At 42.6% G+C, this 128753-nt stretch overlaps 1 protein-coding gene across 5 annotated transcripts; it reads right to left on the bottom strand.

Moving 5' to 3' along the window:
• Window positions 1-7101: 7101 nt before the first annotated feature.
• usp7 (ubiquitin specific peptidase 7 (herpes virus-associated)) lies at window positions 7102-112295 on the bottom strand. 5 transcript variants are annotated; one of them, XM_070901045.1, is made up of 32 exons: window positions 111689-112295; window positions 70920-71024; window positions 63625-63823; window positions 59411-59549; window positions 57429-57517; window positions 56967-57075; window positions 51818-51948; window positions 51413-51467; window positions 49686-49766; window positions 49510-49600; window positions 49344-49426; window positions 48519-48628; window positions 44476-44632; window positions 41465-41609; window positions 40343-40473; window positions 38849-38983; window positions 36027-36128; window positions 30441-30546; window positions 30143-30235; window positions 29995-30062; window positions 28010-28110; window positions 24411-24564; window positions 16720-16787; window positions 15494-15602; window positions 14347-14424; window positions 13259-13359; window positions 12481-12580; window positions 12254-12373; window positions 11991-12062; window positions 11664-11754; window positions 11425-11460; window positions 7102-8579 (listed from the first exon to the last, which is right to left on the bottom strand). In XM_070901045.1, exons 1-32 carry the CDS (start codon window positions 111756-111758, stop codon window positions 8473-8475), a joined length of 3336 nt encoding a protein of 1111 aa, XP_070757146.1. In that variant the 5' UTR covers window positions 111759-112295; the 3' UTR covers window positions 7102-8472. The 5 variants fall into 5 exon arrangements, with proteins under 5 accessions (XP_070757146.1, XP_070757147.1, XP_070757150.1 ...); XM_070901046.1 differs by having other exon boundaries at window positions 15494-15596; XM_070901049.1 differs by lacking the exon at window positions 111689-112295 and adding an exon at window positions 64481-64690 and having other exon boundaries at window positions 70920-70980.
• Between the last annotated feature and the right edge of the window lie 16458 nt (window positions 112296-128753).

Genomic DNA, 128753 nt, shown 5'->3' with positions numbered 1-128753 from the left:
AGAGAGAGGGGAGGGGAGGGGGGAGAGAGAGGGGAGGGTGAGAGAGAGAGGGGGTGAGAGAGAGAGAGAGAGAGAGAGAGAGAGAGAGAAAGAGAGAGAGAGAGAGGGGGGGGGGTTTGAGAGAGAGAGGGGGAGAGAGAGAGAGAGAGAGAGAGAGAGAGAGACAGGGGGGGGTGAGAGAGAGAGGGGGGTGAGAGAGAGAGAGAGAGAGGGGGGGGGGTGAGAGAGAGAGAGAGAGGGGGGGGTGAGAGAGAGAGGGGGGGTGAGAGAGAGAGGGGGGTGAGAGAGAGAGGAGGGGTGAGAGAGAGAGGGGGGGTGAGAGAGAGGGGGGGGGTGAGAGAGAGGGGGGGTGAGAGAGAGAGGGGGGGTGAGAGAGAGAGAGAGAGAGAGAGAGGGGGGGTGAGAGAGAGAGAGAGGGGGGAGAGGGAGAAAGAATGGGAAGGAAGAGGGAGCAAGAGAGTGGGGGGGGGGAAAAGAGGATGGGCGGGGGAAGAGAGTGGCAGAGAGAGACCGAGAGGAGGCAGAAAGAGAGAGAGAGAGGGGGGATGGGGAGAGAGAAGGAACTCAGGAAGAGGAGGGCAGTAACTCGGTGGGGGGATGGGTAAAGAGCACGGGGAGAACAGTGGGGATGGGGGAAGAACGTGGTAGAAACATAGAAAATAGGTGCAGTAGTAGGCCATTTGGCCCTTCGAGCCTGCACCACCATTCAATAAGATCATGGCTGATCATTCACCTCAGTACCCCTTTCCTGCTTTCTCTCCATACCTCTTGATCCCTTTAGCTGTAAGGGCCACATCTAACTCCCTCTTGAATATATCCAATGAACTGGCATCAACGACTCTCTGCGGCAGGGAATTCCACAGGTTAACAACTCTCTGAGCGAAGAAGTTTCTCCTGATACAGGTCTAAAGGGGGGAGGGTTGGGAGCGAGAATGTGATCCAGGTGTTCCTACAACCCCACCCCCTTTACACCCGCACCATGTTATCCCTCTCCTCCCCCTACACCTGGTTGATTTCTCGAAAAGCTCGGTGCGTATGGCAAGTGACATCATTGGAGTGGGAGAAATCTGGAAGTCACAACACTATTACTGTTAGTGTCAGTCCCAATAAACCTGTTAACAATCCGTGGCCCACACACAATGCTCCATCTATGGCGCGAGAGTCGGGGGGGTGGGGGAAATGTCAGAAACTTTGGGGGGGGGGGGGAGAATGTCAGAAACTTTGGGGAGGGGAGGGGTCAAAAACTCAGGCTGGGGGTGGGGGGTAAGATCAGGGGCTTGGGCAGGGGGAGAATGTCAGAAACTTGAGGTCAGAAACAGGCTGGTGGGGGAGGGGGAGGGGGAGGTCAGGCACTTGGGTGGGGGGAGAATATCAAAAACTTGGGCTGGGGGTGGCGGGGGAAAGTCAGGCATGTGAGGTGTGGGGGCAGGAACTTGTTTGGGGGGGGGGCGGGGTGGGAGAAGGTCTTAACTCGTGGGAGTGAGCCCTGTCTGTTCCAAGTGCGCTCTGTTGTCTGGAGTCGGTAGTCAGAATGGCGAAGTCACGGATTATGTAGGTAGGGCGATTGTAATTACACATTCGAGAGAAACTGCTGGGTGTGTCTTATCCTCCAAGGGGGCCAATCAGCAATCAGGTCATGTGATCCAGGGGACCCAATTGGAGCTTTAGGTGTTACAAATAAACATGTCCTTATCCTGACACCTTTGGTGTCTTGTTTTCCCAAGCACCTTGGCCTCTACCATCTTACAATTAAAATGCTTATTGCATACTGTCCTCTGAAGCCCCATGCTGATTTCCTTTGCCTTTACACAACTTCGATGACTCCAACCTATATTTAAACTTCTCTGTCTTTCTATTTTCAATCACATCCTCCACATTAACTCTCCTCGGCAACACCCCAACCCTTTCATCTCGATCACTGACAGGGCCACTTCTTCATCTCCCTTTCCACCCACAACCCCATCTTTCATGATTCACACCAGGCATAAAAAATCTCTGCCAGCTCCCTTACCTCTAGCTGTCCACTTACCACAACACCTCTGCGACCATGTACCTGCTAAATTACTCTGCTGGCTCTCTCATTGATGCCCTCATTCCCAGCAAATCAGCTACCATCTCCCAGCACTGCAATTTCAAGTCGCCATCTTTGTGCCCTCCTTTTCAAAAGGTTAGCAATAGCCACACATCGTGGGCAACAAATGGTCCTCGCACTAGATTTGGCTTGACCATGTCAAGCCTCTTTTCTACCTCCCCCCCCCCCCTACATCTCTTCTGCATCTACATGCTACTACCCAGTGACATCATCTGAAGGCATGGGTTCAGCCACCATAAGGATTTTTACAAGACCCAACTTTTACCATTCCAGTACCTTCCTTGGCTATTGTTATTCTGCATGTTTGACATCACGATAGCTGTGCCGCAACTTCCAACTGAATATTGCGAAGACCAAAGGCATGATTTTTGGCCATCATACACATTGCTTCTGTCCCACCGACACCATCCCCCTATCCCATCCACACACTCTGATTGAACTCCGAGGATACAAAACCTGTTCGACCCAGAGACGGGTTTTAAACCCTAATTTTATCCTTACAATCTATATTAATGATCTAGATGAAGGGACCGCATGTAATGTATCCAAATTTGCTGATACAAAGTTAGGTGGGACAGTATGCTGTGAGAACACAAAGAGTCTGCAAAGAGCTATAGACAGACTAAGTGAGTGGGCAGTAAGGTAGTAGATGGAGTATAAAGTTGGGAAATGTGAGGTTATTCACTTTGGTAGGAAGATTAGAAAATCAGAATATTTTTAAAATGCTGAGAAATTTTTAAATGTTGGTGTTCAGAGAGATTTGGGTGTCCTCATGCAAGAAACACAGAAAGCTAACATGCAGATACATCAAGCAATAATGAAAGCAAATGGCATGTTGGCCTTTATTGCAAGGGGGTTGGAGTATAAGAGTAAGGAAGTCTTGTTGCAATTGGAAAGGGCCTTGGAGAGACCACATCTGGAGTACTGTGCAGTTTTGGTCCCCTTATTTAAGGAAGGATATACTTGCCTTGGAGGCAGTGCAACGAAGGTTCACTAGACTGATTCCTGGGATGACAGGGTTGTCCTATGATGAGATTGCATAGAATGGGCCTATACTCGCTGGAGTTTAGAAGAATGAGAGGTGATCTCATTGAAACACAGGATTTTGAAGGGGATTGACAGGGTAGATACTGAGGGATTGTGTCCCCTGGCTGGAGTGTCTATAACATGGGGGTATAGTCTCAGGATAAGGGGTAGGACATTTAAGACCGTGATGAGGAGTTTCTTCACTCAGAGGGTTGTGAATCTTTGGAATTCTCTGCCTCAGAGGGCTGTGAATGCTGAGTATTTATTCAAAGCTGAGATAGATAGATTTTTGAACTCTAGGGGAATCAAGGGATATGGGGATCAGCTGGGAAAGTGTTAAGAACGATGATCAGCCATGATTGTATTAACTGCCGGAGCAGGCGCGAGGAGCCGTATGACCTACTCCTGCTCCCAATTCTTATATTCTTTACCAATAACAATTATTTTCACCTCCACCCTGGAACCCCAAGTCTGAAGGTAACAAAAAGTAGACGTTTAAGCTTGCCTATCCTCAAACTCCAGCTTGTCCAAAAATGTGCTGGCTGTATCCTGGCCCACACCCAATTATGCCCATATTTGTGAATTGGTTCACTATCACCCAACAATTTGAATTTTAAATCCTCACCCTAAAATCCTTCGATGGCCTTGCCCCACTATTCCTGCAACATTCTCTAGCCTTGTATTGTCTCCACACTAAATTTCTGACTGATCGTGTGTGTATCTACCCCTTATTGGTGGCAGAGCCTTTTAAGTCCTGCACTTTAGAACTTGATTAGACCTGTTTTTCTCCACTTTTTAAACCTATTTATAAACCATCTTCATGTTTTCAATGACTCTTCTGACTTTCCTCATTCATTGCCCATTGCTCTCTCTATTTCTACTGGGAAACATTTTGGGACTTAAGTTAAAGGTGCTACATAAATTCAAGTTGTCACTGCTGTGTTGGCCAGTAGGTTAGAGCTCCTAAGTCCCAGAAGTCTCCCTTCACATTCTCTAGTGCAACATTTTTTTTTAAGTGCCCAAAATTGCTCTCAGTTTTCAAACAGATCAGCTACCCATTATCCTTCCCCAATGGCCTCTATTCTGGACAGACATCATTATGGTCAAAATTTCAGTCCCCAGCTATTAGACCTAATGAGTTTCAGGAAAAAAAATTAAACACTTGTTCCAATGTGAACTGATGCAATTTTTATTTAAAAAAAAATGTTTCTGGGACATGGGCGTCGCTGGCAATGCCAGCATTTATTGTCCATCTCTAATTTCCCTTGAGAAGATGGTAGTGAGCTGCTTACTTGAACTGTTGCTGTCCATGTGATGAAGGTTCTCCCACAGTGCTGTTAGGGAGAGTTTTGCAGGATTTTGAACCAGTGATGAAGGAGCAGCGATATACTTGAAGTCAGGATGGTGTGTAACTTGGAGGGGAAGTGGTGTTGCCATGTGCCTGCTGCCCTTATCCTTCTAGATGGTAACGGTCACGGATTTGGGAGTTGCTGCAGTACATTTTGTAGATGGTATGCCGGTGGTGGAGTGAGTATTGAAGGTGGTCGATAGGGTGCCAATCAATTTGTCCTGAATGGTGTTGAGCTTCTTGAGTGTTGTTGGAACTGCACTCATCCAGGCAAGTGGTGAGTATTCCATCACACTCCTGATTCATGCTTTGTAGATGAAAAGGTTGGAGAGTCGGGAAGTGAGACACACGTCGCACAATATCCAGCCTGACCTGCTCTTGTTGCCACAGTATTTATATGGCTGGTCCAGCTAAGTTTCTGGTTAATAGTGACCCCAAGATGTTGATGGTGGGGGATTTGGCAATTGAAATGCCATTAAATGTCAAGGGGTGATTAGATTCTCTCTTGTTGGAGATAGACATTGCCTGGCACTTAAGTGGCAAGTAACATTCGTGCCCCACATCAGCCCAAGCCTGAATGCAGTCCACATCTTGCTGTATGTCTGCACTGACTCTTCCATTATCAGAGTTTGTAAATAGCATGGAACACTGTGAACATCCCCACTTCTGACATGTTGGAGGGATGGTCATTTATGAAGCAGCTGAAGATGGTTGGGTCTATGACACTGCCAAGGAACTCATGCAGCAATGTCCTACTGCTGTGATGATTGACCTCTAACCACCAGAGCTAGTGGAAAGGTTCTCCCCTGAACTCATTGACTTCAATTTTACTAGGGCTCTTTGATGCCGCAATCAGTCCAATACTGCCTTTATGTCAAGGGCAATCACACTCACCTCAGGAACTCATGGTCCTTTGTCCATGTTTGAGCCAAGACGAACGAGGTCTTGAGCAGAGTAGTCCTGGCAGAACCCAAACTGGGCTTGATGAGGTTATTTGTAAGGGCCGCTTCATAACAGTGCCAACAACACCTTCCACCACTTTGCTGATTGAGACACCCCTTCCGTAAACCCCAACATTGGAAAGCGGCTGCCACGCTGCGGAGTGCAATGGCTGCCAGTATCAAAATTCCGCTTGTTATCCTGGTGGTGACCCGCTATCTTTCCCCACCACAAGCTAATCCGTGCTAAGTGCGACATGGCAGCACGCACCGCTGATCTAGCAGTCCCGTTCCCCCCGCCACGGGCGAACAGCAAAATTCCACTGCGAAAACCTTCAGGCTGCCTGGCCGTACCAAAACGAGCCTTTGCGGGGCCGTCCAGTGAGGCGGAGGCCTTCAGTCATGGTAGTGCAGCTCCTCTTAAAGGGGGCCACTGCCAATTTTTTTTGTTGGCCCAACAATATGCCCCCAGGTTTGACCGGGCTGGCAATAGGCAACATGGCACTCCCTCTTGCAATATTTAATTCCCCAGCTGCCATGGTGAGATTTGCACTCATGTCTCTGGGTTACTAGTCCAGTACCATTACCACTATACTACTGTTCCCAATATTTGCCATCTCCCACATTAAAAACATATTTTGGTAAAATGTCTTTAGTTGATCATGAATTGCATATGCAAGGCAAACAACTGCTTAATGGAAGTTGCCTGCTGAGTTCCAAAGCCAATGGCCCAGTTACACTCAAGTGGTAGTTACTTTCCTACAAAGGCTACCACTATGCAAAAACATTTAAATACCACAAATTAAACAGCCCAAAATATCTCTGTCAGTGTTGATATATTGCCTTCTTTGATCCTGGCATTTAAATATGTCGGCTTCAAGTGACCATTTAATGTATGGTCTTTATTGCAAAGGGGATGGAGTATAAAAGCTACAGCTATATAAGGTATTGGTGAGGCCATACCTGGAATATGGTTTCCATATTTACAAAAGGATATACTTGCTTTGAAGGCAGTTCAGAGAAGGTTCACTAGGTTGATTCTGGGGGATGATTTATGAGGAAAGGTTGAGTAGGTTGGGCCTCTACTCATTGGAATTCAGAAGAATGAGAGGTGATCTTATAGAAATGTGTAAGATTATGAGGGGACTTGACAAGGTGGATGCAGAGAGGATGTTTCCACTGATGGGGGAAGACTAGAACTAGAGGGCACGATCTTAGAATAAGGGGCCACCCATTTAAAAGAGGAGGGGAAATTTCCTCTGAGGGTTGTAAATTGTGGAATTTGCTGCCTCAGAGAGCTGTGGAAGCTGGGACATTGAATAAATTTAAGACAGAAATAGACAGTTCCTTCAGCAATAAGGGGATAAAGGGGTTATGGGGAGTAGTCAGTAACTAGAAGTACCACAAATTCTGAGTTTGGCAAGAAATCACAGCACGTAGTTAAACAAAGGTAGAAAAACAGTTAAGCATTGATAAATATTACTTAATATATGACACTATGTCATTATCAAAAAAATTTAAGAAATAAAATGCTGCTCGAGTCCATGTTTTGGTCTAAATCTACTTTATAATATTCAGCATTACAAAAAAATCTGCAAACCTATCAGAACATGTTTTTGCAGGTTGAAATGCTTAACCAAAACAAAACGCTGAACAAAATAATCTTACTTTGTTGGTGCACAAAACAAATAACACAATTTTTATAGAAAATTTTATTCAACATACAACAGTTTCCAGCAAAAAGGCAATATACAGGAAAAGATTTCATACGCTGCTACGTGAATTAAAAAGATAAGAGGAAGAGAAATTAAGGTTGTGAATTGCAGATTCTATTTTACTGCACTCAACTAGACACGCTGCTGCAATTAGCTTAAAAAAACCCAGTCTGAAATAAAACTACACGCAATGAATATCAACATCAGTGACTTTACCTGCAGACTCCTCCATGGGAATTTTATCCTTCGAGTGTTAAATTGTACATGTTCATCATTAAATATACAATTTTTTTTGTATTTTTAAAAATTTTTACAAAGTCAACAGCTTACTACTTACGTTATTGAGCATGCCCTCTGTGCTAAAGGCTGTGTTTGTCATGTTATAATTTTTCACATCTCACCATGACAAAATAGAACACATTCAGATTTCAACTTTGCCCTTTCCAGCCACCATTGTGTTTTAAAATGGTTTCCCATAGGCAGCACAGTAAACCCCACCTACTCCAGCCAGTTACCATTAGGAAGTACTAATGGCCATAGCATCAAAATAAAACAAGCATAGCCAGATCTACAAACTCGCACCAGGCAGGATACAATGAGTACTGATTTATTATTATTGCCAAGGTGTTCGACAAAGAGTATGGGATGAACAAAAACCAAAATCATGTTTAAAAACAAATCAAAGACCACATTCAGCTGGGAGAAAAAAAATGCATCTCCTTAATATTAAGTGCCAACAACGTGCACGATGTAGTACAGACACCATTTATTAATGCTGTGAAAGTTGGTGGTGTTTACAAATTCACAAAAATTCTGAATTCATCCAAACTACCTAAATAAAGAAAAACTATCCAAATGACTGCAAACATGAACATGCTGACTGCTTCAAGTGATTGTGAAGTTTCACAACACCTATAATTAGCAGCCAGCCAGAGATGTGAATCCTATGCCATCTGCTGTGGGTTATTCTAAAGGCATGGAACCATTTAGCAAATGACTAGCTGTTTCCTTACTACTCAGCTCCTTCGCTATGCTGCCACATTCCTGCCACAACATCATTTCATCTTTAAAACAAGCAAGAATTCACATCCAACTGCATTGCTCTTTGAAAAGGGTAAAACCATTTCCTCTTTCCATCTGGAAAATAAGCAGTCAATAGATACAGAGAAGCCAAACTGAACAGCCTCAACAAAATAAAATTAGCATCAGCATCAAATCCTGTTGCTGAAGACTTTTGACAAGTGCACGTGTACCAAAGTTCATTTTTACCGTTGTTGAATAGGTGCACACATTGCCTTGTTATTTTTTTAAATTGTTTAAGACACACAATTCTGACTAGGTCAGGTATTGGTGTCAGTTGTGAATCTTGATCGCCTTTTCCAGGTATGCATAGCGACTTCTCTTTGGAGCTTTATTGAAGTGATCAAGCCCCAACCATGGCCTTGGCTGGGACATATTACCTGGGAACAAAAACAGAAACAGTTATAGATATCCCTTCACTAATACTGAAACAGACAGTAGCTCTTTAAATTAAAGTTAATTTTAAGTTAAGTTCAGTTATACTTCAAAGGTGAAATGCAGCTTAAGCAACAATATTCACAACATTTGTAGTCTCCAGTAAATGCATCACTGACTGTAAAAAAACCTTTTAAATTACTACAACCGTTAGTGTAAAGCCCCATGCAAATAAATAAGATTCCTGGAGAGCTTCACACATTTATCAAAGTACTAAATAAGAGGATGCCATGGCATCTTCTCAATTTGAAGAGTTCCAGCTTCGAGTATTTGAACATTTGCAAAACCGGTCATGATGCAGATTCCAGTTATGGAAAAAAGCATGCATTTCTTATGAAACACGCAACTGCTCCGTTTCAATACACCGAATTCTCAAGAACTCATTCGTTTATTTTTCTTCCAGATTCCAGCCGTTGAAGTTAGACACGGAACAATGGACGACAAAAATGTTTTTCCAAAATCAAGCAAAGCTGCCAACCATACATATGACAGTATGCCTACAGTTCCTGGGACATCAGACATAAATCCATTTATTTTAATGGAGCATTTGCAGAACAAAGCACACAACTATCTGTTAAGTGCTTCTGGTGATTTCAAACCAAGTAGCTGTGCAATTAATTAACATTAAAAAACAATTGGTCTCATCCAAGCCAGCAATTTGAAGCTCCCAGATTGTTAACTAGATTAAGCAAACCTGGTTTTAATCCCGAAGGTGCTGCAGTGAAAAGACAGAATACCAATACAATATGGACAAAATGACATTGTCACATGATGGAGTACTGACAGCTACATTTTTTTTTAAAAAAAGTTTTAATTTTACATTGGTATAACTTATGGTGCAAATCAGAAATGCCATTTTTGCAGCTTTGTTACTATGAATGGTTGGTGATATTCTTCCCACTCTGCAAGCCAGTGCTCTAACTGGTAGGTAGTTAAAACTCCAGCAATACCCCTGTGCACACCTGTAGTTCCCCAAACCATGGCTCTGTCAACCTGCATCTAAACTGTCTGGACTCAGCAAAGTGAGCTTTTCTTGTATGGGGAGGGCGTGCAGTGTGTCTGACACAAACAAAAATAGTCTCATATTCATGGTCCCCTCTTGGTCACCTTTCAAGGTTGAATAAAGTCATTTTTCCAACATTTCCTCATAACCTTTTGATAGTAAGGATCAGTCTCATGGCTCTTCTCTAATGCCTCCAGAGCTTGAATTCTCCGTTGTTCCGTTCTGGTCACCAAGATACAATAACCAAGTTGTGATTTGATCAGAGCACTTTACAATTGAAGCGCGGCCTCCTTGTTTTGGGCATATAGTTCAACATTGTTTTGTTCATTAGTTATCCAGTCACATGGCACTGACTGGACATGTTAAACATTTTATATATTAATGCCCATAGATCTTGAATCTTCAGTATTCATTCAGGAGTACACAAGCTGCCCATTTTGCTTTATTTGCAGCACTTCACATCTTACTTCGAACATACACTTGCCAGCATTTTTGATTATAAATTCCTATTTCCAGATTTATAATGGAAACTGCCAGTGTAAACCTGTCCTGCTATAATTATACTATCCTACCAAGATGGTGCTGTAGCACCTTAATTTTGCATCTCAGCCAGTACTGCAGAAGAACTCCTATACTGCTTCCAACAATACTTGTCAAATTGGCAAGTTTTTCTATTTAAAACATCATTAAGGGCTTCTCAGGAGTGTTATCAGACAAAATTTGACAGACACGAGAAATATTAAGACAGATGACTAAAGGCTCAGTCAAACAGGTAGGCTTAAAAAAAGCAACTTAAATGGAGAGGTAGAGGCGCTTAGGGAGGGAATTCAAGAGCAGCCACCCTGAACTTGAATCACTAACTACTTTTACACTGACATCAGTGCAGGAAAGGTAATACAGGATACATAGCAATTATGTTCAGTGTAAATAGGGTTGCCCAATGACTCATTAGGTAAGCACATCACAGTTACCACTTAGCCCGCAGATCTGATCCATGGCCCATCGTTAGTTTACCAGTTTCAGCATTGGCTAGCCAAGCTTCCTACTCATTGGTATACGGTGACCCTTCCTGGAAAGTGTACATCTGTACTGTACATCTGTGACCCCCTCAACAATTCAAAAACCTATTACCTTGGCTCACATGTCTGCCTGCTCAGGAAAGGCGGCAGCCAAACTGTACCCAAGCTCAAGTTTCAGGAAAGAAAGGGAGAAAAAGACAAGCTTTTTGATCTGAGCTTTTACATCTTGTATATATTTTTATGCCTTGTAAATAGCTGTATACCATTACCCAGATTCCACCCTTCCCTACCCCCTCTTAGTTTCTTTAAAAAAAAAATGGACAGATGCACTTCCTAGACTGAACAGGTCTACACGGTTTGCACAGTAAACGGGTAATTTATAATCGCCAAGATCAATTTAGAGTGAACATCAGAAAAGAAAACTTTCTTTAGTGAAAAATTCTAATGCTCTGGCACATTTGATGTTGATGCCATGTGTGAAATTGTGAAACTGATTTTGTAATTGGATTTGTCAAAGTTTTAATCATGAGTTTCTCCAAAATAACTTGCAATTTACTATGTCATGAAAATAACCCTCAAATAAAATCGCTGTATTGTTAAAACCCTGACATCACCTGCATAATTATACACCTTGGCTTGGGATTACTTGTCAAGGCCAGAAGTGCACTATATGATGATTTTCTGTTAATTTAAATACAGATTCTCATGCAAACACTCAGGTCACATGTACAGATGCAATTTTATCTATCTTCAGTCTCAAGAGCTTACCCGTTAACTGTAGAGAATCTGGAACTGGCCAGTCTTCTGCAAAAAAAGTCACGTATATAAAACTCCCACAAAAGGTAACCCTCACTGCTGTCTAGAATTTTTTTTATATAAAGCAATTATATCCCCATGTTATTTTCATAAAAATACAGGAATCTATTTACTAGCACTTAAGACATTCAAACCAACTCCTTCCAACTCAGTGGTGAGAAAACAAATTTGCAAATTCTTTTGCTACTTACTGGGCTGTGGCTCAAAATCCTTCAGGTTGATTTCATATTCATCCTCATTTATGTACTGGTGCCGACCCATCATCACAATTGCAAACTTGAACTTGAAAAAAGAATAAAGTTTTAGTACTAAACGATTCCAAACAAGGAGTGAACACTATAATCGAATGACTGCAGGAACCAGCTCTTGCTCAACATTCATTTTCTTGATCTTCAACACAGATTACAAGCCACCAACAGCAATGTTTTTTTTTTATTGCTTTCTCAGCTTGTTTAAAATAGTCTGCTACAAGCAAAATACTCTTTAAAAAGATGGCCAAGATGATTAGCTGTTTTTACCTTTTCAAATTCCTTCTCCTGAACTTCCAGCATGGCCTGAATTCGCTTCATAATCTCCCTGAAGGGTTCGCCCTAAAATTTGCAAAACATTACGTGTGACCTATTAACCTTAAACCAGCAACATTTTTGAACAAAATTAAAACTCTCAAACTTATGTGCAATATTTCTTCACTCCAAAGCTTTACAAATAGGAGACACCCGAGAAAAACAATTACTTACCGATCAGATACTCTGCAAAGCCAATAGAATTAAAGATGCCTCACCTGGCATATCCGCAACAAGAATGGAATTCCAAAAGTGCCAAAAACTTCTTTGTGAAAATGTGCCACTGGGATCAGTAGTTCATTCTCTTTGTCCAGATCAACCTGATCAAATGGGACCTCCTGAAAAATGTTCAAACAAATGCATGTACCAATTGGAAACTACTGTTTATTTAAAAAAACATTTACAGATGGCCACAGAATGGTTTGATATCAAATATATGGTGTACCTCTATCCTGAATGTGCGGCTTGTTGCTGGAGATAAACATTCTAACAGCTCATCTTCTTGATGAACTCCAATTATTTTGTAGCTTACAATTTCCAGTAGTCTAAAGTAAAAACACATTGCGTAAAAAGATTAGTCAAGATGTTTATATTTAATCCAGACCGTCTCAGGACTCAAATGATTGTTCAAAGATCCATGAACCCAAAATGATTTTCCCTCTAATTGGACTGAACTGGATTGCCAGATTCCTCATCTCTCATTTTAAGGCACTCTTTTCAGAGACCGTGCCAGCAATGTCATGCCGTAACATTATTGCCACTCATGGAATCAGCGATGACTGGACAGCAATTTAAAGCACATTAAAAATAGACAAATTTGTAATGAAAATACTTTGTTTTCAAATCTTTTAGGAAACACTTAATTATTAATTAGTATCAACAAATCATATCCTTCAGGTAAATATCTAGCCATCACCCAACTTGTACCTAATTTGCCTAAACAGGATAAGAAATTGAAAAAATAATTACATTGACACTACTAAAAACTGGTTTATGTTAATTGTTAGATCAAAATAACTATTTTTGGTGGATATTGACAAACACTGTGGGTTTGTTGATATCGACTGCATCAAAGTGGGACGCCCAAAGGCAGGACAGTTCAATTTGGATACCTTCCAAGACTGTGTTTCACAACAATGTAGTACATTATACAACTGATCTGCACTGCCTCTAACAGTGGAATTATCACCACGCAGCACTCCACTTGCTACACACATTCTTACCTTAGTTTACTGGATCCTTTTTCTGACATTTCAACAGCTTTTTTACATTCCTCCAGTAAGTCACGTACACAGCCATGCTTATCTGGATATAGTGTTATCTCCTGTAATAAAATAATATTTATTCAATCGATATTGGGCTGAATGCTCTTGCAATCAAGTAGTACCTTGCAACAAAATGACACTACTGACAAGAGGACGATGGTTTGAGCTAGTTTCTTAGAACAATATCGGCAGATGTTCATCACTTAATTACAAGAGTGAAAGTTAATCAGTTGACTGGTACCCTTATTTTGGAGCTATACTTTGACAGTAACTAAAGAATTCCTGTGTTTTAAATATTGGAATGCTATAATAAACATATATATTTATATGCCCAAATTTCTAGATATGACCCCCCTTCCCCCTGAATTTTCTTCTCTTCTCCCCACTTTGTGCTGGTGCCAAATTCTCCAGTATCTTATCAAGAGGTCAACCCCAATGTCAACATGCCATTTGACAATGGGAGACAAGAGAAAAAGATCATAATTAGTCTTCCTCTCTTCCCATCTGACATCCATGCATGCGTACTTCCATGCAAGGGTCACTAAACAAGATCCCGCGATGATTCTTCCCCTCGTCAGCATTGGAACCCTGGTAACTATACTACATTAACAAAAAAAAAGGCAATGCAGCCAAGATCGAATTCAATATACTGCACAGATTTGGCCCAGTGTACTTGGCAACAGGTCAATTGCAGGTGTGTGTTCTCGCAAATATATTTACTTACTAGTAGTCAACTGTTTTGATTCCCTGTCCAGGGATGTAGTTATGCAGTGGAAGAGGCAAAGGGCACTTGGGTCTCCAAAACAGGGAGCTTACAAAAGTATTACCAAGCGAGTTCTCCCTCTCTAGTCAATGACTGCCTACCTTTATATGCACGTGCTGGCAAATGTGTGAAGGCAAACAATGGTTCTTATGCTCAGATACACAAGATTTATTTATTCAGAATGTTTTCCCACAATCAAACCTGTTTAAATGGCACACTCATTTCTATAACGTGGTGAAATATCTGTGTTAAATCTTAATGCAGCATAAAAATTGATACTCACCTCTTCCCTATAACTGCTGTTGAGCCATATACACTTGAAACTTCGCCTGTTTTCAAAGTCTGTGATCTTCATTTTCAGCTATATAAAAAAAAGTTTAATGGTAAACAGGATTTTATTATTGTCTTTGCAGTGTAAAATGTGCAGCAAATTGATTAAATATTAAAACATTAAATGTGGCTGAATTAAACAACACAGTCCATGAGGACAAGCCCTTTTAAGTTTCTGATACTGGTAAATAAAAGCCAGTCACTCGCATTGCATTTATCTTCCACAATAAATAATGCATGAGAGTAGGCTGCTGAACTTTACTTTATTTTACATTTTCCAGCTATTCAGATCCCCAAATTAAAAATATTGCATGAAACTAACCATCTTTAAAACCACCTCTGCAGGTTTTAATCCCTTTTCCCATCCTTTCCAAAAAACAAGACAAACCCCAATATATCTGTTGAGGTATTTACACTGTTTAAAATCACAGCATGCTAACTCCACATTTTTTGGGGGCGGTGTGGGGGTAATTTCAAAAGAGGCAGCAATCTCAGATTCTTATAAATCTCCTTGCTTACATTTCTCAGGCTAACTGGAGATGTGCCTACAACAAGCATGCACGATTAAGTTTCAAACATTTAAATTGCAATGTAGTAATTTTTCTAGACTGACGAGCCCAGGAAATGAAGCTGATTTCTTCTTTTTTTGTTTTAATAAATGCTCCAGTGTGTTTGAGTGTCAGTCCCATGAAATAAAATTTTCAATCAGCCTAAATATAAAACTGCCTATTTTGAACATGCTGTTGTCCATCACACCTGCAAACAAACCACAAGCTTTAAAAGCTTTTGCCAATTCCTGATATCCATGTCCGAAGTCAAAAGCAACTCCACACAACAGAAGGTAAAATGGCCATAAATGACATGAACGTGAAGATTAAATTGTTCCAAAAGTTGACTATTCAGTAAAAACAAAATTAGAAGTAACGCACAAGGCTATCAAAAGGTTTGGCAAAATTAGAACAGAACATTAACACAGGTTACTTCCAGGATAGATGTGAGAAAATATATTTGTATTTGAAAATTATAAGCCTGTGTTTAACACTAGTTTACCTCAAGCCTTTTCCACATGTAGTACAGAGGTGGAGCACAAACACACTTACCTGCTGATAATAAAGTTTCTTTGGTTGCCTTGGCTTGAAGAACTGCAGCAGATCTCTAAGTGTGCCTTCATAATTATGCCGAAGAGGATTACCAGGCCCATCCCTGTAACTTTAACAATAAACTTCTTTAATTTCTGGCAATCTTTTTAAGCAAGAGCACAACATTATCAATGAATGATTTAAAAGAAAATATAGGTCACAGAATAAAAGAACAAAAAATGACTTAAAGTTATCAAATGCATGGACACAGGTGGAGGTGGTAAATGATCTTCGTTACTTTTGTTTTGCACACAATTTACAACTCTAATCCCTTCCTCTCACCAATCTCCCCCACCAAAAAAATCACTGGTCTTCATCAGCAAAGAATTATTTTCCATCACAAATTCCCATATAAAATGAAAGTTTAATAAATTTCACTTCAGCACCTTACGTTCACATCGGTACTCCAGATTAAATACAGTGAGACTACATTCAGAGTACAGCTCCCTCTATACTCTGTACACTTGTTCCAAAAATGTGCTTTGACCCCACCTTTGGAATTCCTCGCCCATGCAGTGTAATCTCCTCTCCCCCACCACCATTTCATGCATTATCATCTTGATTAAGCTAGAAACTTAAATGTCAATTTGTGCCGAATTTGTCAATTCTATATTATGGATTGGTATGCAGTAAGAAGAACAAGAACAAGATCAAGATCAAGATCAAAATTGACCAAATTTATTTTACACATGAAGGACCTTTATAGATCAACAGAAAGACAAATCTGATCCCAACAGTACAGGCCACATCCATCTTAGACTGAATATCAGTTTATTACAAATATGTTTATGCACTAGATGGTCTTATACAGAAAGCATGAATCATGAGCATACTGGTGACACTGCCGAGACCAAAAGGCTTCAGTAGATTCAGTAATCATTTCCACTGCACTGCTTTTCAATTTGTTAATTTTGTAGCAGGTTTTTACTCAGTTCATCATTTGAAGCACCAATAGACTGATGACACAAGACCCACATTTGGCATGTCAGAACCAGATTGCTTACCAGAAAACGGTAGATTTCAAACAAAGGATTTTTCATTCCACTACTTTACTAGCTATTATTGCTAACAATGCAAAAATAACAAATTACTCAAAAGATTTACTGCCGTGTATGAAAGTCAGGAAAACAAATATCCACTAATACAAGTCTTTAAGAAATGTAAACTATGAGGTTACGTAGTCTTACCCTTGAGACTTGAAGAACTGAAGCAACATTGGGTCAGTGTTTAGTCGCTGTGCAACTGTCTTGGCAACCTACATCAATACACAAATAAATCACATCAGAACATTTCAAACTGCCCGTTATAAGTGGGGATTCATTAAAAATGGACAGTGCAAAGCAGTCACTACTGTAATTGGGACATTTTCAAAATGGAATACGAAACAGCAGAAATGTCCATTTTATTTTGAACCCTTTTGTAATCAAACTACATTTTTTAATGTACCATTCAACATTTAAGGATTTTAAATGCTTGTTACACCATCCCTATTATGAATTGTTAAAATAGATAAAAAGAGCAAGTAAATCTAATCAATTCTCTGTGCTAAATGTTTCCCTGCTGTTATTTAAGGTTTCAAAATAAAATTACATGATAGTTAGACAAACCTAAAGAATAATCAGCTGCACAAAAAGTCGACAAGTCTTGATAAGAGTATTTTTTGTGCAAAGCCTTTGATCAGTTTACTTTCACCTGACTGGGCTATATGGATATGTACATTCAAAGTTATTAGGCTCATTGCTGGTCACAGGAATGTGGGAAGGGAGGACCTTGAGACAATCACCATCACTAGGGGGGTAGAGCTGGACAGGCTAATGGGACTCAAGGTAGACAAGTCCCCTGGTCCTGATGAAATGCATCCCAGAGTATTAAAAGAGATGGCAGAAGTTATAGCAGATGCATTCGTTATAATCTACCAAATTCTCTGGGCTCTGGGGAGGTACCAGCGGATTGGAAAGCAACTAATGTAACGCCTCTGTTTAAAAAAGGGGGCAGACAAAAGGCAGGTAACTATAGGCCGGTTAGTTTAACATCTGTAGTGGGGAAAATGCTTGAAACTATCATTAAGAAATAGCGGGACCTCTAGATAGGAATAGTGCAATCAAGCAGATCGAGAGCCAGCGGCAGTTGGTGAGAGGGGAGCGACCTATCAAAAGCCCAGCGGGAGATCGAGAGCCAGCAGCAGTTGGTGAGAGGGGAGCGGCCTATAAAAGGCGTACCGGTGCAGCTACAGCGGGAGAGAAAGCAAAATAGAAGTAGAAAGGAATCAAAAAGTGACATCACAGCCAATGGGGTAAGTGATTGGCTGGTGATTGGTGAGCAGCTTTTCTTTTTCTTTTTTATATCAGTAAGTGAACTTTAGCATTGTTACTACCAATTTAAGTGTATCTAAGGGTTAAGACATGGCAGGAGAGCTCGGTCACGTGATATGCTCCTCCTGTACCATGTGGGAACTCGGGGACACTTCCGGTGTCCTTGGGCGCCACGTGTGCGGGAAGTGTATCCGCCTCGAGCTCTTGATGGTCCGCGTTGCGGAATTGAAGCTGAGGGTGGATTCACTCTGGAGCATCCACGATGCTGAGAATGACGTGAGTATCACGTGTAGTGAGTTGGTCTTACCGCAGGAGAAGGGTCCACAGCCAGATAGGGAATGGAAGACCAGCAGGAAGAGCAGTGCAAGAAAGATAGTGCAGGGGTCCCCTGTGGTCATCCCCCTGCAAAACAGATACACTGCTTTGAGTACTGTTGGGGGAGATGACTCATCAGGGGAGGGCAGCAGCAGCCAAGTTCATGGCACTGTGGCTGGCTCTGCTGCACAGAAGGGCAGGAAAAAGATTGGGAGCGCGATAGTGATAGGGGATTCGATGGTGAGGGGAATAGATAGGCGTTTCTGCGGCCGCAACCGAGACTCCAGGATGGTATGTTGCCTCCCTGGTGCAAGGGTCAAGGATGTCTCGGAGCGGGTGCAGCACATTCTGAAATAGGAGGGTGAACAGCCAGTTGTCGTGGTGCACATTGGTACCAACGACATAGGTTAAAAAAGGGATGAGGTCCTACGAAAAGAATTTAAGGAGCTAGGAGCTAAATTAAAAAGTAGGACCTCAAAAGTAGTAATCTCGGGATTGCTACCAGTGCCACGTGCTAGTCAGAGTAGGAATCGCAGGATAGCGCAGATGAATATGTGGCTTGAGCAGTGGTGCAGCATGGAGGGATTCAAATTCCTGGGGCATTGGAACCGGTTCTGGGGGAGGTGGGACCAGTACAAACCGGACGGTCTGCACCTGGGCAGGACCGGAACCAATGTCCTAGGGGGAGTGTTTGCTAGTGCTGTTGGGGAGGAGTTAAACTAATATTGCAGGGGGATGGGAACCTATGCAGGGAGACAGAGGGAGACAAAAATAAGGCAAAAGCAAAAGACAGAAAGGAGATGAGGAAAAGTGGAGGGCAGAGAAACCCAAGGCAAAGAACAAAAAGGGCCACTGTACAGCAAAATTCTAAAAGGACAAAGGGTGTTAAAAAAGCAAGCCTTAAGGCTTTGTGTCTTAATGTAAGGAGTATCCGCAATAAGGTGGATGAATTAACTATGCAAATAGATGGTAACAAATATGATGTGATTGAGATTACGGAGACGTGGCTCCAGGATGATCAGGGCTGGGAACTCAACATCCAGGGGTATTCAACATTCAGAAAGGATAGAATAAAAGGAAAAGGAGGTGGGGTAGCATTGCTGGTTAAAGAGGAGATTAATGCAATAAGTTAGGAAAGACATTAGCTTGGATGATGTGGAATCTATATGGGTAGAGCTGCAGAACACTAAAGGGCAAAAAACGTTAGTGGGAGTTGTGTACAGACCTCCAAACAGTAGTCGTGATATTGGGGAGGGCATCAAACAGGAAATTAGGAGTGCATGCAATAAAGGTGCAGCAGTTATAATGGGTAACTTTAATATGCACATAGATTGGGCTAGCCAAACTGGAAGCAATACGGTGGAGGATTTCCTGGAGTGCATAAGGGATGGTTTTCTAGACCAATATGTCGAGGAACCAACTAGGGGGGAAGCCATCCTAGACTGGGTGTTGTGTAATGAGAGAGGATTAATTAACAATCTCATTGTGCGAGGCCCCTTGGGGAAGAGTGACCATAATATGGTGGAATTCTGCATTAGGATGGAGAATGAATCAGTTAATTCAGAGACCATGGTCCAGAACTTAAAGAAGGGTAACTTTGAAGGTATGAGGCGTGAATTGGCTAAGATAGATTGGCGAATGATACTTAAGGGGTTGACTGTGGATGGGCAATGGCAGACATTTAGAGACCGCATGGATGAATTACAACAATTGTACATTCCTGTCTGGCGTAAAAATAAAAAAGGGAAGGTGGCTCAACCGTGGCTATCTAGGGAAATCAGGGAGAGTATTAAAGCCAAGGAAGTGACATACAAATTGGCCAGAAATAGCAGCAAACCTGGGGACTGGGAGAAATTTAGAACTCAGCAGAGGAGGACAAAGGGTTTGATTAGGGCAGGGAAAATGGAGTACGAGAAGAAGCTTGCAGGAAACATTAAGGCGGATTGCAAAAGTTTCTATAGGTATGTAAAGAGAAAAAGGTTAGTAAAGACAAACGTAGGTCCCCTGCAGTCAGAATCAGGGGAAGTCATAACGGGGAACAAAGAAATGGCAGACCAATTGAACAAGTACTTTGGTTCAGTATTCACTAAGGAGGACACAAACAACCTTCCGGATATAAAAGGGGTCAGAGGGTCTAGTAAGGAGGAGGAACTGAGGGAAATCTTTATTAGTCGGGAAATTGTGTTGGGGAAATTGATAGGATTGAAGGCCGATAAATCCCCAGGGCCTGATGGACTGCATCCCAGAGTACTTAAGGAGGTGGCCTTGGAAATAGCGGATGCATTGACAGTCATTTTCCAACATTCCATTGACTCTGGATCAGTTCCTATGGAGTGGAGGGTAGCCAATGTAACCCCACTTTTTAAAAAAGGAGGGAGAGAGAAAGCAGGGAATTATAGACCAGTCAGCCTGACCTCAGTAGTGGGTAAAATGATGGAATCAATTATTAAGGATGTCACAGCAGCGCATTTGGAAAATGGTGACATGATAGGTCCAAGTCAGCATGGATTTGTGAAAGGGAGATCATGCTTGACAAATCTTCTGCAATTTTTTGAGGATGTTTCCAGTAAAGTGGACAAAGGAGAACCAGTTGATGTGGTATATTTGGACTTTCAGAAGGCTTTCGACAAGGTCCCACACAGGAGATTAATGTGCAAAGTTAAAGCACATGGGATTGGGGGTTGTGTGCTGACGTGGATTGAGAACTGGTTGTCAGACAGGAAGCAAAGAGTAGGAGTAAATAGGTACTTTTCAGAATGGCAGGCACTGACTAGTGGGGTACCGCAAGGTTCTGTGCTGGGACCCCAGCTGTTTACATTGTACATTAATGATTTGGACGAGGGGATTAAATGTAGTATCTCCAAATTTGCAGATAACACTAAGTTGGGTGGCAGTGTGAGCTGCGAGGAGGATGCTATGAGGCTGCAGAGTGACTTGGATAGGTTTGGTGAGTGGGCAAATGCGTGGCAGATGAAGTATAATGTGGATAAATGTGAGGTTATCCACTTTGGTGGTAAAAACAAAGAGACAGACTATTATCTGAATGGTGACAGATTAGGAAAAGGGAAGGTGCAACGAGACCTGGGTGTCATGGTACATCAGTCATTGAAGGTTGGCATGCAGGTACAGCAGGCGGTTAAGAAAGCAAATGGCATGTTGGCCTTCATAGCGAGGGGATTTGAGTACAGGGGCAGGGAGGTGTTGCTACAATTGTACAGGGCCTTGGTGAGGCCACACCTGGAGTATTGTGTACAGTTTTGGTCTCCTAACTTGAGGAAGGACGTTCTTGCTGTTGAGGGAGTGCAGCGAAGATTCACCAGACTGATTCCCGGGATGGTGGGACTGACCTATCAAGAAAGACTGGATCAACTGGGCTTGTATTCACTGGAGTTCAGGAGAGGGGACCTCATAGAAATGTTTAAAATTCTGACGGGTTTGGACAGGTTGGATGCAGGAAGAATGTTCCCAATGTTGGGGAAGTCCAGAACCAGGGGTCACAGTCTAAGGATAAGGGGTAAGCCATTTAGGACCGAGATGAGGAGAAACTTCTTCACCCAGAGAGTGGTGAACCTGTGGAATTCTCTACCACAGAAAGTAGTTGAGGCCAATTCACTAAATATATTCAAAAGGGAATTAGATGAAGTCCTTACTACTCGGGGGATCAAGGGGTATGGCGAGAAAGCAGGAAGCGGGTACTGAAGTTTCATGTTCAGCCATGAACTCATTGAATGGTGGTGCAGGCTAGAAGGGCTGAATGGCCTGCTCCTGCACCTATTTTCTATGTTTCTATGCAACATGGATTCATGAAGGGGAAATCATGTTTAACTAATTTACTGGAATTCTTTGAGGATATAACGAGCATGGTGGATAGAGGTGTACCGATGGATGTGGTGTATTTAGATTTTCAAAAGGCATTCGATAAGGTGCCACACAAAAGGTTACTGCAGAAGATAAAGGTACGGAGTCAGTGGAAATGTATTAGCATGGACAAAGAATTGGCTAGCTAACAGAAAGCAGAGATAAATGGGTCCTTTACGGGTTGGAAATCGGTGGTTAGTGGTGTGCCACAGGGATCGGTGGTGGGACCACAACTGTTTACAATATACATCGATGACCTGGAAGAGGGGACAGAGTGTAGTGTAACAAAATTTGCAGATGACACAAAGATTAGTGGGAAAGCGGGTTGTGTAGAGGACACAGAGGCTGCAAAGAGATTTAAATAGGTTAAGCAAATGGGCTAAGGTTTGGCAGATGGAATACAATGTCGGAAAGTGTGAGGTCATCCACCTTGGGGAAAAAAAAAAACAGTAAAAGGGAATATTATTTGAATGGGGAGGAATTACAACATGCTGCGGTGCAAAGGGACCTGGGGGTCCTTGTGCATGAATCCCAAAAAGTTAGTTTGCAGGTGCAGCAGGTAATCAGGAAGGCGAATGGAATGTTGGCCTTCATTGCGAGAGGGATGGAGTACAAAAGCAGGGAAGTCCTTCTGCAACTGTATAGGGTACTGGTGAGGTCGCACCTGGAGTACTGCGTGCAGTTTTGGTCACCTTACTTAAGGAAGGATATACTAGCTTTGGAGGGGGTACAGAGACGATTCACGAGGCTGATTCCGGAGATGAGGGGGTTACCTTATGATGATAGATGAGTCTTTAGTCGTTGGAGTTCAGAAGGATGAGGGGTGATCATATAGAAACATTTAAAATAATGAAAGGGATAGACAAGATTGAGGTAGAGAGGTTGTTTCCACTGGTCGGGGAGACTAGAACTAGGGGGCACAGCCTCAAAATACAGGGGAGCCAATTTAAAACAGAGTTGAGAAGGAATTTCTTCTCCCAGAGGGTTGTGAATCTGTGGAATTCTCTGCCTAAGGAAGCAGTTGAGGCTAGCTCATTGAATGTATTCAAGTCACAGATAGATAGATTTTTAACCAATAAGGGAATTAAGGGTTATGGGGAGCGGGCGGGTAAGTGGAGCTGAGTCCACGGCCAGATCAGCCATGATCTTAGTGAATGGCGGAGCAGGCTCGAGGGGCTAGATGGTCTACTCCTGTTCCTAATTCTTATGTTCTTATGCTATGTTCTATATTACACACAATACTAAATTACTAATGGAATGTCACGTTTTGAAGCTGAAGAGATACCAGTTTAGGATGGTCATCGAACTCCACTTCCTAGCTACCAATTCCACCCCTCTCTCTGGCCACCGACTTAAGCTGAATGAGACTGTTCGCAATCTTGGTGTCGCATTTGACCGAAATTAGCTTCCGACCTCACCATATCTGCTCCATCGTCAAAGACCGCCTACTTCCACCTCCTTAACATCCCCCATCGCTGTCCCTATCTCAGCTTACCTGCTGCTGAAACCCTCATCCATACCTTTGTTACCTCTAGTCATGACTATTCCAATGCCCTCCTGGCTGGCCTCCCATAAATTTGAGCACATCCAAAACTCTGCTGCCCATATTCTAAGTCCCATTCACCCATCACCCGCGCTCTGCAATCTACAATGGCTCCCAGCAGCACAGATAACATTCTCATCCCCATTATCAAATCCCTCAAAGGCTTCGCCCTTCCCCATCTCCAACCTCCTCCAGCCCGACAAACCTCAGATCTGTCCACTCTTAACTCTGGCCAATTTTAATTGCTCCACCATTGGTAGACGTTTATTCAGCTGTTAGTTCCCAAGCTCTGGAATTCCCCCCTTGAACCTCCTCCCCCCCCAGCCCTCCTTTTTAAGATCTTTAAACCTACCAATTTGACCAAGCTTTTGGTCACCTGTCCTAATATCTCATGTTGCTGGGTGTCCCATTTTGTTTGATAACGCTCCTGTGAAGTGCCTTAGGATGTATAAACTACATTAAAGGTGCTATAAAAATTCAAATTGTAGTCATTAATGTAAATGTTTCATATTTAAAATGAACTGAATTTGAATCATTTAACAGAACCATTAAGGTCTCTAACCAGCTTTTCTTTGAAGCAGCTGCACAATGGCTGAAGCAATATACTTTCATTATTTGCAAAGAGTGTACCTACCAAACCCAAAACAGTAAGTGATTTAGAAAATCTACAACCTGCATCATATACAAACCATATACAGTATGGGCATCACAATTAAAAAAAGCAATTGCTTATCTCTAGATTAAAATGAATTTTTAACTAAATGGACATCACTTCAACTTTTCCGTTCTGGTTCAAATTGGTCAATGAGGTCACTTGAACATGAGTGAATAAATGTCAAAACTCTCTTACCTGAAAGTAGTTCATTCTATTAGACAGAGTGACCACAAAGCCTGGATCATTAGGAATAGTCTTATCGCAGAATATGACATCAACCCGATGGTAGAGATCTCTGAAATAATCTTTTGCTGTTGGTAACTCACTGGAGTCATTTTCTGGGTCATCCCTGAAAATCAGTTAGAAAGGATTAGTGACTTTAGATGTCCAGTGTTCTCACAAATGTATCCTACCCATTTCAAATCTAAGCTTGGGCATCTGCACCATGCAGTCACAAAAATTTACACTATTTGTAAAATCACAGGTCGAAATGTAAATGGTCATTGGCCAAAGGTATCCCATTCACTTTAAATGGGTTGCTTTAACATGAAGGGTGGAAAATCAAGGCCGTGTTCAGATATTGCTGAAGCGCATGCAATGTGAAGCAACAGAACTATTTGACATGTTATTTGGAATTTCCAATCCCTGTTCAGTCCTACCCAGCCAGGTGAAATAGATAAGCGCTATTTCTGCACAAGTCTTCCATAGAGATCTCGGAGTATCAATACTAAAAACCACGTAACTGAATACTTATCACCGGATAACTTCTTAGTAGTGGTTCAACCATTTTTATCCAGTAAGTTAGAAACAAATTGAGTTATAATGCTGATTATTGATAAATTTCCTCTTCCCCATCTGTGCTGGTTGCAGAAATTAATGTTTCTAATTCTGCACGTTGAAAAAGAACAGAAATGCGTACAATTCTGCATGAAAACTGGAGTTAACAATCTGGTTGCAAATGAGAGAAAGATGTATAAGTCATCACCAACTAATCAATTCTGCATACACAATCTCTTCCTCTTAATATAAATTTCACAAGGGGAAGAGAAACAGACAGAAAGACCAGGGGGAGACATAGAAGAAAAAGAGAGAACTCCATAATTTAAAAGCAAAACAATACAGGTACAACGTCCCGAATCTGGCAGTCCAAAAACCGGACATTTTTGAGGTAGCCAAGATGGCGACATTGGGCGGCGAGGGACGAGGAAACAGAAAAAACGCCAGGGGGGCAAGGAGCAGAGAGAATCGGTGGGCGGCGAAGAGCGTCAACCGCGAGGTCCGAAGTCGGGCAAAATCCAAAAACTGGCATGGCCTCAGTCCTGTAGTTGCTGTATTTCAGACGTTGTACCTGTAACCATTCAAGAAATCTGAAAATGATAGCACATAAGCAATGCTCCCCACTAAGGTGCGCAGGCGCGTTGCCACGCATCCATTGGGAGGTACCGCAGAGGCCACTCACCAGCTCTTGCCGCAAATTTAAACGGATCACGCATGAAATTTTTTTTTTTTTTTTTTTTTTAGAGGGAACATTTCATATAAAGGATCTACCCCACTGACGGTGGTGGGGAAACAAAGCAGATTCTGATTACTACAACAGTCCTCAGAGCTTTTGTTGTGCGGCAGGGTTGGAAGTTGTTTAGTGACTGGCCGATCCTGACCACTCTTATATTGATACCCACTCGGAAATGCTGGGAGATCATGCAGGTCATGATCATTCAACTGTGATGGCCCCCACCCCCCCTCCCATGCAGTGAAGGTTGAAGAAGAGTATATCCGATATTATGAGATTAACAGGACCACAGGTGCATTAGTTGTGTATTAATTGCACAGTTTTAAGGAGGGAGATAATCTCTTGCACAATTTTAAGATATCTGGAACAATTAGTTCACACCCAAACTCTATGTAGTGTTCTCCGGCATACCAGCCATGTATCCAGACCATTAAAGGTTATCGGCAGATATCAGACAAGCATGCACAAATTTAATAGGAGGACCCAACATTACAATTTTCTGTATGTTAGCCAAATTTCTATACAAAACAATGATGAGTAATGCACTGAAAGTTCCTGATATAGTTAGGTTTAAGGAAGGTAAGCAGTAATGGATAATAGGCGACATCCTAGTGTACATCGAAGAACACAATACTGTAGCTCAACTCGCTAGCTATAATTTTCTGGTCTCCATTTCTCCCTCCAGCATTGAATAGTACCTCTTGCCAATCATAAGGAGAAACATGCAAAGGCTAGGCAATTTAATTACCCAATGTGGAAGCAAGCTGTGGTCTGAAGCATGTCACAAATGAGCAGTAACTCACACTGGTGTTTTGTGCGTCTGCAGGACAGATTACATTTTGAGCTGGGGTAGCAAATTTTGATACCTGCAAAATACTAAAAAAATAAGGTGGAATATGCTTTCAGCCACCAGATTGGAAAGAAATCAAATGGTTACAAGCATACAGTGGCACTGTTTACAGCTGAGTTTTCATTTTCTTGAAAAATGCTCACTGAAGAGAAAACCAAACTATAGGTAGCACCGCTGCAGACTTTAATGAGAACATTAAGTTTTTGTTGAAATCTAGCACTCATTGCAGATCTCTGGAGATGCTTCCCCCAGCTCAAACCAATTATATAGACTGCTGATCCCAACACAACAGGCTAAATGAACAAATGCAGGCTAAAATAAAATCCATGGGCAATTTTAACATTTTGAGGCAACACCTTCGCATCACCATTAATACTTCACTTTAGAAATCAGGCACAAAGCTCCCTTGATGACTTAATGAGTAAAGGAGTTAATGACAGTAGCAAGTTAAAAAGATTAGCCGGTCTCGGGTTGAATTCCTGGTCCATATCCTAGTCAGCTGATTACAATGGGCCACTACAATTAAGCTCAGAAACCTTGGGTTAGGGAGGGAGAGAATCAGCCAGGATTCTCACACTAAACTATCCAGTCACCTTTGCTGGAAAGCGCACCTATGTGGACTTTGACAGAGGACAACACCTGGCTTAGGTGGGATGCTTTCCACTGTTCAATAACTTGCCCAAATAAAAGGGCTATTTGGGTAATATACTGTTGTGCTAATACTGTTGGCACCTGTAATATCTTACTTCACTAACTGAATGTCTTCATGGAAGAAAAGAAAACTGGCACTAAAAAGGACACGATTAACTTTTTACAATAAAAAATTGTCTGAGTTGCTGTCCAACACTAAATAGGTGGAATATCATGCATTGACATGAACACATGTTTTGTATTGAAGGGAACAATATCTGTTGCGTAGAAATTCTTGTACATATTCTTCAAAGTAAAAACTAGTGACAAAGGTCATTACTTTTTATGAATGTTTAATGGCTGGTCTATTATAGGTCATCTAGATCATTGAAGGATTTCAGCTCCTATCAAGATGATAAACATGACAGGATTGGAGAAGTTCTACCATATTACCAGCTTTACAAGGATATGACCCAATTAAAAACAGTTTATCCTCATGGAATGTTTGTTCCAGTCTTTTTCATTGCAGACTTGGCTTTCTTATTCTGGAATAAAATTCCTCCTGATGAACTTCTGCTGTATCTTGGATGAGTTAGAATGGGTTTCATATAGTTGTTACTTTGGCCATACATTTGTAAAAATTCATTTGCCCCCAACTTAAATAATGCTACAGAAGCACTTTACATTTTCTGGAATTTTACAATCATGTTTTCACAACACAAACCAAAAGGTTGCATATCAGGGTATAAAAAAGATACACTGACAAGCTAAGAACCATTAATTTTCTGCTAAAACATTACTTACTTCTGAAATACGATAATATCACCATCCATGAGCTCGTCAAGTGCTTTATCAAGAGACACTTCATAATCCTGAATTCTCTCAGTTAAATTGGGTTTTACTTCCTAAAGTAAAGAGTTTTATAATCAGCTAATGTAGAGTTTTACAAATTAACATAAGCAATCACAATTTATAATGAAAATCACATTTGTTGCAATGACTAGAAAAGCAAAATAATTGCCAGCTAACCAAATGACTAGACTGCGGTTAGATTACAAACGTAACTGATGGTCTCAAATATTTGTACTTTTTAAATTACTTTCATAGATCTGAGCAACACTCTAAAGCCCCACTGTCATTCTTCCTGCATTTACCAAAACAAAATTTGTCCAACTTTTTCTTCTTGACCTCCTTCCCCACCCCGAGCACACATTGGGAGGAATATTGCAGTCGGAGGCTTCCTTCGGACGAACGTCTCGGATCAGAATTAATTATTTTTTTTTTTTATAAACGAAAATACCTGGTGATCCCAGAGGAACGTAGGATTGCGGTTGGAGGCCTAGTTTCGCAGTCCATCGTATAGGAACATGATTTTCAGGTACATATTCATATCCTGAGATCACATAGGCCTGGACCACCAATGAACACCTAGCATTCTCATTGATAATGCGAACTCTGTTTGTACGAGCTCCCATTACTATCAATGAGAATAACCCCCAAAAACAACAATAAAAACTCACATTTAAAATTAATTGAAATTGAATGTTTTAGAAAAAATGTGAATTTAAAAAATAAAGTTTTAATAGGGTTAAAAGTAAACTTACCTTAATGGACAGGGTTTTTAATATAACAATTCCTGATTACATTTAATTTTTCTATGTTTTAAAACTTGCACTGGTAAAAGTCGGCTATACGCCTGCTTTTACTAGGCACAAGAGTTTGAAGGACATTCGCTGGGCAAATAGCCCAATCTCTGCCCCACGGATAACCTTTTCCCGGGGATGCGTGTGCTGAAAACAGTCTTTTGCGAGGCCACTTCGGATGCGTGCGCACATCATACACACCCGGCGAGGCCGCAAGTTTCAGCCCAGTGTCCAAGAGGGTAGGGCAAATGGTGGAGGGGCACAGTAACGCTTGCTATACAAAAGAATCCCTGATCACCTGTGCAGGCTTCATCCATAAATTATTCCATTGTCCTGCCTGTAACATTGCAATCAGCTCTCCCTATTACATCATGAATGAGAAGACTGCATAAGTGATCCCGAATCCTCCATGTGACATTCTCACCCTCCCTATACAAGATATCTGACATGCTGGCTCAGTGTTGGAAATGGCTATTTAATGCCTCCTGAATGAACATGACTTTGAATTACAGCATAGTTCAAGCAACGATAATTTCAATTTTCTTAAATTTATATGGTCCCAAGGAAATTATTTTGATGTAGGGGGGCGACAGCAGTGAAGAGGATGACTGGATTGGATGTCATCAAGGTCCAGGTCAATGATTAGAGCGTGGGCAGCTACAGCAGCAGTGGCAAAGTTGGGGTGCAGGAGCGGCGAGCGATAGTGCAGCGACGCGATCGGTGGTTTGGGGTCAGAAGAGGGGGGCCCAGGGGCAGCACGGGCCAGCCCACACTGACAGGCTTAGTGTGTGTGCGCACTAAGCCTGTGCAGCAGAGCTGGTCTCCAGTCATCTTGGTTAATCCTTGCCACCAATCCTTGCACCAAGACCTAGCTCTGTCAAGCCTGTGTGGTGGCTGGTGTGCAACAGCCACCACGTGTTTAAATAAAATCCATGCACAGGCATCTTCCACCCTTCAGGATGTAGTTCTGGATCTGGAATATTAGGTCCTTCATTGAAACACCTGTGAACTCATCCCTTTTTGACGTGGAAGCAAGTCATCCTCGATATGAGGGACCGCCTAGGATGATGATTTGAAGTCAGATTTTTAATCCAATTATTAAAAAAAAAAACAATATTACATTGATGTTTTACATGTTTTCCATACCTCATAGAGGATAAGGCTAGTACCTTGCGGAAACCCTGCTCTCTCACACATGATTGGCAGTAAGTCACCTGCACAAAATAAGTGTGTGTTAATCATTCGGAATGCTTGTACAAATTCGTATCTGCATTAACTCAACTTCCCAACTTACGTATTTTACACGATATAGGGGTGTAGATATGTCCACAGTAATTCAAGCTCCGAGTTTTGGGATCATACATCTTCAAAAACAACATTACATCATCTGAAGAAAAACACAACATTACTGCATTGTACATTTGCAATCTATTTCTTAATTATTGACATGCTATTAGAGCATTTTGTCCTAATCCTTAAAAGGCTTGACTCCATCAAACAGGTATAAAAGCAATTCAGAACCAAAATGCAACTGCTGCACAAATATTACAATCACTAATTGACGTAACAGCACATTGTTAATATGGACTTACGATCTTTATCAAATTTGGGCAATGTTGCTCCACTGGCAGCTAATTCTGGGTCTACGGTCTCTAGAAATATTGTCCATGGGTTGTCATTATCACTCAATTCAATCATCTAGGAGGGGAAACAAAGTTTGGGGTGTTAGAGCACATTGATCTCAAATGTTTAATTCCCTTCTTAGACACCATATACTTCAATGCATCTGCACTAACAGATGGTTTTAGAGCCACAGATTGCATAGGCTCAGAGTGCACTATATAGTACTGCAGGCATTAATATAGCTAAATGTAAAAATATTACTGATCTTCCAGCATGTTGTTTCCGATAAATCAGGAGACAAGCTGTTTATAACAGGAGTGCTTCCAAATAGGTGTTAAGGTGTTGCATCGAGGAACAATTGCCTACTTGGCCTGTCCCTTTAAAGATACAAAGTCTAACTAAAGCAGATCAGAAATTTAATCTACAACTCCTACCTAGTTAAGGAGAGAAGTCCTATAAACAGATACATTGAGTTCAGAATAAATTGCTACTGCTCAGAGAAATAGTTAAAAAAAAGCTATTTAAGAAGCTACTTGTTCAGTTGCAATACCATGTTTTATGATTATATTTGAGTCAATCAGGTGCAAGTAGGACACATTGTCTGTACAACACTTCAACTCTGTTGAGCATTACAGACAAGCAAACGAGCCAAAGGTGGGCAGAGGAAACATTACAAGGACACTCTCAAAGCCTTCCTGATAAAGTGCAACATCTGACATCAGGGAGTCCTTGGCCAAAGACCGCCCTAAGTGGAGGAAGTGCATCTGGGAGGACGCTGAGCAGAGTCGCATCACCGAGAGCATGTAGAAGTCAAGCGCAGGCAGCGGAAAGAGCGTGCGGCAAATCTGTCCCACCCTCCCTTACCCTTAATAACTATCTGTTCCACCTGTGACAGGGACTATGGCTCTCATATTGGACTGTTCAGCCACCTAAGGACTCATTTTAAGTAGAAGTAAGTCTTCCTCGATTCCAAGGGATTGCCTATGATGGGAGTTTTAATAATTTGCTCTCCTTGCTAGCATAGGACAGAGACTCACTACCAACTATTTTTCGTAATTAAAAACTAGCAGAAATGCAGTGCAATGGTTGATTCTCAAGTGATGCAGCATGGGTTTGAGCACAACTTCACATGGTGCTTTTCTAACTGCAGCAGTACCTTCAGGCATCGTGTTTTTTCTGCAAGTTGTACAATACTGTTACAGAACATTCCACTTGCTACTGAATGGCAAAGTGTTGAAACAGACAAAGCATGATCTGCACTGCTTACAACAGCTTAGCATTCTAGTGCTGAGTTGTTGTAAGCAGTGCAGATCATGCTTGGGTACTTTTTCAAAATGGCAGGTGGTGACTAGTGGGGTACCGCAAGATTCTGTGCTGGGGCCCCAGCTGTTTACACTGTACATTAATGATTTAGACGAGGGGATTAAATGTAGTATCTCCAAATTTGCGGATGACACTCAGTTGGGTGGCAGTGCGAGCTGCGAGGAGGATGCTATGAGGCTGCAGAACGACTTGGATAGGTTAGGTGAGTGGGCAAATGCATGGCAGATGAAGTATAATGTGGATAAATGTGAGGTTATCCACTTTGGTGGTAAAAACAGAGAGACAGACTATTATCTGAATGGTGACAGATTAGGAAACGGGGAGGTGCAACGAGACCTGGGTGTCATGGTACATCAGTCATTGAAGGTTGGCATGCAGGTACAGCAGGCGGTTAAGAAAGCAAATGGCATGTTGGCCTTCATAGCGAGGGGATTTGAGTACAGGGGCAGGGAGGTGTTGCTACAGTTGTACAGGGCCTTGGTGAGGCCACACCTGGAGTATTGTGTACAGTTTTGGTCTCCTAACCTGAGGAAGGACATTCTTGCTATTGAGGGAGTGCAGCGAAGGTTCACCAGACTGATTCCCGGGATGGCGGGACTGACCTATCAAGAAAGACTGGATCAACTGGGCTTGTATTCACTGGAGTTCAGATGAATGAGAGGGGACCTCATAGAAACGTTTAAAATTCTGATGGGTTTAGACAGGTTAGATGCAGGAAAAATGTTCCCAATGTTGGGGAAGTCCAGAACCAGGGGTCACAGTCTAAGGATAAGGGGTAAGCTATTTAGGACCGAGATGAGGAGAAACTTTTTCACCCAGAGAGTGGTGAACCTGTGGAATTCTCTACCACAGAAAGTTGTTGAGGCCAATTCACTAAATATATTCAAAAAGGAGTTAGATGTAGTCCTTACTATTAGGGGGATCAAGGGGTATGGCGAGAAAGCAGGAATGGGGTACTGAAGTTGCATGTTCAGCCATGAACTCATTGAATGGCGGTGCAGGCTAGAAGGGCCGAATGGCCTACTCCTGCACCCATTTTCTATGTTTCTAGTGGGGAGAAACTGCCACAACACGTCTGGCTATTAAAAAGTCTCGAATCACACTAAATGCCTTTTAATTGGGGAGGGGGTGGGCAGGGAAGACGGGGGGATTAATAAGGTCTATTAACATAAAATGGCTAGCATTGTATTTGTCTCATTATTAGATTGCAATTTAAAATTATATAGAACAGTGGATCATAGTGCCTTAAACACTTGCTTCTACCTCCAGGCTTGGGTACAAATCCAGATCCGACTAATATTAAGACGGATAGTGTCCTTTATCTAGTGACAGTGAGCATCATATGTGATACGAGCTTGCATGGTCTCAATACACTTCCTAGCAGATATAGGCTGATAAAATGTCTTAATTCATAACTATTTGCAACCTCAGTCAGAGGCCAAGTATGGCTGGTGTGGAAAAATGAAAAAATGCCAGCAGGTGCTCTTCCAAGGTTAGGATTGAGCTCTGCAGCTAACTATGAAATACCTAACCTGGGAGAGTTTGGTGTTGACACTATGTCTGAATTGGAAAAAAGTGTTTCAGTCCCCATCAACACCCCTCATTTCTCGGAGCACAAAACTCATCATAGACAGTCCCTCGGGATCGAGGAAGACTTGCTTCCACTCTTAGCATGAGTTCTTAGGTAGCTGTACAGTTCAATACGAGAACCACAGTTTGTCACAGGTGGAACAGATAGTCGTTGAGGGAAAGGGTGGACAGGGAGCCTGGTTTGCCGCACGCTCCTTCCGCTGCCTGCGCTTGATTTCTGCATGCGCTTGGTGACTATACTCGAGGAGCTCAGCGCCCTTCCTCCACTTTGGGCGGTCCATGGCTAAGGACTCCCAGGTGTCAGTGGGGATGTCGCACTTTATCAGGGAGGCTTGGAGAGTGTCCTTGTAATGTTTCCTCTGTCCGCCTTTGGATCGTTTGCCGTGGATGAGTTCCGAGTAGAGCGCTTGCTTTGGGAGTCTCGTGTCTGGCATGCGACTGCGGCAACTACAGAGGAATCTCCCTATCAACCACTGCTGGAGTCCTCCTCAATCGTCTTCTCCCTGTGGCCCAGGAGCTCCTGTGAGTTGCAGTGCGGATTTCGTCCCCTCCGGGGCACAACCGACATGATTTTTGCACAACAGCTGCAGGAAAAATGCAGGGAACAGCACCAGCCCTTATACATGGCCTTCTTCAACGTTACAAAGGCCTTTATCACTGTCAACCGCGAGGGTCTATGGAGCGTCCTCCTCCGTTTCGGATGCCCCCAAAAGTACATCACCATACTCCACTACGACATGCAAGCCGTGATCCTTACCAACGGATCCATCATAGACCCAATTCATATCCGGACCAGGGTCAAGCAGGGCTGCGTCATCGCCCCAACCCTCTTCTCAATCTTCCTCGCTGCCATGCTCCACCTCACAGCTGATAAGCTCCCCACTGGAGTGGAGCAAAACTACAGAACCAGTGGGAAGCTGTTCAACCGTTGCCGTCTCCAGGCCAGGTCCAAGACCACTCCAACCTCTGTCGTCGAGCTACAGTATGCAGACGATGCCTGCATCTGTGCACACAGAGGCTGAACTCCAGGACCTACCGAGGCGTATGAAAGCATGGGCCTTACGTAAACATTAGTAAGACAAAGGTCCTCCACCAGCCTGTCCTCGCCGCATAGCACTGCCCCCTAAACATCAAGATCCACGGCGTGGCCCTGGACAACGTGGACCACTTCCCCTATCTTGGGAGCCTCCTATCAACAGGAGCAGGCATTGATGAGCACAAAACAATTTATTAGCTGGCTTCAGCTAGGAAAGCAACAGGGGCCTGGGGACATGGGGAACAAAAATCAAGGGTTCCTGTTCTAGACTGCTGTACAATGGCCTGCAACAGAAAGTAAATAAACAGATAGCAGTTGAGCACAGGATCAGGTTTTGCTGTGTAGTTTTTGACCACTTCCCTCCCCCCAAAATTAATTACTCCAGCAATAATCAGCATTCACATCAGACAAAGAGAATGGCTATTTTGAGGTACAAACAACTACATTACTGAACAAGGCCCAAAGAATACATTATTTCTTCAAAAAGGTATAATATAAGCTGTTGGTGGTAGTGAATTGCTCAGCTTGCTGGAGAGACATGATGTTCCATTTTGGACAAATCAGGAAACAGTGACCAGACTGAAATTATCAACTTTGTTAGAGACAGCATTAAGTTTAAACAGAAGAATTTGGGCTGCAAGTAGCATCACAGCCGAGTCCAAATCCAGTCCTCACCAGATATATACACACTTTTCATTGGGTGTCTGGTTATGAACTAGGAGTGGGAACCCAGGCTGATTAATTGACGCAAGATGCAATTATAGTGCCCTATCTATACTCTGAGTTCAACTGATTAGCACATGGGGATTGAATTTGGATTCTTCCTAGTCTGCATGGCTTAGTTCCATATGGATAGTGCACTCACCAACTGCGTAATCTGGAAAGCTCAACCCAAGGTGACATTTTCTTAGCTTTTATTCATCTAGTTATACAAGTACAGTACTGTGACTACATGCCTCAGGTAATGCAATGATCTTTGTTCCTGTTGGATATTACCAATGTAATCCCCAACTCTCCAGTTAAGTGCCCCTGCCACCGCCTCCTATTTATTACTCAAATAAAACTGATGGCAGAGCTTTAAATAGGAATGGGAAATTTAAAATAAGCTATTCTTACTTTATCATGGCAACCCATATTATCCAAATAACCAGCATGATCTGACAGTAACTTTCATAATGATTAAAGATATTACTTCACAAGATAGAAGTTCCCTTATTTGAAATCAATTCTTATTTGATCTGAGGTTAACACTGATACAAAAAAGGTACAGCAACTACTTTTTCAAATTTAGCAGAAAACATTCAAATTCCAATTCAAATGTATCAACATCGGTGCAAGCAACAGAAACATACTCCAACAAGTTCACTCCCATTTCAATTTTTTAGTTAATTGAGTTTGCAGTTTTGCTTTTCTTTTTAAAATACTGTTTGTGAGTGGGCTAAGTTTTTTGTTTTGTGAAGACTGCATGCACTCTGATGCATACAGCAGTTCTACATCTAGCATTATTGCAATACCCAACAAAATCTTGTCATTGGTTACTCCAGGAAAAGCCACAATGCTACTTCAAAATATACATACGAGAATTTATCCTGAAAAATATACTTACAGTTTTATTGCTGTCTGCTTCATAGTCCAACATTGCTGGCCTCTTAGTCCCATTACTCCGAGCCTGCATTGGCCACAATCTTATCTGTTCCTGTGGATATCCCTAGATTAAAGCAAGTACCAGATATTGGATCAAAATGCAGGCAAAATCAATTACACCCAAAGTATTATTGAGTGTTGCATTCCAAATTAGTACACTGCATCAAGCAATAGATGACATTGTCACAGTACTCAATCCTTAGTAGAGAATTCACAGATATGAACACAAAACATTCCATTTCTATGTGGAAAAGAGCCTAAATCTCAGAACCCAAGAAGCAGGTTTTCCCAATGGCCTAGAGAATAAAGGCCATGCCTGGTGCATCACTAAACCATATACACCAGAGTCTCCCATCTATGCCGATAGTGATCTCAACCAGGGTATCATTTAGGGTGTTACAAGTGGCCTGTGTCCTTAGGTTGGGGGAGTGAGAAGCAGGAGGAATTGGTCACGGTTCCCACTCCTGATCTCTATTTGGTGAGGCCCACTGGAAAGTGTGCACGAGTGGGTGGTGGCTGAGAACAGGATCAGGTTTGGCTGTGATTCTTTCCAGTTGAACAGCCTGCCAAAACTTAGGTTCACATGAAAAATAGGTCACAGGCAGGGTAAATAAAACAATGTTGCATATGTACTTGTTAACTTAATTGCTTTCCTCACCTACACAAAATGGAAAATCTAAATACAATTTAAGATGCTTACAGAGGACTAATCTGTACTGAAATTTTCCTGCTTTATAGAAACATAGAAAATAGGTGCAGGAGCAGGCCATTCAGCCCTTCTAGCCTGCACCGCCATTCAATGAGTTCATGGCTGAACATGAAACTTCAGTACCCACTTCCTGCTTTCTCACCATACCCCTTGATCCCCCGAGTAGTAAGGACTTCATCTAACTCCCTTTTGAATATATTTAGTGAATTGGCCCCAACTACTTTCTGTGGCAGAGAATTCCACAGGTTCACCACTCTCTGGGTGAAGTAGTTTCTCCTCATCTCGGTCCTAAATGGCTTACCCCTTATCCTTAGACTGTGACCCCTGGTTCTGGACTTCCCCAACATTGGGAACATTCTTCCTGCATCTAACCTGTCTAAACCAGTCAGAATTTTAAACGTTTGAGGTCCCCTCTCATTCTTCTGGACTCCAGTGAATACAAGCCCAGTTGATCCAGTCTTTCTTGATAGGTCAGTCCCACCATCCCAGGAATCAGTCTGGTGAATCTTCGCTGCACTCCCTCAATAGCAAGAACGTCCTTCCTCAAGTTAGGAGACCAAAACTGTACACAATACTCCAGGTGTGGCCTCACCAAGGCCCTGTACAACTGTAGCAACATCTCCCTGCCCCTGTACTCAAATCCCCTCGCTATGAAGGCCAACATGCCATTTGCTTTCTTAACCGCCTGCTGTACCTGCATGCCAACCTTCAATGACTGATGTACCATGACACCCTGATTATCTGATAATTTGGCTGGTATATGGATTTGGGTCACAGATCAGCCATGATATTGAATGGCAGAACAGGCTCGAGGAGGTAAATGGCATACTCCTGTCCCTATAATTAAAGTTAGGCCATCTATGTTGGATTAAAACAAAAAAATTGTATTAATGCCTATGCTCAGTTCCACATGAACTGGTGGAGGATTAATCTTCAGGTGGCAGGATAGAAGCCTCTCAAAAGTCAAGCTTTGTAAAATGGAGATCATGAATGCTGACATCCCCACATCATGATTTATGGCTCCATTATAGCAAGCAAGCCAAAAATGTATTCTTAATCACTCAATTCTCGTTATTTTCCTTCTCCAAACCCCAGGCTATCTGTAGTTCTTGTGAAAGCTAGGCTCTACATAATGTTTGATGCTAATTTTAAAAAACTCATTTGGGAGACACAAAAAATTTGGAGAGACAGTTACCCAGAATCATTGATAATCCTGATGTTTAGTTTGTCCTGTTTGCCCAACCATCTGGAGAAACCACACTCACTATAAATACAATGCATCAGATATTTTGCGTTGCTTCTTCACACATTAAAAACCATCTCCCATCAAGGCAAGGAAGCAACCGCATCAAACAATGCAGGTCAAGTAAAGCTACCGTGAATTGCAAACGTTAGAGAATCAAAAAAGAAGCTAGATCTTCATGACCTCGGTGTCCCAAAGCACTCCACAGCCAATTAAGTATTTTTGAAGTGCAGCGAAAAGGGGCAAACATTTTCTGCACAGCAAAAACAGAAATGAGTCCCAACAGCCAGATAGATAATCTGTTTCTTGGTGATGTTGATTGAGGGATAAATGCTGGCCAGGACATCGGGAGAACTCTCTGCTCTTCTAAACTTCCATGGGATCTTTTACATCCACTTGGAGGACAGGCAGGATTTTGATTTAATGCCTCATCCACATTGCAGTGCAGTGAAAAGTCAATCTACATTATGTACTCAAATCTCTGATGTGGGGCATAACTCTCAACCTTTTAAGAGTGCTACCACCGACCAAAGTCTGACACCTCAAGTGAAGTAGGTTTACTTTCCACTATCATCGAATCTCTTGATCTGTGCAATATTGCCGTTGGGATAATGTTGTACAGCTATTTTGCTCTAAGTTATGCCACAATACCTTGTACCTTTTGCTGCGGACCTACAACAGTGATCCAGAATGGATTCAAAAGCACATTTTAATTTTTCATAGCAATTTCAATTATTTGATTGCAATAAGGTGTTTGACAAAAAAACGATTTCTTATGCAGTAGTATCTTTCGAGTTTGATAGTATCAAACATTTCTTATTGAAATGCTCACCATTGTTTGTGACAGATTCTGAACAAACTCTGCAAGCGTGGAGTTTTTCAGGACTTTGAACACTGTATATTTCACTTTTTCTTCATCATACATGTCATTACCCTGATGTCCACAGAACTGATCTTCTGTTACTATCTAAAGTAAACAAGATGCAGAAGTTTTAATTCAGAATAAAAATTGACAATATTGCAATAGAACAAAAGTGGTTCGCATTTTCTTCATCTCAGCCACTTAGCTAAAATTATATTAAGCAATTTAATTCATCTAAAAACTATGGGGTGAAATTGGAGTTGATGGAAAAACAGTTGGGCAGGATGCCAAAACAAGCCGCCAATTTTCTCTGTCGACCTTTTTAAGCTATATCCCCCTCCCACCTCTTATTTTTCCTCGATCAACTACTTAGAATTTTTTCACCAACACTTTATTTATAGTGCTTATTTTGAAGGACGTATTAAAACTCTCCCTAAACATGGTCAATCACCCAACAAAAATGCAAATTATCTACCATTTACGATATTCATTCTTTAAATGACATGCATCCTTCACACATCACAATGTTAGAGCTTGGGCACAGCCCAGTTTTCCAATGTTTGAGAAAACCATGTAATAATACACAAAGGTATCAATGTTACATACAAACTGCAAATTAAAAACCATGCTCAGGACCTGCGCTAGTGTTGACCAAGCTAAACTGAGATTAACAAGCCAGTGCAATCCCCAAGCAGCTCTTCCTCACCAGAACTCTAACTGCAGGGGAGAGCAAGGTGTGTGAGAGAAAGAGACGGACGGTGAGAGAAAGTAGGAGTTTAATAGGGATAGAGGAGGAAGAGACAGTTTTGTACAGGGATTGTCCTGCTCAGAATGTTCGCTTGATTTTTGTTGTGCACTGTCAATTTCCTAGGCTCCCTGGATACCTGAAAAAAGTAAAAAATATAGCTGGACTGGGGGTCGGTTTAGAATACAGATGGGTTTAGTATACATCTGTTCTATTGTTGAAAAGCTGAAGCTTCTGTCCTAACCTTTGACCATGAGAAGACGGACACGGGGAATATAGAACCTCGAGTTGGAAAACACTTGCATCAAGTCTGGAGCTTAAATATGATGTGTGAGTAGGGGGACAATGTGTAGTACCACATATCTGCAATATTATGGAAGATTTTCACGTGATCAAGACATGGCTGCCCCGAACTAGTCAAGGTGAAGCTGCCTGCATTCTTGCAGCGCCTGGGGGGGGCGGATGTTGAATGAAGAATAATTAACTTTTTAAATAAAAACAAATGCTGTTTAACTGAATAATAGATCCAAATACAGGGTGAAGTAATTTTTCAAAGCAAAAAAAAAAACATGACCTAGTTGGGATTTATTGCACATTTGCAGACACTCAAGTTTTCAGGTGTACTGGTTAGTTCCTAAACCCACAAAGAGGGATAACATTTCATACACCAAAAGCAAAGAATCTAGTGTCCGTGACAAGCAAGTGCAGCTCTGTCGTACCTGCACTTGCATGTAGAGATGTGCTTCTTGTCTTTCCTTTCTTTTCTGAGCCTCCACCCTCTTCTCTTCTTGCAGGCGCTCCACCAGTTGTTGTGGAATGTTGAGATCTGTGACAGCTTGTAAAACCTCACCTTTAAACAGATTGTTTTAACACATTTGTTGTCACATAAATTGCCTCACACACACAAGCATAAAATGGGGCAAATATTTAAAGCAAAACTAGTAGTCACTTCAACCAAAATGCCCTTCACATCTTGGGATGATCCAAAGTGCTTCACAGTCAATAAATTAGTGCACTCGTCGTTTTGCAGGCAAATGCATGAGCCAATTTGCAAACAAGATTTTACAATCAACTGAGGCGTTAATTAGTTTTGTCGATGTTTGTTCAAGAAGGAATATTGGCCGAGATTCCTGAATTACACTCTACTCTTCAAAAAAAATGTGCCACGTGATCTTTTTGCATCCACCTGATCAAGCAGATGGGGCCTCAGCTTAACAAGTCAACAACACTCCACAAAAGCAATGTACGGGTCAACATTGGAAGCAATTTGCTTTTGATGCTGGAAAGTGCGGCATTTAGGTGCATTTATTAAATTTGTAACAAAGTACGTCGCTGGATAAACTTAGAACAAGGATGTTTGCCACATTGGTTGATCAGGAATGTGCTCTATTTAATATACAGATCTATAATGTACAGGATAGCATCTACAGAACATAAATGTAATGGTGGCCTGTCCATTAATATATCAAAATCCTACCAATGTACCCACAAGATTGATTGATTGCAGAAACTGTTACCCACAAAAAGCCATCACTACAATGCCACTGCATATACTTGAAAGGAAGTTTGTGACTGGTCTGAGAAGAAATGGCTCATTAAGTCCTGTGACAAATATGAGCCCCTTTATTAATGACCAACCACCTTTTAGATTGTGTACAAAAAAAAAGTTGAGTTAATATTTTTGCATTCTAAATTGGTTGCAGTTGTAAAGTGATAACTACCACACTAAACTAATTGGGCACCTGATTTATTCAGATTTAATTGGATAGGTACACTGAAACATCAGAAAAACATTTTCAGAGGGCAGACAGTTCACTATCCTGCATCCAAAACATGCTTACTTAGTTTTGATTCTCTGATGTACACCAGCATGTACGCATTGGTGCAGTGTCGCACAGATAAATCATCATCATGACCTCCATAGTTGTGTTCAATTGCTTCTTCTTTTGTGCACCTTGATACAACGTCATCATCAAATTTACACCACTAAGAAAAAAATAAACTGAAATAAATACTTCATTCCATCCCAAATTATTTTATAGCTTTAAAAAAGGAAGCAAATAAAACATGGTTGCAGGCAAATATGGTTTCATTATTTCTTTAAACTGAAATGCTCTAAAAGGGGTCACTAGTTTTAAGACTGTCCATTAATATTCAAATGCAAAATATATGTTTCAAAGCAAAATATATGTTTCAATGCAAAATAAGTTTCAATGAGTGGTGGCAATGGGCCAACTGCACATGATGCCCCAACATAGGCTATTATAGTGTTGCCATTATAGTGTATAATCACACCGTCAAAAGTTAACTTACTAACTTGAGCACCTTCTTGATGCTGCATGCTGTTGGGACCAAATGTTAAAGAACCTTTCTTTAAAAAGAAACTGCTAACGTTATAAAATACAACTAGTTCAGGGAAATAAGCCAAAAAACACTGCCCCTCTAATTACAAAAAGGGAAGGCGTCCACAATACCCCCAATCAATTCCGAAAATCACAAGCCAACAACTCTTAATACAAGTACACTGCTCTCGGGATAAAAGCAATGATCAAAAGTTGCATCAATGGGTGCTTCTGGACTAAAGACTAAAATGATACAAGAACGGGCAGACAATTAAGCCAGGTGGTGGGATTAGAGAAGATGCAGAAAACTCATCATCCAATAAATTGTGCTACTCTTTCATTGTCATAAAATATCCAAATCTTTAGTACTACTTAAAATAAAATACATAAGGCAAACAAATATTTTATACCAATGTATGATAATTGTGTAAAGCAATTAGTGAAGCTAAGAGTCTCAACATCAAAATACCCATTACAAAAAAGTCAAAAATCAGGCCATTGAATTTGGATGATTCTCTCGCCTCCCTCGAGTTCCATGCTCTCCTTAGGTAGCGACTCATTTGCATAGGGTTCAATAGTTGTAGTCAGTCTTCTATTACTCTCCCTAGATGACCATTCTTCATGTGAGATCTACTCTAACAAAGGAAGGGAGGGGAGCATAGACGAGGAACAGAACCTAGGATGCTTCTGGTCTGGATACTTCAGTACCATACCACATTTCTCCAGAGCCATTGGACCTTTTTATTTTTAAGGCAGTAATGCTAATGACAGCACGGGACAGCCCAATTGTAAAGAAAAAAAAATAATTGAAACGCTCTGGACTATTACTTGCATGAATTGATGTCGGTGCCAAGTCAGCATCTTTACTCCCATCGGTAAATCCTCTAAACTAGCACCTTACTGAAGTAAGCAGAATTCTTTGCACAGCTGTTTTTAAAAAAAAAAAATGGTACAGAAAGCAACTTGCCTAAAATTCTCATGCCAGTTCAAAAATACGTCTCCTTATACGTTATCAGTTTATCACCAATTCCTGTATAATTTTTGGGGGTTATTTTCAAAATAATGTTACAATTTGCATGTCGAAAGTTTCAAATATAATACAGCTGAATGATGCGTGTAATGCAGTACACTGGTCAGACCAAAACAGCATTTAAACCTAGGCAGTAAAGTTTCCAATGTCACACACCTTCCCGAAGGTTTGCTGGCCATAAAAAAATGAACTGGTTTTAAAAAATCAGTGCAAGAGATAAAGCATTATTTTCCCATTGCAGGCTGTTCATAACTAAGCACCCAGCTGAGAAAGCGAGCATGATCAGAGCTGTGTAACTTGTGCTTAACTGCAACTGTGATCAGCCACCAGAAAAGCCAGTTTAAAGACAAGATTTTCCTGCAAGTGATGTTTGTCATTTCTACATAGCAGCCTAAAACTGAATTAAAAAATGGTGGCCCATCAAACTGATCAGGAACTAAGCTCTGTTAGACCAATTACAAAATTGTAATCAATTACCTTAAATGGGTTATAAACATTTTTCTTCAAATTTCTACACAAACTCAACTGCTGATCAACAGAAGCAGTTTGAATCACAAACCACTCTTGGACTCCAACTTCTGTTAAAGACGTATATAGTATGCAGGTGCATCAGTCACCATTATTTTTACAACATCAGAGTTTTAAAAATTACAAGAAACTAGAAATGCAAATTGATCTTTGAACAGAAAAATAAAGTCTGAAACAGTAAAGATTTATTTCATTTTTTTGTATTTGAAAGAGGAATGATTAAAAGTAACTTCTTTCCCTAAAAATATTCAGAGAAACAAAAATGTAAATACTAACATTCCCATATTAACATTTACTACTTGAATAATTTGTTAAAAGCAGCCTCCTTCAATTTGCAGCAAAGTTGTATGCAAGATCAAATTTGCAACCTTTAAAAAGAAAAACAATTTCCCAGCTAAACAGCTTGAAGCCCCTGATCACAGGTGTATTTAACATCACATTTCACTATAATCTTGTTCTCAACAGCTATCATTGGATGACTGCAATGTGGAAAAAATTTAATGTTTGCATAGAATAAATTAAGTTTTAAAATAACCTGTGCACTGAAACTTTGTTCCTGCAAGTTTGTAGCTAACTGATGTATAAAAATAAATTGGTCTTCTCTGAACAAAAATGCAATAGCTATTTCTAGTTTTTAAAAATCAATCCACAATGATCCAGAAACTTAAAATTTTAACTGCCCTAGGGGACAGTTTTAAATGTGATATATCCAAGGTTGATCCTTCTACTCACAGCACAAAAAAATGATGGCCCTAGTAAACTGATCAGGAGCTAAACTCTGTTAGGCCAATTACAAAATTGTAATCAATTACCTTAAATGGGTTATATTAAAAATGTTCAAATTTCCACACAAATTCAACATTTTATGCAACACCCGAACAGTTACTTGGGCTTGCTCATCAATAACACGCCCATCAAGTGTAACTACTTCATCAGTGGTTTATATACTCACTTTACCATCACCCTTAGGGTTTAGGTAGACTACGTAATGTCCACCATGGTTATCTCCACTGTGCACCAACACTGCATGTAGTATGTAATTAGCAGAATCCTTGGGATCGGGTTTCTGCAGAAACTCGTCTAGGGGCAAATACTCAGGAAATTCAAACCTTAAAAAATAAAATTAAATTGCCCTTAGAAAAATATAATACTGAGAGGAGAAAACTGCACATTTTATATTTCAGCAAGTATGTAAAGTGTCCAAAACTAGTTGGGATAATTTGGGTTCAGTACTAACAACCTATTTCTAGGACTGCAGTTTTACTATATGTACAATACCAACAGAAAACAGACTCAAAATACAGTGAACAAACAATTCTGGTAGAGCACAAACCATGCAAAGCCCCACCCAAGAGATCATTTGCATTCATTCTTTGAAACTATGGTGATAATACAAGACAGTGATTACACAATACAAGAGGTCATTATAATAAAATGCTAGTTCAACTTGACTATAATTTGTATAACCGTTTTGATCAGCAGCAGTGACTGCCATTATACCTGAACTCTTGTGTACCTAAAAATTTTGAAAATTAAATGTTCAAAATGTTTTGTACCACCATATCATGACTTTCCCCAAGAAACTGATAACAGACAATAGGGAAGAATTCTGCTGCACAAGTAGATGGAGACACGATCAGGTTGGCTGATGGTATGCTGCATTCCAAAAGATTCAGAATTTCTGAAAGCTATTTCAAAAACAAAAGCACCTGAAAAGGTTGATGAATTATACTTTATTTTTTTTAGTGCATCTGCAAGATGCAAACTAAAAAAATAAATGAATCGTGATTTGGTACCGAGTCACAAGAACAATTTACAGGTTCAGTCAGAGGGGAGACAAAGTTGGCTACAGATATGGTACAGGAAGGAACTGATTATGTGCCTGCAGAGATAGTGGATGCATTGGTTGTGATCTTCTAAAATTCCCAAGATTCTAGAACGGTCCCAGCAGATTGGAATGTAGCAAATGGAAAGGAGAGAAAATGGGGAACTAACTGCAGGCCAATTAGCCTGACATCAGTCGTTGGGAAAGTGCTGGAATCCATCAAGGAAGTGGTAACAGGGCACTTATAGTCATATGATTAGGCAGAGTCAACGTGGTTTTATGAAAAGTAAATCGTGTTTAACAAATTTATTAAGAGTTTTTGGAGGATGTAACTAGCAGGATAGATAAAGTTGAACCAGTGGATGTGGTATGCTTGGATTTTCAAAAGGAATTTGATAAGGTGCCACATAAAAAGTGCGCCACGAGAGAAGGGCTCATGGGGTTGGGGGTAATATATTAGCATGGATAGAGGATTGGTTAATGGACATAAAATAGAGTAGGGATAAATGCATCATTTTCCAGTTCGCAGGCTATAACTAGTGGGCTGCCACAAGGATCAGTGCTTGGGCCTCAGCTATTTACAATTTATATTAAGATATGATTGAAAGGACTGAGTGCAATGTATCCAGATTTGCTGACAATACAAAGCTAGATGGGAAAAGTAAGCTGTGAGGAAGCCACAAAAGAGCCTGCAAAGGGATATAGACAGGTTAAGTGAGTGAATTATTCACTTTGGTAGGAAGCATTAGAAAAAGAGGTTCATGTTTAAATGGTGAGAAACTATTAAATGTTGGTGTTCAGATTTAGGTGCCCTCGTACAGGAAACAAAGTTAACATGCAGGTACAGCAAGCAATTAGGAAGGCAAATGGCATGTTGGTCTTTATTGCAAGTGGGTTGGAGTACAAGAGTAAGGAAGACTTACTATAATTTTACAGGGTTTTGGTTGAGACCACATCTCAAGTACTGTGCAGTTTTGAGGAACAATACACTTGCCTTCGAGGCAGTAGAATGAAGTTTCACTCGATTGATTCCTGGGATCAGAGGGTTTTTCTATGAGAGATTGAGTAGATTGGACCTATACTCTGGAGTTTAGAAAAATGAGAGATGATCTCATTGAAATACAAGATACTGAGGGGGGGTTGACAGGGTAGATGCCGAGAGGTAGTTTCCCCTGGCTGGAATGTCTAGAACTAGGGGGCATAGTGTCAGGATAAGGGTAGGCCATTTAAGACAGATGAGGAGGAATTTCTTCACTCAGAGGGTTGTGAATCTTTGGAATTCTCTATCTCAGTGCTGTGGATGCAGAGTTGTTGAGTATATTCAAGGCAGAGATAGAATGTTTTTTTGAATCAAGGGATTATAGGGACCAGCCAGGAAAGGAGTTGAAGCTAAAGATCAGCCATGATCTTACTGAATATGGAGCAGACCCGATGGCCTACTCCCAAGTTCATTTGTTCTTGATTAATGCAATGTATTACAGGAACTATTTCCTATTTCTACATTGAGATGATTGCAGAGAGGATAAAACAGACTCAATTTCCACATTGTATAAAATCTAGAACACTGATTGAAGTCCACTTTATTCATGCTTAAAATCTTTGAAAATCCTACTGCTAGTGACATTGAGGCAATTTATTCCCACAACTGTATTGGGAATGCAGTTTTACAAAGTGTATGCAGTGAAATTTCCAGCATGCTGATTGATCAGTTTAAATCATACGAGATTTTTTTTTAATCTTCAATTAAGCAGAGATAGTCTATCAATGTCTATAAATGTATTGACCATACAATGGGGAATAATCTGAACAAAAGGTGGCACAAATATGAATTAAAAGGGATCCTAAGCTTCTAAATGACACAAACAAGTTGAAAATTAGTTACGCAGTGCATGTATATGCTACATCTTGCTTGAACAATGGCTTTTGCTCAAAACAAAATGAGCTTTCTCCAAATCATATTCTGCTCATGTATTTGCTCCTTTTAAAATCAGAGTACAAAGCCAGCTGATTAAAGTTGAACTGTAAAGAAACCACTTCTATCATGTTCTTTGCACTTAGCTTTCTCACAATTAGTACCTGCAAATAAGCATTGCATTTTCACAGACCATTAAATGTAAAAGGTATTCATTCAGAGATAATAATAATTTGATTAATCACAACACATTTTTGAAACAAACATGCAATAGTAAACAAGCTACTCTTCAAATAGGTTTGTCAGTAGTATTTAGTGCATTAAATAAATGCATCAACTGTTTCTCATTTATACCAGATAGTCGGTTCATTTTCCCCCTTGGGAGTACTCAACTCTCCGATATAAGTTACTCTTTCAGTTGTTCTTCTCCTTACCAGATTCTCTTTCTTCACTATCAGCTCCTTTCTTCAATATAGATTTCCAATGTAAACCTTAGGACCCATAAATACACACCAACCGCCCAAAAAACAAAACTTGTAACAGATGCATCAAAGATCTAATTGCAGAGCAGCTCAATGGACTGTCGATCCAATGTGCAGTGACAAAGTGGCAAACACAATTTCCGGTCACATTCCTCAGTGGTCTCAATCTCACTATGCCCAGCCTTTCTCAAAGAAACTGACAAACAATAGAGGGGTAAATTACCCTAGGTCATTCACATACCACTTAGTGGTCAGTGATGATGCAGGAATGATGGAGCCCAGATACCAGGTCATCCCATCTTCATGGCTGTAATTACTAAGGGGAAACTAAGGGGCATTAAGTAAACAAAAATGATGCACCAACTGTTTTGTCACACCTTACAACAGAGGACCATAAGAAAGTTGCATCAAAAATAACCTTTTGAAAACTAGAGACAACAGAATGCATGTGTAATTTAATAAACAATTGTAACAAGGCAGTTTACATCAATTACATCTGTGCTGACTCAAAATTCACTGGTGCTATATGTATCTTTCACCTTATACAACATAAGACAGCCACAGCTGTAACAAAACCACCACGCTGATTCGACCAATTATAAACTACTTTTAATCTTGTTGCCAAGATGTATAGATGTCAATTAGAAATTAGGATGCATCATCAAATTTCAGGTTTGGGTCTTCTTTGGAACGAGGGGGGTTGTGGCTGTTTAATGCACAAAACAATAACCTAGTACAAAGACAGTCAATGTGGACAAAAATACAAGTCTGCTTACCTGTCGTTTATCTTGATATTCTGATCAGTTTGTGGGTCATACATGAAACGCATAAGCTGAAGATGCAACACTGGTGGAAAGGTAAGAAACTTGACACCCTTTTCTGCATCCTGTACACAGAATATATAAATATAAGCTCATACATGACCCCCAAAATCATGAGCTTAACACCGTATTTGATGCAGACGAGACTAAATTTCCCCTAGTGAGAGAACAGAGTAATACATCAAGTCTGCGGTATCTATCCAATGCTTGGAGACCTACACGCAGTGCCAAAATTGGAAGCAGACTAGCAAGTGATGAGCCTTATATCAGAAGCAGTTGTGAATTCTTTTTAATGACTACAAATCTGAGGTGCTCGGTCAGTGCTATAACCCATTGAAATACAGCCTTGTACTGAGTTTTTAGAATGATGGAAGTCAACCAATACAGGTGCTGTACGAGTTAAATTACTGGATCAGATGCATAATACTGGTTAGATTTCAAAAGCAGGAGTTATTGGCAACTAGGACCAAATTGGTCCAGGTAGTCCTCAGTGAGCCTAGAGTAAAACATGATCAAACTCACAAAAAGGGCAGCAGATAACAAAACAGCTGTAATAGAATTACACCTTTGTAATGATTTTATTTACAATGAAATGCAGAAATTTCAATTGACCCACACACGATATAAAGCTCATCAAAATTATTGAAATAACAGCCATTTGGAAATCCAGATTGAAACTCGTGTTTTCAATAAAATAAATTTTATTTAAATAATTCAGAAATTAAGTACATTCATTTGAATCCACTTTAAATTGTTAATCAAGGTCAGAAACAAATATACCTGTAAACCATGTTCGCCAGCATCATACTTGTTGTCTCCATCCAGCTGTTCCACTGCTACATAATCTTTGAAAGACTCAAATACTGCAGAACAAAAAAAGTCAGCTGTTAATTTGCTGCAATTCTAAATTTATGAATGAAATATGTGATAGAATACTTATACTCACTGTTTTTCTTTCCCTTTATACCAAGTTGAATATCATAATAATCTTCTATTCTCTCAGATCGATACTCCACATGTTTGCATTGAATATATGACTAAAAAAAAAGGAAAATGTTAACTAATGTCAAAAGCAACAAAATTTATCCAAATTTCATGACTGAGTAATTAACCATAAATTACCACCATCTTTCCTCTGAACAATTTTGGAATTGTGCCCTCGACACAGGTCCCTTTCATTTTATTCTCAACATTGTCAAGTAGCTAGAAAAAAAAAAGTCGTGAGTTCAATAATTCTATTGTCAGATCAATTAACGCTTGCTGCAAAACTTTCTAGATTAAAGCTCCTCAACAATGCAGATTAAAGAAAAATCTAAAATGCTATTACTGGAACTTGGGCTAGTTTTACAAATCTATGGTGTCAGCAGTAAATCCTGCCACAAACAGTGCACATCAAATTTGGTCATGTGCTCGTGATTTTCCAACCATAACAAGAATTCATGGCTACGGTGTGCTCAAATATTTGCTACCGGCAGTTGAAGTTTTCCATAAGCAGTGCTGACTCGTAAAATTACCATTTACACAAGTGATTGTTTGCACTGGCAATGGAATAGTTTAGTTCGGAAAATAATGAACACTTAACAGACATACAAGAACCTCGCTGCCAACTTAGTGTCAAAATCTTCAGGCTTTAAGGAACCATACAATTAGTACAATAATGTTGCAGTACCTAACTTTTGCCACCTACAGTCCTCAGTAAGCAACAAATAGAGCTAGCTGATAACAGAAAACGGGCACACACAATTTCAATTTACTTCATGGTTCAATCATTTCCACTATTTGCTGAGAGTCCTGCTGCCGCCAAGTGGAATACTCCATACCCATTTTTACCCATCAGCTCCAATACCTTCATACCCAGTTTTGATAGTTCTAAAAATATCAACACTAAACCATCCTTGTGGCTATTAAGGTTCCTGCTCAGAGCTCAGTGTCAGCTGTAGCTCAGTGGTTAACACACTCACCTCTGAATCAGAAGGTTGTGGGTTCAAGCCCCACTCCAGGGACTTGAGCACAAAAAAAACTAGGTAGTCCAGTGCAGTACTGAGGGAGTGCTGCATTGTCGGAAGTGCCGTCTTTCGGATGAGACCTTGAGAAGGCAGTCGGGGCCTCGGTTTAAGTGGCACTATTTCAAAGAGGAGCAGGGGGGTTATCCCTGGTGTCCTGGCCTATATATATATATATCCCTCAATCAACATAAAAACAATTATCTGGTCATTCTCACATTGCTGTTTGAGAGAGTTTGCTTGTGTGCAAATTGGCTGCCTACATTACAACAGTGCCAACACTCCAAAAATACTTAATTGGCTGTAAAGTGCTTTGAGACATCTGGTGGTTGTGAAAGGCGCTATATAAATCCAAGTCTTTCCTTTTTTCTCTGAATTTTAATGTACATTATTTGAACAAAATTCCACAACGTCTAACAGATTGACTACTACACAGGAATCCAGCAGCCCAGCCCTACAGAACCACATCTCCTGACAAAACAACAGCAATGGAAAATTTTCTACCCCACCACCTCACATTCTGACAAGTGAAGAACATGGAAACAAGTAGGATAGTGACTGAGATGAGATGGCAGGTATTTTAACAAGACAGCTAGCAGCGGAATCCAAATCATTCACAATAATTTAAGTTTGTTCAACTCCAAAGCTATAAATGAGGCACCTCAGGTACTGAGAAGAACAGGCTCTGCACAAATACTTAAGACTTGATACTCAGGATACAGTAGTAATTACTGCCACATCAAAAATTTAGCTTGGAGATCCCAAATGTTAAGCTTGGTTAAATCTTAAACGATATACATTTTCTATACAGTTTCCAAACGTACCAACTAAAATTAATCTACTTACCACCCTGCACAGCTCCTGGACATCATGCTGCATAAAACTGTCTAGTGTTTCCCAGCTATGAGGAAATATTAATACAGCATTTATTGTTAGGATAACACTGACCAATTCTAATAAATTGTAATAGTCTAATGTTTCGCAAGTTAATAGGTTTTGCAAGTTACACTGCAACTTTAACCAGATACACACATGGTACAAATTCTGCATACATTTATGCTAATTATGAACAGTCAGTAATCACAAAGCGCAGTGATTAAAGTGCTATCACACACCATACAAATGCTAGTATCCTATTTGCGTGTGTAGACTGGTGAGTGACCGATTATTGAAACTTGGTTGAAATGAAAAATGACAATGCCGAGTAAGTAGTCCAAAACTTTTTCCATAGAGGTAACTATTCCTACTTACCCAAAAGACTTTGTCAGTTTCTTGGTTCCAACTGGTTTGTCACTGTGCTGCAATTCATAGAACACCCTTTGCAATGCTAAAGGTACACTTTTTGATGAATCATCCCCTTCTGTTGGCATCATGTAGACAGCCTAAGTAAAACAAAGAAAATCAATCAGTATAATTGGAGTTATGAAAAGTATGACAAAACAAAAGTGAATAAAAACTCAGCCCTGGCAAGTACAGTATCAGTTTTGCTGGAGGAAGCATTTCCAAGCTCAGTATATTTTAATTAATATACAAAGCATCTCCTATATTTGCACTGACATCAGTCGCAGGCTCCTTTGGGTTTATTCAGTCTGCTTTTCAGGCCAATGGCAAGCCTTCCCCCCACCCTAACCCAATTTTGTTCCTGTTCTGAATGTGATTGATGTCTTACGCTGTGTATAATTCCAAAGGGCCCCACCAACAGTCCTGCAGCACTTCACACATCCACAAATCTGATGCTATCTAAACCTGTATATCACAAAAACAAAACACTGCAGATGCTGACAATCTAAAATAAAACAGAAAATGCTGGAAATACTCAGGTCAGACAGCATTGGTGGAGAGAGAAACAGCTAATGGACTCAATCTTCCCCAGTGATTTGCGCTTTTTTTTTGGCTTAAGTTTAAAAGTTAGTTACGTTTTTTTAGGTTCGTTTTTTTGGACCTCCAAGGGGTAAAATCTGCCACCTGCACCAATTCTGGCCAGCTCAGAGTTACTCCAGTTCTTAACCAGCATATGTGGCCTCTGCATTAAAAACCTTCTGGTGAGTTAAAGAAATCGGCACAGGTAAGTAAATCAGCACAGAGATGCCCAGACAGCAGCAGGAGGTGTAAGAGTGGGAGAGCGCGAGGTTGGGGGGGGGGGGGGGGGGGGGGGGGGAGGGACATCGACCACGAGGGAGGAGGCCATTTGGCCTGGGATAGGCACAGGGACCAGGAGGGGAGAGGCCAGCCAGGGATAGGCGCGGGGACTGGGACCGGGAGGCCATTCAGCCAGGGATAGGAGTGCGGGGATCGGGAATCTCTTCGGCCTGGGATAGGAGCGGGGTCCGGCACTGGCCAGGCGGTGGGGGGGGGGGAAAGAGAGCCACGGGGCACTTTAATAACTTAATGGAGGTAAGTTGCTGCAATATATTTTAATGTGCTTGTGCAGGTTTGCGAGCTGTTTTTGTTTCACTTTCCAGCCTCAGCCCCGTGGCAACCAGATCTTTTTAGTGCAGATCAAGGCTCCACCCCCAAAACTAAACGACAGGCTAGGCAGCGCCAAAAAAACTCAAGTATGCCAAGAAACAGCTTTGGGGAAAATTGAGCCCAAATGTTTCTGACAAAAGATAATCGCTCTGAAATGTTAACTCTGTATCCCGTTCCACAGATGCTGCCTGACCTGAGTATTTCCACCATCTGCACTATTTTGATTTTGTATTAGTCTTTAACTCACTGCCACTTCTCTTCCAGGAATGCCCACCTTAAAGGAGTTTTGCTCTTCCTGACAGGATTTCCATTTGTCTCTTTTACCTTGTTTATCTTCATTGCTTTTTGTTTCTCTTCTCATGTTTGATCAGGTATCTACCAAAAATCACTGACAGCCACATTTCTTCCCTCAGCAACTGTCTTCAGCACAGGCTTATTCCATGTGGATTCCAACTAAAATTTTACCCTTCATGTTCTGGATCCACCCATGAATACAGATATGGCGAAGATATTCAACGTTCCTCAAACCATTGATCTTGCTGCATCCAGAGATCCACGCTCAACACTATGTGTTGCCGCATGCACACAAACTCTTTAGCAGCACCAACTTACTATCTCAAAGCTGTCCTGGTCCATATTTTGGTAGGAACTAAGTGAAGCAATATAAACTGTAAGGTACAATTCTGAAGGGAGTGCTTGAACAGAGACCTTGGAGTATATGTGCACAAATCATTGAAGATGGCAGGGCAGGTTGAGAAAGCAATTAAAGTATACAGGATCCTGGGCTTCATATATAGAGGCATAATGTACAAAAGCAAGGATGTTGTGATGAACCTGTATAAAACATTGTTTCGAACCTCAACTTTTTATCTAATTCTGGGCACTGCTCTTTCGGAAGGATGTGAAGGCCTCAGAGGGTGCAGAGAAGATTTACAAGAATCTTACAAGGTGGTTCCAGGGATGAGAAACTTCAGTTATGTGGATAAACTGAAGCTGGGGTTGTTCTCCTTAGAGCAAAGAAGGTTGAGAGAAGATTTGATAGAGCTGTTCAAAATCATGGTATCTAGATAGAGAGAGAGAGAAAATGTTCCCATTGGCAGAGAGGGTTAAAAACCAGAGGACACAGATTTAATGTGATTGGCGGGAGAACCAAAGGCGACATGAGGAAAAACTTCTTTACGCGGCGACTGGTTAGGATCTGGAATTCACTGCCTGAACAGGGTGGCGAGGCAGATTCAATTGTGGCCTTTCAAAAGGGAATGAGCTAAGTACCTGAAGGAAAAAAAATTGCAGGGCGACGGGGAAAGGGCAAGGGAATGGGACAAGCTGAAGTGCTCTTGCAGACAGCACTTCAGGCTTGACAGTTCGAATGGCCTCCTTCTGTGCTGTAACCATTCTATGATTATAAATCAAAAGCATATATATGCCCACCTGATTATGTTAAAGCATAAGCTACTTTTCTATTACCCCCAGGCCACAACGGAATATGGCTTCAACCCAGCTCAGTTCTCAATACTGAAATGGTATTCAACCTTAAAGGAGCACTTCAAAAATCCTCGTCACAAGAAAGCACTCATGGCAATAGTGGCCATTCAGCCCATGGCACCATAGCAGGAGTGCCAAATAGAATTGTTCCGTAACATCTTGCATACCACTTCGAATAAACCAAGGACAATTATAATATAGTATATATAGCTAAGATATGTCAAGTTTGCACTAAAAAGATGCTCCAGAAAAATGGGCTAAAGGACTGAAGAGCGAGGGGGAAAAGAAACACCAAGCCGTAGTTTCCTACTGTCTCAAAGGCATTGATTTGTGGTGGGGCAGATACAGCACCAAAAAGGTGCCCATAGCACCATGGAATCTCATTGATGCCTCCATGAATAACCTCCCGAAAATACTAGGGGATCGAGGGTCTAGCGAGGAAGAGGAACTGAGGGAATTCCTAGTCAGGAAATGGTGTTAGGGAAATTGATGGGATTGAAGGCCGATAAATCCCCAGGGCCTGATAGTCTGCATCCCAGAGTACTTAAGGAAGTGGGCCAAGAAAAAGTAGATACATTGGTGGTCATTTTCCAACATTCCATGAACTCTCCGTTCTTATGGATTGCAGGGTAGCTAATGTAACCCCACTTTTTAAAAAAGGAGGGAGAGAAAACAGGGAATTATAGACCAGTTAGCCTGACATCAGTAGTGGGGAAAATGCTGGAATCAATTATTAAAGATGTAATAGTGCATTTGGAAAGCAGAGACAAGATCGGTCCAAGTCAGCATGGATTTATGAAAGGGAAATCATGCTTGACAAATCTAAAAAATTGAGGATTTAACTAGTAGAGTTGACAAGGGAGAACCAGTGCATGTGGTGTATTTGGACTTTCAAAAGGCTTTTGACAAGGTCCCACACAAGAGATTAGTGTGCAAAATTAAGGCACATGGGGGTAATGTATTGACACAGATAGAGAACTGGTTGGCAGACAGGAAGCAGAGAGTCGGGATAAACGCGTCCTTTTCAGAATGGCAGGCAGTGAGTAGTGGGGTACCACAAGGTTCAGTGCTGGGATCCCAGCTATTTACAATATATATTAATGATTTAGACGAAGGAACTGAATGTAGTATCTCCAAGTTTGCAGATGACACTAAGCTGGGTGGCAGTGTGAGCTGTGAGGAGGATGCTAAGAGGCTGCAGGGTGACTTGGACAGGTTAGGTGGAGTGGGCAAATGCATCGCAGATGCAGTATAATGTGGATAAATGTGAGGTTATCCACTTTGGTGGCAAAAACAGGAAGGCAGATCATCTGAATGATGACAGATTAGTAAAAGGGGAGGTGCAACGAGACCTGGGTGTCATGGTACATCAGTCATTGAAAGTAGGCATGCAGGTACAGCAGGCAGTAAAGAAAGCAAATGGCATGTTGGCCTTCATAGCGAGAGGATTTGATTATAGCAGCAGAGAGGTCTTGCTACAGTTGTACAGGGCCTTGGTGAGACCATACCTTGCAGAGTGTGCAGTTTTGGTCTCCTAATCGGAGAAAGGATATTCTTGCTATTGAGGGAGTGCAGCGAAGATTCACCAGACTGATTCCTGGGATGGCAGGACTAACATATGAAGAAAGACTGGATGGACTAGACTTATATTCACTGGAATTTAGATGAATGAATGAGGGAGGATCTCAGAAGTATATAAAATTCTGACAGGATTGGACAGGTTCGATGCAGGAAGCATGTTGCCGATGTTGGGGAAGTCCAGAACCAGGGGTCACAGTCTAAGGATAAGGAGTAAGCCATCTAGGACCGAGATGGAGAAACTTTTTCACCCAGAGAATTGTGAACCTATGGAATTCTCTACCACAGAAAGTTGAGTCCAGTTCGTTGGATATATTCCAAAGGGAGTTCGATGTGGCCCTTATGGCTAAAGGGATCAGGGGGTATGGAGGGAAGGCAGGAGTGGGGTACTGAAGTTGCATGATCAGCAATGATCATATTGAATGGTGGTGCAGGCTCAAATAGCCTGTTCCTGCACCTATGTTTCTATCTTCTTGCGAGAATAGGCTATTCAACCATGGGCAGCATAGATAGCAATCAGAAGATTTGGTCAATTTTATTTTCCCTGGCCCAGGAGCACAGAAGCCCATCATAGCACCCCTGCTGCCACCATCTGAAATATAACTGACTGGAGCTCTAATACTTACTTGCAAGTATAGTTTAATTTCAAGTTTAAAACAAACCTGATGCAAGAATACTAATTATTTGAATTTCATAACATTAAAGAATGTGTTTACACTGCTAGCTCTCAGAAGCATCTGTGTAGCCCCATTATGCCATGTATTTCTTTTGCACACAACAAAATTAGAAGTGCAGCATGTAACGATTTCTTTTCTTCCTTGCAACCATTTATCTTCAGGATTGAGCATAGTGATAATGTCCACACTACCTTTCGCAGCTGATTTGTGAAGAACAATGTCTGCAATAAGCTGTTCATGTAACAGGTTGCTCCCTGGTTCTTCAATCCTACATAGCCTGTGTGCTTTTTAGAATCCCACCTAGAATTAAATTTTCAAAAATAGTACATTTAACACGCAGCTTTCCAATATATGGCTTCCCTTGAGAGACTTGAAAACAAATACATATATAGAGTACAGAAATTCAGCAGTGCCCAATTTTCTCCCATACCTCATGCATCCAGAGAGGCTGAAAAAGATTGGCAAGCACGTTTCCAACTCTCCTTCCCCCCCTTCACACCAAAATCCATTACACAGTGAGAAATCACAAAGCCATGGTATAATATTGTTGTCTGCACAATTTATTTAATTACAAATTATTCATGTAAAATGTATCTCAATCTAGTCAACTTACAAAATTCCCAAGATTTTATAATTCTAATTACAATACTCACGCCACCCCATGTGGTGCATCAGCCTGAACAAAGACTTCAAATGTAACTTTGTCATCTTCTATGAATCCTTTTTCAGCATCAGTTGCTTCCTGAACAGATTGTAAACAGGTTTTAAATAAGTATTCAATTAACGTAGTTCACTCCATAGCTACCTGAAATTACTTTGTATAATTGTTATAACTCATCATTGGCCTTACAATTTTAATGACATCTAAATTCAAAAACAAAGATTTGGTAAATTCTATGCAATGTAGCAACAACTTAATGTTTCATGCATACAGGACTGAACTGCCTGCTTTTTCTTTCCCATAAGACTTAATTTTAAAATCAAAGGATACCTTTAGTAATAAATCAAAGGATGCCTTTAGTGAAATTACATAGATATATTCTTTGAAATTACATAATTCACAGCCCACCTAAACTGTGCCTTATGGAGCCACATTGATTTCAGTAAAATGATCTAAAATCTCAACTATGTAAGTATTATTATAGCAACACTACTCCCTGTGCAAGGATAGAAATAACCAGAAGGAAATGATGACAGGGATTGCTCCCCACAAAAGATAGAAGAAAATTTAATAGGCACAGGTACCCATTTATCCAGGGCAGATATAAGTGACAAAGATAGGGTGCAAGTTTTGTGTATTCAAGATCACTTGTAATTTGTAAGTTATACTTCAGGAAAAAGCAAAACAAAAACTTGAACTAAAAAAATGAACAAATGAAACAGCTCAACACCAGGGCAGATATTTGTTGGAACTTTATACACGAGTTAAGGATTATGTGCAGACTACAATGAATAAATAATAGAGCACTAACCCCAGCCTAATTTCAGCTGCAAACGAGCGTGACAACAGAAACTTAAGTGGCAAATTCGGTGCAGTGTTATGGACTCCAGGAGGGAGAACTTGCATCTGGATCTTCCAACAGGGATAGCGATAGTGGAACGTCTCAAGGAGTTAGCATGTTATGAGAAGATAATCTGACAAATCAGCACCAGTGATCCCAGGGTACAAACTAACATTTAAATGGGGTATATGGCTGAGAATTAGCTCAATTTAGAAAGTGTAAAACTTTGGGAGGAAAAAGATAGCTGTCAAGTATATACAAGAAAAATAATCTAAGCAATCACCAAATTATCTATGGGACAAGTACAGAAAATAGTAAAATAGACATTTGATGCGCAAAAAAGGGCACTGGAGGTGAACAAAAAAGGTTAAGCACAATAATACGTGCATCATTACAATACGCGTTCTTAAGAAGCAAATTAGAACTTAAGGATAAAAGTTGTGTAATTGGGATGGAGAAAACATAATTACTCAATTAAAAAATAAGTACTCTGGGAAAATAGAAACTTGCTATACAATTCCTGTAGCATAGCAAATATCCTTGAGGGCTTTGAAATTAACGAGGAGGCATTGAATGAGATCAGACACTGAAAATTAATCAAAGAAAAATGGCATCTTTGCAAGAGTCTAGAGGACTGACAAATTGAATTTTATCAATGTTGCGACCACTTGAGTCACCGCCTGCACCAAATGCAACGATGTAATGCTCTTCACAAGTCCTTTTCTAGCTGCTTGGTAAAACACACTGGCAGGAAAGGAATCAGATTCCAAATGGCTCAGGTGGAACGGATCAATGCCGACAGTCCAAGACCAAGGCAGGTACCTGGGAATATGGACAACCCTGGACTACACAGGAAGCTTGCCAAATGAGTTATGGATCTCTTGACAATATTCAAGAAAGGATAATTCAATGTGTGTTGGAAGCATGTCCTTTGGGGACTGTAGCATTTTTGTACTAGACCAAGTTTCTAAAAGTTTAGTCAGTCCCCTGCATTCTCCCCTATGCTAGTCCCACTTTCTTGTAGATTTGAAATAATACAGGAAAGGAGACTAGCACAGTTCAAATTTGCAGATTGACTTGGATTACAATGCAACAAGTTTGGTTGTAGAACAAAGTAAATCTTCAGCACTTACACTCCAAGTCATAAAATTAGAAAACCCCCAGTCATTCTCCTTGTGAAAGAAAAGATGACTAATCCTTCTACTGAATGACTTTTCTTCATCTTTGTAGTTGATTATCTTCAATACAGCTTGGGCATGACAGGACCATGACCTATAAAAAGAAACACGAGGATTTTTTGTAACTAGATAATTTATATTCTTTATTTCATTTAAAGGGTAAATTCACGTGAGCACACAAAAATCATACAATTCATGGATAAACTACAAATAAACCGAAGAAATAGGAGCAGGGGTAGGCCATACGGCCTCTCGAGCCTGCTCAGCCATTTAATATCATGGCTGATCTGATCATGAACTCAAATCTACTTCCCTGCCCGCTCCCCATAACCCCACATTCCCTTATCGGTTAAGAAACTGTCTATTTCTGTCTTAAATTTATTCAATGTCCCAATTTCCACAGCTCTGTGGCAGCAAATTCCACAGATTTGCAACCCTCTAAGAAATTTCTCATCAGTTTTAAATGGGCGGCCCCTTATTCTAAGATTATGCCCTCTAGTTCTAGTCTCCATCAGTGGAAACATCCTCTCTGCATCCACCTCATCAAGCCTCCTCAATCTTACACGTTTCGATAAGATCACCTCTCATTCTTCTGAATTCCAATGAGTAGAGGCCCAACCTACTCAACCTTTCCTCATAAGTCAACCCCCTCATCTCCAGAATCAACCTAGTAAACCTTCTCTGAACTGCCTCCAAAGCAAGTATATCCTTTCGTAAATATGGAAACCAAAACTGCACGCAGTATTCCAGGTGTGGCCTCACCAAAACCCTGTATAACATATCAAGACTTGCCTGCTTTTTTACTCCATCCCCTTGGCAATAAAGGCCAAGATTCCATTGGCCTTCCTGATTACTTGCTGTACCTCATACTATCCTTTTGTGCGTCATGCACAAGTACACCAGATCCCGCTGCACTGCAGCGCTTTACAATCTTTCTCCATTTAAATAACTTGCTCTGATTTTTTCTGCCAAAGTGCATGACCTCATACTTTCCAACATTATACTCCATCTGCCAAATGTTTGCCCACTCATTTAGCTTGTCTATGTCCTTTTGCAGATTTTGTGTGTCCTCACACATTAATTTTCCTCCCATTTTTGTATCGTCAGCAAACTTGGTTAGGTTACACTCAGTCCCTTCCTCCAAGTCGTTATTATAGATTGTAAATAGTTGGGGTCCCAGCATTGATCCCTGCAGCATCCCACTAGTTACTGATTGCCAACCCGAGAATGAACCATTTATCCCGACTGTTTTCTGTTAGTTGGCCAATCTTCTATCCATGCTAATATATTACCCCCAACACCGTGAACTTTTACCTTGTGCAGTAACCTTTTGTGGCACCTTGTCAAATACCTTCTGGAAATCCAAATACACCACATCCACTGGCTCCCCTTTATCCACCCTGTTCGTTACATCCTCAAAGAATTCCAGCAAATTTGTCAAACATGACTTCCTCTTCATAAATCCATGCTGACTCTGCCTGACCAAATTTTGCTTTTCCAAATGTCCTGCTACTGCTTCTTTAATAATGGACTCCAACATTTTCCCAATCACAGATGCTAGGCTAACTGGTCTATAGTTTCCTGCTTTTTGTCTGCCTCCTTTTTTAAATAGGGGCATTACATTTGCAGTTTTCCAATCTACTGGGACCACCCCAGAATCCAGGGAATTTTGGTAAATTACAACCAATGCATCCACAATCCCTGATGCTACTTCTCTTGGGACCCTAGAATGCAAGCCATCAGGTCCAGAGGATTTATCTGCCTTTAGTCCCATTATCTTACTGAGTACTATCTCCTTAGTGACTGTGTTAAATTCCTCGCCCCCTATATATAGCCCCTTGATTATCCATTGTTGGGATATTGTTAGTGTCCTCTACCGTAAAGATTGATACAAAATATTTGTTCAGAGTTTCTGCCATCTCCATGTTCCCCATTACTAATTCCCCGGTCTCATCCAAATGCAGATGTTACACCATTATCTAGTAGAATAGCAAAAGGCGAATCAAGATTTTGCACTCCAGGTGTGGCAATGTATTAGCTATGGTACAGGACCAGCAGCCCAGAGGTTGAGTGTTCAAATCACACCAAGTTCTGAAATTAAACTGGTAATTTGTGGCTAGCGCTGGAAAAAAATTACCATAAGACACAAATTTCATCAAAACATTAATGTCTTTCAGATAAAAGGAACCTGCCACCCCAGAGCTACTCGAGGCCTGTCCTACACTACATGGCTGACTCAATGTTCTCTGCTGTGGCTGAGCAAGCCACCCAGTTTAAAAAGTAGCGACATATGATTGACAACCGTGTAGTTTTGGTCTCCTTATTTAAGGAGGGATATGCTTGCATTGGAGGCAGTTCAGAGAAGGTTCACGAGGTTGATTCCTGAGATGAAGGGGTTGTCTTATGATGAAAGGTTGAGTCTATACTCATTGAAGTTTAGAAGAATGCAGGGGATCTTATTGAAACATACAAGATTCTGAAGGGGCTTGACAGGGTAGATGCAGAGAAGTTGTTTCTCTTCATGGGGAATCTAGAACTAGGGGCATCATTTCAGAATAAGGGATCGCCCATTTAAAACGGAAACAAGAAGGAATTCTGAGGGTCGTGAATCTTTGGAATTCTCTTCGACAGAGAGCTGTGGAGGCTGGGTCATTGAATATATTTAAGGTAGAGATACAGATTTTTGAATGAGAAGGGGCGTCAAGGGTTATGGGAAGCAGACAGGGAAGTGGAGTTGAGGCCAAAATCATCATCCTGGCTTGAGGGGCCAAATGGCCCCATTTTGCAGATGACACTAAACTTGGTGGCGGTGTGATCTGTGAGGAGGACACTAAGAGGCTGCAGGGTGACTTGGACAGGTTAGGCGAGTGGGCAAATACATGGCAGATGCAGTATAATATGGATAAATGTGAGGTTATCCACTTTGGGGGCAAAAACACGAAGGCAGATCATCTGAATGGCAGAAGATTAGGAAAAGGGGAGGTGCAGCAAGACCTGGGTGTCATGGTTCATCAGTCATTGAAAGCTGGTATGCAGGTACAGCAGGCGGTGAAGAAGGCAAATGGTATGTTGGCCTTCATAGCAAGGGGATTAGAGTATAGGAGCAGGGAAGTCTTGCTGCAGTTGTACAGGGCCTTGGTGAGGCCCCATCTGGAATATGGTGTTCAGTTTTGGTCTCCGAATCTGAGGAAGGACGTTCTGGCTGTTGAGGGAGTGCTGCGAAGGTTCACCAGACTGATTCCAGGGATGACTGGGCTGTCATATGAGGAGAGACTGGATCAAGTGGGCCTTTATTCACTGGAGTTTAGAAGGATGAGAGGGGATCTCATAGAAACATATAAGATTCTGACTGGACTAGACAGGCTAGATGCGGGAAGAATGTTCCCGATGTTGGGGAAGTCCAGAACCAGGGGACATAGTCTTAGGATAAGGGGTAGGCCATTTAGGACTGAGATGAGGAGAAACTTCTTCACTCAGAGTTGTTAACCTGTGGAATTCCCTGCCGCAGAGAGTTGTTGATGCCAGTTCATTGGATATATTCAAGAGGAAGTTAGATATGGCCCTTACAGTTAAGGGGATCAAGGGGTCTGGAGAGAAAGCAGCAAAGGGGTACTGAAGGAACGATCAGCCATGATTTTATTGAATGGCGGTGCTGGCTCGAAGGGTCCAATGGCCTACTCGTGCACCTATTTTCTATGTTTCAATTTCTTGTGTTCTTCAGGACTGGTCAATAACTGTGGCCTTTCCAGCATCATCGCAACACAAGATACAGAATCTTCAGGTTGAATGTTTTAAACCTAATTTTAGCACTTTCCATCTATATACTAGAATGCTCTAACTGCAGATGTTCATTGACGTATGGAAAGAACCAAGTAGCAGTTGTGGGTCTTTGACACTCACTAACACTCGCATTCAGCAGAGCAAAATGCCAATTTCATTTAAATCACTTGACTCGAGACAGTTTTGCTATCTGTCGTTTACACATTAAAATCATTAATTTGCTGAAACAAAGCTCGCACACAGACTTCAGTGATCATAAGACCTTAATAGTTGATAAATTCAGTTGACCTTTTTCTCGTCAAACTGTACAAGGTAAAGTGGGCTGGTTCTTCATCAGGTGCTCACGCGTGAATGTTTCCATCTTTAAAACAATGTGAACTTTTACTTACGTGGAATCAGATTCAGCATTGCATTGTAGGAAAAATCCAACGCTCTTTTGATGAGGTCGATCAGGATGGAAGCGAGGCATTACCATAATTTTCCATGGTAAGTTCCGCACAAAACAAGGAGTGCTCAGTACAGACTCGCTGAGCCTACTAAAACGTTCCACAGTGAAGCGAAATGTGGACTCTGACCGCCAGCTGGTGTCTGTCAAAACCAAAAAGAACTTTAATGTTTAAAATAAAACTAAAACCAATTTTAAAGTTAACAGTTTGTCTTGTTGAAAGGCACCTATATCTGATCTTTGGTTTCCAAAGCGTTAGCAGAAATCAAAGTTAATACATCCAATATATTAAGCAAATAGATCATTTTTGTCAATTCCACAGTAACCATCTGACTGACAAAATATCATCCTGATAGTGTAAAAATATTTACCAGCAAGAAATAATAATTCTTACAGGTCTTCAAAGCATATTTCTCAGCATTAAACTTTTCAGTTACAATTGGACATTGCAATGTCTACACATATGCCCAAAAAGTAGATTGATTTCAGCTTTTCTTACAAGCCACTGTATACCTACACTGTTTCTGTTCTTTGGGAAGCAAGGTAAGGTGGCTTCTTTAGAGTAGTTTCTATTGAGAGCTTTGGGGTGCAAGCTGAGCTCAACTGATGAGAAGGGTCAAATTTGCATAAAATATATCAGTTCACAAAAAGCCCCAATGGGTCGGCAGTGTACAGCAACAGTGATCACTTCCATCCAATTTTTTCCACTACCACCCTGAAAGAAAATACCATCCAAGAGCTTCCTTGAACCAAATGGTGGGTGCATAGTAGTGGCATTATTTGCCCTCCACGTTACTTACCATAAGTATGGCCTTCCTCGTTCTTTGAAAGAAGTTCAGATTCCTCGTACAAATAGAAGTTGGGGGTGAGGAAAATGGAACAATTGGGATAATGCTCCTCTTAAAAACATTTCACCCCAAGCTGTTAAGTGATCTTTCCCCACTCTGCTGCATACAAGGCTTTGTTCTTTGCCTGCAGGCGGCTGCACTAAGATGCCAACAGCAAGAGCACTGAAATGTAACCGCAAAACAGTAAGATCAGAAGTATGGATTAGGCCTCGAGGGAGCTCTGTATGCAGAGGTTGAACTTGCAAAAAAATTAAGACCATACCTACTGTAGATAATTAATATTTTCCTCATATGTTCAACCTCCACATACAAATAGCAGTAAAGCAAAGCAGTACAAAAATTTGGCAGTGAAATTCTGAAGTAGTGCACTGTTTCGTCTGTAGTAGAGTGAGAGATTAATATCCTCACTCCAACAGGACCGTGACTGGTATCTGGACAAATGGACATCCTTGCAATACAATTCAAGATAATACTTAGTTAAAGCATGAACATTGATGGTTGATTGATGACTTGCATATCTATCACAACAGGGGAGGGAGCTAGCATAGTGCAGGACAAGCCTTGCAAACAGCAGATAGGGAAGGGGAAAAAGAAAGCCACACATATGGGTGCAATTTTCTTAAAAAGACAACATTCCAGATGTATTTTTCTCCATGATGGCCATATTTTGTGAAAGTTATAGAAATGAGGTATCAGTTCAGGGGGAAAACTTATGAAAGTTCTTCAGACACAGATACAGTATGCTAGTTTGTCTTGTTATTGGGAAACATAATAAAGGCCCTAGACGGATTGTGCAGGAGAGCAAGGTTGAAGAAATGAAAGACAAAATAAATCAAACCGTAGTGGTTAGGGGATGTGAAGCTTAGGTTTGAGAAGCCTGCATATTGTAGGAGTAAGGGAAGACTAAATGAGATAAGGAATTTCGGTTTGAGATCCGACAAAAGAATAACTTGAGTAGTAGATAGTGCGATGGAGTTTGTGTCTCAGCACAGTAAAGATGCAATCCAAACAAGGAATTAAGAATGTAGAAAGCCTATTTAAAGCTGAAGTGAAACTAGAGGATCAGGCTCAGAAAAATCAGGAAAAGTTAAGATTGAAAGATGAAGGTGAAAGATACTGCTCAGCAAACAAGCCTTTTCTTGTGCCCCATCCAGGAGTGAAAGGGGTGCTTTAAAGGCTCACGTGAGAGACAGCATTCAAGTTTGAAAGTTTAAAATAGTTAATTGAGGATAATCATGGGTAATTGAACCCCATCAGTTCAAGGTCATAGATGTTACTTGCCTTTGTTTTCCCCATAAGCTTTCCCCCCAGGTTTTGACATCAAACATAGCAGCTACATAACATTGCTCTCCCATATTTACATTGTGTGCTGTTCCCCTGCTGATTTATTAAAAGGAGGCCAAATCAGTCGAGACACCCAAGCTGCTTTTACATTGCAGTCCAGATCTTCCAGTGTGTATCTGGATTTTAAACCAGCTCAAGTAGTTTCCAACATGCAAGGCATGGGTAGACTGGCTGTATAAGTTCAGCCATTTCACATGCACAAATTTACTAGAATTCTTTGATATAACGAGCATGGTGGACAAAGGTGTACCGATGGATGTGGTGTATTTAGATTTCCAAAAGGCATTCAATAAGGTGCCACACAAAAGGTTACTGCAGAAGATAGAGGTACGCGGAGTCAGAGGAAATGTATTAGCATGGATAGAGAATTGGCTGGCGAACAGAAAGCAGAGAGTCGGGATAAATGGGTCCTTTTCGGGTTGGAAATCGGTGGTTAGTAGTGTGCCACAGGGATCGGTGCTGGGACCACAACTGTTTATAATATACATAGATGACCTGGAAGAGGGGACAGAGTGTAGTGTAACAAAATTTGCAGATGACACGAAGATTAGTGGGAAAGCAGGTTGTGTAGAGGACACAGAGAGGCTGCAAAGAGATTTGGATAGGTTAAGCGAATGGGCGAAGGTTTGGCAGATGGAATACAATGTCGGAAAGTGTGAGGTCATCCACCTTGGGGAAAAAACAGTACAAGGGAATATTATTTGAATGGGGAGAAATTACAACATGCTGAGATGCAGAGGGACCTGGGGTCCTTGTGCATGAATGCATGAATCCCAAAAAGTTAGTTTGCAGGTGCAGCAGGTAATCAGGAAGGCGAATGGAATGTTGGCCTTCATTGCGAGAGGGATGGAGTACAAAAGCAGGGAGGTCCTGCTGCAACTGTATAGGGTATTGGTGAGGCCGCACCTGGAGTACTGCGTGCTGTTTTGGTCACCTTACTTAAGGATATACTGGCTTTGGAGGGGGTACAGAGACGATTCACTAGGCTGATTCCGGAGATGAGGGGGTTACCTTATGATGATAGATTGAGTAGACTGGGTCTTTACTCGTTGGGAGTTCAGAAGGATGAGGGGTGATCTTATAGAAACATTTAAAATCATGAAAGGGATAGACAAGATAGAGGCAGAGAGGTTGTTTCCACTGGTCGGGGAGACTAGAATTAGGGGGCACAGCCTCAAAATATGGGGGAGCCAATTTAAAACCGAGTTGAGAAGGAATTTCTTCTCCCAGAGGGTTGTGAATCTGTGGAATTCTCTGCCCAAGGAAGCAGTTGAGGCTAGCTCAATGAATGTATTCAAGTCACAGATCGATAGATTTTTAACCAATAAGGGAATTAAGGGTTACGGGGAGAGGGCGTGTAAGTGGAGCTGAGTCCACGGCCAGATCAGCCATGATCTTATTGAATGGCGGAGCAGGCTCGAGGGGCTAGATGGCCTATTCCTGTTCCTAATTCTTATTATAAGTGTTGCGTCTGCAACAAGTGACATCATGAAATCCATTGGGGTGAGGGACAAGATAAAAAAGGATGATGGGAAAATGGGAATTGTAGGCTAGTTTCGTCCCTCCTTCCCGGTAATGTATTTATTAAGTTTATAAATTTAGTTGCTGATGGCGTCAGGGCGATCCAAGAGAAATGAGTAATGCAAGACAGAACTATCTGGACAAAGAGCATACTACTCCCCTTCTATTCATCCACAATTTCATCTGGTAAGAGGGCACATTCCTTCTGTAACCAAGCACAAAACATACCATCTTCAGTTGTGTCAATCAGCACCACCAGCAATACTGAAGTGCCACTAGCTTTTAAAAGGAGCTGGTAGTGGTGAATCAACCAATTGTTGTAAAAAAAATTCTCTTAAGGCAGGAAACAACTTGTATTTATATAGCGCCTTTAACGTAATAAAACATTCCAAGGCATTAAAAGATCACAAGAAGTCTTACATTTTCAGAGAGGGTTCCTTGGCCCAACAATTTGCTTTTACATTTGAGCAATGATTGCTGGTGGAAGCTTTACCCTAATCTGCTCGTCCTGCTGTAAGGTAATAATGAAGCAGTCCATGGCCCAAATGCAGCAAGACTTGGACACATCCAGGCTGAGGATGATAAGTGGCAAGTAATATTTACACCTACAAGTGGCAGATAATCTAACAAGAGTGTCTAATCACCTTCCCATGACATTCAAATGTATTACAATTGCCAAATCCCCCATCAATACCCTGGGGGTCGCCATTGACCAGAGACTGAACTGAACCAGCCAGATAAATGCCGTGGCTACAAAGGCAGGTCAGAGCTGGGTATTCTGTGGCGAGTCACTCATCTCCCGGCTCCCCAACCTACAAGGCACAAATCCAATGGAATACTGTTTAGTTTCCTGGATGGGTGCAGCTGCACAAAACACTAGAAACTAGACACCATCCAGGACAAAGCAATCTGCCTACCATCTTAAACATCAACTCACGCCACTGAATTGTGTAGTCTACAGGATGCATTGCAGCAACTTGCCAAGGCTTCTTCATAGCGCCTCCCAATCCCTCGACCTATATAGCCCCTGGTAGGACAAGGCCAGCAGGTGCATGAACATCACATCCAAGTTCCCCCATCTCTCACAGCCATTCCTTCATTGTTGATGGGTTAAAATTCTGGAATTCCCTATATAACAGCACTGCAGAAGCATCTTCACCACAGACGAGTGGTTCAGAAGAGCAGCTCACCACCACCTTCTCAATGGCAACTAGGGATGGGTAATAAATGCTGGCCGTGCTAGCAACACCTATATCCGAATGATAACCTCAGGTATGGTACCAAAGCTACCTTTATTGGGCTGTGTTGATGAACACCAAAGACAAGGGCACTGACTTCAATGGTGTAATCATTTGACAGGAACCATCAGACAGCAATTACCTGGCTGCCAAAACCAGAAATTACAGATTTGTGACTAGTTCTAAAGGAGATTACATGTCTAAAAGGGCCTCAGCATTTTCTCCTTGATTGTTAGCACAGAGCACAGTATGGTCAATGCATCTCCACTAACACACTCCCTGTTTCAACTCAATTCCTTGTCTGACCTGGATTTGCACTTAGCAAAATTGGAACTCTAGGTTTCCCTGGCCAAATCTAGCTTTGAAATATAGCAAACGATGCATTTATTGAACACTTTGCAGATTTGGCACAAGCTTCAGACTTCTGAAACTTGCTCAATGTTAAAGACAGGCTAAAGATAAGTCATGAGTTTAGAGAAGGATTCACTGTGTTCCACAAATTTTAAATTGAGCACTGGAACCAAACCCACCAAGGTAGCCCTTCAGGGCTGATATTGAAAAGCATCAGCTGAGGCAAACTTTTTAAAAAAAAATGAAACTTCCAAAACCACTTTTGCAGGCTACAATTATCCACAATAAATAAAATCTGTACATGACTAGGAAAAAAAAACAACAGACGATAAAAACTAAAAAATGTGAAGTGCACAAAAGTCATAACCAGTGAAGGGAAGATCTCCTGACCCAAATGATAGCATAATGGTGAATTTCTTAAAAGGGGTCATTCCTCTTCCCTCACAGTTAATAACAAATTCCTAGTTATATGCAGAAGTTGAATGAATGAGGAAGAATTGAGGAATCTCTCATAACATGCTCCAAGTAGGAAAAAAAATTCCTTGTGACCAGGATTTTTAAAAATCAGAGAGCACCCACCCCACGGGGAGGCACCTTGCTAGAACTGTGTGCAATTCTCAATCTTCCGTTTAGCTGCGCAGGCATTTATAACCCATACGTGTTCATTTGTAGAATATCTGATCTGGAGGAGAATATGTGCAATAAATCTGGTCCTTAAGATTTAGCAAAATATAAACCATCATTGTCTTTAGTCCCATGATCAAAACTGTACTTTAATCTTAAAAGTTTCACAATAGGATATCCCAGCATTTAAAGTCATTTGTTGTAAATCATTACTGCTACTCATCCAGAGTTAAGCAAGCAATACCTTCATTGCCAGAAACAAACTTTGAAGTCATATTACTATCTTAGTTCAAAATATTTTTTGGTTGGCTTTTGCCAATGTATAAAATATTCCTACATCAAAAATCTATCCGTTTTGCAATCCTTTAATACAAACCCCTAATGGAAGTAACCTTTTAATACATAAAAGGAGTAACTTCAACTGTTCCCACATCATCTTGTCTCCAGATCTTTTTTTAATACTGTAGCTCCTGGAAACAAATTGAAACTACTTTTACAGTATCTGAAATGTCTTCAGTTATTCCATCTTTATTACACATTAGTCAGTTACATAATATAATTTAGAAGATATCAAACCACCACCAATTGCAGAGTCTTGGGCTACACACCCCAGCACACCGTTGTACATAATCTCCAATACCTAGCATAGAAGGTTTTTTTTAATAAATCACTGAAAGATCCCAGGTCACAATGCAGTATTACGGATCACAAATTTAGTGAAACTCATTGATTTTTCCCTTTCTCTTGCTGGGGGGGGGGGGGTGTGGCACGGGGATGTGTGGAAGAAGAGGAGCAGAAAATGTAAAGGAGGAACGATGAAGACAATTAGACAGAACATAGTCTTTTAACACCAGGTAGTCAGTACAGTCCAATCAAATCAAATGACTAAGTCCACACCAAGCTGTCAATATTCAGCACCAATGTGTGGAGTGGTCACAGTGATGGCTGTAGTACAAGGCACTCTATTGAGTGGGTTTGAGGAGGGAGCCCAAACATCCTTAACCAGATTAGCATGGTCATCGCTATTTTGATGAGCAACAAATTTCACCCAATACAAATTCAAGCCAAGAATGCAACAAGCCACTTTATAGATTTAAAGTCTTACATCAAAACCATGTTTATCTAATGTCAGAATAAATGTCTGCAAATATATTGTTCAAACAACGGCTGTATGTCAGAGGAGATTTCAGTCAAAATAGTGGAATATTCAAGAGTCGTCATATTTCAAGTGGCTATTAGTCCAGTTCAAGACTACAAATTCCCCAACTATAAAAAAGATTTTTTCCATACTAAACAGATTGACAAAACATTACCATCGTCCATATCTTCCTCTGTATTGTTGTGCCCATCTGCCATTGCTACGTTACCATTGATGACTGGGTTAGGGGTGATTCGTGGTGGATCGTCTGCATCCCCAGCTGAAAGAAAAATAAATGCATCATTGCTAAAGACTCTAAACTCCTTGTTTCCTCTGCAGAATTTTGAAGATTCTCTTATGTATTACATGTTGTTAGACCCATATAATTAAAGCACTATGCATCAGTTCTTCCCCACAAATCTGTAGATAGTAGCTGCACTGTTCATTTCCGACAGCCCCTATAAATAAGCACTGTTGAATGTAAAAAAAGACTTGCATTTATATGGCAACTTGTACAACCACCAGATGTCCAAGTGCTTTACAGCCAATGAAGTGCCTTTAAAAAAAAAATTAAAGTATAGTCACTGTTGTAATGTAGGAAACACAGCAGCCAATTTGCACACAGCAAATTCTCACAAACAGCAGTGTGATAGTGCTCAGATAATCTGTTTATGTTATTGATTGAGGGATAAATATTGCCCAGGACACCAGGGATAACCCTGCTGTTCTTCAAAATATTGCCATGGGATCTTTAACATCCACCTGAGAGTGTAGATGGGGCCTCGGTTTAACATCTCATCCGAAGGACAGCACCCCCTCAGTACTGCACTGCTGAGTGGGACTTGAACCCACAACCTTCTGACTCAGCGGCAAGGGTGCTACCTACCAACTGAGCCACTGGCTACCACTAAATACTTTTAAGTCCTAATTTATTTATATATAAAAAAAAAACAGGAAAATGACCACCACAGCCAAGTAAGGGATAAATCAGAAAGCATCTGAAGGTAGCAGGCCAGGTAGATAAGGTGGTTAAGAAGGCATACGGAATACTTACCTTTATTAGCCGAGGCATAGAGTACAAGAGCGGGGGCGGGGGTTATGCTTCAACTGTATAAAATACTGGTTAGGCCACAGCTAGAGTATTGCATGCAGGTCTGGTCACCACATTACAAGAAGGACGTGATTGCACTGGAGAGGGTACAGAGGAGATTTACGAGGATGTTGCCAGGAGTGGAGAATTTTAGCTGCGAGGACAGATTGGATAGACTGCGTTTGTTTTCTTTGGAACAGAAGAGGCTGAGGGGAGACCTCATTGAGGTGTATAAAATTGAGGGGCCGAGATATAGTGGATAAAAAGGACCTATTTCCCTGAGCAGAGAGGTCAACAACCAGGGGGCATAAACTTAAAGTAATTGGTACAAGGTTGATAGAAGTAATAGGGGAGACTAGAACTAGAGGGTATAATCTTAGAATAAGGGGCCGCCCATTAAAAACTAAGATGAGGAGAAATTTCCTCTGAAGATTGTGGATCTGTGGAATTCACTGCCTCAGAGAGCTGTGGAAGCTGGGACACTGAATACATTTGAGAGAGAAAGAGACAGTTTCTTGAACGATAAGGGAATAAGGGGTTATGGAGAGCGGGCAGAGAAGTGGACCTGAGTCCATGATCAGATCAGCCATGATCGTATTAAGTGGCGGAGCAGGCTCGAGGGGCTATATGGCTGCCTTCTGCTCCTATTTCTTATGTTCTTATGTTGAGATGGGATTTGAGGGGAAATTTCTTCACGCAGCGGGTTATGGGGGTCTGGAACTCTCTGCCTGAAAGGGTGGTAGAGGCAGAAACCCTCACCACATTTAAAAGTACTTGGATGTGCACCTGAAGTGCCGTAACCTGCAGGGTTACGGACCTCAAGCTGGAAAGTGGGATTAAACTGGATAGCCTCTTGTTGGCCGACCCGGACATGGGCCAAAATGGCCTCCTTCCATGATGTAAACTTCTATGATTCTATGATCTGCAGCTGTTTCAAGTTCTTGTTTCTTTTTTTAGCAAACTTTTTTTTTTATAATAAAAGAGCATGATCATGTTTAAACCAGTAATAAAACAAGGTAACCAATATGCAGAGCACCACAGTCTGGATTTCCTTGTGGATTGATTTTTTTTTTCTTCATTAAAGGTCATTTCTGAACGACTATTTGGTAGAATGCTGGCAAGTGTTAGGAGTGTAGGATAGCAGCAACTTCCGACAGCAATACGGAGACAACAGCATGGGAACAGCATTACCTCCTCCTGCCCGACACCCAATGAACCCCTAATGTCATTGGCAGTAACACAAGCAGAGGAAATGCTCTCAAGTTAACATCTAGAAGATGGAGATGGCAGACCTGTAATGCGCAGTGAATCAATTTTATAATCTGTCCACTTCGTTTTAGGGTGTGGGGTGGTCCAATATAGAGAGAGGGAGCAACTATCAAGACTGGCACTTTATGGACATTACTATCTCTGACAATGAAGCTTGCCAGCCAACTCGAGATAGAATCGCAAGTGAGTTACAAATAAGTCGCATGGAATTAGAATTGCATGGTTGACTGTGATTCTAGTTATATATATTTTTTTAAGTGGGAATACAGACAAAAAATGGGAAAACAGGGCATCACGATACTGGATTATGTACTGTGCTTGCAGTAGTCCAACTGCAGAAGGCCTCTGGATATTTTGCTTGCAGACACATGAAAGTCTGAAAACTTGAAGCTCGTGTGTAACCCAGAAACTTGTTCCAATTTCAGATAGATGGTGGCGACTTCTAGGTTCCAACTGCACTATATTTTACCGCAAAACTAAATCTCACAGGTTTGCTAGCAAAGTAGTTCTTTCAAACTTTTGGAATTCACATTTATCCTTCTGTAAGCACCATTTATTGCAGCCTCGCACTAAGCACTGAAGAAAGAGAGCCTGCATTTAGACAGTGCCTTAACACATCCTTATGAATGACTTCAGAACTCTCAGCTACGCAGACAACCTGCACACAGCAAAAGACCACCAACAGCAAATGAGACAGGTCAGTTATTCTGATCTTGGTGGTGGAGGTGGAAGGAATCTTCCCTAGGACACAACTCCATGCTCCTCTTCAATTAGAGTCTTTTAACTGAACAGGCTCAGGTAACATCTTATCTGAAAGACACCACCAACAATGCAATATACCCTTAGTGCTGTGCCTAAACAGTGTGCTCAAGTCCTTGGGCGGGGCTTGAATCCATAACGATCTGACACAGGCGACCAACTCATCCAAACGATCAGTAACTTGAAGTTGCATGGCAATCTGGGATTAGCCGATCAAGGGGGTCAATTCAGCATACCACCCACTTTTAATTTCATTGGTAGCCATAATTTCTAACATGGAGAAATGCTCTAGTCACGCAGCCTTGGAACAAAGTAGCAAAGTGCCTGTTGTCTTCGGTTGTTAGATCAAGACAGTAACTATGTAAAAGCATGCAAATTATATCATCCAGTTGCCTTACAATTAGTGCCAAAAGAACCCACTGCACATTGTGCATTATGGTTACATCACAGACCAAGGATTGAACTCTAAGTTTTCCTGATGGTTCTGGAGCAGCTATCACAACAAAATGTATTCTACAATTGCTGTGTAATGGGCTTACGAATTGTTTTGTTACCAAATGCAAAACTGCCGAGATAAGCAGATGCCCTTAGCTCATTATATTGAACAGTGAAGCCCTGATCAAAGTGATAGAAAAATGTATGTCGAAGGACAAAATTCCAACACTATAACTTCCTGAGACAAATGAAACAAATTGGCCTTAAAAACTGCCCTAACTACACCAAACTCAATAAGGCAGAGCAAACTCAATAAAACATCAAGGTCACTAATCGTGCTAGCATACAATCAGATAAATTACAACACAGGCCATTTAGCTTCGTGACAATGCTGGTTCTTCAAATTAAGCGATCTATTATAATCCCTTTTATATTTGTCCTTTTCAAATACATAATTAATTGGCACTAAATTATATTATGGCCTCTTTCATAAGAGGTTATTGAGACAAATATTTCAATGTTCTATTCATGCAGCTACATTCCCCAAGGTACCATATGACTTATTGCATGACCCTTATCAAATGCCGTCTGAAAATGCATACAATTATTATACACTGATTCTCAAAAAGGTTATGTGCATGCACCTTCATTTTTCTAGTAATAATTCCGAGTCTGTAACTCCTTGTTACTAATTCAACTAGTGGAACAATCTTTCAGTGTTTACCCTCTTAAAACATTAGTCTTGAAAATCGCCGTTTGATTTGTTCCCTTTACTCTCAGTTCTGGGGGGGGGGGGGGTGGAAAGAGGGGAGAAAGAGCCTTTCTTCAAAAGTAGAAGCCATCATTGTTAGTATTATTCAAGAATATTCACAGTACCCTTTCCATGGCTTCAATGAGTTTCCTATAATGGGCTTCACAGAATCTCTCAATATTCCAACTGTGGCCTAATAGGAAACTCATTGGTGCCATGTCACAGATTTGTAGAGGAAGGTAAACTTAGTGCACCACATCGACAGCCTTTTGTCAGAACCAGGAGACGTGACAAGTTGAACAGCTTATAAGGAGGGAGAGAGCTAGGGAAAAGGGGTGGGGAGGGAAAAAAATGATGATGTGATTAGGTGAAGGACAGGAAATAATTAAATGACGCGATAATGGTATATTGCAATGTTGACAAAGAACATGTGTACCAGAGGATATGTAAATTGTTACTGCAAAATACCTATCACCTACCATTTTTTCCTTCCCTGCCTGTTGCTCCTTATAAGCTGTTCATTTTTAACACCTGGTCTGACAAGTCAAACGGTAACTTTACCTTCCTCTCCACAGATGCTGCATGAACTCAGTGTCTCCATTATTTTCTGTGTTTATTGCAGATTTCCAGCATCTGCAGTTATTTTGTTTTCTTCTATAAATGTATTACTTTTCTTTGTATTCTGTGCTATGCATCGACCCAAAATCCAATTTGTATTCTTTGACCTTTTCTACCTGTACATCCATCTTAAATACCTATGTATCTGAAGATCTCTACTCTATTCTTCAGCATCTAATTAGGACATTCCTTTCACCCAAAATTTACTATGCCATGTATCTCTGCCTTGACCTACATCTTCTACCTATTTGCCCACTCCTGCAAACTTCCTTGCATTTCATCATGTTCTATAATTTGAGGATTTAGCATCAGCAAACTTCATTGCCACTGATGCCCATGTCCACCAAACCATTTTTATAAATAGAAAACAGCAAGTCCAGCAGATCCCTAGAGTACTCCACTACCACATTCCACCAGTTCAAAAAACATCCACTTGCCTTTATGCTCTCTTTAATCATCCGTCAATCTATCTTATACATGGCATCTTATCAATATTCTGAAAACCCATAAACATCTATTGCACTGCGTTTAGCTATATACTGATATCTTCAAATACTTGCGTTTTTCAAATAAATTTATGACCACAAACCATTAGAACTGCCTCAAAAACTCTTGTACAAACTGTTGAGACCACCATGCACTTCCAAGCTTGGAATAGTCTCACCCATTCATGCCAGCGCCCAACAGATATAAGCAGCGATGGGAAGACTGCAACTCAAAGAACGGAATATAGATGTCACAGGTCTCCATTTGAGACTCTTCCCAGGCTCGCACTAAAAAGGTAAAATAGCTGCATTCTAAATTCTCAGTTACAAAAGCAGCACAACTGAATATAGAGTGCGCGCACACACAAACTTTAACAGTTCCATACAATACCAGAGAGAGAAAAGCAAAAGGATAGGAAGGTCGGAATTTTGCAAGTTGACCTTAACTACATTCACAAGTAAATCACAACATAGACCATGGTTAACTTTGGAATTACCCAGAAATCTGCATACAGAAACACATGGTTTGAGAATCAAAAAAGGGTAGGCTTTGTGCACTATAATAGTCACATTGTTTACAACCGGAACTAATGCAGTAATGCTCAGTGAAAACATACAAGTTATTCCAGGTAACTGCCTTATAAATAGCTTTTAAAGCACTATATATTGTCCTAAAAACTACCTCAGCACAGCTAGAATTGTCTCTAGCCTTCCAAGTGTTTTTATGAACCTCAAGAGCACAAGGGGCTAGAAATTGGTCAGCCTTGCGCCTGTTTTTTTCAGCTATATTTTGCCATTTTTGGCAGAAAAAGGTGATCAGGTAAATTGGCCAAAGTCTTGCGGCGGCGGTTTTGAAATACCGCTGAAAAGTAGACTGCTGGCGCGCATGAAAAAAAGCAATCTCGCTTTAAATTGGCCATTCGGCGCACCCGTATTCTGGGTGAGAAAAACGCCCAAGAAAAACCTGCGTTGCAGCCCCAAAAACGGCAGTATGCATGAAGACCTGCAAAAAAGCGAAGTTAAAGTTTTTATTTTTAAATTTTTTTTTGCAGCGATTACTTAGTTACAAGGTCTTGTAGGTGTTGTGATTTTTTTGCTATTTGTGTTTTCTCTCCTCTCTCCCAGGGTCAGCCTTTCAACAGTAATCGGCCTTGGACTAAAGTTGTCGAGGACCGCGGTTTCCGCCGCGAATCCTCGTGCAACGCCAATTTTTACCACTGGGCACTTTTTTTTGCCAATTTTAGGTCTTTAAAAAATGGCAGTGATTAGCGGTATTTTTGGCAAAAAATTCCAATATCACCAAAAGACCACGGTGTTCTGAAACAAAATTACCACCTCATGATCCAAGTAGCCCATTTCAGGCGAAGTGAAATGGACAACTGACGAAGCTAGAATATCATACCGCCAAGTGATGACCATCTTCCATTTAGCACTCAGCTTTCAGAGCTAAAACCTTGCGTAATTCAGGGAGTTTCCATCACCAGTTCTCTCAACACTAACAAATTAAGGCTTTATTTGTTGCTGACTCTGTAAAGGATCCAGAGGGAATAGATGATACTTAGAACCTGAAGGTTCAAGAATCGTATTTATCGTAACAATTAATGATTCTGGTCTCCATGTAATTGCTTTCTGCAAACTATCTTGTAATACCATCTGTGCTCCTGAACCCAATTCCTGCTGCCTGCACCCAACATTACATTCCTTCGAATGCAAAGAGCTAAGCAAATTGCTTAAATTTTATGCTCACATATGCCAAATGAAATATGGCTGAATCTATACATGTTGGATGCATGATCCTTCCAGATATCTACCCATCCCTCCTGCAAGTTGAATATCAAAGGGAAGGCAAAGCATACAACTGCCACAGTCCAAGGATAGTTGCCACAAGAGAGATTGAGCCTGGTAGTCTCCTTTTTCACAACTACAAAGTAAAACTTGGGCATCCTTGGTCTAAATGTACCTGATCTTTGGACTATAACGGCAATAGTGACTGCATATCTGAATCTGAAATATCAATTTAAGTGTCCCCAGATAGTCCTTATGAATATAAAGTAGTAGCTTAATGCCCAAATGCTAATCGAAGACAACGATTTGAAATCTGTCCCAATATTGGGATGACAACAGGAAGTCACTGCTGGATAGGATGTGAAGGCCAGCAGCTTTTTGTTTCTGGATCTTTAATGATCGCTATTCTGACTTAAAAGAAAATCCTACCTACATTTTACACAATAGGTATAGTGAGGGAATGTTGGAGGGCATACTTGGGATCACTTTTAGGTTTCTTGAAACTTTTAAAATATTGGCTACTTCATCTGCAAAGATACACTTCATCGTAGAATTTTACAGTACAGGAGGCAGCTATTGGCCCAATCTTACATATGCTGGCTCTCAAAGAGCTTTCCAATTAGTTCCATTCATTCGTAAACAAAAATTCATGTTAAATAAGATCCACACTCGTCTGGGAGAATTTGAGCAGTAGTAGAGGATGTTTTGACTAAAAACAATGAAGGTTCTGAAAATATGACTGAATAATTTCAACCAAGTTCTAGATCAGGTGAAATGGCAAAGGATATGCTTTTAGCATCCCTTTAGATCTCCTTCCATGATTTAGCCTTGCATTTGCAAGGAAAGAAACACTGAACAGATTATTCAGCAGGGGCCCCTTGTGATATAATTAGTATTATAGGGCCCAAGTTTCCACATGATTTGCACCTGATTTTTAGGAGACTATCTTAGAAATCACAATTCTCCACATATTTTTTTTCTGCAGTTCTAGTCAGGTAGAACAGTTCCACTTTGGAACAGAATTTTTTCTTCAAAAAGGGGGCGTGTCCAGCCACTGACGCCTGATTTCAAAGTTTCCACAGTGAAAATGTACTCCAAACTAACTTAGAATGGAGCAACTGAAGATTTTTGTAGAACTGAAAAAACCTTGTCTACTCATTAAAAAATCAGGCGCAGGTTACAAATTAGGCGTCCAGAACGAGGTGGGGAGGGGGGGGGGGGAAAGGGAAGTCATTAAATTCTATAATAAATCCTTATTTATACTTCTACAAATATTATACAAATAAATCCAACCTGAATAAACATTTATAAGCAAAGAAAAGATTAAATAAACCATCTTCCTACCTGTGTGAAAGTGCTTCAGCCACGGAGAATGCTGCAGTCAGCCTCACAAGTTGAGGCACCTGTTCGTTCCCGCGAAAGGGGGGGGGGGGGGGGGAGGCGCCCGTTCATTCCCGTGTGGGGGGTGGGGGGGGGAGGAGACAGTGAGAAGGCTGCAAGTGCTGATGGCAATGTGCTTTTATTTAAAAAAAATTCAAAAATTAAACAGCTACAAAGAACTACAAAAATGGCCGAGTGCCAATGTTTCCTTCACACTGCGCGTGCGCGAACGCTCCAACGCGCACGCACAGCGTTGCTGGCAGGAAAAAAAACTAATTTAAATGGTACCCGCCCCCTCCCACTTACAAAATCGGCGCGAGTGTAGGCTCCGCTCCCCTGGGCGCCGCACCAAACAGACAAGGAGCTGCAAAGCGCTCCAGAATCGCGCGTATTTTTTCCAGCGCCCAGCTCGGAGAGGCGCCCGTTTTTTATCGTGTGGAAACTTGGGCCCGTAGTGTCATGCATTTCATGATAAAGGCCAAACAGCATTGGCTCATGATGCATCAGTACAACCCAAGCACTTGAGGTTCAGGCATGTCAATAGATCCCAGAACCCAGGGACTAAAACGTTGTGACCTGCTTTAACTGTATTCTCTTCAAGTTGCTTCTTGGAGCACTGACTCGGACTTGCAGATGAAAGCATGTTTCTTTCAGAATGCTGAGCTCCAGGATTGAAACGAATACAGAAATGAATCAAGTTTGGACATTTTTGACAACAGGATGGTTTTCCAGCAAAGATATTCACGAGTACTTTTGCTGAACGTTGTACAAGCTCCCCAGTGCTGGAAATTATGCAATGAAAACAGGATCTGGTGGTTACAAAGGATCTACAACATCCAGTAGAGATCTCATAGCCAGGTGCTGGCATCAAATTATTATGGTCCATCCAAGGTAATGCTACAGCAGGCCACGAACATCTGGCAAACAGCAAACGCAAAAGTATTGATTGGTAACTAAATAAAGTCAAAACTTTGACAGAACAGATTTAATAGGATTGCCGAGGGAATTAATTATAGCACCACCCCCCTCCCCCCCCCAACCAAAGGCACCGACTCGCGCTAGGGTGTGGTTTCCTTTTCTAATACACGTATCTGTCGATATCTTGTTGAGCTCAACATAAAATTCAATACTTAAAAGGTGACTAAATTATTTAAGTGTCAAAAAGATTCCTGCTTCTATACCCACAAGTTATTGATGCTGGCAAGATCTTTGTAATAGAACACTGTTGTTTGTACAAGACCCAAGTACCAGATGGAACAGCTGGCTGTCGAATCCTACAACAAATTAAATTCAAAGATTCTGATTTGAACTTACTGATAGCTCAGCAGGTTTATCCAATGAGCTATACAGGGCAGGACATTCACAGGTTCTATCCCTGCTGTCGCTTCTCACCTGGGGCAGTGGGAGTGGTACGAAAATAAAGTTCATCTCCTAGGGTTAGGGGAGGGGGGGGAACATCTGAGGTCCATGCTCCTGATTGTGATCCAGCAACCTCCATTTGAAGTGTGCATGCATGGACATCTGGCATGGGCAAGATTCAGTTTAGATGTGATGCCTCTTCCTGTCAAATAGCTTGTTGACATTCACCATTAAGGCTCACAAATGAAGTATGGCTGAAGGGTACAGGACACATGGAGTCAAGCCCCAAGGTACTGGCTGCTTCAGGAGAAGCAGTTATGAAAACTGGTGAGGGAAAAATTAGCATTTTATCACAAGAAAATTAATTTTACAACTGAAATTTGGTTCCACTACTGTGCTCAATTTAGTCGTTCAGCTAATCAAATTCCCTCATTCTAAAAACCATAACCATTTTGTACCAAAAGATTAACTCTCTATCCTCTCAATCTTAATCCAAGCTCTCTCTCCTCCTTTCTCTCTCTCCCACCACAATCAACCTTCTGCACGTGTGGATGACCCCCGACCTCCCAAAACTCGCGAAATAAGGATAAGGGTTAAGCCATTTAGGACCGAGATGAGGAGAAACTTCTTCACCCAGAGAGTGGTGAACCTGTGGAATTCTCTACCACAGAAAGTTGTTGAGGCCAATTCACTAAATATATTCAAAAAGGAGTTAGATGTAGTCCTTACTACTAGGGGGATCAAGGGGTATGGCGAGAAAGCAGGAATGGGGTACTGAAGTTGCATGTTCAGCCATGAACTCATTGAATGGCGGTGCAGGCTAGAAGGGCCGAATGGCCTACTCCTGCACCTATTTTCTATGCTTCTATGAAATGCTGTCAACCAGAAAAAATTTTTTAAATTGCGTGCGCAGAAGGCCGTTGCTCGGGAAGCTTTTGCCTTCCACATTGCTGGCCGTTCGTTGGGCGAGTGTCATGTTGCTGACCTTCTGCATTACCCATTTGACATCGCTGGCCTATCGAAGTGTGGAAAATCAGCATCCAAAAAATGGGCGACGAGCCAGCGATCGGTAAGGCTGGGACATCGAACATTGCTGGAACGTCGCCCATTTTTTGGGCAATCGACAACCAAGTGGAAAGTCTAGCCCACAGACTATCCCATGTACTGACCTGGATTCAATTTACAGGATTTGAGCCTTTATATCTGCACGGTGACTACAATGGATTTTGCTGTTACTCACTGACTTTCACAGGGAATGATGCAAGCTGGAACTACAGGTCTAAACAAATCTGCGACAGAAACAACCCTTCTGAGTGTCAGCACAATTAAGTCTGCCTCCACCACCCTTTCAGGCTCCAACTAGAGAGCAGGCCATCCTAGACTGGGTCTTGTGTAATGAGAGGGGAGTAATTGGCAATCATGTTGTGCGAGGCCCCTTGGGGAAGAGTGACCATAATATGGTAGAATTTTTCAGGAAGATGGAGAGTGACAGTTAATTCAGAGACTAGGGTCCTGAACTTAAAGGGTAACTTTGACGGTATGAGACGTGAATTGATAAGGATAGACTGGCGAATGATACTTAAAGGGTTGACAGTGGATAGCAATGGCAGACATTTGAAGGTCACATGGATGAACTTCAACAATTGTACATCCTTGTCTGGCCTAAAAATAAAACAGGGAAGGTGGCTCAACCGTGGCCAACGAGGGAAATTAGGGATTGTGTTAAATCCAAGGAAGAGGCATATAAATTGGCCAGAAAAAGCAAACCTGAGGACTGGGAGAAATTTAGAATTCAGCAGAGGAGGACAAAGGGTTTAATTAGGAGGAGGAAAATAGAGTATGAGAGGAAGCTTGCAGGGAACACAAAAACTGACTGCAAAAGCTGCTGTAGATATGTGAAGAGGAAACGATTAGTGAAGACAAATGTAGGTCCCTTGCAGTCAAAATCAGATGAATTTATAATGGGGAACAAAGAAATGGCAGACCAATTGAACAAATACTTTGGTTCTGTCTTCAGTAAGGAAGACACAAATAACCTTCCGAAAATACTAGGGGACCGAGGGTCTAGCGAGAAGGGGGAACTGAAGGAAATTGTGTTAGAGAAATTGATGGGATTGAAAGCTGATAAATCCCCAGGGTCTGATAGTCTGCATCTGAGTACTTAAGGAAGTGGCCCTAGAAATAGTGGATGTATTGGTGGCCATTTTCCAACATTCTATAAATTCTGGATCAGTTCCTATGGATTGGAGGGTAGCTAATGTAACCCCACTTTTTAAAAGAGGGGGGAAAAGAGAAAACAGGGAATCGTAGACCGGTTAGCCTGACATCGGTAGTGGGGAAAATGTTGGAATCAGTTACTAAAGCAGCACATTTGGAAAGCAGTGACAGGATCGGTCCAAGTCAGCATGGATTTATGAAAGGGAAATCATGCTTGACAAATCTAGAATTTTATGAGGATGTAACTAGTAGAGTGGACAAGGCAGAACCAGTGGATGTGGTGTATTTGGGCTTTCAAAAGGCTTTTGACAAGGTCCCACACAAGAGATAAATGTGCAAAATTAAAGCACGTTATTGGGGGCAATGTGTTGACGTGGATAGAGAACTGGTTGGCAGACAGGAAGCAAAGAGTAGGAATAAACGGGTCCTTTTCAGAATGGCAGGCAGTGACTAGTGGGGTACAGTGCTGGGCCCCCAGCTATTTACAAATATACATTAATGATTTGGACAAACTAATTGAATGTATTATCTCCAAGTTTGCAGATGACACTAAGCTGGGTGGCAGTGTGAGCTGTGAGGAGGATGCTAAGAGGCTGCAGGGTGACTTGGACATGTTAGGTGAACGGGCAAATGCATGGCAGATGCAGTATAATGTAGATAAACGTGAGGTTATCCACTTTGGTGGCAAAAACAGGGAGGCGGATTATCTGAATGGTGACAGATTAGGAAAAGGGGAGGAGCAACGAGACATGGGTGTCATGGTACATCAGTCATTATAAGTTGGTATGCAGGTACAGCAGGCAGTGAAGGCAGTAAATGGCATATTGGCCTTCATAGCGAGAGGATGTGAGTATAGGAGCAGGGAGGTCTTACTGCAGTTGAACAGGGCCTTGGTGAGGCCACACCTTGAATATTATGTACAGTTTTGGTCTCCTAATCTGAGGAAGGACATTCTTGCTATTGAGGGAGTGCAGCGAAGGCTCACCAGACTGATTGCCGGGATGGCTGGACTGACATATGAAGAAAGACTCGATCGACTAGGCTTATATTCACTGGAATTTAGAAGAATGAGAGGGGATCTCATAGAAACATATAAAATTCTGATGGGATTGGACAGGTTCGATGTAGGAAGAATGGCCCCAAGTTTCCACATGATTTGCTCCTGATTTTTTTTTTTAGGAGCAACTGGTGTAGAACGGAGTATCTTAGAAATCGGAATTCTCCACATTTAGTTTTCTGCAGTTCTAGGTAGAACAGTTTCACTTTGGAACAGAATTTTTTTTTCAAAAGGGGGCCACTGACGCCTGATTTCAAAGTTTCCACAGTGAAAACGTACTCCAAACTAACTTGGAATGGAGTCAGTGAAGATTTTTGTACGCTTGAAAAAAACTTGTCTACACTTTTAAAAAAATCAGGCGCAGGTTACAAATTATGCGTAGGGAATGGTGGGGGGGGGGGGAGGGTGTTTAAAGGGAAGTTTGCAAACATTAAACACTTCAGTTTTACAAATAAAGAGCCATTATCAATAATAAATGACAAATACATCAATAAATCAACCAATAAATCAATTAAAAAAAAATTAATAAGAAATAATGTTTTTTTTTTTAAATCAATAAATAAAACATTTTCTACTTACCAACTGCAGCACCGGGAGCCCTCCAACAGCGTGCTGGGATGCCCCCCTCAGTGTCTCTGTGTCAGTGTCTCCATCTCTGTGTCAGTGTCTCCATCTCTGTGTCAGTGTCTCCATCTCTGTGTCAGTGTCTCCATCTCTGTGTCAGTGTCTCCATCTCTGTGTCAGTGTCTCCATCTCTGTGTCAGTGTCTCCATCTCTGTGTCAGTGTCTCCATCTCTGTGTCAGTGTCTCCATCTCTGTGTCAGTGTCTCCATCTCTGTGTCAGTGTCTCCATCTCCGTGTCAGTGTCTCCATCTCCGTGTCAGTGTCTCCATCTCCGTGTCAGTGTCTCCATCTCCGTGTCAGTGTCTCCATCTCCGTGTCAGTGTCTCCATCTCCGTGTCAGTGTCTCCATCTCCGTGTCAGTGTCTCCATCTCCGTGTCAGTGTCTCCATCTCTGTGTCAGTGTCTCCATCTCTGTGTCAGTGTCTCCATCTCTGTGTCAGTGTCTCCATCTCTGTGTCAGTGTCTCCATCTCTGTGTCAGTGTCTCCATCTCTGTGTCAGTGTCTCCATCTCTGTGTCAGTGTCTCCATCTCTGTGTCAGTGTCTTCATCTCTGTGTCAGTGTCTTCATCTCTGTGTCAGTGTCTCCATCTCTGTGTCAGTGTCTCCATCTCTGTGTCAGTGTCTCCATCTCTGTGTCAGTGTCTCCATCTCTGTGTCAGTGTCTCCATCTCTGTGTCAGTGTCTTCATCTCTGTGTCAGTGTCTTCATCTCTGTGTCAGTGTCTCGGGGGGAGGGATGGGGGAGAAGGGGGGAGGGATGGGGGAAGTTCGTTAAATATATTCAAAAGGGAGTTAGATGTGGCCCTTACGGGTAAAGGGGTATGGAGAGAAAGCAGGAATGGCGTACTGAAGTTGCATGATCAGCCATGATCATATTGAATGGTGGTGCAGGCTCAAAGGACCGAATGGCTTACTCCTGCACCTATTTTCTATGTTTCTATTACCTGGCAACAAAAAGGTTTACAGAACCATCATTCCTTGTACTTACTGACAATGGAAACGTTTAACATTTTGTATTTTTTTAAAAATCTTTCTGGTCCATTCAATAAACTCTTTCTTCCCTTCCAAAAAACGAATGGATTTCAAACTGTCAGTTTTGTTTTACTTATTTCCAAACAAAAACAATGAATAATTCAGTCTGTACTAGTTGTATATGGAATAAATAGTTGGGAGTGTATCCTTTACATCACAAATGTCAGTTAACTGCCTATTTTGTAAAGCAGTACATATGTTCTAACCAATGGAAAATGAGCAGGCCCAAAGCAATAACCAGTTCACCTCTATGCCCTTGGCCCCGTCATAATGGCTGCCTAACATTGCAATTCGACTTTTAAAAGTAAAATTAGCTTTTGAAATCTCAATCTCTGAAGAAACAGTTCTACATTACACCCATCAACTTACTTTTCATAATTTGTCGACTGCCTGCCGTTCTCCAGCTAAGAGCCTCACATCCCACAGCAGTAATGAACTTAAATTTCCATACTGTGAAATGAATTTATTCCACATTCCGTAATTCACATTCTAAACTGTCTAAAATGAAAACAACTCTATGCCATAATAATAAGGAAGAGCTGCGATTTGCAAGAAACCTGCATGCTATGCTTAGTAAATAAACAGCTGCATAAACTTTTCTTTAATAAAATAAATTGTTTCACAATCATTTATCAAGCCAGCTGAAAATGTTTACCTCTGCAACAACCTTTGTGCCAGAACAACTTCATGATGTCATAAAACAGACCAACTGCCTTCAGTGTTCAACACATTCAAAAGAAATTAGATTCCATAAATTAATGGAGCTACAATTTTTACGTGGTATTAATAAAATGCACAGCATGGCACAATTACCAGCTTCAACCTATTTATAAAACCATATGGCAGAGAATGGTGAATTCTCAATACTTTCCTACCCAAAAGAATCTAATAACCTACAAATATTTAAAAGCACATTAACACTTTGGCTACCAGTTTAAGCCCAGTAGGTGCAACTTGGGTTCCATCCAGGCAGATGTTAAGGCTAGGAAAAAGCCACACGGTCAACTCGAGTTACATTCTGCAAAGCCAAATGTGTTTCTGACCAATCTTACAGTTACAGCATGACTGCACCCAGTCAAATGCAGCAACTGCCAACATTTTGGTTAACTCTAAATAGATGCACATCAGAGTTAACGGCAGTAATGCAGCCAAAGTCCAAGTAACTATTAAAGCAATTTATGACATTATCTGAATCCGACCAGACCAACAAATAATCCAGCAGCGACGACCCACTATGCTCAAGTAGCTCAGAAACTGAAGGCACTTTTAAACTTAAGCTATCCATTGCAGAACAAGACTTGAACGCATATTAAATGCCTAAACTGCAGTTTAAGACTACAATAAAGGAAAACTTGTAGAGTTGGGGGGGGGGGGGGGAAAATAGAATAAAGAGGAATGTACTTTCAAAGGAATGCTAACTTGAAAATTTACCTGAAGCAAGGTTTGAGAGGGAGCAACAACCGTACCATTGAGAAACCAGTCTGCAATTAAGTTGAGATGTGGATTTCTCAACTGACCATCCGCCAAAAAGCTGTTATTCTATTAATAGTAACATTTGCAAGATTTCTCTTGTTGGATGTCAAAGAATTTGTTTTACACAGGTATTTTATATTTTGCAAAGTAACATTTATACCTATATTTTCAAGTCAACTAAAGTCATTTAATTTGCAAGTGCTTCACCTTACAACCTGATAAGTTTTAAAATCACAGTAACTGCAACTTACATTTACAATGAGCTCCTCACCTAAAATATCTCCGAACTCTTTACAAGGTGTGGACACCAAACAGAAAGTAAAGGAATTGGAAAGCAGCAAGACTTCCATAGCAAGGCAAACGATACAGGAAATCAGCAATACTAACAGGAAGGTAGTGTGCAATCTGGAAAAGTAGGATGGGACAATGCCATGAAGGGATTTGAAAAAATAAATGAGGTTTCATGAAGTCTCTGAAGGGGGGGGGGGGGGAAAGAAAAGAGACACACCAGAAGCCAGGCAAGAGCAGATTTCTTTGTCTCAATGATAGCTTCACATTTTCCTGGGGCTACAATTCTACCAATGGGATGATTTTTTTAAATTTCAAAATATACTTCATTCATATAAAAAATTTGCACAATACATTCGAAAGTAGTTCAGTACATTTGGATGCGGTCAGCAATTCCATACATTACATTTGGATGCTGACCGCAGTTCCATTCAATACATTTCTTTACTTTACATTTCAAGGTACAATTCATACAATCCAGAATACATTGTGGTACATTCATCAAGTTACATTACATGCGTCACTATACGGTACACAGTGAGGGTACAGTTACATTTCTTTGCAACATACATTACTAAACAGAACTTGCATTATACATGGCACTGCATAAGTTTTTTCAGATCACGGTGCTCTATGTATACAAAGGGTTTACCATTGCAGCCAGAGGGGAATTTTATACTGATGCCAGCCCCTGGGCTTACTGTGGCGGAAGGGCTTTAAACTGTGGCTCTTCCCCACCGTGGCTTTGCGGCGACTGCACCAATTTTTAGTGCGTCCCTCAGCACGTAGTCCTGGATCTTGGATTGCGCCAGTCTGCAACACGCAGACGTGGACATCTCCTTGCTCTGGAAGACCAGCAAGTTTCGGCAAGACCAAAGTGTGTCTTTCACCGAGTTGATGGCCCTCCAGCAGTAGATGATGTCTGTCTCGATGTGTATCCCTGGGAACAGCCTGTAGAGCAGAATCCTGTGTTACGGAGCTGTTTGGGATGAACCTCGACAGCAACCACTGCATCTCCATCCAGACCTGCCTTGCAAAGGGGCAATCCCAAAGGAGATGGATGACTGTCTCGTCCGCACCACAGCCAACTCGGGGGCAGAGTGCCGTGTCTCTGAAACCCCGGCTGTGCATGAAGGATCTGACGGGTAGGGTCCTCCTCAACGCCAACCAAGCTACGTTTTGGTGCTTGTGTGAAAGCTCTGGCGACGAGATGTTCTGCCAGGAGTTTGACAGTCTGCTCGGGGAACCACCCGGCTGGGTCCACCCTCTCCTCCTTTCGTAGGGCGTCCAGGACCTTACGTGCCGACCACTGCTTTATGGCCTTGTGGTCAAAGGGGTTTTTCCTGAAAAACTTTTCCAAAGGTCAGGTGGACAGGCATGGTGCAACTAGTGGGGGCGTTTCGCGGCAGCGTGGCCAGACCCATCCTTCGCAATACCGGGGACAGGTAGAACCTCAGCACGTAGTGACACTTGGTGCACAGCTTGATGCAGCCGCACACAAAGGTGGCCATCAGGATGAGGGCCACCTTCGGAACATCCTTTCCTCCACTGTCCAGAGATTTATACATCGTGTCTCTGCAGACACGGTCCATTTTGGACCGACAAAGTGGAAGACGGACCGGGTGACTGCCGCAGCACAGGAGCGTGAGATGGGCCAGACCTGCGCCACATACAACACCGAGAGCATCTCACTCCTGATGACCAGGTTCTTTCCTGCGATGGAAAGGGAGCGCAGCTTCCACCATCCCAGTTTTTGTTTCACTTTGGCAGTACGCTCTTCCCAGTTTTTGGCGCACGCCCCGTCCGCTCCGAACCATATTCCCAACACCTTCAGGTAATCTGGCTTAACGGTGAAGGGAATAAAGGATCGGTCGGCCCAGTTGCCAAAGAACATGGACTCGCTTTTGCTGCGATTGACCTTCGCTCCCGAGGCCAGTTCAAACTGGTCGCAGATTGTGAGCAATCTGCGAACTGACTGCGGATCCGAGCAAAAGACAGTGACGTCGTCCATGTACAGGGAGGTCTTGACCTGAGCGCCTCCGCTGCCTGGGATCGTCACCCCTCTAATGCTCGCATCCTTCCTGATGGACTCGGCAAAGGGTTCGATGCAGCACACAAACAAGACAGAGGAGAGGGGACAGCCTTGCCTGACTCCAGACCTGATCGGAAAGCTTTCAGTTTCACACCCGTTGATTAGAACTGTGCTACTGATGTCTGTGTAGAGCAGTTGGATCCAATTGCTGATACCCTCCCCAAACCCCATTTTGGAGAGCACTTCCATCAGGTACGTGTGCGATATCCTGTCAAAGGCCTTCTCCTGGTCCAGGTTGATTAAACAGGTGTCCACCCTCCTGTCCCGCACGTAGGCAATCGTATCCCTGAGTAGCGCAAGGCTATCAGAAATCATCCTGCCGGGGACAGCGCAGGTCTGGTCCGGGTGGATCACCAGCTCCAGAGCAAACTTGACCCTGCTTGCAATGACCTTTGACAGGATCTTGTAGTCCTATTGAGCAGCGAGATAGGTCGCCAGTTTCTGATTTCCTCCCTATCCCCCTTCTGCTTGTAGATGAGGGTAATGATGACTTTCCTCATTGATTCTGACATACTGCTGGCCAGAAGCATACCCCCGTACACTTCCAGCAGGTCTGGCCCATCCAGTCCCACAGAGCCGAATACAACTCGACCGGTAAGCCGTCGCTTCCGGGAATTTTACTCGGCGCAAGGGAACGGACGGCCTGTGTCATCTCGTCCAGAGTTAACGGGTGGTCCAGACTCTCCCGCTCGCTGTCGGCTAGGACCTCCGTAATAAGACAGGGACGACCGCGCGGTCTGTGGGCTTGACGTCATACAGCCTGGCATAGAAGGATTTGCTGATCCTCAGCATGTTAGGCTGTGAAAACGTCACAGAACCATCTTCTTCCTTTAGGCTGGTGATCACAGAGCTCCCCGTGTACCTTTTGGAAGAAGCAGAGCGAACACGTCTCATCCAGCTCGACGGAGCGGACTCTGGAGCGGAAAATGATTTTGGAGTACTCCGAGGCAAAGAGCGAGGCTTGCTGGCCCTTCACCTCTTGGAGTTCCTCCGCGACATCGACCGCAGCAGGAGCAGGTTTTGCATACTCTTCTGGAGTTGAGACAATTCCCTCTGTCTTCCTCTTGCCTTCTGAACACCTTTGAGGATGAAGAACCTCTTGATGTTTGTTTTGATTGTTTCCCACCAGTGCATCGGGGAATCAGAGGGGTTTTATGGTTCTCCAACCTTTGTAATCCCTCTGGAGTTCCTCAACGTTTTCCGGGGTTTATAGTTTCACATTGAGCTTCCATATTCCCCTACCAACTTTCTGGTCTTCCTGTGGAGGCAGTTGGCCAGTAGGAGGCAGTGGTCAGAGAAGAACACCAGCGTGACATCGGTGGATCTGATCTTGAGCATCTGGGACACAAACAGGAAGTCTATTCTGGAACGGACGGACCCGTCTGGTCTCGACCAGGTGTATCTGTGCAGTGCTCCATTTGCAGGGTTGCTGAAGACGTTGCACAGCTTGGCATCTTTTACCACGCCCATCAGGAGTTTGGACGTGGTGTCCAGTTTGCTGTCGGCTCTGCTAGATCGTCCAGCCGCATCGATGATGCAGTTGAAATCACTGCCCAGAACGACCGGTCTGGACGTCACCAGCAGCAGTGGGAGCTGCTGGAGTAGGGCCAGCAGTTCGCCTCCGAGAGGCGAGGCATACACATTAATTAGCCTCATAGGAACATTTTTATACAATACATCTGCTACGAGGAGGCGGCCGCCCACCACCTCCTTAACTTCGGTGATGCAAAAGTGGCCTCCCCGCAGCAGAATGCCCAGGCCGGAGGAACGGCAATCGTTGCCTCCTGACCAAACGGATGGTCCGTGGGACCACCATTGTGACTACTGCCGGTAACAGCTGAAGTGCCGCACTCCTGCAAGAATAGCAGGTCTGCCTTGACCTTGGCAAGGTACCCCAAGGTGGAAACACATAGCGTAGTTGACTTAATGCTACGCACGTTAATGGACGCAATCTTTAAACCCATTTTTAAATTTTGGTTACCGTCCAAAAATTACATTTAGATCACAGTCCTTTGGCCCTGTGGCCTGTTCCCATATACATAGGTTAACTTTAAACTTTTCTACTGCACTTTGGCTGAGATATGGGTTGTCCTCTGTCTTGGGGATGGTTCGACCAGGTGATGCCAGCAGTGTGGACGGGGGATCCTCCATGTCAACTGGGCTGCCCTCGCCTGGTGTTGGTTGTTCCTTGTGTGCATCCCCTGTGGTGTCGTCGCTCACAGCGTTCTGGAGCTGGGGTGTATGTTACTTCGTTGCTCCCGGACATCCGGAGCGGGGGTGCATCGGTTGCTTCTTCGCTCCCGGAAATCCGGAGCTGGACTGCGCTGGTCGCACTGGCATGTTGCCTCTTCTGTTGGTGGTAGTGAGGGCTTTTGCCTCGCCCTTCATCGGATGAGCTGCAGCCACTGCTGTCTGTCGTGGACTCTAGCTGTCTTTTGCCTCTCGTTTCTGCAGGAGGCCCCTTTTCCTTTGACTTAGTGGCCGCCTTCTTGACGAGCTGCCATTCCTGTTTTCCTTCTGCTTCTGCTCCCTCCTCTTCCATGGACTCGGTGTCTCGGGGGGGGTTTCACTGCTGGGTGCTCGTGTCTGGGGGCTTGCCGTGGCAGACTTTTCTTCTTTCTCTCGGTCAGTGTCGACTAGGGCAGTGGTTTGTTCGCACGGTGTCTTGGAGAGGAGGGCGGTGTCGGTCTCCTCTTGGGTGTTGCAATCGTCAGCTTTCTCCTCACGTGTCACCATGTTCTTTGCTGCCTGCGCATAGCTGAAATTCCGCTTGGGGCAGGCCTTGTACAGATGTCCAGCCTGACCACAAAGGTTGCAGTACTTGGTCTCTTTACAATCCTTTGTCTGGTGTCCTTCCTTCTTGCAGTTGTGGCAAATGATTGCTTTGCAGCTTGCCGCCACGTGGCCTGTTTTCCCGCAGGTTGGGCACACATTGGGTTGTCCGGCATTCACCATGTAGCCCCGACTTCCTCCGATGGCGAAGCTGGAAGGGGGGGGGGGGGGGTGCAGGATAGTTCCGCTGGCGTCCACTTTCATGGTGACCTGGGTCTGGCGCTTGCTAGTCCAAATCCTGTGGAAGTCTCAGGTCTATGCTGTTTCCTGCCCCATCGACATACCTGGCGAGGAATGTCAGCACATCAATGACCGGGATGTGGGGGTTGTACATGTGCACTGAGATAGTGCGCTTCCTCTGCGATGGGAGGGTGAACAGTGGTTCCCAAGTCAACATTAATCGCAGTGGTTCACTCACTTCTTTCAATCCCTTCAGAATTTCAGGCATTGGGTGACATTTCTCAAGGTTACATCAAAGTAACCTCTCTTCGGGATGTCCTGCAAGGCGAAGACATCGGCGATTTTCATGCCACAGGTTTCGAGCAAGATTTTCTTCACGAAGAGGTCCCGGTTGATCGTCGTCTGTCCTTCCACTTTCTTCATCACTCGGATGGTGTTTCAGGCGCCCTGGTTCGCCGCTCAGTTGGCCGCCATCCAGGTTGCAGATTCCTCCTTTCGGCTTGTGTTTTGGCCGGCGTCATCAATCTTTTATGGTGCCAGTCCGGCACCTTGGCTGACGTCCTGGTCCGCCCATTGGTCGGTAAACATGCAGATTTCTTCTTTTCTCCAATTGGTGCTTGTCCTGAGCCAAAAGGCCAGATGCAGCCAAACTGGAGAGACGAGTTTCTGCAAGCAGTCAATTCGCAGAGAGTGCCATTGAACAGCAACACTTCAAAGCACTCAGCACTCCCTTTCAGGCCCATGGACCCCACCCCGCCCTGATCCCAACCAGAACAAAAGCACTTAATCTAAAAATACCTGAACAGACAACCAAGGTTGCACCTGGTTCACACTGAGCAAACATCCAAGGAAGCTGAAGAAGCCAGTGCAAGATAGAAGATGGCAAGAGCCTAACAGGGTGGCTGCAATCTTGCCGACAGAGTTCTAGGTTTAAAAGACATCTAAGTACATTAAGTTTAACATCTGAACACTAAATTACAATCTTGAATTCCATATTAGGTATCTATTTCTCCAAATACCACTGACATCAAAGCTCTCCTCAGTAAAATAAACTTGAGATTTCACTGGTCTCATTATAAGCACTGATGGCGTAACTAAGAAATTCACAAACAAAATAAGACTGTTTCTACAGCACATTATATTCAGTTATAACATTGATATACTCCCACTGGTGAAGATATACTCACACCAACACAAATGGCTACAAGTGTACGCAGTTGTATTTGGTTCTAGGCCAATAACTGCACAAATGCCAACCAAACTATCTAGACTAAGTATATGTAGTGATAGGGGTACATAGTAGATCGAAAGAAACTCAAGACCATATACACCAGTATGTTTCCTAGCCTCTTCCCTTATCAACAGATTTCTTCGAAAAGGTGGAAAATAGCCTGTGCTGTATAAGAGACTGCACATCACAGATGTAGAGTTGAGTCTTGACACCAAGTGCAAAATTATAAAGTTTGCTGATGTATGAACAGGGAGTTTATGCACGGATTTGTGAGCATAGGATAGTAACTCACATACATCATACGGATAATGCAAAGTACAGAACCAGCTCTGCAATGCAATCTCATTAGTATTTCATGCATAATAAAACTTAATTTAAAATACTGCCTAAATTCGAAACTCAATAATGGAATATGGCCGTCTTCTGGAATTTGCATTGAAGAGTAAATTTGATTGCTTTGTCACAAGATGGTCTCTGCAGCAGTAATTTGTTACAATTTGTATGCACTGTATAGTACTGACCTACTTACAGAACTCTGAATATGAAGTTTCACATTTAGTTCATGTAAAATGTCTAGAGTATCCAGCATAACACTAAAGCAGTTTATAACGTCAGAATTTCCCACAATTTGGACTCTACGCAACTCTTCATTGTAGGATAGAGCATTATCAGAGAGGGCAAAGGTTGAAGATCACTTGAAAAACTTGCAATGTGAAAATTGTGTTCCCTCAGTGAATGGGAGCAGGAATTTGAACCAGATTCTCTGATACTTAAAAACTTCAAAGGCTAGAAATTGTGGTCAGAGATGTATCTCCGAGGTACGCCTCCAAACCGCGAAAGAATTACCAAAATACCTGTTGGCGGCCAGGCTGCAAAATCTTGCGTCTCAGGCCTCGAGGCAGAGAGCCGGGTAATGGCCCACAGATCCCAGGGATTCAGATGGTGCGGAAGCATACCTGGGATCACATGGGCCTGGTCCTCCAATCATAAGCAGAATTCTATTTCAATCATTTACAAAGGGAATCCCATAATGGGCTGCAATGGAATCCCCAAATTTAATAATGTACAGAATTGGAAATTTATTCATTATCTTCATTTCACCAACCTCAGTAAAAAAATTATTTTTTGATAACTTTATTAAAACTGTAATCCTGGCCAATATTTGCATAAATTCATTTCAGTGTATGTGCATAATTTAGGATATGAAATTGTTTAATTAATTAATGGGCTAGGTAGCCCCATACGCTGATGCAAACAGGCCCTGCCCTGCACCTGCTTGAATCAATCAAGACTTCAGTGCACAATTGCTGGCTAGTTGGTGGGCAAATCACCCAATACTGTGCCAGCTTTTTCCTGCCCCCTGCGGATGGCCTGTCACCGCTTACGTTGACAGGCTGCAAGTTCAGGCTTTCGCCCACATGCAAATCTCAAACTTACTGTGCATTTCAAAGAGAATACGACATAAACAGCACAATTTCAGAGCCAAAATTTCCCCCAAAGGGAAAATTTTGAAGACAAAGATTCAACTATTTTTAAACCTACATTTGGCTTCCATTACATTCTGGGGTACAGTAATATAGGTTCAAAGAAGGATCACTAGGTTGATACCGGAGATGAGGTGGGTTTGACTTATGAAGAGGTTGAGCCTCTCATTGCAGTTCAGAAGAATGAGAAATGATCTTATCAAACCATAAGATAATGAGGGGGGGGGGCTTGACAAGGTGGATGGAGAGGAATTATTTCCACTCGGGAAACTAAAACTAGGGGACTTATGGGCCCTATAGGATTTCCCCATGAGTTGCACCGTTTTTTTTGTTTAACTTAATTTTTCGTGTATATCTTTTTAGTTGAAAATATGGCCATTTAATTTGCACCAGTGTGAGTGAGTTAGTTAGGTCAGATTTTTTTTTCCCAAAAGGGGGAGTTCCGAGCCACTTACATCATTCATGCCAATTTGGCCAGAAAAAAGTTGTACTAAACTAACTTAGGGCAGCGTATGTGTCCACTTTTGTCCGCACAGAAAGACCTTACTTAGTTCAGGAATCGGTGCAAGTAACTATATGTAAACATAGAAACATAGAAAATCAGTGCAGAAGTAGGCCATTCGGCCCTTCGAGCCTGCACCACCATTCAATAAGATCATGGCTGATCATTCCCTCAGTACCCCTTTACCTGCTTTCTCTCCATACCCCTTGATCCCTTTAGCCATAAGGGCCACATCTAACTCCCTCTTGAATATATCCAACGAACTGGCATCAACAACTCTCTGCAATAGGGAATTCCACAGGTTAAAAACTCTGAGTGAAGACGTTTCTCCTCATCTCAGTCCTAAATGGCCTAACCCTTATCCTTAGGCTGTGTCTCCTGGTTCTGGACTTCCCCAACATCGGGAACATTCTTCCTGCATCGAACCTCTCCAGTCCAGTCAGAATTTTAGATGTTTCGAGGAGATCTCCTCTCATCCTTCTAAACTCCAGTCTCTCCCCATGTCAGACCAGCCATCCCAGGAATCAGCCTGGTGAACCTTCGCTGCACTCCTTCAAGAGCAGGAACGTCCTTCCTCAGATTAGGAGACCAAAACTGAACACAATCTTCCAGGTGAGGCCTCACCAAGGCCCTGTACAACTGCAGTAAGACGTCCCTGCTCCTATACTCAAATCCCCTGGCTATGAAGGCCAACATACCATTTGCCTTCTTCACCACCTGATGTACCTGCATGCCAATTTTCAATGACTGATGTACCATGACACCCAGGTCTCGTTGCACCTCCCCTTTGTCTCATCTGCCGCCATTCAGATGATATCCTGCCTCCCTGTTTTTGCCACCAAAGTGGATAACCTCACATTCATCCACATTATACTGCACCTGCCATGCATTTGCCCCCTCACCTAACCTGTCCAATTCACCCTGCAGCCTCTTAGCGTCCTCCTCACAGCTCCCACTGCCACCCAGTTTAGTGTCATCTGCAAACTTGGAGATATCACACTCAATTCCTTCATCTAAATCATTAATGTATATTGTAAATAGCTGGGGGCCCAGCACGGAGCCCTGCGGCACCCCACTAGTCACTGCACTCATTTATCCCGACTTTCTGCTTACTGTTTGTCAACCAGTTCTCATATCCACATCAGTACATTACCCCCAATACCATGTGCTTTAATTTTGCACACCAATCTCTTGAGACACCTTGTCAAAAGCCTTTCGAAAGTCCAAATACACCACACCCACTGGTTCTCCCTTGTACACTCTACAAGTTACATCCTCAAAAAATTCCAGAAGATTTGTCAAGCATGATTTCCCTTTCATAAATCCATGTTGACTTGGACCGATCCTGTCAATGCTTTCCAAATGCGCTATTATTTCAGCTTTAATAATTGATTCCAACATTTTCCCCACTACTGATGTCAGGCTATAATTACCCGTTTTCTCTCTTCCCTGCTTTTTTAAAAAGTGGTGTTACATTAGCTACCCTCCAGTCCATAGGAACTGATCCAGAGTTGATAGGCAGTTGGAAAATGATCACCAATGCATCCACTATTTCTAGGACCATTTCCTGAAGTACTCTGGGATGCAGACTATCAGGCCCCGGGGATTTATCGGCCTTCAATCCCATCAATTTCCTTAACCCAATTTCACGCCTAATAAGGATATCCTTCAGTTCCCCTTCTCACTCGACCCTCAGTCCCCTAGTACTTCCAGAAGGTTATTTGTGTCTTCCTTCGTGAAGACAGAACCAAAGTATTTGTTCAACTGGTTTGCTATTTCTTTGTTCCCCATTATAAGTTCACCTGAATCTGACTGCAAGGGACCTACGTTTGTCTTCACTAATCTTTTTCTCTTCACTAATCTATAGAAGCTTTTGCAGTCAGTTTTTATGTTCCCGGCAAGTTTCCTCTCGTCCTCTATTATCCCCCTCCTAATTAAACCCTTTGTCCTCTTCTGCTGAATTCTAAATTTCTCCCAGACCTCAGTTTTTTTTGCTGCTTTTTCTGGCCAACTTATATGCCTCTTCCTTGGATTTAACACTATCCTTAATTTCCCTCGTTAGTCACAGTTGAGCCACCTTCCCCATTTTATTTTTACTCCAGACAGGGATGTACAATTGTTGAAGTTCGTCCATGTGATCTTTAAATGTTTGCCATTGCCTATCTACCATCAACCCTCTAAGTATCATTTGCGAGTCTATTCTAGCCAATTCACATCTCATACCATCGCAGTTACCTTTCCTTAAGTTCAGGACCCTAGTCTCTGAATTAACTATCACTCTACATCTTAAGGAATTCTACCACGTTATGGTCACTCTTCCCCAAAGGGCCTCGCACAAGATTGCTAATTAGTCCTTTCTCATTACACATCATCCAGTCGAGGATGGCCAGCTCTCTAGTTGGTTCCTCAACATATTGGTCCAGAAAACCATCTCGAATACACTCAAGGAAATCCTCCTCCATCGTATTGCTACCAGTTTGGTTAGCCCAATCTATATGTAGATTAAAGTCGCCCATGATAACTGCCGTACCTTTATTGCACGCATCCCTAATTTCTTTTTTGATGCTGTCCCCAACCTCACTACAACTGTTTGGTGGTCTGTACACAACTCCCACTAGCGTTTTCTGCCCTTTGGTATTCCGCAACTCCACCCATACAGATTCCACATAATCCAAGCTAATGTCCTTCCTTACTATTGTGTTAATTTCCACTTTAACCAGCAACGCTCCCCCACCTCCTTTACCTTTCTGTCTATCCTTCCTGAATGTTGAATACCCCTGGATGTTGAGTTCCCAGCCTTGGTGACTCTGGAGCCATGCCCCGTGATGCCAATGATATCATTCATTAATTGCTGCCCGTGCAGTTAATTCGTCCACCTCATTATGAATACTCCTCGCATTGAGGCACAGAGCCTTCAGGCTTGTCATTTTAACATACTTTGCCCTTTTAGAATTTTGCTCCAATGGTGCCTTGGGTTTCTCTGCCCTCCACTTTTACTTTTCTTCTTTCTATCTTTCGCTTCTGCCCCTATTTTATTTCCGTCTCCCTGCATAGGTTCCCATCCCCTTGCCATGTTAGTTTAACTCCTCCCCAACAGCACTAGCAAACACTCTCCCTGGGACATTGGTTCCGGTCCTGTCCAGGTGCAGACCATCTGGTTTGTACTGGTCCCACCTCTCCCAGAACCAGTTTCAATGTCCCAGGAATTTGAATCCCTCCCTTCTGCACCATTCCTCAAGCCACGTATTCATCTGAGCTATCCTGCGATTCCTACTCTGACTAGCACGTGGCACTGGTAGCAATCCTGAGATTACTACCTTTGAGGTCCTACTTTTTAATTTAACTCCTAACTCCCTAAACCACCAAGCACCAAACAAAGCACAAAAAGTAATAAGTAACTAATAAAATAGAAGGAACCCTGCACCTAAAGCACCAAAATCAATCAGTAAACAAAGAAAAAAAACAGAACTCCTACCTTAGGGAATGCAGCGGGCCACTGATGAGGGAGCCCATTCGGCCAGGGCTAGGGATGGAGTGCTTCGGCCCCTCTCATACAGGCTGCAGCGCGTGTTTGCCCAAACGGCCTGCCAGGAGCTACTGCACATGCACGCAGAATCTAGCACGCATGTGCAGATGTCCCGGCACTGTTTTCAGCACCATGACCTAGTTCCGCCCCCCCCCTCTTCATTGGAGCTAGCATGGCGTACACAGATGGCCCAAGAATCGGCCATGATTGCAGGAAGTTTTTAAGTCGGCGGTCTTGAGGTAAAAAGTTGGCGGGGAGCTTGGAGGTGCTCCTTGCTGGTCCCTGGGAACTTGACACAGCGCGCACAGCACAGCACGGCACGGGGGGGGTGAAGCCACAGAGTCGCGCCGATTCTGCAAGTGGAGGGGGCGGGGCTAAGCTAAACGAGGCAACGTCGTGCCAGCATCCCTGTGCGTGCGCATTGGAGTGCGTGCGCAGTAGCCCAGAAACATTGGCACTCGGCCATTTTTAAAGGAAATTAAAGAAAAGTGCTGATTTGTCTCGTGGACCTCTGTAAAGGCTTGGGATTGAATTGGGTGATTTTTTTTTTTTTAAGTGTCTGAAGGAGTGCTTTTAGCAGCACTGTTGAATAAATCACCTGCTAAAATCAGTGAGTGCTGCTTTTCACTGCTAAACTTTCAGAACAGGTGCTGCATAGGTGCATGCAAATTAAGCAGTGTTTTGAAAAATAAGTGTCAATTCAATACAGCAATGGAACAACATCCACCAAGAACAAAGAATTTCTTGCATAAGGAAGGGGAGATATTAGTCAACGTCATGGAGCAGAGATGGCAGGAGCTAGATACCAGCAACAGAGTTCGCATAAAAGTGCCACCTAAAGAAAAAAAACACTGGAACCAAGTTGCAGAAGATTACTGCGCAGTGGTGCATACCATGAGATCTGAAAGCCAGTGTAAAAAGAAATGGCACGACCTTGGTCAAGTAGTTAGTCTAAGTAATATTTTCAATTTTTAATCTAATCGTAATTGTAATGTGACTATCTGTACGTCCCACCCTGCAGAAAGACACACTGTAAAAAGTAATATTTTACTCTTTGAAGAAATTGGCCCACAACAAAAGGGAAGCAACTCGAACAGGAGGAGGCACGCCCAATCTACATCCACTGACACCCTTGGAACAGAGGGTAGCTGCCATGATGAGTCGTACATGGAGAAAAGCAATCAGTACAGCACAAGCTGGGCCCGCACGCGAGGAAGAGGGCAAATCCTGAAAATGCATCGTGGCCCTTCAAATCAACCTGCTGCCTGGCCTGCTATGTGAGAGAGTACTCATGTCACCCATCCTGCCCCCTCCTTTGTTGTTAAACATTTGACTGTTGTGATGTATTTTGCTGAACATGATGCCCCTGCTGCTGCTAACCCGGAGGATCCTGAAGATACAGAACAAGAACCAGTACAACCAGATGCAGACGGCGATGACTGAAATGTCTACAGGGGAGAGCTTCCAAATTAATGTTTATGAGCCCCCATTATGGGGCATCAGAGTTTCAACCCCTTGCATAGGTTCTGGTTCCACCTTCCAGGTTTTGATTCCGATGCTGCGGGTCCCAGTGGTGCTGCTGGTGTAATGCAGCAGTTTACAGCCAGTGCACTACCGTCCGAGCCTGCGCATCCCAGTGTAGTGGTGCCACAAAGCAGACCCAGGCAGAGAAGGAGATTGGAGACACACTCTCCTGAGATGCAGCTCAGGTTGTGGCATTGGGTATGGAGACCAATGAGCTTACCCAATCACTCATCAGTAGTGTCAGTGCATTGAGTGGAGAGGTGACGGGAGAAATAGCAGTAATGACACGGGAACTTAGGGAGGGAATGTCCGAGGGCATGCAATCGACAGCACAGGCCATCAGGGAGTGCATGCAGTAGACGGCACAGGCCGTCAGGGAGGTAGCTGCTGCAACAAGGGCACACAGCCCGGCAAATCAAATGACACCTCCATGAAGAAGTGAACATTCACCGAGTTGTGGATGAGAGATGGTTGCAGCCTTTCTTTGCTGCTTTTGTTCTTGATGTAGCTGTAGTAGCGTTTTTCAAATTGAAATTGTTTTATAAGTTTTGTAACTTTACAACTTGTGATCTTACGGTTTAAGTGATCTGATAGTGTACATGGTCTCACATTTTGTAACTTATTTAACTTTGCATCTAAAAAGTGATCTTGAAGTTCAAGTGATCTTAAGAGTGTAAGATTTTTCACGTTGAAATTGTTTTGTAACTTTACAAGTTTATAAGTGATCTTCAAGTCATATTAAAAAGTAAAGTTTGATACAAATATTTTTAGTGACTAACTTTTCAATAAAATATTTTAATTAAAACTGATTCATCTTCCATTAACACAACACAACGTGGGAACAACTGCAAAGAATAAACATGTCCATGCGCAACAGTGGTCGCAGAGCCCTCAGGCATCAGTAATTGAAGCGTTCACGGATGAGCTGCTAGCGCAGGGCTCGAGCAATCGTTAAAGGAGCACGATGGACGGCCCTCCTCCGACCCCGTGCTCCGGCATCAGTCACTTGCATGCTTTCCTGATCGTCGTCATCATCCACATCCTGCTCTTCAGTAATACTATCATGCACTGCACCCTTACGTGGGTCTTCTGGTTCCACTACCAGCTCCTGCTACCTCATGATGGCTAAGTTATGGAGCATGCAGCACACAACAGTGAGGTGACCGACAATCTGAGGAGAGTATTGCAAGTGGCCTCCGGAATGGTCCAGGCATTGGAAATGCTGTATCAATATGCCAATGGTCCTCTCAATGATGCTGCGCGTCGTAATGTGCGCCATGTTGTATTGACAGTCAGCTTCCGTCCGTGTCACGCGTTGGGGCGTCATGAGCCAGGTGGTCAGGCCGTACCCTTTGTCTCCCAGTGAGCAGCAGCCAGAAGGACAGAGCTGGCTAAACAGGTCAGATATAATGCTGTCGCGTAGGATGAACGCATCGTGGGTGCTGCCAGGGTATCTCGCATCGACTGACATGATGCGCTGCTTGTCGTCACACATGAACTGCACATTGTTGGACTGGAAACCTTTTCTATTCCTGTACTGCTCGGAATCCTCCACAAGTGCTCGCAAGGCTATGTAGGTACAATCAATGCAGCCCTGTACCTTTGGGAAGCCGACAATCCTGAAGAAGCCCACAGCCCTCTCATGGATCGCTTGTGCGGTCATTGGGAAATTGATTAAGTCATTCCTCCGCGTATACAGTGCAGCCGTGACCTGGTAAACCCAGGCATGTATTGCACGTTGAGATATGGCGCACACATCTCCAGTTTAGCCTAAAACGATCCCGAGGCATAGAAGGCAAGTGCAGCTGTTACCTTCACTTCAACAGACAAAGCGGTTGGTGTTCTGCTTCTGGGCTGCAAATCTGCTGTCAGCATATCTCAGATCTCAGCGACAACTTCTCTGTGGAAACGCAGCCTTTTGACACAATCAACCTTGCTCATGTCCAGGTATGAGTGCCTGGCTCGATATTGCCGATGTGCCCATCAGCCTACGGGCTATGACGCTCCTGGCGCGGTGAGCTCTAATCAATTCTCTCCTATGCAGTGAATTGCTAGCGAACCATTGCATAATCCATGGCGTTGACAATGCAGCACCCATTCTGCAAATTTATGTTTCAAACTGGCTATCTGGCTGCCTTTCCCTGTCCCGTGGCCGAATGGTCTCAGTCTCCCTCGCAGCTCGAAGGCTGCTTGCTGTGTCTTCAGCCGCCGCCAGCCACTGCCGCCGCCCCTATCCCGTGGCCGAATGGCCTCAGCTTCCCTCGCAGCTCGAAGGCTGCTTGCTGTGTCTTCGGCTACCGTCAGCCACTGCCCCTATCCCGTGACCAAATGGCCTCAGCTTCCCTCGCAGCTCGAAGGCTGCTTGCTTGCTGTGTCTTCGGCTGCTACCGAGCCACTGACGCCGCCCCTGTCTCCTACATGGAAAGGCGGCCTGCCTGAAGCACCGCAGCTTGAAGACTGCTTGCTGCCGTTGTTGTTGAGCTGCCGTCAAGTCACTGACGTCGCCCGTCTCCAACATGGAAGGTCTGCCTGAAGCACCGCAGCTCGAAGGCTGCTGCTGCTTCACACAGGTAGGAATATTCAATATTTTGTCTTTGCTTTGTTTATAATTTTTTATTCAGGATGGCTCTTTATTTGTATAAGAAAGACTGTTGAATGCTTGTAGGATTTAATTACTTCCCTTCCCCCCAATACGCCTGATTTCTAAAGTGTAAGCACGGTTTTTCTGAGCGTACAAAAATCTACTTACTCCATTCTAAGTTCGTTTGGAGTAAGTTTTCACTGCCTAAACTTACAAAACAGGCATAAGTGGCCGGACATGCCCCCTTTTGAAAAAAAAATCTGTTCCAAAATGGAACTGTTCTAACTGACTAGAACTGGAGCAAACTAAATGCCAACAATTGCAATTTCTAAGATACTCCATTCTAAACCAGTTGCTCCAAAAAAATAGGAGCAACTCAGGCCGAAACTTGACCCCATAGTGACCAGTGAGGAGGATAGTGATAGACTTCAAGAGGACAAACAGGCTGGTGGAATGGGCAGACACATGGCAGATGAAATTTAACACAGAAAAGTGTGAAGTGATACATTTTGGTAGAAAGAATGAGGAGAAAAAATATAAACTAAAGGGTATAATCCTAAAGGGGGTGCATGAACAGAGAGCCTTAGGAGTATACATGCAAAAATCGTTGAAGGTGACAGGGCAGGGTGAGAAAGCAGTTAAAAGAAACTTATGGGATCCTGGGCTTCATGAATAGAGGTATAGGGCTAGACTTTCCCTAAAGCCGCCCACCGCTGGATTGCCGCCCAAAAAGACTGCCAAGATTCTTCAAATAATGCTGGTGAAAAATTCCATAAGGGAAAAAATACCATCCAGCAAAAAAATGGATCTTATACGTAGATTCTTGACTGTTAAACGCGATCCTTGGTTCTTAACCAGAATGGGTGGTCAGTACTCAAATTTAGACCGAGACTGCAGTTGGGCCCAGGGAAGGGGGAAAACTCAAAATATTTTTTCAATGTAACAAAAAATAAACATTTAGAAAACATTCTCAAGACCCTTTTTTAACTTAAATCGTCGTGAAAGAACTTTAAAATTATTATTTAAAAAACCTTTAACTTACCTTTCTTTGTAGGGTACTTACCTACCACCCTGTTCTGGCAGCTTTTCGATCTTATCTATGGGTCACCGCTGAGGCAAAACTTGGACAGTGGCGGTTTTCCCCAGCGGTATTTTGAAAATGTCAGCGGAACGCAAAAAAAAGTGAAGTGGAAATTTTCGACAGGTGGTTTTCCGCCAAAAAAGAGCAGCACCGCCGAAAATGAAGAGGAACGTCTAGCCCATAGAGTACAAACTCATGGAAATTGTGATGAATCTGTATAAAACACTGTTTCGGCCTCAACTGGAGCAGTGTGTCCAAATCTGGGCACTGCACTTTAGGAAGGATGTGAAGGCCTTAGAGAGGGGGTGCAGAAAAGATCTACGAGAATTATTCCAGGGATGAAGGACTTCAGTTATCTGGATAGACTGGAGAAGTTGGGTTGTTCTCCTTAGAGCAGAGAAGATTGAGGAGTTTTTAATAGAGGTGCTCAAAATCATGAGGGGTCTGGACAGAGTAGATAGAGACGGTTCCCAGTGGCTGAAAGGTCGAGAACCAGAGGACACAGATTTATGATTGGCAAAAGAACCAAAGGCGACACAAGAAAAAAAGTTTAAAAAATTGTTTTTTTTAAATAAAACACAGCGAGTGGCTAACATCTGGAATGCACTGCCTGAGAGGGTGGCAGAGGTAGACTCAAATCAGTTTTCAAAAGGGAATTGGATATGTATCTGAAAGAAAAAATTTTGCAGGGCTACGGGTAAAGGGATTAGCTGAGGTGCTCTTGCAGAGAGCTGGCATGGGCTCAATGGCCCAAATAGCCACCTTCCATGCTTTAACCATTCCATGATTCGATGAATGTTAATTTAACTTCATTTTTTTTTTGAGTAAAATGGTGAAAACCACCGAATTTCTGGTTCATCATGGCAACTTCATTGCATATCTACACAAATAAAAGTTTTATATTTATAGATTATAATATTGTAATAAACCTGCAACATTACTATTTAGTGCATGGTTCCTTGTAGTTAGCACGGACCAATTACATCCCAACATTAGTTCATGCTAGCCACACATTACATCGTGGGGAAAAAAACAAGCTATTTTCAACTGCCATTTCATTCACTCAGCTTTTGCTGTGGCTCACTCACTCAGAATACTTCTGCTGCAGTCCTTCCCTCCCAGGCCCACACCCGGACTGCTCAGGACTGTGGCAATTTCAGGTCCCGCTGCACTCCTCCTGCACCAGTGCCAATGTCACAACTGCAGGTAAGTTGCAACACTGACATGCAGCTCCAAATTCCCTGCTAGCCCAGCTGCTAACCATCCCCCCACCCGTTTTCCTTACATCGGAGGATTACATTTCAGTCCCTCCTAATACACCCTCTCTACCTTAGCCCTGGTCTCTCACCCATCTGACTAGATACATTTATCCCTCAACTTGCTGCATGCTTCAAAATAAAATTGTAAACAACAAATTCAATAAATCAAAAATTTACAGCACAAAAGGAAGCCATTTTATCCCATCGTGTCCACGCCAGCCATCAAAGAGCTATCCAGCCAAATCCCACTTTCCAGCTTTGTCCGTAGCCCTGTATGTGTACATCCAAGTACTTTTTAAAATGTGGTGAGGGTTTCTGCCTCTACCACCCTTTCAGGCAGTGAGTTTCAGACCCCCAGAAATTTCCCTCAAATCCTCGCTAAAGCTTCTACCAATTACTTTAAGTCAATGCCCTCTGGTTGTTGAGCCCTCTGCTAAAGGGAAATAGGTCCGTCCTATCCAGGTCCCTCATAATTTAATGTACCTCAACATGGTCTCCCCTTAGCCTCCTCTGATCCAAAGAAAACAAAAACAGCCTAGCCAAAATTCTCCAGCCCAGGCAACATCCTCATAAATCTCCTCTGTACCCTCTCTCGTGCAATCACATCTTTCCTGTCATGTGACCATAACTGTATGCAGTACTCTAGCTGTGGCCTAACTCGTGTTTGAGACAGTTCAAGCATAACCTCCCTGTTCTTGTATTCTATCCCTCAGCTAATAAAGGCAAGTATTCCGTATGCCTTCTTAACCACCTTATTTACCTGGCCAGCTACCTTCAGGGATCTGTGGACATAAACTCCAAGGTCCCTTTGTTCCTTTACACTTATCAGTGTCCGACCATTTAGTGTGTACCCTGCCTTGTTAGCCCTCCAATTGCAATGTCTGCATCACCCCTCTCTTTTGTGAATCAGTAAAGGAACTTTGAGAAATGCAAAGTGGGAAACATACAGAAAAGAGCGTAGACACGAGAATCACATAGTTGAGCAAAGCAAAGTAGAGAGCCAGAAATAGCGACAAGAGGCGTAAAGAACGAAAGGAAAAAAAATAATTAGAATGAGACACAAGACAGTTACAGGAAGAGGCACCATTTTTATTTGTTTGCGAACAATACTAATAATATTCCAGCCACTCACGTCATTAAAAAAAAAGTATGTTTCATCTCAGTTGTTCTAGGCTGCATTGCTGAGATATAACGTGATATTAGACACAGGTTTAATGTTAATTTCAAATTGCATTTTAACTTAAATGCCATACTAAAAAAAGTGTCAAGCTACAAATCATAGTACCTTTGTAGAAATGTTATATTCTAAACAAGTAGAGTATGCATGCACACAATGAAAAGGGTTAAAAGGTAGAACAGTATGAGAATCTGCTAAAATATTTCCATTCCAGTAAAATTAGCACCAATAGTGGAAAGCTGTTAAAATTATTATTTTTTTTTAAAAAAGACCTGCATTTATAGTACCTTTCACGACCTCAGAATGGCCTCATGTGCTTTACAGCCAAAGTAGTATTTTTGAAGAGACAGAAAAGTGGCAGGCAATTTGCACGCAACAAGGTCCCCAAAACAACAATTTGATAATGACCAGATAATCTATTTTAGTGGTGCTGATTGAGGGATAAGTAGTACCATGGGATCTGTTACATCCACCCAAGGGGATTCCTGTTGAACATCTCATCCAAAAGACAGCACCTCCGACAGTGCAACACTCCCTCCGTACTGCACTGAAATGCCAGCCTGCATTGTGTGCTCAAATCTCTGGAGTGGGGCTTGAACACATGACTCAGGCAAGAGTGTTCTATCATTGAGCCACAGCAGACACCAAAAAAGATGGACAAGATCACAAGAACAGAGGATAGGTTTCTGCAAAATTATGCGTACAAAATGATTGAACTGTGTTAACTCTATAAATATTTAGCGAATTGTACAATTTAAATATTTGCTAGTCAATTTGCCCTAGCGCTTGACAGAACTATAATTTAACTTTCACACTTATTGTTTTAACGCTTTACTATCCCATAACTTTAGGGATACTACAAAGTAAATTCTGATGGTGTGATTTTATAATTTCATGGAATATCTGCCCAAAGACAAGAAAACATTTAATCAGTTGAGGGAATACAATTGCGTGCAAGCGCTCTAGTGACGAGGGGATGACCCATCACAATCATTTTCTATCTTAGTCAGCCTCCTCACCAGAGTCCTAATTAAAAATATGTCCTTTTGTTTTGGTTGAGAAGGCAAGTAATTTAATCTATCCAGAAAACCTGTTGTTTTGAACCATCAAAACAAATCTTTCTTCACAAGTCCCAAGATCATAAGGAATAACATAGAAAACATAGAAAATAGGTGCAGGAGTAGGCCATTCGGCCCTTCTAGCCTGCACCGCCATTCAATGAGTTCATGGCTGAACATGCAACTTCAGTACCCCATTCCTGCTTTCTCGCCATACCCCTTGATCCCCCTAGTAGTAAGGACTACATCTAACTCCTTTTTGAATATATTTAGTGAATTGGCCTCAACAACTTTCTGTGGTAGAGAATTCAACAGGTTCACCACTCTCTGGGTGAAGAAGTTCCTCCTCATCTCGGTCCTAAATGGCTTACCCCTTATTCTTAGACTGTGACCCCTGGCTCTGGACTTCCCCAACATTGGGAACATTCTTCCTGCATCTAACCTGTCTAAACCCGTCAGAATTTAAAATGTTTCTATGAGATCCCCTCATTCTTCTGAACTCATGAATACAAGCCCTGTTGATCCAGTCTTTCTTGATATATCTCAGCTCCACTCATTAGGAACTCAATTAGCTCTTGCATTTCAAATGGGGAAGAAAGAGAAAGGGTAGGAGGTAAAGCTGAACAGCCAAAGTAACTGACTATCCCAACCATCCCTCCCCAATTTCACATTCCTTTGCTTACATTAACATTTAGTCACATAGTACAAATCGCTCCTGTTTAATTCCATTTTGTCAGCATTTTCTTTTAGTACTAAACATGGAACATCCATCATTTTGCAATTAGAAAAAAAAACTATGCTCACTAAGAAACTAGTTTTTGAATTATTCAGATACATAATTAAATTTTTGAACAAACTGAAATATAAATTTGAGTTTAGAAAGAATACTGAAGATGCACATTTGTACCCATTTCATGGATTGCTCAGATGTACAATGCTGCCCCTTTATAAAAGCAATCACATGGCATTTTTGTCTTTTCTTACTCCCAAATAGCGCACTGTGTTACACTTCAAACTATGAGGACAATATATACTGAATAGTTTGTTTACAAATAATCTGAATTATACATAGAAAATAGGTGCAGGAGTAGGCCATTCGGCCCTTCTAGCCTGCACCGCCATTCAATGAGTTCATGGCTGAACATTCAACTTCAGTACCCCATTCCTGCTTTCTCGCCATACCCCTTGATCCCCCTAGTAGTAAGGACCTCATCTAACTCCTTTTTGAATATATTTAGTGAATTGGCCTCAACTACTTTCTGTGGTAGAGAATTCCACAGGTTCACCACTCTCTGGGTGAAGAAGTTCCTCCGCATCTCGGTCCTAAATAGCTTACCCCTTATCCTTAGACTGTGACCCCTGGTTCTGGACTTCCCCAACATTGGGAACATTCTTCCTGCATCTAACCTGTCTAAACCCATCAGAATTTTAAACGTTTCTATGAGGTCCCCTCTCATTCATCTGAACTCCAGTGAATACAAGCCCAGTTGATCCAGTCTTTCTTGATAGGTCAGTCCCGCCATCCCGGGAATCAGTCTGGTGAACCTTCGCTGCACTCCCTCAATAGCAAGAATGTCCTTCCTCAGGTTAGGAGACCAAAACTGTACACAATACTCCAGGTGTGGCCTCACCAATGCCCTGTACAACTGTAGCAACACCTCCCTGCCCCTGTACTCAAATACAAACCAATAAAAACATGTATTATGATGCCAATATTACAGTGCCAGCCATGGCTCAGTGATAGCACTTTAAGTCCCACTCCAGAGACTTGACCACAATCTAAACAGACACTTTGACTGCACAAAAGATTCCAGGCTATTATTCAAAGAGCAGGAGAGTATAGCAGTGTCCTGGCAACAGTTACCCCTCAACCAACATCACTAAAAACATTATCTCTTTGCTGCTTGTGGGACCTTGCTGTGTGCAAATTGGCTGCCACGTTTCCTCCATTACAACACTGACTACACTTCAAAAAATACTTCTAATCAATTGGCTGTAAAGCGCTTTGGGACGCCCAGAGGTTGTGAAAGGTGCTATATAAATGCAATTTATCTCTGAAACATTTTCGGTAACTACGAATTCTTTACTAGGTTTATTACTCCTTCACTGACATCACAGGACTTGTATGGACAACCCAGGCCACTGAAAATGTAAACCCTCTCAGTTGTAAATTAAATTCTGGATTATAATAGCATTTCACTCATGTGTACACTATCAGAAACGTTCCAAGTAAATTGCAAGGCCCGAACCAATGGCCAGTTAGCTACATACACTTGTGCCAATGGCGAAAGAGCCAAATATGGATAGTTTACTCCAATATTCTTGGGTTAAAATACTTTTAAAATAAGCATGACTTTAGGAGTACATAGTGGAAAGATATTCCCAATGACATAAATTGAGGATTATCACAAGTTTGATTTGCGGGGGGTGGGGTGTGAAGACATTTCTCTAGAGGGCAAGTCATTTGAACATGGAATGTTTCAGCACAGTGGTTGCAGAGACACCTACAACATATAACTGGATGAGAGAGAGAAAAAGTATACAGAAAAAAGCATGAAGATGAGAATCAATAGCTCCAACTGAAGGGCTACACAGGCATTTTGGGCTGCAGTGTAATTTCTAGGATACAAAAAAATTACCAAATTGTTGAAGAACTTGGCAAAACGCATTAGTTTATAACTTACATTGTTTACGACTCATTTCCAATTAGGTTAGCCTCACCTTGGGGAAATAAAAATCTTGAGGTTTGAAAAAAAAACGTCTGGACAACTATTAAGGATTCCATCTCCCAAACTGAGTGCCAATATAAGATGTACAAATTAAGTTTTAAGAACACTGATCGACATTCATTTACATAGGTGATTTAAATGGATGTGTTAATTGCTCAGGACAAAGTGTTCAGAAGTTAAACTGCAGCCTAAATTATAGGCTTGAAATAAAAGTACACTTTATTCGCTGTGAAGACAACAAAGTTATTAGGAGCATTTAACATAAGGCAGTAAAAATGTAATTTAAAAAGAGAAAAAAATTAATTTGTGCATATATCGACCTCCGTTCATAAAGCACTTGAGTAAAGGCTTATTTATATACTCTGTCGTCGTGAAATCTCAACTTCAGAAAAAAAAACATCGACGGCAGATGAAATAAGATACCTTGGAAAGGCCAGCATGAGATAGCAAATACTGCAGAGATCTGAGAGCAGTCAGTCTCCGTCACCTCTCGATCCCTCCTCCCTTCCCTTTTCCCCCCTCCCTGGGTCTCCAAACCACAGGCCTTGTTTGTGTTTGTGGCGCTTTCAAAAAAAACATTTACATACACGATATATTTCAATTAAAAACACACACACACAAACGCCCAGTTACTTCAAACATACGCAATTAATTCGACGGAAATGTTAATTTTTTTTCAACAAAAAAAAATCAGCGCACGGACGCGAAGGTCGGATGGGTTTGAGTTTTGGAGAGCGAGAGGCCGGCATGGCGCCTGTGGCCTACGCGTGGTTGCCATTAGAGGAGCAGGAGATTTTGGGGGGGGTGGGAGGAGAAGGAGAACAAGAAACCCCGCGTTCAGCATGCCACCAACCGTCACTTTCTACCCCCCCCCCCCCAAATAAAACCTTCCGCCATTAAATGACCGGCGGGAGGCCGCTCGGGAAAGTGCTGAGTAAGGAGAATGCGACCCCTACCCCCCTCACACACATATATAGAAACACCTACCCTAGGCCGGGGATGGAGGGCCTAGCTCAGACCTTCTCTTCCCCCTCCCACCCCAACCCTCGGGGAGGGCCTTTCTTACCTTCCATCTCCATCTCCTCGGGCTCGCTGAGGTGCTGCTCGTTCTGCTCGGGCTTGGTGCAGTGGTTCATGGTCTCGAAGTCAGCCTCCGCCTCGGCCCTCTTCGCGTCGGCAGGCGGCGGCGGCGGGTGCGAGACGAGAGACGGCTCTCGGGTGGCAGGAACGGAAACCCGGACGTATTTGCTCGCTATTCGCCCAATCTCGGCCGAGTTGTGCGCTCGAAGCTTCCCCCCCTCCCCGCTTGTCACGGCAAAGGGGGAACTCGCCTCGACCTGCACCGAAAAAGGTGGGGGAGAGCCAGCGCCTCCCGAAGGGTCGGGGGGGGGGGGGGTGGATTGTGGAAGGGGAGGGGGAGGGGAAACAGAGAAAAAATAAAAATCGCGGCTTTTTATTCGGTGGAAACGGGAGGTTTTTTTAAAAAAAATAATCGACGCAGCTTCAAACCAAGGTAATCGGGCGCCGGCCGGGGAATAGACGGGCACTTTGCTGATTGTGACTTGTTGTCGTTGTTGCGCTGGCGGCTAATGGGCCTCTTTTTCCTCTCTCTCTCTCTCTCTCTCTCCCCCTCAGCCCGCTGTTTGCACCGTGTAGAAAATGGCGGCGCGACGCAGATGTCACCACCGCACGGCGCAGGCGCAGCTGGGGTGGTGGGGGGAGGGGAGCGCCCAGAACGCGTCATCGCCCCCCCTCCTCCATCATCAACAACACAAGATCATCTCAGCTATCTGCACATCCACACGGCAACAGGCAGGGTCACAATGTGGAGTTTCAGCTTTTGATACGGTGCTGATTTCAACAGTCGTAAAACACCCCCCCCCCCCCTCCAAAAAAAATATTCTCCCAGAATCAAAATGTTGTTTCTCCCATAACATTTTGAAAGAAGAAGTTGATCCGAAGCGAATGACAAAAATATCTCTTTTCCTAAGAGGTTGACAACTGAAAAGTTAAGTTCTCTACAACAGTAGTGTAGTGGTTAACGGTAGTGTAGTGGTTATGTTACTGGAATAGACCAGTGGGTCTGGACGAAGAATCCAGAGAAAGTGAGTTCAAATTCCACAGATTGAAAATTTGAATTCAATTTTTTTTAAATTTATCTGGAAATAAAAAGCTGCTATCAGTAAAAGTGACCGTGAAGCCGATGGATAGTTGTAAAAATCCAACTGGTTAATTCATGTAATTTAGGTTCCTTTCTGAAGAAAACTTGCCTGATCTGGCCTATATGTGACTCCAGACACACAACTCTTTTAAAGGAGACAAATAAACATTAGGTCAAGTGAACCCCGACCTGGGGGACACTCCAAACATTTCGCAAGGCCCTTTTTTTTTGTTTTTCTTTTATATTTTTGTAGATTTTTTTTTGTTTTTTTGGGCTCTAAAAACCTAATTTACAAGTGCCCCCTATAAAAGGGGAGGGGGACACTAAAACCGGCAATTAAAACAAATCAAACTGTAAAATAAATAAAATCAAATTAAAATTTGGTTGCCGGGGGTAACGATGCACTCCAGTCCCTCCGGCGCCCACCTCTCGCGGAAGGCCGCGAGCGTACCGATGGACACCGCGTGCTCCATCTCCAAGGACTCCCTGGCGCGGATGTACGCGCGGAAGAGAGGCAGGCAGTCAGGCTGAACGACCCCCTCGACCGCCCGCTGCCTGGACCGGCTGATGGCACCCTTGGCCGTGCCCAGGAGCTGTCCTACGAGGAGGCCCTCGGACCTACCCGCTCCCCTCCGCACAGGGTGCCCAAAGATCAGGAGTGTGGGACTGAAGTGCAACCAGAAATTGAGGAGCAGTCCCTTTAAATAATGAAACAGGGGCTGCAACCTCGCACACTCCATAAAAACATGGAACACGGACTCTTCCAGAAATTGCAGGCGGCCTGAGAGCTCGTGAACCGACTTAAAAATTTATTGCACGGGACTGCTCCGTGCAGCACCCTCCAGGCCAAGTCCCCGATGAATAATGGGAGGACTCCCGCGTAGAGTGCCCTCCATTGGGGACCCCCGCCTCCTCCGGACAGCAAGATGGTACGCCATGGCGTGTCCGGACGGCAGACGAGGATGGCAAAGTTGAGAGTGTGCAGGAGCAGCCCGTACAGGAAACCCCTCCACGCAGAACTGAAAGGCACTGAGGGGATTTCCCCGAGGCGGCTCAAGTTGTGAGGCGCCGGCTCCCGAGGGAGGTTCCGGGGTTTGGCGCCGATGAGGAATTCCGTCCGGACGGGGGTCAGTTCGGACGGGATCTCCCCACGTGCTTGAGCCTCCTCGATACACCTAACTGAGTCAGGGCCCAGTGCTGTTTTTAGCGACTCGATGGCATCGGCCACGCGGCGGACGTCGATCGAATTTAGGCGCCGCGCCAGCGTGTCTGGCGCCATCCAGCCCGCTCCTCCGCCATCGAGCAGGTCCCTGACCCTGGTCGCCTCACCAGCCACAGCCCTTTCGTCCGACTGCCACCTAAAACCTCGGTCGTGGAGGTACGGATTCCCGAGCAGCGGCTCCTGCAGGACAGCCGCCACTCCAGCCGGTGGAGAGCTGTGCTTGGTGGAGACTTTGTTCCAGACCCTGGTGAGTTCCTTGTAAAAGACAGGCAGCTCCACTCCAGACCCACAACAATTTGGTCGATTCAACAGCCCTCTGAAGTGGCCCAGCATGCTATTCAGTTGTATGAAACCGCTACAAAGATTATCTAGCATCAGTCCCACACAGACTGCAGTGGTTCAACAAAATGACCCACTACCACCTCAGGGCAACTAGGGATCGGCAATAACTTTCGGCCTTGCCAGCGATGCCCGCATCCTGAGAACATACATTTTTTTTTAATTTTCATTCGTTTTATGTATAAAATATAACTACAGAGTGTTTGTTAGCTATTCCACTCATTCAGCTTACATTCAGCTTAGTTTTTTTAATCTTTAATAAGAACATAAGAAATAGCAGGAGTAGATCAATTGGCCCCTCGAGCCTGCTCCACCATTTATTAAGATCATGGCCGATCTGATCTTCGGTTCAGCTCCGCTTCCCTGCCCGCTCCCCATAACCCTTCACTCCCTTATCGCTCAAAATGTTGTCTATTTTCATCTTAAATATATGCAATGACCCAGCCTCCACAGCTCTCTGGGGCGGAGAATTCCATAGATTAGCAACTCTCTGAGAGAAGAAATTCCTCTTCATCTCAGTTTTAAATGGGCGACCCCTTATTCTGAAACGATGCCCCCTAGTTCTAGAATCTCCCACAAGGGGAAACATCCTCTCTGCATCTACCTTTTTGAGCCCCCTCAGTATCTTATATGTTTCAATAAGATCACCTCTCATTCTTCTAAACTCCAAGAGTATAGGCCCAACCTATTCAACCTTTCTTCTTAAGTCAACCCCTTCATCTCAGGAATCAACCTAGTGAACCTTTTTTGAACTGCCTCCAATGCAAGTATATCCCTCCTTAAATAAGGAGACCAAAACTGTATGCAGTACTCTAGGTGTGGCCTCACCAATACCCTATACACTTGCAGCAGGACTTCTCTGTTTTTATACTCCATCCCCTTTGCAATAAAGGCCAACATTCCATTTGCCTTCCTGATTATTTGCTGTACCTGCATACTAACTTTTTGTGTTCCATGTACAAGGACCTCCAGGTCCCTCTATACTGCAGCATTTTGTAATTTCTCTCCATTTAAATAATAATTTTTTTAATTTTTCCTGCCAAAGTGGATAACCTCACACTTTTCCACATTATACTCCATCTGCCAAATGTTTGCCCACTCACTTAGCCTGTCTATATCCCTTTGCAGATTTTTTTGTGTCCTCCTCACAACTTGTTTCCCCACTCTTCTTTGCATCATCAGCAAACTTGGCTACATTACATTCGGTCCCTTCATTCAAGTAGTTAATATAGATTGTAAATAGTTGAGGCCCCACTGCCGATCCCTGTGGCACCCCACTAGTTACTGTTTGCCAACTGGAAAATTACCCATTTATCCCGACTCTCTGTTTTCTGTTAGTTAGCCAATCCTCTATCCATGCTAATATATTACCCCCACCCCCGTGAACTTTTATCTTGTGCAGTAACCTTTTATGTGGTACCTTATCGAATGCCTTCTGGAAATCCAAATATACTACATCCACTGGTTCCCCCCTTAGCCACCCTGCTCATTACATCCTCAAAGAACTCCAGCAAATTTGTCAAACATGATTTCCATTTCATAAAACCATGCTGACTCTGCTTGACTGTATTATGCTTTTCCAAATGCCCTGCTACTGCTTCCTTAATAATGGACTCCAGCATTTTCCCAACGACAGATGTTAGGCTAACTAGTCTATAGTTTCCTGCTTTCTGTCTGCCTCCTTTTTTAAATAAGGGCATTACATATGTGGTTTTCCAATCCGCTGGGACCTCACCAGAATTCAGGGAATTTTGGTAGATTACAACCATTAAAATTCAATTATAGAAACTGACTTCACAGACAAATTCAACTGCATACCTTTTCTAATGAAACCCATAAGGAGGCACTCTGTTGCCCCAGTGCCAACAAAAAAAGCTTCTCCTTTTTAGAGGAGCTAATAAAGAACAAAACCATAAAACAAAGGAAACATAAAATTAAACAATATTATCACCCGTGTCCAGTCCACACTCCAGTCCCTGTGGTGCCCACTGATCGCAGAAGGCCTGAAGCGTACCGGTTGAAACCATGTGCACCTTCTCCAGAGCCACCCAGGTGTAGACAAGACCATAGAAGAGAGGGAGGGATATCAACTGCATATGATGAAGTATCACTGTAGGTGTAATACATATCTGATCTGGAGCAAAATTTGCATTGTACAGGTACATAACTGAAAATACTGTTTTTAATTCAGTTTTTTTCATTTAGCATTTTTTTTTCAAAACTACCTAAATTCTTTCATTAACCTGTACTTGTAAGGCCAATTACTGACTTAATTCTGTGTGTGTAAGACAAGTTGAGCTGCCACTACTTCAAGCATATTCTAATATAGGTAGTTCCTGATTGCAGCATGTACAAATCACGACCAGATATGAAATACTTTTTGAACAAGAATACTGTTTAGTTACATGTGAAATAAGAAGGCACAACATACTGGAACTGTCAAACTCCGTTTCTCCAAGGTGGGATTCACAGAATGGCATCTTCAGTATCCACTTTCGGACATAGAAAACAAAAGGTCAGCAGAATTAGGGAGAAACATAAGGACGCTAAAGTGAATCATAATTCTTTGTCATTGATTTTAAAAACTACAGACAGTGAACATCTTAAAAGCCACAGGAAGCTACAGAAAACCTATCGTCATGGTTTAACTTACTCCAAGAGCATCCTGAAAAACACTTTCACAAACAGCAGAGAAATTAAAATAGTTTCTCTTATCAATTTGAAAAATTACATTATGAAGCTACAACTTGAACAGGCAGTTAAAGTCTAGAAAGCAACTCTAAAACAGAAATAACTTTTTCATGCCTACCATTTAATATACATCAAAGCAAAGACTTTGATAGCCAATCAGAAATACCAAAGCAAATGGTAATGCCACTTGATCATGTGAAGACAAGGAACGTTTTAACAAGGCAGTAAGATTAATTGGATAGCTTTCAAAGAGTCGGCACAGGAACGATGGGCCAATTGGCCTGCTTCTGTACTGTATTATTCTAAGATTATATCATTATTCAGAAACAACTTTAAGTTCTAATAGTGGGTAATATTAAACAAGAATTACATTTTCTTTGGGATATACTGAGCAAATGTAAATGAGATATTCATCAGTTGGAAGTAGAGGATAAATCCTATTGATGGCTGAGTTGGTGCGTGCACTGATTAGTGTGGAAGTGATCAATGCACATCAGGCTCGATTCCCAGACTTTGATGCGTATCAGTTTGAGTAGTCATGGAAATGCTACAACTGCCCTCACCGGCTATAGTCTATGAAGTATAAGAGTCTGCTTCTTATTGCTACCTAGTGAGTCCCGCTGGAAAGCGCTGTCTATGGCAATCAAATAGATGTGGGCTTGGGGGTGATTTCCCCCAACTATTGAAGTTTTTATATGGCTTCTTTTCACAAAGTTGTCACTTTAAAAGATGCCAGACATGTTCCAGTGACGGTAAGAAAAGTAATGGGCGAAGCACAGGGGATTGAAGAAAAAATAATGATCGACAGAAACTTGAGCATTTTATGGCAATCATGGAATGAATCAAAGGTAGTAAAATAAAGAAGCATGAGGTTCACTGGCAGAAGTTTTGCAAAATCCTACGGATACAAGGGTGGTCTTCAACACTTGAAGATGCATAATGTGTTTCTAATCTTTGTTTCTTTCTGATAATTACTTATATTCTGTATTTCCACAACTTTATCTTTTATATATAAATGATTTGGACATGAACATCAAGGGAATAATTATAAAAATTTGCTCACACCAACTTGGGAAATTGAGGAAGAATGTGAAAGGTTATGGGTGCTTGGGGAGCTGCATTGGCAAACACAGAGGTTACAGAATCATAATTCTGTATTATTTTATTTTGAATCTATTTCAAGGGAAGTAATTTTGAAGTATCCAACAAGATGAAATACAACATATCTAATATAACATAGATTTCTGAAAGACTGTGTGTGGTCAAGAAGTGTATTTCAAATTCCTTGAGAATGTAGCAGAGTTGGTAAATGAGAATAAGGTGACATTTTATCCTGATTTTCAGTAAATATTTTGATAATATCTCTCACAGGGATATTATTAATACTGCGTATGCAGTAAAAAAAAAATGAAGGTCATAGATGAAGAAATGTTGAAATTGACATCAATTACCAAAGCAAGTATAATGTTAATATATAAATGAATCAATGGAGCATGATCCCAGTAAAATAATACTGACCCTTTGCAAATTACACTTGGGTGTATTTTACACCAGTCTTGATGATCATACTGTGAATGACACTGGTAACATAGAAACATAGAAAATAGGTGCATTCAGCTCTTCGAGTCTGCAGCACCATTCAATAAGATCATGGCTGATCACCTCAGTACCCCTTTCCTGCTTTCTCTCCATACCCCTTGATCCCTTTAGCCGTAAGGGCCATATCTAACTCCCTCTTGAATATATCCAACGAACTGGCATCAACAACTCTCTGTGGTAGGGAATTCCACAGGTCAATAACTCTCTGAGTGAAGTTTCTCATCATCTCAGTCCTAAATGGCTTACCCCTTATCCTTAGACTATGTCCCCTGGTTCTGGACTTCCCCAGATGTTCAAAGAAAGGTGACAAGTTTTGAAATCAAAATTTTTATATTATAAAATTAGGAGACAGGGTGGCATAAAACGAGACGCCGGCACCATCTTGTAATGATTCCACTATGATCGTAGCAGCCATGTAGAACTGATTGGATGGAAAGGTATGCTCATCGGGAGCTGAACTTGAATCAGCCAGATTGGTGGGATGCAAGTCTTTCTTTGGGAGGTATAAGGGTCCTGATTAAAATAAGTTTAGGCAGTTAGCTGTCTTTCCCGGAGAGCCAAGAGGATGAATTGTGGGAAAGTGAAACACTTACCAACGCACAGGAGGGGCTGTTGGCCGAGATAAAGGCATGTTGTTGTGGCAGAATAGACAGCATTTTACTTTGCATTTTACTCTTGCCATAGTTGACTTGGGATTGTTTGATGGTGACACTGGGTGCCCAAAATGGAGAAGTAATCTTTGTCGATCATTGACATCCCTCTTCTTGTGGAGCATGAAAATTTTGTAACACCATGGCATGACTTTACACTGCAGTTATACCAACTCCCTGGTGCAACTCCTGTACAATGTGATGGGAAATTCTTCTGGAGCCACAACAATGGTTCCCCACTGTCTGCCACCATTTCTGGAATTTTTGATGCAAGTTTTTTTTTATCGTTCACAGGATGTGGGTGTCATTGGCAAGGCCAGCATTTATTGCCCATCTCTAATTACTCTTGAGAAGGTGGTGGTGAGCTGGCTTCTTGAACCGCTGCAGTCCGTGTGGTGAAGGTACTCCCAAAGTGCTGTTAGGGAGGGAGTTCCAGGATTTTGACCCAGCGACGATGAAGGAACGGCGATATATTTCCAGGTCAGGATGGTATATTACTTGGAGGGTAACTTGGAGGTGGTGGTGTTCTCATGCGCCTGCTGCCCTTATCCTTCTAGGTGATAGAGGTCGCGGGTTTGGGAGGTGCTGCCGAAGAAGCCTTGAGGAGTTTCTGCAGTGCATCTTGTCGGTGGTACACATTGCAGCCACCATACGCCGGTGGTGGAGGGAGTGAATGTTTAAGGTGACAGATGGGGTGCCAGTCAAGTGGGCTGCTTTGTCCTGCATGATGTTGAGCTTCCTGAGTGCTGGTACTAAAATAAATGTTGGTCCCTTAGAAGATGAGAAGTGGATTTAATAATGAGAAATATGGAAATGGCTGAGACTTTAAACAATTATTTTGCTTCGGTCTTCACAGTGGAAGACACAAAAACCATGCCAAAAATTGCTGGTCACAGGAATGTGGGAAGGGAGGACCTTGAGACAATCACTATCACTAGGGGGGTAGTGCTGGACAGGCTAATGGGACTCAAGGTAGACAAGTCCCCTGGTCCTGATGAAATGCATCCCAGGGTATTAAAAGAGATGGCGGAAGTTATAGCAGATGCATTCGTTATAATCTACCAAACTTCTCTGGACTCTGGGGAGGTATCAGCGGATTGGAAAGCAGCTAATGTAACGCCTCTGTTTAAAAAAGGGGGCAGACAAAAGGCAGGTAACTATAGGCCGGTTAGTTTAACATCTGTAGTGGGGAAAATGCTTGAAACTATCATTAAGGAAGAAATAGCGGGACATCTAGATAGGAATAGTGCAATCAAGCAGACGCAGCATGGATTCATGAAGGGGAAATCATGTTTAACTAATTTACTGGAATTCTTTGAGGATATAACGAGCATGGTGGATAGAGGTGTACCGATGGATGTGGTGTATTTAGATTTCCAAAAGGCATTCGATAAGGTGTCACACAAAAGGTTACTGCAGAAGATAGAGGTACGCGGAGTCAGAGGAAATGTATTAGCATGGATAGAGAATTGGCTGGCGAACAAAAAGCAGAGAGTCGGGATAAATGGGTCCTTTTCGGGTTGGAAATCGGTGGTTAGTGGTGTGCCACAGGGATCGGTGCTGGGACCACAACTGTTTACAATATACATAGATGACCTGGAAGAGGGGACAGAGTGTAGTGTAACAAAATTTGCAGATGACACAAAGATTAGTGGGAAAGCGGGTTGTGTAGAGGACACAGAGAGGCTGCAAAGAGATTTGGATAGGTTAAGCGAATGGGCTAAGGTTTGGCAGATGGAATACAATGTCGGAAAGTGTGAGGTCATCCACCTTGGGAAAAAAAACAGTACAAGGGAATATTATTTGAATGGGGAGAAATTACAACATGCTGAGGTGCAGAGGGACCTGGGGGTCCTTGTGCATGAATCCCAAAAAGTTAGTTTGCAGGTGCAGCAGATAATCAGGAAGGTGAATGGAATGTTGGCCTTCATTGCGAGAGGGATGGAGTACAAAAGCAGAGAGGTCCTGCTGCAACTGTATAGGGTATTGGTAAGGCCGCACCTGGAAGACTGCGAACTAACTTTTTGGGATTCATGCACAAAGACCCCCAGGTCCCTCTGCACCTCAGCATGTTGTAATTTCTCCCCATTCAAATAATATTCCCTTTTACTGTTTGGTCACCTTACTTAAGGAAGGATATACTAGCTTTGGAGGGGGTACAGAGACGATTCACTAGGCTGATTCCGGAGATGAGGAGGTTACCTTATGATGATAGATTGAGTAGACTGGGTCTTTACTCGTTGGAGTTCAGAAGGATGAGGAGTGATCTAACAGAAACATTTAAAATAATGAAAGGGAGAGACAAGATAGAGGCGGAGAGGTTGTTTCCACTGGTCGGGGAGACTAGAACGAGGGGGCACAGCCTCAAAATACGGGGGAGCCAATTTAAAACCGAGTTGAGAAGGAACCTCTTCTCCCAGAGGGTTGTGAATCTGTGGAATTCTCTGCCCAAGGAAGCAGTTGAAGCTAGCTCATTGAATGTATTCAAGTCAAAGATAGATAGATTTTTAACCAATAAGGGAATTAAGGGTTACGGGGAGCGGGCGGGTAAGTGGAGCTGAGTCCACGGCCAGATCAGCCATGATCTTATTGAATGGTGGAGCAGGCTCGAGGGGCTAGATGGCCTACTCCTGTTCCTAATTCTTATGTTCTTATGTTCTTATGTTGGAGCTGCACACATCCAAGCAAGTGCAGAGTATTCCATCACACTCCTGACTTCTGCCCTGTAGATGGTGGAAAGGCTTTGGGCAGTCAGGGGATGAAACACTCGCCACAGAATACCCAGCCTCTGACATGCTCTTGTTGCACAGTATTTATGTGGCTGGTCCAGTTAAGGTTCTGATCAATGGTGACCACCAGGATGTTGATGTTGGAGGATTCGGCGATGGTAATGCCGTTGAATGTCCAGGAGCAGTGGTTAGACTCTAGCTTGGTGGAGATAGTCATTGCCTGGCACTTGTGTGGTGTAAAAGTTACTTGCCACTTATCAGCCCAAGCCTGAATGTGGTCCAGGTCTTGTTGTATGTGGGCCTGGACTGCCTCATTATCTGAAGATTTGCGAATGGCATTGAACATTGTGCAATCATCAGCAAACATCCCCACTTCTGACCTTATAAGAGCGGGAAGGTCATTGATGAAGCAGCTGAAGATGGTTGGATCTGGGGCACTGCCCTGAGGAACTCCTGCAGCAATGTCCTGGGGCTGTGATGATTGACCTCCAACCACCACAACCATCTTCCTTTGTGCTAGGTATGTCTCCAGCCAGTGGAGAGTTTTCCCCACTTTTTAGCATGCATGTAGCCATGTGTTGCAACTTCCCCAGGTTGGCACCTCATTTTTAGGTACGCCTGGTGCTGCTCTTGGCATGCTCTTCTACACTCCTCATTGAACCAGGGTTGGTTCCCTGGCATGATGGTAATGGTAGAGTGAGGGATATGCTGGGCTATGAGGTTACAGATTGTGGTGGAATGCAATTCTGCTGCTGCTGATGGCCCACAGCGCCTTATGGATGCCCAGTTTTGAGCTGCTAGATCTATTCTGAATCTATCCCATTTAGCACGGTGGTCGTGCCACATAGCACGATGGAGGGTGTCCTCAGTGTGAAGACGGGACTCCATCTCCACAATGAATGTGCGGTGGTCACTGCATCTGTGACAGGTAGATTGGTGAGGATAATGTCAACAGGTTTTTCCCTCGTGTTGGTTCTCCCACCAACTGTCGCAGGCCCAGTCTGGCAGCTCGACCAGTTCGGTCAGTCGTGATGCTACCGAGCCACTCCTGGTGATGGACATTGAACTCCCCCACCCAGTGCACATTCTGTGCCCTTGCTACCGTCAATGCTTCTTCCAAGTGGTATTCAACACTGTGGCAGAGGATGTACAGTACACATCCACTCAAACAGGGTGGGTGTATTGTAATGTATAAATGATCGGAAATACATTTACCAAGGCAATGGTGGGTGGAGGATTTTAAAAATGAAAGGGCTGCCTTTGGTGCGGTGATCGATTTCACAGGCTATGGCATTATTTCAGAAAAATGTAAAAGCATTTTGGGGCAGCCCTGAGATTGTCAGCCACCGCACACTACTGTACACTACCACACACGGCTAGTGGCCGATGGCTGCTGCAGCCATTCTCTGCTTGCTCCCAGGAGCCAGGGGGGCCTGCTTAGAATATGTAAAATGGCCTGACACCAGAAAATCAGCTGGACTAAGGGATGGATCATTGTTGCGAGTGGAACTCCCACCCCAACCAAGATGCACTGTAATCTGCCAAAGTGTTTCCAGGTTGAGGCAAATTTCCATATTGTCAGCAAGCTGCAGTCATGAGTCATGCCTGGGATTGGGAGCTGGTCCATTATGGAACAGGAAATTTCATGCTGCTGGAGCTCTGCCAAGGAGCTGGAGTAAGTGCTTAAAGCGATGTTGGTGTTCTTGCTGCCAAAGGAGAAGACAATAACCAGCATCTGGGAAATAGACTGCAACTTTGAGGAGCATGCATTGGTTGAGGTATAAAGTACAAGTGAATAGGAACAGGTAATTTTTTTCTTTGTCTTATAACACTCCTGTGAAGCGCCATGGGATGTTTTACTATGTTAAAGGCACTATATAAATACAAGTTGTTATAACAGTGGCACCGGAGGAAAAGGAGTCAATTGGCCAGAGCTTTAGCTTGTCCATTTTTTGTGGAAGACGACATGCATGCAGACCTCAAAGACACAGCTTTTAAAAGAAGGATGTTTTCTGAATATGATCGATTACTGACACTTTGGAGAGTGTCCCAAGGAATTTTCAGTATATGGTGACTAATGTGGAGGATACCACAACTCTCCATATATGGGTTCTGATGTCCTGGAGTTCACCGTCGAACGCATAATCATTCCTGGGCCAACCTGCAGCATTGCCCCTATGAGAGAACATGTAATGCCAATCAGAGCCTCTCCCAGGAATAACGGTACTATGCAGGCTTTGGGCTCTATTATCTCATCCTCCAGGAGATCACATTGAGATAACAATAGTTAAGGTCTTCTGTGAACTTAATACTCTCATTGATTTTGTTCATCATCTGTGAGCGCGTTGAGACAGATTCCATAGGCAGACATGGCATGGGCATGGTTGCTGTAATTGTCGCTACAGATGACAACTCCTCAGTACCCTTCCACTGCCCTCATCCAACGACTGCACATGTGCCTGAAATCAGGCAGTGCCAGACTGTCCCCATACTTACAGAAGTAATGCAACCTGCATATGGACCATCTAAATCCCTTAATCATAATGGTTGACAACCATTACCATATCAAGAGCCTATGGTTGAAACACAGAGACAGCCAACTGAAGTCAGTGGGGGAGTACTAGATTCAACAATGGAATCCCATTTGGTACCAAGGCAAGTTACAGATGAAATACAGGGAAATAAAATTTGGTGCATTGGCTCAGATAGCTGCACCATTACATGCTATTGATTCCTTAACATCAAAGGGTATAATTACACTTTACTTCAATCAACTTAAACTTTAACTGTCACCAAGGTGATGCCCACCATTGATGTATGACCTGCACACCCAGCAGTGTGTCAGCCTTGTAAATAGCACCAATGTTCTTTCAGGCAAAGCGCTCATTGATGAGCTCCTGATGTAAGGCTCTTGCAGCTATCATGTCACCACGGGCCCATTCATGCGGTCTACAGGGGGGCGGAGGCATGGCTTCAGTGTCAGCCTGATTGTCTGGGCTGATGTCAGCATCCGCCTCCTCATCCTCCTCTTCCTCTCTCTGGTGAGGTGAACTGTCAGACTCATCAGGCAATTCTTGTCCCCTCCTGATAGCCAAGTTGTGCAGCATGGAGCTACGAATTGAGCTACCTGCTCAGGGTGGTATTGGAGCTCGCCTCCTGAGTGGTCCAGGCATCTAAAGCACTGCTTAAGCACTCCAATGGTTTTCTCCACGACATTGCGAGTGGCTCTCGTTGTATCGCCTCTCAGCTTCGGTGTGGGTGTCACGCAGGGGGCTCATCAGCTAGGTGGCGAGGCCATATCATTTGTCACCAAGCATCCAGTATTGACCTTGTGGCTGATTGTTAAATAAGTCAGATACAGTGCTCTCACGCAGGATGTAAGCATCATGGATGCTGCCTGGAAATTTAGCATTCACTGCCATTATAGTTTGCTGATGGTCGACAGGGAATGGAATCCCTTGTGGTTCCTGAAAACCTCTGCATCCTGAAAAGGTGCCCGCATCGTGATGTGCATACAGCCTATTGCTCCCTGCACCTTGGGGACGTTTGCAATTCTGAAGAATCCTAGAACCCTCTCATTTTGTGCCTCCCTGGTCATAGGGAAGCTGATCAAGTCCCTCCTGCGTGCATATAGGGTTTCAGTGACCTGTCTCAGCAATGTGTGGCATGCTGAGACAGACCACAAATGTCACCAGCTGAGGCCTGAAAAGAACCCGATGCGTAGAACGTCAGTGCCGCAGAGACTTTGACCTCGACAGACAGTGCAGTACTGATGGTTCTGGCAGGCTGCAGATCTCCCCTTATGAGCTGGCATACCTCAGTTGTAACCTCTTTGTGGAAGCGCAGTCTCCGAAGGCAGGTGGCGTTGGGCAAGTCGAGGTAAGATTGCTTCTCCCTGTACTTGCAGCGGGTGTAACGTCTGGTCCTCCTCATCAGTCTGGCACATCCTACCTCGATTTGCCCGACGCCACAAGTACTTTGGTTCGGTATTCACGAAGGAGGACACAAACAACCTTCCGGTTATAAAAGGGGTCGGGGGGTCTAGTAAGGAGGAGGAACTGAGGGAAATCCTTATTAGCCGGGAAATTGTGTTGGGGAAATTGATGGGATTGAAGACCGATAAATCCCCAGGGCCTGATGGACTGCATCCCAGAGTACTTAAGGAGGTGGCCTTGGAAATAGTGGATGCATTGACAGTCATTTTCCAACATTCCATTGACTCTGGATCAGTTCCTATAGAGTGGAGGGTAGCCAATGTAACCCCACTTTTTAAAAAAGGAGGGAGAGTGAAAACAGGGAATTATAGACCGGTCAGCCTGACATCGGTAGTGGGTAAAATGATGGAATCAATTATTAAGGATGTCATAGCAGTGCATTTGGAAAGAGGTGACATGATAGGTCCAAGTCAGCATGGATTTGTGAAAGGGAAATCATGCTTGACAAATCTTCTGGAATTTTTTGAGGATGTTTCCAGTAGAGTGGACAAGGGAGAACCAGTTGATGTGGTATATTTGGACTTTCAAAAGGCGTTCGACAAGGTCCCACACAAGAGATTGATGTGCAAAGTTAGAGCACATGGGATTGGGGGTAGTGTGCTGACATGGATTGAGAACTGGTTGTCAGACAGGAAGCAAAGAGTAGGAGTAAATGGGTACTTTTCAGAATGGCAGGCAGTGACTAGTGGGGTACCGCAAGGTTCTGTGCTGGGGCCCCAGCTGTTTACATTGTACATTAATGATTTAGATGAGGGGATTAAATGTAGTATCTCCAAATTTGCGGATGACACTAAGTTGGGTGGCAGTGTGAGCTGCGAGGAGGATGCTGTGAGGCTGCAGAGCGACTTGGATAGGTTAGGTGAGTGGGCAAATGCATGGCAGATGAAGTATAATGTGGATAAATGTGAGGTTATCCACTTTGGTGGTAAAAACAGAGAGACTGTCAATGCATCCACTATTTCCAAGGCCACCTCCTTAAGTACTCTGGGATGCAGTCCATCAGGCCCTGGGGATTTATTGGCCTTCAATCCCATCAATTTCCCCAACACAATTTCCCGGCTAATAATGGTGACAGATTAGGAAAAGGGGAGGTGCAAAGAGACCTGGGTGTCGTGGTACATCAGTCATTGAAGGTTGGCATGCAGGTGCAGCAGGCGGTTAAGAAAGCAAATGGCATGTTGGCCTTCATAGCAAGGGGATTTGAGTACAGGGGCAGGGAGGTGTTGCTACAGTTGTACAGGGCATTGGTGAGGCCACACCTGGAGTATTGTGTACAGTTTTGGTCTCCTAACCTGAGGAAGGACATTCTTGCTATTGAGGGAGTGCGGCGAAGGTTCACCAGACTGATTCCCGGGATGGCGGGACTGACCTATCAAGAAAGACTGGATCAACTGGGCTTGTATTCACTGGAGTTCAGAAGAATGAGAGGGGACCTCATAGAAACATTTAAAATTCTGACGGGGTTAGACAGGTTAGATGCAGGAAGAATGTTCCCAATGTTGGGGAAGTCCAGAACCAGAGGTCACAGTCTAAGGATAAGGGGTAAGCCATTTAGGACCGAGATGCGGAGGAACTTCTTCACCCAGAGAGTGGTGAACCTGTGGAATTCTCTACCACAGAAAGTTGTTGAGGCCAATTCACTAAATATATTCAAAAAGGAGTTAGATGAGGTCCTTACTACTAGGGGGATCAAGGGGTATGGCGAGAAAGCAGGAATGGGGTACTGAAGTTGAATGTTCAGCCATGAACTCATTGAATGGCGGTGCAGGCTAGAAGGGCCGAATGGCCTACTCCTGCACCTATTTTCTATGTTTCTATGTACATTGGGCACATAATGTTGTGGAGCGTATCTTCGGCCATCTCAAGTCTGTAGCATGTAATTGGTCATCAAGAGAGGATGAGAAAGGACGGGCCCCATTACAATAGCTCTCTGTTTTCCACCGATTGGTCACAAACACTGAATGTCCCGACGAAGACACCTATTAAATTCCAATCAGTCACAGTATGGTCAAGATGTTTGTACAGATGTTCACATCAACTCCAACGACTTCCAGAGTACATCCGAACTCCCCCGAGGTTGAAACACAGCAGTTTTTAAAGGATGCGACATGTGATGTAGAACATAGCGTCCATAACGCTGTGATTAGTTCCGGTTAGTTCCACTTTTTCTGGGCGTTATTTTTGGGCGAGCGATATTGTGGGCGATATGTGTGCGAGATGGTGAAAGTGACGCTGGGTGATCTCATGGCCACTAGTTTCGGCAAATATGATCTTTACGACAAAAAAAAATGGGCGGGCGGTATTATTGAATCTCGGTGTTAATTCCGTGCGGAAAGTAACGCTGGGCGATGTTATGGGCGTTGATTTCGCCCATTCTGATGATTCCGCCCCAAAAAAGTGCGGTATTTTTTCCCAGCGTTACGCACATTGGGAAAGTAATGCTCGGCGATAAGATTCTGAAAAATGCCCGTCAGTTTCATTTTGTGGCGAAATGATTGATGTAATTGGCATCACGGAGACATGGCTCCAGGGTGACCATGGCTGGGAACTCAACATCCAGGGGTATTCAACATTCAGGAAGGATAGACAGAAAAGAAACAGAGGTAGGGTGGCGTTGCTGGTTAAAGAGGAAATTAACGCAATAGTAAGGAAGGGCATTAGCTTGGATGATATGGAATCGGTATGGGTGGAGCTACGGAATACCAAAGGACAGAAAACGCTAGTGGGAGTTGTGTACAGACCACT

This window comes from Pristiophorus japonicus, chromosome 15, assembly GCF_044704955.1.
Source record: "Pristiophorus japonicus isolate sPriJap1 chromosome 15, sPriJap1.hap1, whole genome shotgun sequence".
Classification (NCBI taxonomy): domain Eukaryota; kingdom Metazoa; phylum Chordata; class Chondrichthyes; family Pristiophoridae; genus Pristiophorus; species Pristiophorus japonicus.
The sequence above is the reverse complement of the archived record's forward strand: the minus strand, read 5'-3'. Positions and strand labels throughout refer to the sequence as shown.

Excerpts from the sequence above, each read along its gene's own strand:
- usp7 (XM_070901045.1), bottom strand. The coding sequence starts at position 111,758 with ATGAACCACTGCACCAAGCCCGAGCAGAACGAGCAGCACCTCAGCGAG. Across the intron at positions 13,360-14,346 it reads ACAGCAGTTATAGGGAAGAG|GAGATAACACTATATCCAGA; the intron begins GTGAGTATCAAT and ends ATTTTATTACAG. Across the intron at positions 8,580-11,424 it reads AGATTCTCTACAGTTAACGG|GTAATATGTCCCAGCCAAGG; the intron begins GTAAGCTCTTGA and ends TTTTGTTCCCAG.